At 44.8% G+C, this 144,179-nt stretch overlaps 2 protein-coding genes across 2 annotated transcripts in view; one reads left to right on the forward strand and one right to left on the reverse strand.

Moving 5' to 3' along the window:
* LOC311231927 (apoptosis-stimulating of p53 protein 2-like) overlaps nucleotides 1–27,031 on the reverse strand; it is a 100,007-nt gene extending 72,976 nt beyond the window's left edge. The window contains 2 exon segments of the mRNA XM_084318560.1: nucleotides 794–941; nucleotides 26,558–27,031. Coding sequence (XP_084174686.1) covers nucleotides 794–941; nucleotides 26,558–26,566 — 157 coding nt within the window. The 5' untranslated portion in view covers nucleotides 26,567–27,031.
* Nucleotides 27,032–47,102: 20,071 nt separating this feature from the next.
* ncapd3 (non-SMC condensin II complex, subunit D3) lies at nucleotides 47,103–121,274 on the forward strand. The gene is made up of 35 exons (XM_084317919.1): nucleotides 47,103–47,177; nucleotides 53,259–53,434; nucleotides 54,088–54,250; nucleotides 55,284–55,450; nucleotides 59,819–59,998; nucleotides 60,213–60,274; nucleotides 62,144–62,231; nucleotides 63,710–63,843; nucleotides 65,640–65,712; nucleotides 67,591–67,716; nucleotides 69,814–70,066; nucleotides 70,677–70,715; nucleotides 70,851–70,976; nucleotides 72,653–72,726; nucleotides 75,398–75,532; nucleotides 77,945–78,159; nucleotides 78,801–78,992; nucleotides 81,838–81,935; nucleotides 82,198–82,307; nucleotides 83,583–83,690; nucleotides 85,307–85,421; nucleotides 86,762–86,854; nucleotides 89,246–89,484; nucleotides 91,083–91,162; nucleotides 91,731–91,868; nucleotides 92,068–92,201; nucleotides 96,435–96,634; nucleotides 98,637–98,747; nucleotides 105,459–105,644; nucleotides 108,373–108,497; nucleotides 109,870–109,952; nucleotides 111,139–111,192; nucleotides 115,280–115,342; nucleotides 115,449–115,500; nucleotides 120,297–121,274. Exons 1-35 carry the CDS (start codon nucleotides 47,126–47,128, stop codon nucleotides 120,370–120,372), a joined length of 4,320 nt encoding a protein of 1,439 aa, XP_084174045.1. The 5' UTR covers nucleotides 47,103–47,125; the 3' UTR covers nucleotides 120,373–121,274.
* Nucleotides 121,275–144,179: the final 22,905 nt, after the last annotated feature.

The following is a 144,179-nucleotide window of genomic DNA, read 5'->3' on the forward strand; positions in this document are numbered from 1 at the left end:
TACCGTTGTTACTTAAATTGGTGTGTTCAGTCACAAGCTCACGGGAGCCTCTCCACATCTCACAGGAATGTGAATCACTACCCACTTTCAAAACCACTCTCAAAGAGCACCTACGGGAGACTGCAATTCGAAACTGGCCCCTGTAAATGTCCTAACCCCCCCCCCACCAAACCCCCTCCAATGTACCCACCCCGCCTACCCAACCCCCCCCCCCCCCCCCCCACCTCCAATGTACAGGCCCCCCACACCCCACCCCGCCTACCCAACCTCCTCCAATGTACAGTTTCTTCGTCAAATGTATATACTCTCTTTTTTAGACTCTTTTTGTATCACAGACAGTACTGTATTTGTAAATCTGGTATGTCATAAATGTCTAGATGTAGCAGTACTGTCTATCTGTATGTCGTGTGTGTCATATATGTTATGATTAATTGAAAATGGGGGACCCTGATGTAAACAAGACGAAAGTCTTTCTCTTGTCTGCATCCCCTTAACAATTGTATGTATTGAGCTGTAATGTACCCATTCTGCAATCTGTTAATAAAATGTTCAATCAATCAATCAATCAATCAATGTATGTTAAGATGAATTGAAAATGGGGGACCCTGATGTAAACAAGACCAAAGTCTTTCTCTGGTCTGCATCCCCTTAACAATTGTGTGTATTGAGCTGTACTGTACTGTACCCATTCTGCAATCTGTTAATAAAATTTTCAATCAATCAATCTCCACCAGGTAGCAGTCTCCCTCACCTGAGCCTCTCCACATCTCCACCAGGTAGCAGTCTCCCTCACCTGAGCCTCTCCACATCTCCACCAGGTGGCAGTCTCCCTCCCCGGGCTCCTTGCACAGCTCCACCACATCCCGGCACAGCGTGTCAGGGGTGATGGGCACCTCGGTGAAATGCTGGTCGTTGTTGCTAAGGTACACGGTAAGGAACATCTGGAAAACACAATAAACAAGCGGAGATCTTCCTCAATCAAAGACACATTGAAAGTGCACCATATTTTTAAAGGATGGCATAGTATATGACAGTGTTTCTCAAAGTGGGGGGCGCGCCCCCCAGGGGGGCGCAGAGGCATGACAGGGGGGGCCTTGAGATTTATAATAAAAAAAATTTAAAATATATAATTTTTTTTTTTTTGGATTACAGAAAATTATCACTAAAGTGCTATCTGTTGCAGCTGCACTGTTTCCATGAAAATACCATTTCTCAAAATCTGAAAATCATTATTTAATAAAACACAAAAAAGGATCACCAAGTTACTCTGGATAAAAAAAACCTTTACAGACAACATTGAGACAAAGTTTCCTGACACATCTCCATCCAAACTCTTGGAAGAACTATTTGAAATCTCATCTGATACCACCTAGAGAGCTAGTTTCAGAGTGTGGTGCTGAGTACCAAGTATCTCATGATGCAGCAGTTAAGGTGTTGATACCATTCAGCACCACATACAGTATCTGTGTGAAGCTGGCTTTTCATCCATGACAGCTCTGAAAACAAAATATAGGGCCAATTTGAAAGGTCACGATATTGGTGTTATTTCAATAAATTTAAACATGGCCCATTTCATGACTATTTTGTTGGGGCGAGGGGGGGGGGGGGCAAAATATTTTGGTCCGCCAAAGGGGGGCCTGACAGAAAAAGTTTGAGAAGCACTGGTATATGATATGGTATGGTATGGTATAGTATGGTATAGTATAGTATGGTATAGTATAGTATAGTATAGTATAGTATAGTATAGTATAGTATAGTATAGTATAGTATAGTATAGTATAGTATAGTATAGTATAGTATAATATAGTATAGACCACCGCAACACTTCCGGTATTCTGAAATCATGGAAGAAAATGTATGAATGTGGATGAGAGTCTTGACATTAAGTGGTTGTAGCTACGGCTGTGGGGGCGCTGGAGACATGATCCAATAGTCTCTCATACGCCTGAGTCTCCTGAACACAGAGAGACTAATCCCAAGTCAATCTGCACTTTCTCTGCCGAGCTATAGTCGTCACTCTTCCGCACCTACTCCCGAACTAAGCATGCGCAGATTGCCCATGGAGTCTAGGTTCATCAATCTGCACATGCGTAGTTCTGGAGTAGGTGCGAAAAAGTTAACATAGCTCGACGGAGAAAGTGCCGATCCACTTGGAACTGGTCTCTCCGTGTTCAGGAGACTCATGCGTATAAATGGCTATTGGATCATGTCTCCAGCGCCCCCACAGCCGTAGCTACAACCACTTAATGTCAAGGCTCTCATCCACATTCACAAATTTTCTCCCCCCGCTCTCCCCTCCATGAGCTCAATGTAACGCGGAAGTGCAGTGGTCTATTGCATAAGATAAGATAGTAGGGGTGTAACAATACACACATTTTCAGATTCAATAAAGATTTAGATTTCAAGGTCACATTTAGAAAATGTTCTTGATGCATTAAAGAGAAAACACGTCAGGCTACTTCACTTGATTAAGGATTGGAGGAGGTCTTGAAACTTCAAATATTCATACAAAAAAGGCATTAAAGATTATGAACGTGATAACGCATTTGTATATCTCCTCCCGACCCCCCAAAATCATCTTGAGAACCACTGGTTTAGAGTGGACGATAGACGAGGGAAAAACAAGAAACCCATGGAAGAGAAGGAGAGAAGGAGGATTGACGATACAGTTCGACATTTCTATGTACTCTATTAAACATAATCTCTTTTTCCAATGTTCGATTCTCTATTGAGATTGTTCCAGCAGACAGACAGACAGTAGGCCTACTAGACACTTCATTAATCCCTTCAGGGAGATGATGGCATCACAGCAGCTGCACATTATAATGGCAACAGAAACTGTGTTTCGGGGGCATGTAGCTGCTGTAGAGACAGAACCAGGACAGAGGAGAGGAACATAACCCAGAAATGTCTCCTGAGATATTAAGGGGTGAATGTACCGTAGCTACACACGTCCATAGCACTGTAGCTACACACTTCCATAGCTACACACTTCCATAGCACTGTAGCTACACACTTCCATAGCACTGTAGCTACAGCTATAGCTACAGCTACAGCAAGAAATAGATCTGAATGTCACCGATGTGACCTTGTTTTCAATTCCAACATCAGCCCACATTTACATTTTACATTTTAAATGCCTTACTGTCAGTGATACTGTGGTGAAATAACAGGTGGGTAAACTATAAACTGCAGGCGATGGTCATAGATACTATATACATTTATTTAAGAATTGTATTGTTTTATTTCCTCAAATATGACATTTAATCATTTAATTTGATCGGTATCTTGCAACAGTCAGACACTACTTGATGTCATCCATCAATCACAAGGTTTTATATCAGCTTAGAACATAATTATTATTTATAATATAATATAATAATAATAATAATAGATTTCATTTATATAGCACACTTAAAAGAAAATAGATTAAAAAAAATTGAATAAAAAGGTTTAAAACAAGAAAACGTCCAAATGAATAAAAATGTAAAGATAAGAATAAAAAGGTTTAAAACATAAAAAACATTTAAAATGAATAAAATACAATAAACAAAACAAAACATAGGAGCAGATTAAATAAAAACAGGCCCTATTGGAAGGCAGGGCAAAACAAATGGGTTTTAAGGCTGCAGGCCTTGAAGGCAGCAATGGAGACTGAGGCCTTGATGGACCCCGGCAGCTGATTCCACAGCCTGGTCCTCTACACTGTCTGTCCCACCTGGCTCTTACAGCCTGGTCCTCTACACTGTCTGTCCCACCTGGCTCTTACAGCCTGGTCCTCTACACTGTCTGTCCCACCTGGCTCTTACAGCCTGGTCCTCTACACTGTCTGTCCCACGTGGCTCCTACAGCCTGGTCCTCTACACTGTCCCACGTGGCTCCTACAGCCTGGTCCTCTACACTGTCTGTCCCACGTGGCTCCTACAGCCTGGTCCTCTACACTGTCTGTCCCACGTGGCTCCTACAGCCTGGTCCTCTACACTGTCTGTCCCACATGGCTCTTACAGCCTGGTCCTCTACACTGTCTGTCCCACGTGGCTCTTACAGCCTGGTCCTCTACACTGTCTGTCCCACGTGGCTCCTACAGCCTGGTCCTCTACACTGTCTGTCCCACGTGGCTCTTACAGCCTGGTCCTCTACACTGTCTGTCCCACATGGCTCTTACAGCCTGGTCCTCTACACTGTCTGTCCCACGTGGCTCTTACAGTCTGGTCCTCTACACTGTCTGTCCCACATGGCTCTTACAGCCTGGTCCTCTACACTGTCTGTCCCACGTGGCTCTTACAGCCTGGTCCTCTACACTGTCTGTCCCACGTGGCTCTTACAGCCTGGTCCTCTACACTGTCTGTCCCACGTGGCTCTTACAGCCTGGTCCTCTACACTGTCCCACGTGGCTCTTACTACAGCCTGGTCCTCTACACTGTCCCACGTTGCTCTTACTACAGCCTGGTCCTCTACACTGTCCCACGTTGCTCTTAGCAGCAGCAGCCCCCCATGCTTGGCTGCACACATCTGTGTACGAGGAGGCGCTCCTACAATGGAAAGACGAGATGACCTAATTCTGCTCCTGCTCAGCTCCTCGCCGGGCGGCGTGTAACTGTTCCGCAACAGTAAGTGACTTCCGGGGTAGGCCTGATTGGCCCCGACAGGCACGTGACGCGCAACTTTCTCTGCCGCGCGGCACGCTCCGCGGAGCCGAGCGGCAGAGCTTACGGAATTACGTAACCGTCCAAATACGCCATGACTCTCATTCGGCGCTATAGCTCACCTGGCAGAGCAGCGGTCCTGCGATCCTGCGCTCCGTTGTTGGTGAGTTCGAATCCCATCAAATCTTTTTTTTTAACGTGATTTTTTTTTTAACGTGTATTCTTTCGCCGGTTAAGGTTAGGCATGGTTAAGGTTAAGGTTAAGGTTAGGCATTGTTTCGGAGTTGGTTAAGGTTAGAACGGTTAAGTTTAGGCGCTGTTAAGGAGCTGGTTAAGGTTAGAGTTTGTGTTAGAGAATGGCAATAGACAGCCTATTTCCGCGCGACAGCTCTCAGCAGCCTCGTTGCGCGTCCTGAGTTTGCCGCGTCACGTGCCTGTCGGGGCCAATCAGGCCTACCCCGGAAGTCACTTACTGTTGCGGAACAGTTACACGCCGCCGGGCCGTCCTCGGAGCTCATTCTAACAACTCAACTTGCTTTGTTGACATTAGACGCGGTTACCTGTTATGAGGAGCGACGTTAATTAAAAGGGGACATGTTATGGAAAGTTGGTTCTTCCTCGTCTTGGCATGGATCTGGCTTCAGTCTGAAATGTTATAATATTTAGGCATGGGGGGGGGGGGGGGGGGGGGGGGTGACATATATGTACCCCACGTCGTTTGGCCAGCGTTTTCAGCTTAACAAGCCCCAAACAAGCTGTTCAAATTGTTTTGCCCTTGGTGATGTCATAAGGGGGACACGAGCATTGAATTAGCTTTGATTAATCAATTAGCGTTGCTTTTCACAGTTTGTAAAGGTTTCTCTAGCCTTGGGCGTGTTGCAGCCGGGCAGGGAAGGACATACTTCATTTAAAATTGTGGTTTGCTGTGTGCCATACCCACCATACCCACCAAAACACCATACCCACCATCAAGTTCAGTTACAAGGGAAGAAAGAGGAATGATGTTCTTTTCCAGCAACGCCCTGCTTTACACAGTGAGTTCCACACTTTCACCCCTGGGATCTGCGCAACCTAGGGCTGCTCGATTATGGCAAAAATCATAATCACGATTATGATTCTGATTGATATTGAAATCACGATTATTAAACGCCATTACTCATTGATTTGAGAACATCGTATGCAGAGTGCCGACGACTGAACTAGTTATACATTTCTTCTCGACCAAAGGCTGCCTTTCTGTCATCTTCTACGAGTTACCAAAAGACGTTTAAAAATAACTGGAGAAACGCTCTGTGGCTCCCTCCTCCTCCTTCTCAACATACACAGTAAATTTCGCAGAGTACATTTGACTCAAACCGAGTAAAATTGTACTCAGTTTGAGTAAAATGTACTCTGCGAAATGTACTGTGTACGAGCTGAAACTACCATTTGGGCTCGGGGGAGGGGCGGAGCACACCGCTGTGAAGGAAGGGTGCGCTGCATTTACGACACAAGACTAAATGAGAGGCGAGCAACACGGCACAATAATAATTTTATCTCGATTATCGTGTTCTCATGATCGTGGAAGACAAAATCGCGATTGAAATTGAAACTCCCTAGTTGCACATCCCTACTAGCACAACCACAGTCTGACACCGTTGACCACTGAGCAGCTCCACTCCACGGGAGAAGAACTAGGAGTTTTTTGATCCACTTTTTCTCCCATTTTTCTCCCATCCCAATTTCGTATCGTCCAATTCAACCCTCCCCTGTCTCGAACGCTGTTTCTTGCCTCCCACAAGCCGGCTGCAATGTGGACTAAGTCATACATAGCACGAGTCCCCTCCAATACTTGAGGTAGCAGCCGTCGCATCTTTCCACCTGCGTGGCGCGATCTTTCAGCGTCAGGGGTCTGCGCTTTGGAGGGGCGCCGCCCCCGTCGCTTCCTGATTCTACTGTGCAGGCGCACCAACAGACCTGTAGGAGTCGCTGTCCACAACGTCCGATCCCCACCCCTCAGTTTTTCCTCCCCCCAATACTGCCAATTGTATTAGTACGGACGACCAGCCAAGCTGAAAACAATGTGGAAAGCAAGAACTAGGAGTTGAGTGCTTCACTATATGTCTTGTGTATGTATGTGATGAATAAACCTCTTGAATCTTGAATGTTGTTAACAACAGGTCTTGTGTGTGTGTGTCTTTGTGTGTGTGTGGAGGGGGTGTTATTCAATTACTTCCCCTGCTCAGACATTCCCGTCTGTCTGGGGGATCGAACTTCAGGTCGCGAAGCTCGCTTCTCTTACCTCAGGGCCACAGCTGCCGCCAGGAACCTGACGGAGTTTAAAACGATACACTGTTGAGCAAACCGGCTTTATTCCCTGGTGGTGTCATAAGACGGGATCAGCCCTGAAACAGGATCTTCGGTTACGGAACACACGCGCGCTGCCAGGGGCAGGTGGGGCGACAGGCGAGAGGGGACGGCTTCGGTTATATGTTGAACCGACCGTTTGAAAAGAACAAGCTCTCCACATCTGCCACAAACATCTGGCACTTCTTAAAAAGGAGAATTCCACCCGGTTCAAAGATTTCACATTTGTTATGTCGGTGTCCCGGGACAGTTCGGTCTATATCTGAGAACACACACCACTCTCTCCTGAAGCTAGAATCCAGGGAGAGAACCCTCAACGTTATGATTTCACCTTGATCTGAGACGGCTCCTGACTTTGTGGATTCGTAGTATTACTAACAGGTCTGAACCAGAAAGGGTGCACAAAAGCTCACACAAACATCGTATGGGCCTACAAACCAGTTGCCCCGCTCACTGTCTATGAAGCAGCCCTACAGGTGATGTCACAAAGGGTTCTATCTGTTGGAGAGAAGTGACCGAACTGTCCTGGGACACAGAAATGACACATGTCAATAGAGGCCTAGCTTGCACAGGGTATTTATGTTGTTCTTCCAACAAGGCTGCGTGTAACCACTTTCCAAAGAAAAGTGTGAGGATTGGTTCTTTCCCCACCACAGGCTTCCTAAAGTACTGTGATGATTGGTCCGCTCCTCACCCACACGCTCCGTTCCTTTAAGGTATTTCGTTAATTAATTGCATTCCCCGCCACACGCTTCTTTCCTGTAAGTTGCCGTGTTGATTGGTGCTCTCCCCACCACACGCTTCTGGAGCAATGATCAATTTCATCCCGCAGCTGTCACAGCTTGTCATCAGCGCCCTGTGGCTTTATATACCCTGATTCCCCTAATATCGATGTTGGATCATTTTGAATATTCTGCTTTATTTGCCTGTCCTTCCCGTCGTTGTTCCCTGTCTGTTGCTCCCCAGGACTTTCGTGAAGTTATCCCTGTGGAGAACCTGATTCCCCGTACGAAGCTGCGCCTCGTTTTTCTGCCCGCTTTACGCGTTGCGCTCTGGTGAGTTTTTGGAAACAGTTATGTTTGGATCACCAGTTTTTTGTGTGTTTGTGAAACACCGAAGAGATCCCGTTTTTGTTATACTGTTCTCACCTATTTTTGTTGTTGGATTTACACTTTGGATTACCGAATTGTTTTTTCTCTGGACTCTGCTAACTGTGTGTATCACACCGAAGATCAAGTCACTTGGATAGTAGTTTGGATCAGTCACCTCTCTGTTTCTGTTGTGCGCTGGGCTAACTGGGATTTCTCTCTCTCTCTCCGTTTCCACCTGGAGTGAATGCTGGGAGGATCTGCAGAGCGCTTCAGACGTCACAAGCTAATTCCTCACCACCACCTACTGGGAGAATCTGCAGAGCCGCAAATCTTCACATGCCAGATTCCCCGTTTGTTCTGTTGCTCAACCTAATTCTATCTTGTGACTCTGAGAATAAATACGCCCTTGCTTTGGCTAACTCTGAAACAACTCTCTCTGTGCCGTTGCGCTTGGGGTCGGTTACAAACCCTAACAAAAAGGCCTCATTTCCGCACAGTGAGAGAATAGGAACAGCAAATTACTGTTCCACTGTGACTAGTTTACAAGGTCCAGTAATAAACCAGCAATCTATAACATTTATTTTTCATATATCAACACATGGCAACCATCGTTTTGCACATAGCTAGCAACCATAGCAACATGGTGGTCAAATGGCCATTCTAAACATTCAGTGAAAGGCCTCTATTCTTAACAGAACAGAAGTGCTACTTAAGATAAACCTGAAGTTAAACAGAAACTGCAATGTAACAATGTAAACAGCTGTACACTAAGAGCTTAAGGATCTCTCTCTCTCTCTCTCTCTCTCTCTCTCTCTCTCTCTGAGCCACAGCTGCTGTTCTTTAGAAAGGCTGACAAGGCTTCTTTGTTTTTTCCCCCTAAACATGAGTTTCTTCTGGACGTCCAGCTCCAGACGTGAAAGAATGAATACGCTGAGGCTGGACGACGAGACGCTGCGATCGGCACATCAGAAAGTCAGATATTCCCACTTCCATACTGGGAAGGAAGAATACAACGGACCGGAGTAGGGACTCCCAACTAGGAAACCCTGGTGTGGATCGTCAGCTCAAGAGATTTACGAGATGCAGTTGTCTGTCGTCACGTGGAAATGGCAGCATAAACTGTAATTAAATGTACTGATTACATACAGTTTTTCTGTAGCCTATATATTGTTGGTGCTCAAAAAGCAGCCTTGCAGGCGTTCATGTTTCCACCCTAGATTTATCCCCGAGTCGGACCCCCCCCCGGAACCCACTTCAGTCGTAACTATGATCACCGATAACAGTTTTTATTGAGCGTTTTATGGTTTATTGTTTATTACTATAATTGCTTACAGTCTAGGGAGGGGTCACAGCATTTCACTCCCACTTACTTATACATCGTGTGTGTGTGACAAATAAAACGTGAACCAAGTAGGAATTTCTGACTTTGAATGGAACGCAGCATCAGATTAGCTAATTCTGGTATCACGGCATCATGTCTTATTTATAGACAGTGGGAACAGCCCGGGGGGCGGGATATTGGTAAATACTGCCACGTGTAACAACTAATGACTCACTGAATCAACTGATACTGTGTGCTGCTTAACCTTTAGCCAGTGCTTCTTGACCTTTCTGGGTCACAAGTCACAACCCTTAAAAACAGAGGGCTGTCTGTTCTGTCTACATATAGTCAAGTAGAGACAGAACGGTGAACTTTGACACAAAATTATGATTTTTATTTCCCCTTTTCAGGCTATTTAACTTGATTAATACTTGCAGGGGGCATTTTGACAATTTCACAAGAAAACTGATGTTCGACGTGACTGTAAATGAGGGAAATCTCAGATGCCTTTTGAATATAAATAAAAGTTTGAAATGAAAATGAAATATTATTTTGTGACCCCCCCCCCCCAGGTTGAGAAGAGCATATAAAATCATAAGAATAAGACAAGTAAGGATACCAATCAATTAAAACACGTACAACTTGATTGACAAAGGTTGGAGATCGATGTTTTAAACTCTGCAACAGAGGGAAGAATCTCAAGCTTTAAGGACTGTTGGAGTTCATTCCATGAGCTAGAGGGGCATCATAGCAAAATGCAGATTTACCCTGTTCAGAGCAAACTCTGAGGACCTTAAGGACCAGCCAGTCACTGGAACAGTCACTATATACATTTGGAATGTAAGGTACTCATATATAATGCATTACTAATTAGATCTATAATGAAGCACAAATACGAATGGAGATATTTTGTGATGTATTGCCAATCAATCACTGTCCGACAGAAATACGGGCAGCATTTCACTTCCCATCTACTGTATATGTTGTGTCGTTTACAAAAGCCTTTTAAATGCAGTAGTAAAAGGCCTACGTGGGTCACTACGACGTGGTATTGTGGGGCGCTTTTGGAAAGGCTGACTGAACACAACGGTTTGGGAGCGTGTCCAACTATTTTTTTTACATAGGGAAATCGACACCCAGCACCCAGTGTTCATGGACTCAAGTGGTCCCACACAAGGGAGCGTGTCAATACTGTCCATGGCAGCACACAGAGGGGTTTTCACAGAGAACATCCCAGGTAACACATTTGCCTGCTCATTTTAAAGATCCCACCAGAACGACACCAGTAGCATAATATATTATAGATTGTAATCCTGTTGCTATAGAACAGCTTGGACCCAGGTTTATTCCTGTCAGCTACTTCATATTATAGCAAACACTGGAAATAAACATGGGTTCGTTCAGAATAGTTATCTTGTCAAGTTGAAACCGCCTACGCTGGTCGAGATGGCTGCACACTATTGAATCCAACAGTGATTCTAGATATTGCTTTACTCTGCTACAGGTTATTTCTCTGCCTTACCTGAAGCCATAGGGATGTGGTGGGTTAACAAGGCTGTGCTGCGTATGTCGAGACCCTCTCAAAGGAATCAATAAAATGATTGTGTTTAACTGCCTTTCATGAAGAAAATCCATATAGGCTAAATGAATGGCAGCAAAAAATAAAACAGATGGAGCAAAGGTAAAGAACTGTAAAGAACAATTATTAAATAGTTTTGGGGTTTTCCACTGTGTCTGATGTTTTGAACTAAGGGTGGGGAAATGGATACAGTGATGTATGGCAATATCTTTTTATATATTGATACACTGATGCCAAGTATTGATATCTAAAAAAATATATATTGGAGTGAGGTGAACAGACTATCTTATTAGATAAAACAGATATTGTATATACAGTTTTAGGTAGGGATGCACGATAATTATCGGGCCGATAATTATCGGGCCGATATCAGCAATTATGACGTCATCCCGATAAACTCGATAACGTTATTGATAGCTCCGATAACATATAATACATTTTTTGTAGGGATGCTCGATATTGGCTTTTTTACCGATACCGATATTCCGATATTGTCCAACTCTTAATTTCCGATACCGATATCAACCGATATCAACCGATACCGATATATGCAGGGTCCCCCCCCCCCCCCCCCCCCCCCCAAAAAACTGAATAATTTCAGGTAACTAATAATTTCACTGGATATATATATATAACAAATATTGTTATTGTTTTTTTTTTTTTTAAACCGATACCGATATTTTCCGATATCACATTTTACTGCCGATATCGGCCGATAATATCGGTCGGCCGATAATATCGGACATCCCTAATTTTTTGTTTTTCCGGTGTGGGTGGATTTGGATGAAGGGCGCTTGTTTTTATTATAGCCTCCTCCCGTTTTGCCAGTACTGTGGTAAAACTGATAGCGTGTGGTTTAGGAACAGGGAGTTTTTCACAAATCCAGCGCTCCCTTTCTTGGCTGTGACGTAGTCACGTTACATTCGGAGACAGACAGTCAATCTGCCAATTACGTCCCACGGCTTGCACCCACCTCTTCTTCTTACCACCAATCAGAAGCTCTCGTTCGTTTATTTACCTCCGGATTGTCAGCCATTACTCTACTCGGAGCTAACGTTATCTCCCCGCCAGCCACATTGACAAGTACCAGCGCTTATACATTACTGGCAAATGTCTTGTTGCACTTGTGGCAACGAGCGTTGTCAGCATCGACTTTAGTAAAATAGACCCAGACTTTTGAACATTTCGTTCTGTCCGCCATTATGAGAGCAGAGCTGTCTGTACTCCAGCGCAGCACCCGTGTGAGTGAGTGTGTGTGTGTGTGTGTGAGTGAGTGTGTGTGTGTGTGTGGGAGGGGAAGAGAGGAGAGAGCAGGCAGCCCACTCCCCGCGCAGGCAGAGAGACACAGAGGCAGGAGAGATAGACAACGGCCAACAAGATTAGTTTGCGACGTTTAAATTCCTCAAAAAAAACCTCCATAATTTCTCGAGTACCGATAGCAGTACCGATGACGTCGGAGCTTATAAATACTATAAAAAAAAATATATATATATATATACAGTTAAAAAAAATATTATAATACAATACATATCGGTTATCGGTATCGGCTTGAGGAGCATAAAGTTATCGGTATCGGTGTCAAAAAAACAATATCGTGCATCCCTAGTTTTAGGTAACAGTGGCTCGAGCAGTCGTCTGGTAATCTGGAGGTTCCCGGTTCGATTCTGGCTCCTCACGGGCAGTGTGTCAAAGTGTCCATGAGCAAGACACTTAACACCTAATTGTTCCTGATGAGCAGGTTGGCACCTTGCATGGTTGCCTCCGCCGTCGGTGTGTGAATGTGTGAGTGAATGGGTAAAATGTGAGGAACAAATTGTAAAGCACTTTCGATAAAAGCGCTATATAAATGCAGCCATTTACCATTTACATAGTAATATTGTGACTCTAGTATCGTGATAATATCGTATCATGGGGCCTCTACTTTGAACAGTAACTTTGAACAGTAACTTTGTTAAATAGTACTTTTGTGTTATATGGTGTAAGTAAGTGCTGTGGGAAGGTTATGTGAAGGTTATGTTTTGTATTTCCCATGTCTATTATATATATATATATATATATATATAGAGATAGATAGATAGATAGATAGATAGATAGATAGATAGATAGATAGATAGATAGATAGATAGATAGATAGATAGATAGATAGATAGATAGATAGATAGATAGATAGATAGATAGATAGATAGATAGATAGATAGATAGATAGATAGATAGATAGATAGATATAAAAAAAAAAAAACATTTCTACAAGCAACCCACTGTCCTATATACAGCTCTAAAGTGGAACACTGATGTCTTCAGGTTCATGGAAATCATAGAACTGGAACAGATAGAAAGGGCCTACAGTATCACAGTAACCTGCTACAGTATCACAGTAACCTGCTACAGTATCACAGTAACTACAGTATCACAGTAACCTGCTACAGTATCACAGTAACTACAGTATCACAGTAACCTGCTACAGTATCACAGTAACCTGCTACAGTATCACAGTAACTACAGTATCACAGTAACCTCCTACAGTATCACAGTAACTACAGTATCACAGTAACTACAGTATCACAGTAACCTCCTACAGTATCACAGTAACTACAGTATCACAGTAACCTGCTACAGTATCACAGTAACCTGCTACAGTATCACAGTAACCTGCTACAGTATCACAGTAACTACAGTATCACAGTAACCTGCTACAGTATCACAGTAACCTGCTACAGTATCACAGTAACCTGCTACAGTATCACAGTAACTACAGTATCACAGTAACCTGCTACAGTATCACAGTAACTACAGTATCACAGTAACTACAGTATCACAGTAACCTGCTACAGTATCACAGTAACCTGCTACAGTATCACAGTAACCTGCTACAGTATCACAGTAACTACAGTATCACAGTAACTACAGTATCACAGTAACCTGCTACAGTATCACAGTAACTACAGTATCACAGTAACTACAGTATCACAGTAACCTGCTACAGTATCACAGTAACCTGCTACAGTATCACAGTAACCTGCTACAGTATCACAGTAACCTGCTACAGTATCACAGTAACCTGCTACAGTATCACAGTAACCTGCTACAGTATCACAGTAACCTGCTACAGTATCACAGTAACTACAGTATCACAGTAACCTGCTACAGTATCACAGTAACTACAGTATCACAGTAACTACAGTATCACAGTAACCTGCTACAGTATCACAGTAACTACAGTATCACAGTAACTACAGTATCACAGTAACTACAGTATCACAGTAACCTGCTACAGTATCACAGTAACCTGCTACAGTATCACAGTAACCTGCTACAGTATCACAGTAACCTGCTACAGTATCACAGTAACCTGCTACAGTATCACAGTAACCTGCTACAGTATCACAGTAACCTGCTACAGTATCACAGTAACCTGCTACAGTATCACAGTAACCTGCTACAGTATCACAGTAACCTGCTACAGTATCACAGTAACTACAGTATCACAGTAACCTGCTACAGTATCACAGTAACCTGCTACAGTATCACAGTAACCTGCTACAGTATCACAGTAACTACAGTATCACAGTAACTACAGTATCACAGTAACTACAGTATCACAGTAACCTGCTACAGTATCACAGTAACTACAGTATCACAGTAACTACAGTATCACAGTAACCTGCTACAGTATCACAGTAACTACAGTATCACAGTAACTACAGTATCACAGTAACTACAGTATCACAGTAACTACAGTATCACAGTAACCTGCTACAGTATCACAGTAACCTGCTACAGTATCACAGTAACCTGCTACAGTATCACAGTAACCTGCTACAGTATCACAGTAACCTGCTACAATATCATTGCTTTGTTTCATGCGATTCAGAAACTTGAATATGAATCATTCAAAACTAATAATAATGAAGAATAAACAGGGAGTGCTGCACTGGGTCAAGAAAATATACAATGGTGTTGAAGCTAAAAACAGCAGGGCGATTAATAACATAGGATTATGTGCAGTGACTGTCCATCTTACTTGTGAAGGAAATCCATAGTATATAGATTAGCAGTCTGAATGGAGAATCCCAGACACTACTTCATTGAAGGATGGATTACAGACGCTTAAAGTTTCGACTCCTAAAGAGTCTTCATCAGGGTCATAAAAGATTTTTAATTTACAATCAGAGTGACTCGGATTCTCTTTGCAGACTGTCAATCTATACTATGGCCTTCCTTCAAAAGTAAGATGGACAGTCACTGCATGTAATCCCCTATTAATCAAAACTACTTCAGGAATGTCCATTAAAAAATTACGCCTTTGCTGTGGTAACACAGTCTCATTTGTTTATTTGTTTGTTTGTTTATTTATTTATGGATCCCCATAAGTCTACACCCATGAGTGAAAGACTATTCTTCCTGGGGTCCTTAACACACAACATTACAGTACATTACATTACAGTAACAAAAAAACTATAAAAACATAAGAAACACATTATGCACATCCCCAACATCTTCGAAATCTCACAAAAAAACACCCACAAAGGCTCCAACCACAATTACGATACTAACTAAACTAACTAACTTTGTCTCATGTTTAGTCTCATGAGACAAAACAACATTAATTTCCAAGACATCAAATATTCTACGGCAGCCATCAGAGGGGCACCCACCCACAGACCTTTACACCGAGACCAAATAACCATTTAGGAACATAGATCTACAGTAAATGGGGGACTGGCTATTCTATCATTTACATTTCTGTGGTGGAAATGAAATGGGGTCACCAGTGGTTCCAGCGTGATGAGCTGTCACTTAATGGAGGTCAATCTGGAGCCACTGGGGCCACTGGGAGACGTGTCAGCCCCTCGAGCCCTGGAGGAAGGAGCATCTATCTAGTCCACCTACAGAAGACATAATATATACAGTAATAACCGGCATCTGAAATCAACTCAGGTTGATTTCACTTGGTTATTGGCTATGTGGGTAAATAAATAATTGTTCTTCTTTTTCATCTTTTATTTTTATCATAATTCTATTGCCTATATTTATGTCTTCTACTATTACTCTGCCCATACCTGTACCTCCCCTCACCCCTCCCCCATGCTGCTATGACACCCGAATTTCCCCAAGGGGATCAATAAAGGAATATCGTATCTCATACTATGATTATTTGGTCCGATTGTTCAACAGAATAAGTACTTTATTCCAGAGTTGCGGACATCAGATAATATGTAAATTAGATCTGATTATAATTCAAATGTATTGTCATTATACAGCAACAGTACAACGAAAATAAAGTTTGGCATCCAACCAGAGTGCAAATGTAACAGTAAAGTAGTAATACAGTGTACAGGATTGGTATATAGAACTGGGTATACAATATATAAATTAGTACTACATGGGTGTAATGCTAATCAGATGTATGTACAGAGTTGTGATACCAATATGTACAATGATACAGACCGTATGTATGGTCGTAGTCATACTGGCCCGCAGCGTAACTAGTAAGAGTAGGTAAGGGATATGTACAGATAAAGATATAGTCTACAGATATGTAAAAGGATTATGTGCAGGTATGTACTAGACAGATGTGGATACTGATATATATGGTAAGAATAACAAGCAGACTTTATTCCAGACATCAGATATGTAAATTATGCTCACCTACTGCTTCGCCAGAGGTATTTCCATATTATGCAAAGTGGTCAGGGCGGCTAACCGCCTCATGCACACCGTTTGGACCGACTTAAAAACAGAGAAGGAATTGATTTTCCTTTGCAAGCAGCCTCTAATCAGTAGAAATGCAAATTGGGAAAACAAACAGCTGCCCCCCTTCAAGTCAACTTCAGCCTACCAGGTCAAACTGGGAATATAGCGGGGGCTAAACTCCTGCCTAAATAACTAAATTGGGGTCTGAACATGCTTTTCTTTTCCGATTGGGTAAGGATCATATAATAACTGTACACAATGGCAGAATTGCTTTGGGTGGCAAAACAAGATACAGTAATAGTATGAATCATTAGGCGAAGGACACGACACAAGCCGATTAAGTGTACGAAAGAAGAGGCAAGTTTTTATTTTATTTTTTATTATCTCCTATTTAAAGCCCCATTGAGATCAATATCTCCTAGAATGATGAAAGCTCTGAAATACACTGATTCAGCTTCCGTCTCCCGCTGGGCGACAGAACTGATAACCATCTCACACATCAACACTTCCTGTTAGCGTGACGAGGGCTGAATAAATCCTATTGTCTGGAGGTCTTAATCTAAGATGTGATCAATGACAATCAGGCTCCAGATCAGCACACGTACCCTCCTCCCGACACATCTCCAAACAATCTCAATCACATTAGCAAAACGTCATTGAAATGGAAAAGTAATAGTATATGATTGTTTGATATCGGTTATGGAATTGTTTATTTCTAAATAAATAATACATGGCTCATCACGACGGACACGAGAGCTTGTTGACAGTGTCTGTCCGTGTATTAATATTGATTTACCAGCTTCTTCTACACGGGTCCTAATCCTGCCAAGCGCATAAATCAATTATCTGTGCCAATAACATCCAAACAAATGAGGATCTGTTTACCGAGGCGCCGCCTAATTAGGTCTGCCAGAACAGATCCCTCTAAGCGAGTCTCTGCTGGGAGCATCGGGGGAAGCCACTCTGATAGGAGGTTGAATTATCTTTTTAAATATCGACTCTTTGGTGGCTTCAGGTTGTTATTTTGCGGCAGGAAGTGGCGGCGATAAGAGGTCAGCTCCCAAATGTTTGGAGGCTGCCCGCCCACATGGACCATATGGCCCTGCGACCCCACGTGACTGTACAATGAGATTAGCAACACAGCCCCCCCCCCCCCCCCCCCCCACCCATCTACCCACCCAGCCCCCCATTGCACTTTGTTGTTGTTCAGGGGAGCGGGAAATGGTAAACAGTATGCACACAACCAAGTAGTAATACAGTGGTTCTTAATGAGGGGACCCCTGCACACAACCAAGTAGTAATACAGTGCTTCTTAATGAGGGGACCCCTGCACACAACCAAGTAGTAATACAGTGGTTCTTAATGTGGGGACCCCTGCACACAACCAAGTAGTAATACAGTGGTTCTTAATGAGGAGACCCCTGCTCACAACCAAGTAGTAATACAGTGGTTCTTAATGTGGGGACCCCTGCACACAACCAAGTAGTAATACAGTGGTTCTTAATGAGGAGACCCCTGCTCACAACCAAGTAGTAATACAGTGGTTCTTAATGTGGGGACCCCTGCACACAACCAAGTAGTAATACAGTGGTTCTTAATGTGGAGACCCCTGCTCACAACCAAGTAGTAATACAGTGGTTCTTAATGTGGGGGCCCCTGCTCACAACCAAGTAGTAATACAGTGGTTCTTAATGAGGGGACCCCTGCTCACAACCAAGTAGTAATACACTGGTTCTCACGTTCACTCACACATTCACACACCGACGGCGGAGGCAACCATGCAAGGTGCCAACCTGATCATCGGGAGCAATTAGGGGTTAAGTGTCTTGCTCAAGGACACATCGACACGCTGCCCGGGAGGAGCGGGAATCGAACCGGGAACCTCCGGATTGCCAGACGACTGCTCTACCTCCTGAGCCACTGTCGCCCCAGGTTGGCAAAGGTTTTAATCGGCAAGCACTGACAGCTTGGTTATTAGCTTACAAACATAATTGTACATCCCATAGGTACAGAAACGTTGCTGCTTAACAAACGATTGTGTAACAAAAACGTCATCAGGGGTGGCACAGAACAAACAAGTGTGCTATTATGAGAAGTTCATTTTATTTCTCTCCATTGTAGTCAAACGATGCAGGCCCTTTGCTTTGTGAAGACTTCTGCTTTTTAGTTATTTATTCAGCATGGTTCCACTTTCCCGGATCAAACAATTGACATGTCAAATGCCCAAACTGAAGTCAGTGTTTGGGTTTATTTGTGACAGACCACATGATCAAACACGCCGAACTACAAACAGTTTCCCCATACTGATACAATAACATGCATGTGTGTATATTATTCCCCCTTTCCAGCTGCAGCCCAGCCCCGCTTTGCTCATAGGCCTCAGCGCTGCAGCTGAAAATGCTAGTTTTGCCACTTCAAAGGGATGTGATGGAATGTGGATCTCATGAAGAGCGAGATTCAAGTCAAAGCTAATTTCTCTCCGACATGCCAAGAATTTTATAAACATCCTCTTCGTCAGAAGGCTCTATGCAACACGGTCCAGTAAGAAATAATTTCTTCAAAAAGCCTATAAAAAAGGTGCAGTGCACTCTCCATGGTGCTGAAACCATTGTCTCAGATTGACCAACATTGTATTTTGGGAGAGGTAACATCGGGGTGCCAGGTAACAACTTGAAGATCAGCCTACAATTTATATTCTATTAGTGTTTCTGCTGCTTAGCTGTGCTTTTAAGTTCATTAATCAAATGCTTTATACATTGTTTAAACCTTATTGTATATTGAAGTCAGTATAACTATAAAGGGAGCAGCAAACCATTGTGTCATATTTCAGACGCATCCACTTGAAAGTAAAACACAGCCGGTTGAGAATATGTTCATTTGATCTCTTTGCAAGTGTTTGAGGGGCAAATCCCTCCATTTAGAAAAATGGAAATATAACATTAATTAGGGTTCCGTTCCATATCAGCGAGACAGCATGCACAGCCAAATGGAATGGAATTCTAATTCATGTCATTAACTACACCTATGTAACCTGCATTGGCATGTCAAAATGACTGCTGTGAAAAGGGTCTATAGTGTGTAATAGTGTGCAATAGTGTCATAGTGTGTAATAGTGTGCTAGTGTAATGTGAATAATGCAGGGAGATCTGCTTTGATTGACCTATGTTTGCCCCGCCCCATTATACACTTAAGCCCCTAGAAGAAGACCAATAGAGAAGAAATGGGAAATGGGTGGAGATCTGCACTGTACTGAGCGCACCTTTCTAGTCCCATCAGTAAAATGTGTAGGTTAGAGTGAGAACGTTGGAAGGAGACTATTCCTGAAAATGTCTCTGTTGCTGCTCTATATAGCCTACCTCTATATAGGCTAAACCAAGCAAGGCTCATTAAATACCTAGGGTAATCTTAAAGGTCCCATACTGTAGTCCTTTTCAACAAGTCAAATAGGTATTTGAGGTCCCTTAAACATGTTTGAAGTTTTTTGTACCCCCCCTGATTCAGTCCTGTGCTCAACGGACTGTTTCCGTGTATGTACCGCTAAATGAAAGTCCCAATGCCGCCCGCACACCAGAACTGTGAGTCAACGATCAAGCGAAATCAAATGTTTAAAGGCACGGTTTCTGAATACAGGCTTGGGTGCAAAATGTTACTGGGTTGTCTGATTAAAGGGGAACTATCTTATAAATGGCCTTTTTGAGTGTTTAGCATTGTTTCCTAGCTATGTGAACGTATATTAATATGATCTATGTCTCAAAATTCTCATATTGGCGCATTCTTCCAATTCTCCTCTCACAATATTCACCCTCACTGAACTGAGTCGTTTGAAAATGTGCCTATCTGTGATGTCAGAAAGACACCGCTGCATGTTTTTTTTTTTTAATTTTTTTTTTTATCCACTTTTTCTCCCATTTTTCCATATTTTCTCCCATCCCAATTTCGTATCATCCAATTCAACCCCCCCTGTCACGAACGCTGTTTCTTGCCTCCCACAAGCCGGCTGCAATGTGGACTAAGTCATACATAGCACAAGTCCCCTCCGGTACTTGAGGTAACAGCAGTCGCATCTTTTCACCTGCGCAGCTCGATCTCTCAGTGTCGAGGAGTAACGCGTGGGAGGCTCACGCTGCCCCCGACACTTCCTGATTCTACTGCGCAGGCGCACCAACCGACTTGTAGGAGTCGCTTGTTCACAACGTTCGATCCCCACCCATCAGTTTCCCTCCCCGTAATACGGCCAATGTGTATTACTGCGGACGACCAGCCAAACTGAAAAACAATGTGGAGCGCTGGATTCGAACACGCGAATCCTAGCGTCTCCACACTGGTGGCGAGTGCCTTGCCCACTACACCACCTAGCCGCCCTACACCGCTGCATGTTAATGTTCAGGCGGGGCCGACGCTGCACAGTGGTTTAGGAGCCCAGCCTCAAAACAGCTCGAGATCTTGAGGTAGAAAAATGCTGTTTTTGAGGACTTGATTAGAAATACAAAACAATGAATAAAAAAAAATATATATATTACAGAGGTGTTCCATAGACTGACAGGAATTGTGTAAAAGTGCCCAAATAGTGAAAGAAATAGTAAAATAGTTCCCCTTTAAACATTTTGAGTGTTAGTAGTAGGGCCATCAGAGACACACAAGCACTGACAAAGTACGTTTTTCACAATATGGGACCTTTAAAAAGCAACACGCTAACATTTATGGGAATGCGTGCTGCTTACCATATTCTCCAGAGTCAGACAAGAAGATAGATACCAATTTCCTCTCTGAGCGTTCAGTAGAAAGCTATCCGGCTGCAAGCTAGCCTAATTTAGCCTAGCTTAAAAATCCAGGAGATTTTTTTTTCCCCCCCAATGTCGTTATGCCAATTCCCAATCCCCTTCCTGGTCGTTGCCCACTCTACCCCCTACCGTCGGTCTGGGAGGGCGGAGACTATCACACGCTTCCTCCGACACATGTGTACCCAGCCCACCACTTCTTTTCACCTGGCAGCACGGACTCTCACTGGGGGAGTGTAACGTGTGGAAGGTCACACTACCTCCCTCCAGATCCTTCCCTCGCTGTGCAGGCGCCCCGACCCAACTGTAGGAGTCGCTGTTTACAACGACCCGGAACCCACCCACCCACCGGCCTCCCTCCCGCTGACTCTGCCAATCGAGCCAGTATGGACGGCCGGCCACGCCGGAGGCAACGCTGACGACAGCCGGATTCGATACCAGTGTCTCTCGCGTTGGTGACGAGCGCTTAGTCCGCTGCGCCTAGGAGAGGTGTTTTGGGCCAAAAGTTATAGGCTAGCTGATCCTTATCCGCTTCCATTCATTTGTGCTAAGCTAGGCCAGCTTGCAGGCAGCCCAATAGCTTTCGACTGGACACAGAGGAAATTGGTATCCATCTTCTTGTCTGACTCTGTGGAGAAGACGGTGAGCACAATTCCCATGATGCCTGTGTGTTCCTTTAACAGAAGTTGGGTAATGCTGGGATCATGTGATCAGTCACCAAGCCTCCTCTGTCACATAAGTGTAGCAGCAGCCAGCAGGCCTCTATAAGCCAGGCCCATGTTGAAACACAACACCAGACCCCATGAGGCTCAATGAATACCATGTCCAGGGGTTGAGAGGGACTATCTTTATATATCATTTCTAATAATAGAGCAATACCGTATCTTTAGTTTGAATGGACGCAGCAGACTCCAAATGACTTATTCGGTAGGAATGTATAGAACGATTCTAAGGAGAGCAGAGCAGTCGGTGAACAGTGGTTTTAAACAATAAACGCTGGTTCACCTACAAAGCCCTACTCAAGAAACAGTCATCTTCTTACCTCTTATCACTTTTTAATTGGTGGGTCTGAAGTTATCACAGACTTGAATTCTAAGAGTAGTTGGCTCTAAAAGCCCACCATGGCTTCATCTGGCAACATGGAAATTAATTTTGTAACGGCTTGGTCTGTGAAAATCTATTGAGTCAAAATGGTAATCAACTAAAATAAGTAGTGTCTATCTCAGCTCTTGGAAAACGTCTTAGTCTCCCACCGTCGCCATCTTCCTATTGGTGGTGATCAATAGCTGGAAGACATTAAAAATGTATTTCCATGCAGCTTGCATGTGTATGATGATGATCACATGGGGTTTTCCCTCTAAACGGTTTCAGACTATAGGAAGGTATGTGAGAGAGAGAAGAAACAGGATCCAAACACTGAAAAAGTATAAAAAAAGTGAATGGAGGGGGCGGATGGGTGGCGCAGCGGACATTGCGCTCGTCACCAACGCAAGAGACACCGGGTTCAATTGGCAGAGTTAGCGGGTGGGAAGTCGAAGGGTGGTAGTCTGGTCGTTGTGAACAGCGACTCCTACAGGTCGGTTGGGGGACGCCTGCACAGCAAAAGTCAGGAAAAATGGCGGGGGCAGTGTGAGCCTCCTACACGTTACTCCTCGCCAAATGAGAGTCCGCGCTGGCAGGTGAAAAGATGTGACAGGCTGCCTCCAAGTATGTATCGGAGGGGACATGTGATGCAAGGCTTCTATCCTCCCTACAACCGGCCAGTGGGGGGCATATGCGAGCAAAAATGATCAGGACAGGGGAGGGAGAATTGGCACGAGAGGTAAAATTGGGATGGGGAGAAAAATCACAGAAAAAGGAGGAGAAAAAGTAGATTTAAAAAAAAAAGTGAATGGAGGGAGATTAGATTTGCACATGGCATTTAAAAAAGGACCAGTTGAGTGATTTATGTAACACCTGTCCAACGCATACAATGCTTACAGTACAAGGCCTATGGATCATTGTGCCTTATCACACCATGGCTAGTCCTTCAAATACCAATACATGATAGGCCTACCTAATTACTACTTACGGTATATAAAGTAGGCTACTTCATTAAAGGTAGACTCTGTAATGCCATCAAACAGCGGCCTCTGGGTATTGCACCCTTGTTTACATATTTTGTTTTGGTTTGTTTGGGTTGGATTTTAATGGTAATACGGGAGGAGTTGTTATTGCTGCATGGCCACACACCTCATGCTGTGCCAAGAGAGGTCTTGAGAAATTCACACTCACAGCGTAATAAGTTACTAAACTCCAACCCACACATCAGATCAAAACAAAAAAACTAAAAAAGGTGCAATACTGTACCAAGCAGGGCTCTTTTGATGGCCTAGAGGTTGCCATTTGACTGCATTTAAGATTCTACCTTTTTACATTTGTTTAGTGTTCCCACTTGTTTATGACTTCAAAAACACTCTCAAAAACACCTAAGGGAGACTGCAACTCGAAACTGGCCCCTGTAAATGTCCGAACACAACCCCCTCCAATGTACAGTAAATTACCAAGTATGGTCTTGTCAATAATCCAATGTACAGTTTTGTTTGTACAGTTGTACAGTGTCCCCCACCCACCCCTCCTACCCAACCCCCCCCCCCCCCCCCCACTCCTACCCAACCCCCCCCCCCCCCCCCCACCCAACCACCTCCAATGTACAGTCCCCCCCCACCCCCACCTACCCAATCCAATGTACAGTTTCTACGTCAAATGTATATACTCTTTTTTTCTGGACTCTTTTTGTATCACAAACAGTACTGTAATTGCAAATCTGGTATGTCATAAATGTATAGATGTAGCAGTACTGTCTATCTGTATGTCATGTATGTCATATATGTTACGATGAATTGAAAATGGGGGACCCTGATGTAAACAAGACGAAAGTCTTTCTCTGGTCTGCATCCCCTTAACAATTGTATGTATTGAGCTGTACTGTACTGTACCCATTCTGCAATCTGTTAATAAAGTTTTCAATCAATCAATCAATCAGTCACACTGTGTTCCTTGTTGCTAAGTAAGTAGTGCAATAATGAGCTATGTTCAGACTGCCAACCCAAATCCGTTTTTTTGGCATATCCAGATTCATTTTAGAAAGTATGGACAGCAAAAATATGAGATTTTTGAAAATCTAAACCACATTTAGGCTTTGTTCAGACTGCAGGCAAATCTGATTCATTTCTCAAATCATAACTGTCTGCACTGTTTATATTTGCAAGTGATCCAATCAGATTTGTTGCTGTGGTAATGTTACAAATAATATACACCCATATCATATAACAATAGCCAACTGTTTGCCAATGCTATGTAACCTTTAACATAAGCTAAATTGCTACAGGGTTGATTAGCTAAACTAACTAAATGGAATTACCTATGTAACTATCAGCTAATATTATTAGCCACTCTGATGGACATCGTAACATCATCCTCTCTTCAATTCATATTATGAATTGAAAATGGAGTAGACGACAGAGTACAGCAACTTGCAATGGGCCTGGTCTACAAGATACACTACGCGACCAAGGTACACATGTACATGTCAAAATACTTCCCAAAGGTCAGTGAATACCACGATCACAACACCAGAGGGGGCTCCACAAATCATGTTAAACCCAGATTCGGCTCAAACAAGGGACTAAACACGTTTCGCAATTATGCCACATCAATGTGGAACGCCCTACCTAAAGCTGTAAAGGAATGTGAATCACTACCCACTTTCAAAAACACTCTCAAAAAACACCTACGTGAGACTGCAATTCGAAACTGGCCCCTACAAATGTCCTAACCTAGTTGTACAGTAAATGACCAAGTAAGTAAGTAAGTAAGTAAGTAATATGATGAATTGAAAATGGGGGACCCTGATGTAAACAAGTCGAAAGTCTTTCTCTGGTCTGCATCCCCTTAACAATTGTATGTATTGAGCTGTACTGTACTGTACCCATTCTGCAATCTGTTAATAAACTTTTCAATCAATCAATCAATCAAGGCTTTGTCAGTATTCCAATGTACAGTGTAAAATGTGTGTGTGTCCCCTACCCAACCCCCCCCCCCCCCCCCCCACCTCCAATGTACAGCCCTCACCCACCCACCCAACCCCACCCACCCAACCTCCTCCAATGTACAGCTTCTACGCCAAATGTATATACACTCTTTTTCTGGACACTTTTGTATCACAAACAGTACTGTATTTGCAAATCTGATATGTCATAAATGTATAGATGTAGCAGTACTGTCTATCTGTATGTCATGTATGTCATATATGTTATGATGAATTGAAAATGGGGAACCCTGATGTAAACAAGACGAAAGTCTTTCTCTGGTCTGCATCCCCTTAACAATTGTGTGTATTGAGCTGTACTGTGTATTGTACCCATTCTGCAATCTGTTAATAACATTTTCAATCAATCAATCAATCAGCTCTGCAGTGTTCGCACGACTGGTCCTCAAATGAAAACGCCAGCATATGATGGGTGCTGACTGTAGTGGTTACCATAGAAACGAGTAAGCTGGTGTCGCACCAGACAGACCCGTTGAGGCTATAGAGAGCAGTGAAGGGGAGTGGTGTGTGTACTGTTGAAGCACTGGTGGTCTCAATTTGCTGTGCACACAAGCTCCACAACTAGATTCAATTGTAAAAAAAAAAATACACATTGTCGCTTTAAGTAGTCTCTATATATAATGACCCTAAAAGGTCCATGGTTCATGTAAGGTAAACACGCCAGCAAATCGTGTGTAGGTGACCTACTGCTGCTCCACAATCATCGCTGCAATATACATGATTTCGTGCAGGTCCCAGTGATTCAGAAAACACGGGGGGAGGCTATTCCTCGAGAGGTTGCATTTGGCTCTTTCTGGGCAAAACGCACGCATAGTACACAGAGGATACTGTAAAAACACACAAACGCTATATGGGTTTTTTAGGGATAGGATATGGTTCACAAACATATATGTCTACAGGTTGTTGAATTGTAGGCTATTTTTAACACATCAATCAGATGAAGAAATGCAACTAGGGAAATCGAAAAATTCTAAAATAAGTGTTGTTTTCTTCATTAATTATTATTACTCACCGGCATCATATTGGCACTTTAGATGGCACGTCCAATGCCCTCTTCTCGGATATCTCGCATCCAACCAAACGCAGATATGATGATCAATGCGCGATCCAGTCCCACATCTTATAGTATATTCCTCTATAGTCTACTTCTATAGTATACCGTTCTTCTTCTTGTGGTCTAGTTGCACACAGCCTCTGTGTGTTGTAGAATAATATCCCTCGACCTGTTGCAATGAATAGCCCAGGCCTGTCTGATGATCCCTGCAAGGATCTCTCTCTCCTGAATTGATGATTTCACAAGATTAATCCAGAGAGAGGCCACCTGATCGACTTGTGTTGTGTGGGCTATATTTGGTCCGAAAAAAACACGAACGCTATTTCTCCAGCATTAGTGATACACTAAACAAAGGACAGGCCGGCGGGGACGCAGCCTATAAAAAATGTTGCGTGCCCTCGAATTTCCAGTCATGCTTCTACTGTAATCCGATTGAAGATTCTCCTCCAAGATGCGTGTGTGTGTCTGTGCATCACGATGATTGAATCAACAAACCAAACCAAGCCCAGCCCCAACCCAGAGAGTGACGCTCTTTACTATGATTCCCTGGCAACGGCAGACTCCTCCCTCCTCCTCTCGTTTCCACGGACTGGTGAAGTGGAAGGATGCATGCAGGACTCTACCGCCCCCTACCCGCAGCGAACTGAAACGAATTCGATTGATTGATTGATTGATTGATTGATTGATGAATGAATGAATGAATGAAAACTTTATTTAACAGATTGCAGAATGGGTACAATACAGTACGGCTCAATACATACAATTGTTAAGGGGATGCAGACCTGAGAAAGTCGTTTGTCTTGTTTCCATCAGGGTCCCCCATTTTCAATTCATATAGACATTTATGACATACACAACATACATGACATTTATGGCATAGGGACATATAGGTATTTAGTACTGATACATTTGTGACATAAGCGGTATTCAAATATACAGTACTGTTACCCCTAGATCCTGACAGAGTATATACATATGATGGGGATGGGACTGTACATTAGGAGGGGGTGGGTGGGTGGGAGGGAAATATACATACGGCGGGGAGGGAATATATACATGCGGTGGGGAGGAGACTGTCTATTAGGAGGTGGTGGGGGTTTTGGGCATTTACGGTGGCCAGTTTCGAATTGCAGCCTCCCGTAGGTGCTCTTTAAGAGCGGTTTTGAATGTGGGCAGGGATTCACATTCCTTTACAGCTTTGGGTAGGGCGTTCCACATTGTTGTGGCATAATTGCGAAACGTGTTTAGTCCCTTGTTTGAGCCGAATCTGGGTTTAACATGATTTGTTGAGCTTCCTCTGGTGTAGTGGTTGTGGTATTCACTGACCTTTGGGAAGTATTTTGACATGTACATGGGCACCCCGGTCGTATAGTGTATCTTGTAGACCAGGCCCATTGCAAGTTGCTGTACTCTGTCGTCTACTCTAAGCCATCCTAGGTTGGCAAAGTGGGCAGGGGTGATTGATTGATTGATTGATTGATTGATTGATTGATTGATTGATTGATTGAAAACTCTTTATTAACAGATTGCAGAATGGGTACAATACAGTACAGCTCAATACACACAATTGTTAAGGGGATGCAGACCAGAGAAAGACTTTCGTCTTGTTTACATCAGGGTCCCTCATTTTCAATTCATCATAACATATATATATATGACATACACGACATACAGATAGACAGTACTGCTACATCTATACATTTATGACGTACCAGATTTACAAATACAGTACTGTTTGTGATACAAAAAGAGTTTAAAAAAGAGAGTATATACATTTGACAAAGAAAGTGTACATTGGATGAGGTGGGGTGGGGGGGGGCGTTGGGTAGGTGGGGTGGGCTGGGGGGGAAACTGTACATAGGAGGTGGTTGGGTGGGTGGGGTGGGGTGGGGGGGGTGGGTAACTGTACATTGGATTATAACGTTAATCTCTCAGGACAGATTAATCAGTATAGTGAACACAACACATACCACTCTCTCCTAACTAAGATGGAACATCAGAGAGAACCCTCTCTGCCTGGATCCTCCAAAACTGGGGTGTGAAATATATGGGGGCTGTTCTTTAGACAATTGATTGAATGTGGCTCTGACTTTATGAGGCCATAAAATATTTGTGAGAGTTATTACACCCACATGACGTTTGAAATGTGGTTCAGACCTTTTGCAATGCTAGAATATCAACATAATTTGAGAGCTCACAGAAACATTTTATGGCCTCACAAAGATTTTACGTCCCAGATTGGAGGGTCTCTCTCTCTCTCTCTCTCTCTCTCTCTCTCTCTCTCTCTCTCTCTCTATCTCTCTCTCTCTCTCTCTTATTTGTAAGGCCCGACAACACACGTCTTCTTTATACAAGTCAAGAAGAAACATCACAATAAATCAAGAACAAAACAAAAACACCAGTCCAGAAAATGTAAAATAAATTAATGCAACACTCCCAGACAAGGTAAGGAAAAACTCACTAAAACCTAACAATAGCAAAAAAATGCACCACAGGCAATGTGGAGGAGAGAAACCTTAGAAGGGCCGTTCAAGGGGGGATCTCCCTTCTTAGATGTCGGTGATAGTAGTGTTGCAATAAAACAGGTGAACAGTTGCACTCATATGTGTAATGAAAAACACAGATAAGTGCATGCAATAGCAACTGAACATTTTGAAATATTTTAAAATAGAGCTGAGAGGGTCACATCCTCCCGGTCATCATCACGGGATGTCCGCTATTCCGGTCATCACCACGAGACAGCCACTCTCAGGGAGACGGGGAGACGGGACAGGTGTTAGACAGTTTGCGTGATTGTGATGGGCGGACATAGCAATAGATACATGTGGTAAGCATATATGTGAATAGAATAGGTATATGTAGTAAGCATATTATGTGAATAGAATAGAAGTACTTAACCCAGCAATGAACTCAACGTTGACAGACCACGGACAGAAGACGGTAAGAAGCTAATCCATGGCCTTGAAGAAGTGCGTCTTTAGTCGACGTCGAAAAAGATTGGGCGGGTTTCGGCTGTCCTAACTGTGGTGGGCAGTTCGTTCCACCATTGTAGGGCAAGGACTGAGAAAATGCGGCTTCTCCTTGATGACCCTCCCGGAGCTCGGATAGGAGTGAGTCTGAGATGGCCAGAAGATGCAGAGCGTAGGGGTCTTGAGGGTGTGTAGAGACCATTGACCGGAGGTAGGCGGGAGCGGTTCCCTTTGCCACACGGTATGCTAGGTCGAGGGCCTTGAAGCGGATACGTGCGGCAATGGGTGCAGTGCTGGTCCCTAAGAAGTGGGGGGACATGGGCTGACTTCGGTAGGTTTGAGATCAGGCGGGCCGCTGCGTTCTGAATGAGCTGAAGAGGCTTGGTGGCAGTGGCCGGGAGGCCAGCGAGCAGTGCGTTGCAGTAGTCGAGGCGGGAGATGACTGTTGATTGGACGAGGAGTTGGGTGGCTTCTTTTGTCAGGAAGGGGCGGATCCTTCTGACGTTGCTCAGGAGGAATCTGCAGGTTCTGGTTGTCGCTGCGATGTGAGCGGAGAAGTTCAACTTGACGTTGAGGACAACACCAAGTGTTACAAAGGATCAGATTAAACCGAATATATATATTTATTGATTGATATATATTGCATAATATTTGTATATCGTTTGATATCCCTTGTATATTCCTTGTACATATACACGGAATATCCCTTTAGCCTAGTACAGACCATAATATTTCATTCTCCTATTGGACAGCGGTCCACAGGCGCCAAGGCCATGCCTCCAAAGTCAGGTTCAAAGTCACCGCCGGGGACATGCCTGGACAAGAATGGTATTGCGCAAGGATATGAGACAGGAATAAAGCTGGTACTAGTTTATTCATCTAAGCGTATAAATACGGCGCAGGTGAATACAGAAGCACTTAGTAACTAAAGTTGAAGCCTCACCCACGATACTACGTGCGGTGAAGTATGGCCTGTTTGGCCCCAAATAGAGCATTGAGACCGCGTGCGAATTAATAACTGAAGTGTCAGAGTTTGGCGCTATACAGTCGAGTGCGACATATTTCTATTAAGTCAGTAATAGTCTATTTGTGTATAGTGTATCGTGCGGCTAAAGTTCTACAGTGACCAGCATCACCAACGTTTTCCTCGTATCAGCTAGAGTGCTTATCCAGGCTGGGCTGCTTTCATGGCGCTTTCACCCGAGGAGCCCTAGACGAGGACCGTGTGGACATGTACACTGGATTATCTACCCGACGACTGCATAGCCCTTTTCGGCTGGATTATATTTGCTTTTGGTCCTGTAATTAATGGAGCGGAGAATCGCCGACGCCCACAAGTGTGTGGGATTTACCCTGTGAGGAGCCACGTCGAGTCTGCCCCTCAGAAGCCTGAGGCAGGCTAGCTTTCTTCCCTGTGGAGCTACAGGCTACGGAGAACAGCTGTATTCGTCTGTGGATCAAGATCTTATTGCACTGTCCCCCGTACTCGGAGTCTCCTTATCATCGTTGACCCAGACTCTATTACCGACAGATCCTCTACCCTTGCTGGCTTACAACCGGGGGGACCCTTCCAGTATCTCCCGCTATATTACTAGTGTACCATAGATATAATTCCCTAAGATTCAGGTTGTATGATTACCTCCTGCGTAACCAGAGAATGGACATTCGTTATTGATTTGCCTACGCACATTCATTTGCCTTATAAGCGCATTCAAAGTGAAGTAAAGAAAGTATATTATGTACCTTTTGCTGCAATAAATACTTAATTACAACTTTGTGTGGAACCGATTTCATTGTGGGGAAGTGTTCATCATTAAGATACCTATGTACTGTATGGCCAGTAGGATGTACATAAAGACGGTAGTGGTTTAATGATACCATACTTATCAATACAGTCAGGGAATTGTACCCCTCAGTTACAATTGGTCCTTCGAGCCGGAGGGTAATTAGCGTAATATTAATATAGTGGTATTAATATTGACATGGCCAATGATGAACACTCCACAAAACGGTTCTCCTAAAATAGATCGCCCGCAGCGTAGACGGCAGACACCTCAGTACTTAAAGGATTACGTTGCCAATATACTACCTAGCTTTCTACAGACGGTAAACGCGGAAAAAGTAGATAGTAAAATTATGTCCGACCCTATCGACCAGGCTACCCCGCCAATAGAGGCCCTAGTGGGTTCTAACGTAACTGACCAAGCTCACGGTGGGGACCAGGAGGGACCTGACATGACTTTACCCCCCGCCAAGACCGAAGAAGTGGTCCCCGGAGAGCTCCAGGATAAAGACAGCCCTCCAGGGATGGAACTCGACCCACTACAAGAAGAGGCGAGCACCCCGGAGATGGATCTCCTCGACTCGCCACAGGAGAACGGATCTCCAACGAGTACTACCAGGAGCGGATCACCTCAACCAGCGTCTTCCCCCAGCGAGGCGGACAAGATGCTGGCACAGGCCTTCCTCGCCAGCCTGGCAGCCTCAACAGAGCGCGATCGACTCCAAGCACAGACGCTTAGTGAGCGCGAACATTCTTCCATGGAAAGAGAACGCCTTCAAGCGCAGCAACGGAGCGACGAAGATCGTATACGTCTAGAGATTAGACGCCTTCAGACGGAAGAGAATATGGGAAGAGACCGGGCCGAAGCCCAGCGCGCCGCCGCCGAAGCCCAGCGCGCCGCTGCCGGTGCCCAAAGAGAAGCAGAGCGCGACCTCGCTCTCACCAAGCACGAAGCCGAGCACGACCGATTACAAGCGCAGATAATGGAGCAGCTGATCACCAGGGCAACACCCCCTCCCTCCGCACGGGGTTCCAGGGCCTCGTCAAGACAAAGGTCAAGGGCACCCTCCCCTACCCGATCAAGCGACCCTGAGCCCGACCACCAGAGAGAGCCTATACCCCCCTCCGAACCCCTTCCCCGACCGGTCCAAGTGAGACCCAGCTACAAGGAAGAAACGGTCTACACCGCGGAGAGGCTAAATAGACGACTACAGGATCTAGATGACCTGCCAGAGGAAGAAGAAGAGGGAGAGGAGGAGAGTCAAGCCCAACAGCAGCACAGTACTCCACAGGACCAGGAGGTCCAGTACAGCCCAGGCTTTACCCCCGCGGCTCTGCGCTACAGACCCCCGACTCAATTCACGGGTGAGCTTGACGCACGACCAGCCCCGAGGAACAGCACCTGGGTACGCGGGCCATGGTATCCAGCAGGTACCAGCCCACCAAGAGGCGTAAGAGGAGACTCGCCTAGGAGGCCTCTCTTCCAACGCTCACCGATGTGCCAGCCATCCATGGCATCATACATTGGCACACCAACGTTCCCGGACTTCACACACGAGAACAGAGCACAGTACACAGAGCTACGAATGTGCCTAGAGACAATGATGTCCGATGTAGCTGATGAACCGTACAAATATGCTATCCTACTGAAGCACCTCAAGGTGCCCCGCGCGCACAATATAGCGCTGGCCTATGCCACCTCTACTACCCCATACACCGCGGCTCTAGCAGCACTCGACCAAAGATATGGACGCATATGGGACTACGTAATACAAGAGATAAGGCATATCGACCGCCTACCCCCAGCCACAGACAATCGCTCACTAGATGACCTGTCTATCAAGGTACAATCCCTGGTAGGGATGCTGGGGGCGCAAAGAGAAAAGGGTATGCACGAACTGTACGCGAACTCTAATGTCGAGAGGATTTTAGAGAAGCTTCCGCCCGCCCGACAAGAGCGCTTCAGGCGGCAAAGAGACCACCGTGATCCTAACGGTCCCGAGCCATCCCTCCTAGACCTAGCCGACTTCCTGGCGAGAGAAGTCAACAGCCTATGGTTGGATACGTTCATGCGGAGCACACCAAGCTCCAGAGAGGGACCTAGGAGAGCAAACGATGGCCGCAGATTGGTGACCGTCATGCACCAATCAGAATCAGTACCGAGCAGCAAGAACCACAGTACCCCCTCGATGAAAGAGAAGTGGAAGATGGTGTGCCCGTACTGCGAAAAGGAACACTGGCTGTCACAATGTGACACGTTCAAGAAGATGACCGCCGACGAGGTGAGTCAATGGATAAAGTCCAACCAACGCTGTTACCGATGTGCGCGCAGTCACATGGCAGCCGATTGCCGCTTAAAGAAGAGGTGTAGTCGGTGTGACGGAGCCCACTTAGACGTCCTACACGACAGTAACAGAAGAAAGCCTGCACCCTCAAGCAGCACAAAGGCAAGTGTTATGTACATTGACCCCGCCAGCAGCGGGGGCGCCCGGGTGCTCTTAAAGGTGGTCCGCGTAACACTGAGTTACCAAGACAAGGTCATGGACACTTACGCCGTCCTTGACGACGGGTCAGAGAAGACCCTTCTCCTCGCGTCCGCTGCGGCCCAGCTGGGGCTGCGGGGGAGCGAAAACCAGATGACGATTCGGACAATAAGAAGAGATCTAAAGACGATAAAGGGCGAGAATGTCTCCTTCACTATCGCAGCAAGCGGGCAGCCAGAGAGACGGTATAGGATTACTAACGCTTTCACCAGCCAAGAAATAGGCCTGTCGCAGTACACCTACCCCATCGCCAAGCTGATGGATAAATATGTGCACCTGCGTCAACTACCTATACCGCTCATAGACGGTGCCACCCCGACCCTGCTGATAGGCTCCGACCATGCAGACCTCATCGTCCCGATGGACCGGGTCCACACAGGGCCCAGAGGCTGTCCTGCAGCAGTCGAGACCCGCCTAGGATGGACACTACAAGGCCCCCTCGCTAGGTCTCTTAACCGAACAGCAGCCACTAGCTGCCTCCACTCCAGAGTGACAGAAGAAGACACCACCCTCCTACAAGCATGTCGAGAGGCTATGGACACTAGAGACAATGCCCTTTAAGAACGAAAAGAAAGACATTCGTTCCAAGGAAGACATACGCTATAGCCCTCCTCGAGCAGGGGACAAAGAGAGTCAAAGTCAACGGAGTGATGAGATACGCAACTCCACTCCTGAGGCGAGAGGGTATGCCTACCTTCCACGCCCCAAAAGAAGCGACGGAGCGGTATCTATTGAACACAGAGCGGCGCCTAGCCAGAGACCCCGCTCAAGAGACTGTGTACCGCGCTGAGATTAACAAGCTAATCACAGCGGATCACATAAAGAAAACTGACATTAAAGAGGCCGATCAGACGACCGAATCATGGTACGTGCCGCACCACAAAGTCCACCACAACGGCAAGGATCGTATTGTGTTCAACTGCAGCTACCAGATCGGATCACAAAATCTGAATAAAGAGCTCTTGCCCGGCCCAACACTCGGCCCCTCTCTACTAGGCGTGTTACTACTTTTCCGCCAAGACAAGGTGGCCATCAGCGGCGACATCAAAGGGATGTTCCTGCAGGTGAGACTAGTGGAGGAGGAGAAGCCCCTGCTGCGGTTCCTATGGAGAGAGAGGATCGGGGACGAGCAACCAGCCATCTATCAATGGGAAGTCCTCCCTTTCGGAACCACATGCAGCCCATGCTGTGCTACGTTTGCACTGCAAAAACACGTCGCAGAGGACCCAGCAGCCGATGAAGAGGTCCGACAAAGGGTAGGAAATAGTTTCTACGTGGACAACTGTCTGCAAAGCGTCTCGACGCCAGAAGAAGCCGAGGCCCTTCTACTCAAGCTCCGCGCCTCCCTGATCAAAGGCGGCTTTGATCTCAGGCAGTGGGCCAGCAGCGACCCGCAAGTATTGCGCAGCCTCTCCCCCGAGGACAAGGCAGCAAGCAGCGAGACCTGGATGGCGACCATCCCAGGAGAAGCCCAAGAAATGACATTAGGACTAGTCTGGCGCTTCAAAACAGACTCGCTCCATTATAAACACACACCCCTGACCAAGGAGCAGGGAAGGTCGACTGCACTACCGACCACAAGACGGAGTGTATACAGAACACTCGCCAGACAATATGACCCGTTGGGATGTATTCTACCTTACACCACCAGGGCAAAGATGATTGTAAGAGCGTTATGGGACAAGGACCAGGGCTGGGACGACCCCATACCCGAACACCTTGCATCCACATGGAGAGAGTGGGAGACAGAACTCAGCTCACTCCCAGGTGTCAACATACGCCGCAGCTACTTCCCACCCACAGTGAGGCCGGAGACGTGCCAGATGGACCTGCACGTCTTCAGCGACGCCTCCGAAGTAGCCTACGGTTCGGTGGCCTACTTGCGTGCCCGAGAGGAGGGAGGAGAAATACATACTGCCTTCATCCTGGCTCGCTCAAGAATAGCCCCACGCAAGCAACAATCTATCCCGCGTCTAGAGCTCTGCGCAGCCCTAGCAGGAGCGCAACTCGCCACGTTAATCCAACGTGAACTCACCATCCCGGTGCAAAGAACAATCTTGTGGTCAGACTCCACGACAGTACTCACATGGATCCGGTCTGATTCGTGCAGATACAAGGTCTTCGTGGGAGTCAGAGTCACAGAGATTCAAGATTTAACAGAAGTAGCAAGCTGGAGGTATGTGGACACAAAACACAACCCAGCTGACGTCATCACCCGGGGAATGTCCCTGGATGACCTCACCCGTCACAACCTATACAGTGACGGGCCAGAGTTCCTCAAGCTCCCGGAAGAAGAGTGGCCTACACCCACCCCACGGGAAGCGAGTAAAGAGGAGGCCGAGAACAAGAAATCTATGTTCTGTGGATTGAACACACTCGTCTCCACAGACCCCGACATAGACGATTGCCTCACCCTAGAGAGTGCGCAGCTAAAGACATTCCTGTGGCACCACCCAGAGGTTCAGCTCACTACTGACATTACTGCAGCTGACTACGAAGAAGCAGAACTTCTTCTCCTACAACGAGCCCAGAGAGACTCGTTTCCCGATGAGCTAGACTGTCTACAGGGAGCAAAGCCCGTCCCATCAGACAGCAGATTGCTCCACCTAGCCCCCGAGAACGACGCCCATGGTCTCATCAGAGCGGGTGGTCGTCTGCGGAGAGCTCCAGACTTACCGGATGACGTCAAGTACCCGATAGTCTTAAACAGCCGACACAAGGTCACAGAGCTGATCATAAAGAAATACGACGAGGATGTGCATCACGCTGGGGCAGAGAGAGTCTTCGCGGAGATCAGACGTCGTTATTGGATACTGCAAGGGAGAGAAGCAGTGCGGCGCTTCCAGCGAACCTGTCTAGACTGTCGTAAATGGCGAGCGCAGCCCAGTATACCCCGGATGGCTGACCTACCTCCCTGTCGCCTCCGACTCGGCGACAAGCCTTTTCACTCCACCGGTATGGACTGTTTCGGCCCGCTGTATGTAAAGAAAGGAAGAGGAACCGAGAAGCGGTGGGGTATTCAAATGCATGACCACCCGAGCGATGCATATAGAACTCCTTCCAACCATGAGCACAGACTCATTCCTTATGGCCTTCCGAAGATTCACATCGCGGAAAGGCAAACCGTCTATATTATTGTCTGATCACGGGACAAACTTCAAAGGCGGAGAAAGAGAGCTGAGAGAGAGCTTCCAAGCTATGGGCCCAGAACTTAAGACCCACCTCGCTCCATCCCAGATTGACTTCCAGTTTAATCCCCCGAATGCACCTCACTTCGGTGGAACTTGGGAACGAGAAGTACGTTCAATAAAGACAGCCCTGTACGCCGTGCTTGGGGCCCAGACCGTGGCGGAAGAAGTCCTAATGACAGTCCTCACGGAGATCGAGGGAGTATTGAACTCAAAGCCCCTCGGTTACGTCTCAAGTGATGTAGCAGATGTTGACCCAGTCACCCCCAACACACTCTTGATGGGGCGGCTGGACCCCGCGCTACCACAGACAATGTACAGGCCTGAAGAAGCGAACGGCCGAAGAATGTGGAGGTACAGTCAAGTATTGGCTGACAAGTTTTGGAACAGCTTCCTACTCCACTACCTACCGTCTCTACAGACCCGCCAGAAATGGGTGAAAGAGAGAGACAATTTGACAGAAGGAACAGTCGTCATGATTATCGACCAGTCACTACCCCGAGCTATGTGGCCGGCTGGCCGCGTAAGCAAAGTGATCACCGGTGCCGACGGAAAGGTCCGAGCAGCCGAAGTGCTCGTCCAAGGGCGGATCTACACCCGACCCGTGGCTAGGCTAATAGAGTTGCCAAGGCTCCCCGATACTATTGATGACGACCATGACCCCATGACTTTGTGAACTGCCCTACCCCCTCACAACAGACATTGAGTAGTGGACAGTGCGGTTAATCTGTCTCTGCTTAGCTAATTAGGTGGGACTAATTAGGAGGCGGCTGTTACAAAGGATCAGATTAAACCGAATATATTTATTGATTGATATATATTGCATAATATTTGTATATCGTTTGATATCCCTTGTATATTCCTTGTACATATACACGGAATATCCCTTTAGCCTAGTACAGACCATAATATTTCATTCTCCTATTGGACAGTGGTCCACAGGCGCCAAGGCCATGCCTCCAAAGTCAGGTTCAAAGTCACCGCCGGGGACATGCCTGGACAAGAATGGTATTGCGCAAGGATATGAGACAGGAATAAAGCTGGTACTAGTTTATTCATCTAAGCGTATAAATACAGCGCAGGTGAATACAGAAGCACTTAGTAACTAAAGTTGAAGCCTCACCCACGATACTACGTGCGGTGAAGTATGGCCTGTTTGGCCCCAAATAGAGCATTGAGACCGCGTGCGAATTAATAACTGAAGTGTCAGAGTTTGGCGCTATACCGTCGAGTGCGACATATTTCTATTAAGTCAGTAATAGTCTATTTGTGTATAGTGTATCGTGCGGCTAAAGTTCTACAGTGACCAGCATCACCAACGTTTTCCTTGTATCAGCTAGAGTGCTTATCCAGGCTGGGCTGCTTTCATGGCGCTTTCACCCGAGGAACCCTAGACGAGGACCGTGTGGACATGTACACTGGATTATCTACCCGATGACTGCATAGCCCTTTTCGGCTGGATTATATTTGCTTTTGGTCCTGTAATTAATGGAGCGGAGAATCGCCGACTCTCACAAGTGTGTGGGATTTACCCTGTGAGGAGCCACGTCGAGTCTGCCCCTCAGAAGCCTGAGGCAGGCTAGCTTTCTTCCCTGTGGAGCTACAGGCTACGGAGAACAGCTGTATTCGTCTGTGGATCAAGATCTTATTGCACCGTCTCCCGTACTCGGAGTCTCCTTATCATCGTTGTCCCAGACTCTATTACCGACAGATCCTCTACCCTTGCTGGCTTACAACCGGGGGGACCCTTCCAGTATCTCCCGCTATATTACTAGTGTACCATAGATATAATTCCCTAAGATTCAGGTTGTATGATTACCTCCTGCGTAACCAGAGAATGGACATTCGTTATTGATTTGCCTACGCACATTCCTTTGCCTTATAAGCGCATTCAAAGTGAAGTAAAGAAAGTATATTATGTACCTTTTGCTGCAATAAATACTTAATTACAACTTTGTGTGGAACCGATTTCATTGTGGGGAAGTGTTCATCATTAAGATACCTATGTACTGTATGGCCAGTAGGATGTACATAAAGACGGTAGTGGTTTAATGATACCATACTTATCAATACAGTCAGGGAATTGTACCCCTCAGTTACACCAAGGTTCTTGGCGGTCGGGGACGCGGTCACAGCTGCATTCTCGACTGTCGGTCAGGGGGGAGGATTTGGCCGGCAGGTGGAGGGAAGGAGAGGAAGAGTTGAGTATCATCGGCAATGATACGAGAAGGCATGAGACGTGATAATGTTACCCATGCAGAGATTCAGTGTAGAGGGAGAAGAGAAGGGGTCCTATGATGAGTCTCTCTCTCTCTCTCTCTCTCTCTCTCTCTCTCTCTCTCTCTCTCTCTCTCTCTCTCTCTCTCTCTCTCTCTCTCTCTCCCTCTCTATCTCTCTCTCTCTCCCTCTCTCTCTCTCTCTCTCACTCCTACTGTAGCTTTAGGAAAGTGGTGTATCCTGGGGCACAGGAAGAACATAATATGTCATATGTAAATTCTTAAATTTGGTGGCGTTCCCCTTTAGGCTGAAAACGGTATACACATTATATTTATGCAATTAGCTTATTTAGTGGCAAATATCAGTGCTGTAGAGGTAGTGGATATGTGTGCAAAGGGATACGCTTACACTGTACCACTTGTCAAAGTTGATTATTAGTGTCACAGGTCGACCCAAATTGACCTGGACAGGGTGTAGTATAGGTCCCAGACACAGAGTAGACAAACACAACGGGTGTAGAAATGTCCCTTTTGCAGCTGGTGGGAAGAGTAGCCAATGGCTCTCCCACCACGTTGGAGGTGTCTGGGGGGCCTCTGGCGGCCAGGCTGCAGTATAGTACAGGAGGAGAACACACTGGCTCACCCGGCCGCCTGTTACTGTTCCGCAACTGTAAGTTACTTCCGGGGTAGGCCTGATTGGTCCCGACAGGCACGTGACAGGCGCGGCCACGCCCCGCGGCAGCCTCAGGACGCGCAACGAGGCTGCTGAGAGCTGTCGCGCGGAAATAGGCTGTCTATTGCCTCGCGCTGCAACGCGGAAATAGGCTGTCTATTGCCATTCTCTAAGACAAACTCTAACCTTAACCAGCTCCTTAACAGCACCTAAACTTAACCCTTTAACCTTAAGCAACTCCGAAACTATGCCTAACCTTAACCTTAACCTTAACCATGCCTAACCTTAACCATAAGGCATAACCAACTCCGAAAGAATATTGCCATTCTCTAAGACAAACTCTAACCTTAACCAGCTCCTTAACAGCGCCTAAACTTAACCTTTCTAACCATAACCAACTCCGAAACAATGCCTAACCTTAACCAACTCCGAAACAATGCTTAAAGTTAACATGCCTAAACTTAACGGCGAACGAATGCACGTTAAAAAAAAAATTAAAAATTGAAGGGAATCGAACTTGCCAGCAACGGACGGTAGGATCCACACCAATGCAGCGCTGCCAATTGAGCTATTTCTGGATAGTGAAAAAGGGCGTATTACTGCTACATAATGCTGCCGCGGAGCGTGCCGCGCGGCAGAGAAAGTTGCGCGTCCTGAGGCTGCCGCGGGGCGTGGCCGCGCCTGTCACGTGCCTGTCGGGGCCAATCAGGCCTACCCCGGAAGTAACTTACAGTTGCGGAACAGTAACAGGCCACCCGCCTACCATATAGCTCTCAACACAGCTTGAGCAGCAGGGGTTAGTACTTAACGTTAGTAATGGCGTCACGTAGGGGTGTAATGATGCATCGATTAACCGAAATGCATCGATTCTAATGTGACGATTCAACTGCATCGATTTGAAAATGTTAGAATCGATTATAATTGAAATGAATAGAAATAATAAAAAAAAATTAAATGTAATGTTTTTTTTTTGTATGTAATAATAATAATAATAATAATACATCTATTTTATATAGCGCTTTTCCAGGTGCTCAAAGACGCTTCACATGGGCAGGAGAGACAAACTATGGCAAAACAAAAAAACAGAACAAAACAGAACAAAAATAATACATGACAAAATAAAATAAAACCGACAGAATTAGAGGTCAAAAGCAAGATTGAAAAAAAATGTATTGTTTTTATTGACCTATAGTCCATTCATGCTGAGTGAATCAGTTCCCCCAGCCACATTTGTGTATACATTTTTTTGGGGGAATTAACTGATAGAAAATTAATAGAAAATGTATTGAATAGAATCTAATCGAATCGTGGTCAAATGAAGAGATTTCATGATGCATTGAATCGTTGCCTGAATAATCGTAATAGAAATTAATCGTTATGAGGTCGCATCGTTACATAGCGTCACAGTTACACTATAGCCACATCGTACTGGGCGGACATTCTACTAACTAGCACACCCACAGTGGGCCACTCTGATACAAAGGAAAAGCTCGGAGGAGCTAAGCTAATGCTAATTAGATTCCCTCACTTAATTAACCACCATCTGCTGCCCCCAGGTGCAAGGCCTGCTACTCCTACATAGTTAGGATGCAGAGGATTAATTCCTAATAAATGTACTTGGTAATGAAGAGATTCTATTCTGTGCCATAATGGAGACAAAGATACAGGTTTGGCTGTAATATTTAGTCTTGGGTCACTATTTATTTGCCCGCCAACCTAGAGTGTGCCAGATAATGGGGAGCTGGTGTTTGGTGTAGGTGTGTGCGTGTGTGTATAAAATAACCCAGTGGAAATGAAGCAGTGCGATAAATACATATTCATATCATCACATTAGTATTTAGATAAGCCACAGAAAAAATCACGTTATAAAAATAAGCAGTTTCTAAGAAAAAACGATTTGTTATGTGCATTTTTGAAGCATTTATCATTATGGGCGCGGCCATTTTGTTGCTGACGTCATGGAGCTTGTTTGGTGTATACACTGCTGGTTAGCTGCCTATAGTGAATGGGTCAGTCGGTAAATAAAATGTTGCCTACAAAACAACGGGACCGCGGTGGTTCTGTTTGTATTGCTCCTGGCTGTTCAAACTAATTTTACCATGTGAGAGAGAGGAAAGTTGGTTAATTTCCACAAACTACCAGTGAAAAAAACAGTGTTGTTGGCATGTTGGCTCAGGCTGGCTGCACTCAGGCGGCGTGATCAGCCTGTTGGACAGGGAATGAAGATCCCCAGAGAACACTTCATTGCCTCGGATTATGTTGTTGGGGGTGGAAGGTTTGTCCAGAAGACCACTAATCAGCTGAAGCCTGATGCGGTTCCCTCGGTCTTCGACAGACAGACCGGCGTTAGCTCTCGGGAGCGATGGCCAGCTAGTTAGCAACAGCCGGGGACCGGCGTTAGCAACCGGGAGCGTCGCGGAGCATTCAGCCTGCTGGCTACCTAGATCCACTTCAACCAGCGTCGCGGAGCATTCAGCCTGCTGGCTACACAGCTTGTCGGTGTGCTGGAACCTCGGCAAGCTAACGGTAGCTGGCTACACAGCTTGTCGGTGTGCTGGAACCTCGGCAAGCTAACGGTAGCTGGCTACACAGCTTGTCGGTGTGCTGGAACCTCGGCAAGCTAACGGTAGCTGGCTACACAGCTTGTCTGTGTGCTAATAGCCTCGGCAAGCTAACGGTAGCTGGCTACACAGCTTGTCGGTGTGCCAATAGCCTCGGCAAGCTAACGGTAGCTGGCTCCAGGCTATTAGCACATCGACAAGCTGCTGGAGCTCCCGACGCTCGGCTGGTTGAAGTGGATCTAGGTAGCCAGCAGGCTGAATGCTCCGCGACGCTCCCGGTTGCTAACGCCGGTCCCCGGCTGGTGCTAACTAGCTAGCCATCGCTCCCGAGAGCTAACGCCGGTCTGTCTGTCGAAGACCGAGGGAACCGCATCAGGCTTCAGCTGATTAGTGGTCTTCTGGACAAACCTTCCACCCCCAACAACATAATCCGAGGCAATGAAGTGTTCTCTGGGGATCTTCATTCCCTGTCCAACAGGCTGATCACGCCGCCTGAGTGCAGCCAGCCTGAGCCAACATGCCAACAACACTGTTTTTTTCACTGGTAGTTTGTGGAAATTAACCAACTTTCCTCTCTCTCACATGGTAAAATTAGTTTGAACAGCCAGGAGCAATACAAACAGAACCACCGCGGTCCCGTTGTTTTGTAGGCAACATTTTATTTACCGACTGACCCATTCACTATAGGCAGCTAACCAGCAGTGTATACACCAAACAAGCCCCATGACGTCAGCCATGACGTCAGCAACAAAATGGCGGCGCCCATGTTGAAAACAGGGATATTATATTTGATTTTTCAGACAAATAAGATAGATTTCACATTTGATTATAGAACCCTGTCTTACACAAGGTACACAACAAACAAACTAGGATCACATTGTTCACTGCTTCATTTCCACTCTTCTAAATTACCTATAGATAACATTTGTCCAATCAGGTGCATTCCATGTGGGGACATGGGAAGTAGGGAGGGGATACATGCCTCAAGATGTACACAACAACATTCATTTAGGACCCGCACATTTAAAAAAATTGTTTTGGGGGAAAAATGCAATACTTTTATTCTGCACCTTTATAAAATCTCTGTGGATGTATTATCTTTTTTAAATGATTACATAACAGTTTATCTTATGCTTCTTTTGTACATTTTATATCAATATTCAAATTACAGACTGTATTTGAACAGAAAATAGACATTGAGGTCTTGCCTTGTGTCAAAAAACACCTACGTGAGACTGCAATTCGAAACTGGCCCCTACAAATGTCCTAACCTAGTTGTACAGTAAATGACCAAGTAAGGCTTTGTCAATATTCCAATGTACAGTGTAAAATGTGTGTGTGTCCCCTACCCAACCCCCCCCCCCCCCCACCTCCAATGTACAGCCCTCACCCAACCCACCCAACCCCACCCCACCCAACCAACCTCCTCCAATGTACAGTTTCTACGCCAAATGTGATTGATTGATTGATTGAAAAGTTTATTAACAGATTGCAGAATGGGTACAGTACAGTACAGCTCAATACATACAATTGTTAAGGGGATGCAGACCAGAGAAAGACTTTCGACTTGTTTACATCAGGGTCCCCCATTTTCAATTCATCATAACATATATGACATACATGACATACAGATAGACAGTACTGCTACATCTATACATTTATGACATATCAGATTTGCAAATACAGTACTGTTTGTGATACAAAAGTGTCCAGAAAAGGAGTGTATATACATTTGGCATAGAAACTGTACATTGGAGGAGGTTGGTTGGGTGGGGTGGGGTTGGGTGGGTTGGGTGAGGGCTGTACATTGGAGGTGGGGGGGGGGGGGGGGGGGGGGTTGGGAAGGGGACACACACATATTTTTACACTGTACATTGGAATATTGACAAAGCCTTACTTGGTCATTTACTGTACAACTAGGTTAGGACATTTGTAGGGGCCAGTTTCGAATTGCAGTCTCACGTAGGTGTTTTTTTAGAGTGTTTTTGAAGGTGGGTAGTGATTCACATTCCTTTACAGCTTTAGGCAGGGCGTTCCACATTGATGTGGCATAATTGCGAACGTGTTTAGTCCCTTGTTTGATCCGAATCTGGGTTTTACATGATTTGTGGAGCTCCCTCTGGTGTTGTGATCGTGGTATTCACTGACCTTGGGAAGTATTTTGACATGTACATGGGTACCTTGGTCGCGTAGTGTATCTTGTAGACCAGGCCCATTGCAAGTTGCTGTACTCTGTCGTCTACTCTAAGCCATCCTAGGTTGTCAAAGTGGGCAGGGGTGAGGTGGGTTCTAGGAGTCAGGTCAAGTAGTAGTCTGACTAGCTTGTTTTGAGATGTTTGTAATTTGTTTTTTAGTGCCTTTGAGGTGCTTTGGTACCATGAGGTGCAAGCATAGTCGTAGTACCCTTGAATGAGTGCTCCTGCTAGAGTCTTCAGGGTATTCTTGTTTACCAGAGCGGAGATCCGGTACAAGAATCGCGTTCGTTGGTTGACTTTTTTTATTACATTGGATGCCATTTTGTCACAGGAAAGATTAGCCTCTAGGATGGAACCCAGGTAGGTAATTTCATCTTTCCTTGTGATAATATTGTCACCCACTGTAACCGAGAAGCCGTCGGTCTTGCTGAGTTTGTTATTTGAACCGAAGAGAATGGACTCTGTTTTGCCCATGTGTAATGATAGTTTGTTGTCGGCGAGCCATATGCAGATTTTGCCTAGTTCCGAGCTGAGGGCTTTTTCAACCTGTAACTTGTTCTTGTCAGAGACCAGCAGGGCTGAGTCGTCCGCAAACAGGAACAAGTTGCAGTCACAAGCTGACGACATGTCATTTGCATAAATTAGGAATAGTAGCGGTCCTAGTATGCTTCCTTGTGGAACACCACAGCTCACTGTGAGGGGGGGGGGATAGTGTACCGTTTACTTCCACCATCTGTTCCCTCCCCTCCAGGTAGGATTGTATCCAGCTCACTGATAAACTATCAAAACCAATTGCTTTTAGCTTGTCAATCAGAATGGTGTGATTGACAGTGTCGAAGGGCCTTTTGTAGGTCCAGCATGACCATGCCGCAGTATTTGCCCGCGTCCACCTCTTGTTTGATGTGGTCGTTCAAGTAGAGAAGGCATGTGTCAGTGGAGTGGGATGTTCTGAAGCCAGATTGGAATTCGTAGATTAGATTTTTTTCCGCGAGGTACTTTTCGATCTGTTCGTATACTATTTTTTTCCATGACTTTCGAGATGGATGTAAGGATAGAAACAGGGCGGTAGTTACCCGGGTCTAATTTGCTGCCCTTTTTTGTGCAGGGGTGTTACTCTCGCAATTTTGAAGTCCTTGGGACGTGTCCCTGTTTTATGGAGAGGTTTATTATGTGTGTGATGACTGGGGTGATGGCTGCTGCTGAGTCTCTGAGGAATTTGGAGGGGATGTTGTCATGGCCAGTGCCTTGTTTGGTTGGAGGGCGCTCAGTTTTTTGAGTACCTCATCTGTAGTTACTATTTCCAGTTTGAAGTCGTCTTTGTGGACGCCTAGGTTCTTGTAGTATGCTACTATGTGTTCTACCCCATACTGCCCTGAGTGGGAGGGTAGTTTGTTTACCAGTGTTGTGGCTATGTTTGTGAAGAAAGTGTTTAAGTAATTGGCTACATCCAGCTTGTCTGTGATGAGCGTGTTGTCCGTCTTTATGTTTATGTTTGAGAACCTGGTTTTGAGTTTTTTACTGCAGCCTAGTTGATTGTTGAGTAATTTCCAAAGTTCACGTGGTTTATTTTGTTTTCCCTCGGTTTTGTCATTGATGAAATTTTTTTTAGCAGTTTTGATCATGGAGTTTACGTCATTTCTTAGTCTGTTTCTTTCTAGTTTGAGTTCAGTCACGTGGTCTTGGAGTTCACTGCTCGTGCTTTTGGTAAGCTTTGACTGACTTTTACGAAACTCAGAGCATTTTTTGTCTCTGGCTTTCATAGCGGTCAGTATTTCAGTGTGCATCCATGCTCAGCGCGATTTTTTACCCTGGTGGTTCTTAGGGGGGCCATGTTGTTTAGTATTGATGAAAATTTGGTTTTGAAGCCAAGCCAAGTTTCTTCAACCAGTGTACCATGTATATACACTCCTTTTCTGGACACTTTTGTATCACGAAACAGTACTGTATTTGCAAATCTGATATGTCATAAATGTATAGATGTAGCAGTACTGTCTATCTGTATGTCATGTATGTCATATATGTTATGATGAATTGAAAATGGGGGACCCTGATGTAAACAAGACGAAAGTCTTTCTCTGGTCTGCATCCCCTTAACAATTGTATGTATTGAGCTGTACTGTACTGTACCCATTCTGCAATCTGTTAATAAACTTTTCAATCAATCAATCAAAAAGCCCCCACCCCAAGCCTAGTCCACGCCACGAAGCCCCGCCCAGACGTTGGGCTCTGTGGCTCTGCAGATATACCCTACTCCGTCTCGCGCGCAGAAACCCCGGCGTGGGATCCTGCGCAGTGTGTGGCGCAGCGTTGCAGCGCGCGAGCACGTATTGAGAATTTGAGCAGCGCGCGCGTCTCGCTGTGTTGTTGTCGGTCTGGCGGGTCGTTTCAAAACACCATCATGGAGCTGTTACAGGCGCTGGACTTTCTCAAGTTAAACCAACTGTCTTCAGGTAACAACAGTTATTATTATGTCCATTCGGCTGCGTTCACTGTGAATGTTGAATGTGAAGCGTAAAAGCGTGTCTGTATTCGGTTGCTCTTGTATTCTTGTATGTGCTCTTGTATTCAGTTTGCTAACGTTTGCTACGAGCTAACTTGGCACTAAGTTAACTTAATAAGCTAACAACACATTAACAATGATGTGTGTCTATCTTCGGTATAGCAGCCATAACGCCTCGGTTCTGACGACTCAACGATTTGTGACTAGCATTAGCAGCAACATATTTCCACACAAACGTAGGAAAGTTAGTCTCTCTATCGAAGTCTGAAGTGATTGATTGATTGATTGAAAACTTTATTAACAGATTGCAGAATGGGTACAATACAGTACAGCTTAACAACACAATTGTTAAGGGGATGCAGACCAGAGAAAGACTTTCGTCTTGTTTACATCAGGGTCCCCCATTTTCAATTCATCAGGACATATGACATACAGATAGACACTACTGCTACATCTACATGTTGGGTAGGAGGGGTGGGTGGGTAATGAATGAATGAATGAATGAAAACTTTATTAACAGATTGCAGAATGGGTACAGTGCAGTACAGCTCAATACATACAATTGTTAAGGGGATGCAGACCAGAGAAAGACTTTCGTCTTGTTTCCACCAGGGTCCCCCATTTCCAATTCATCGTAACATATATGACATACATGACATACAGATAGACAGTACTGCTACATCTATACATTTATGACATACCAGATTTGCAATTACAGTACTGTATTTGTGATACAAAAAGAGTCCAGAAAGAAAAGAGTATATACATTAGGCGTAGAAACTGTACATTGGATTGGGTAGGTGGGGGTGGGACTGTACATTGGAGGTGGTTGGGGGGGGGGGGGGGGGGGGGGGGGGGGGGGTAGGAGTGGGGGGGGGGGGGGGGGTGTTGGCGGGGGTTGTGTTCGGACATTTACAGGGGCCAGTTTCGAGTTGCAGTCTCCCTTAGGTGTTTTTTGAGAGTGTTTTTGAAAGTGGGTAGTGATTCACATTCCTTTACAGCTTTGGGTAGGGCGTTCCACATTGATGTGGCATAATTGCGAAACGTGTTTAGTCCCTTGTTTGAGCCGAATCTGGGTTTAACATGATTTGTGGAGCTCCCTCTGGTGTTGTGATCGTGGTATTCACTGACCTTTGGGAAGTATTTAGACATGTACATGGGTACCTTGGTCGTGTAGTGTATCTTGTAGACCAGGCCCATTGCAAGTTGCTGTACTCTGTCGTCTACTCTAAGCCATCCTAGGTTGTCAAAGTGGGCAGGGGTGAGGTGGGTTCTAGGAGTAAGGTCAAGCAGTAGTCTGACCAGTTTGTTTTGAGATGTTTGTAATTTTGTTTTTAGCGCCTTTGAGGTGCTTTGGTACCATGAGGTAACACTGTACAACTGTACAAGCAAAACTGTACATTGGAATATTGACAACCATACTTGGTCATTTACTGTACATTGGAGGGGGTTGGGTTAGGACATTTACAGGGGCCAGTTTCGATCATATAAAAAGTATTCAAACTCCACCGTACAGTTTCTTCCCCCTCAAATGTATATACTTAATACTCTCTGTTAGAAACTCTGTCTCTTAAACAGTATTGTATATTTGTATATCTTGTATGTCATGAATGTCTGGATGTAATAGTACTGTTTATCTATATGTTTTCGTGTATGTCATATATGTTATGATGAATTGAAAATGGGGGACCCTGATGTAAACAAGACGAAAGTCTTTCTCTGGTCTCATCATCATTAGGTGGCTTCTTCGTTCCGAAGGTTGCCTATCACTCTCCAACCCATTCTGTCCCCACTTCTTCTCTCCAACTCCGTGACTCCGCCTCTCACTCCGCTCCAATCACAGACGTCGTCTGTCTTAACAATTGTGTATATTGAGCCGTACTGTATTGTACCCATTCTGCAATCTGTTAAATAAAGTTTTCAATCAATCAATCAAACCGGTTCCCCATTCAGAATTAACTTAAGTTGACGTTAGCATCACGACATTTAGTTTGACGGTTAATGTCACGCCTTTAGGTTCGACTACAGAATGAATTAATGAATGAAAGAATGAATGAATGAATGAATGAAAACTTTATTAACAGATTGCAGAATGGGTACAATACAGTACGGCTCAATACATATAATTGTTAAGGGGATGCAGACCAGAGAAAGACTTTCGTCTTGTTTACATCAGGGTCCCCCATTTTCAATTCATAGTGACAGACAGTCACAGAGTCAGAATTCTCTACTTTAACTTATATGAATGACCCTGTAGTTTTGACACTAACTCCAGAGTTAAGTATCTTGACAAGAGCTGTCATCAGTACCAGGCCAGCGGTCCCACTGTCACCTTCAACATTTGCATCTTTCCTCAGCTCTCAAAATAAAAAAGTATGACCATTGCCTGGACACATTACTTTGCCTTGATTATATTTGTTAGAAATATGAGTTTCCCTAACAAAAACGGCTAGTAGTGTATTGGCTACGGTTTCCTAGAGCGGCCAATAGCAGTGGTTTTCTCAGGGTTCTTACAGCCCTGCAACATTTGTTTTGTTTATTGTTATTTGCACTCTTAGTTTCAAGTTTCTTTAATAGTTGTCATACAGAAGTACAGAATACTTTTGTACAAAATGCTTCTTACTGTTGCGCTCCAGAGACTGTGCATGACAAGATAAGTATGAAATAAAAACATAGTAAAAATTAGAAGAAAAAAAAGAGGTCAGTGTTCAGTTTAGACATATGTACAATGTTCGTAGACGTAGTTACCATACAATATACAATACTGTGCAGTGTACTAATATACAATACTATATAGTGCAAGGCATAAATGGACGAGGTGCAGTTTAGGTACAATTCACAGTAGGTGTACGAGTTGTAGTGCAAATCCTTTATCAATAAATATAAAGTGTAAGTGTGTTTGTGTGATCTAAGTGTGGAGAGTGGGTGCTGCAGTGTGTTGTTTGTTTGAGTGAGTGTGTGTGTGCGTGTGGGTGTGTGTGCTGTGTGCATTTGATGGTTGTTGCATAGTGATTATTGTTCGTTTAGCGATTATTGTTCGTTTAGCAGCCTGATGGCCTGGGGATAGAAGCTCCTTCTGAGTCTTTCTGTGCTCGCCATAAGACTCCGGTATCGCTTGCCTGACGGCAGCAGTTCAAAGAGGCAGTTGTTCGGGTGGCTCGAGTCCTTAATAATTCTCTTAGCCTTCCCCTTGCACCGCTTGTTGTAAATGTTCTGGAGGGTGGGAAGCCCCCCTCTAATTGTGCGTTCGGCTGAACGTGTCACTCTTTGTAGTCTGCTACGGTCTTGTGCAGTGCTATTCCCAAACCAGGAGGTGATGTTGCCGGTCAGGATGCTCTCTATTGTACATGAGTAGAAGTTCCTAAGGATCTTCTGGCTGACTTGGAACTTCCTTAGGCGCCTGAGGAAGTAGAGGCGTTGTCGTGCCTTCTTCACAACACTGTCAATGTGTGTGGTCCATGACAAGTCCTCGGATATGTGGGCTCCGAGGTACTTGAAACTGTTCACTCTCTCAACTGGTGCCCCGTCGATGCTGAGGGGGCTGTAGTCCTTGACCCCCGACCTCCTGAAGTCCACAATCATCTCTTTTGTTTTGCTGACGTTCAGGGAGAGGCAGTTCTCCTGACACCACTGTGACAGGTTCTCTACCTCTTCCAGGTAGGCCCTTTCGTCGTTGGCAGAGATCAGGCCCACCACTACTGTGTCATCAGCAAATTTGATGATGGTGTTGTTGTTCCGCTGTGCTACGCAGTCATGTGTGTACAGGGAGTAGAGGAGGGGGCTCAGAACACAGCCCTGGGGGGCCCCTATGTTGAGCGTGATGGATGAGGAGGTGCAGTTGCCGGCTCTTACCACCTGGGGTCTGCCCGTCAGGAAGTCCAGGACCCACTGGCACAGGTCATAGTTCAAGCCCAGGTCCCTGAGCTTGGCTATGAGTTTGGAGGGGACTATGGTATTGAATGCTGAGCTGTAGTCGATGAACAGCATTCTCACATAGTTCCCCTTCCTCTTGTCCAGATGTGATGCTGCTGTGTGCAGCACATGGGCTATGGCGTCCTCCGTGGACCTGTTGGGGCGATATGCAAATTGCAGAGGGTCCAGGTTGATGGGGAGGGAGGAACAGATGTAGCCCTTCACTAGCTTCTCAAAGCACTTCATGGCTATGGAGGTGAGGGCTACAGGGCGGTAGTCGTTGAGGCAAGCGGGCGTAGATTTTTTGGGTACAGGGATGATGGTGGACTTCTTCAGACAGGTGGGGATGACGGCCTGTTCCAAGGACAGGTTGAAGATGTCAGTGAAAACCGGGGCCAGTTGGTCGGCACAGACTTTTAGGACGCGGCCGGGGATGCCGTCCGGTCCTGCTGCCTTCCTGATATCCACTTTTTTAAAGATCCGTCTCACCTCATGCTCTGTTACCCTGAACACTGAGTCTCCATCAGCAGACCCCCCCCCCCCCATTGCCGTGGTTTGTAGGCTGGTGTTGTTATTCACAGCCTCAAACCTCGCATAGAAGGAGTTGAGATCATTTGCTAAGGAGATGTCACTGTTCAGTTTGAGGGGGGTTCCTTTGTAGTCTGTCATTGTTCTGAGGCCCTGCCACATGCCTCTAGAGTCAGCCTGTTCAAACTGAAGTTCAACTTTATCCCTGTAACGCCGTTTTGCCTCTATTACTGCTCTCCTGACGTTGTATCTTGCCATCTTGTGTTCTTCCATGTTGCCTGTCACCAGCCCGGTGTTGTATGCTGATGTGCGCACTTTCAGAGCCTCACGGACGGATTTGTCTACCCAGGGCTTTTGATTTGGGTAGATATTAATTTTGGTGGTGGGGATTATTACTTCTACCTGAGTACAGACATAGTCAATCACCGTTTCGGTGTATTCGTTAATATTGGCTGTGTTATCACGGAGTACACTCCATTCTGTGCTTCCCAGCACTGCTTGGAGTGACTCTACTGACGTCACGGTCCAACGCTTAACCTCTCGCGAGACCACCGGCGTTCGCTTGAGACACTGTTTGTACTTAGGCAAAAGAAAAATTGCGGCGTGATCGCTTTTACCGAATGGACTAAGAGCCTGTGACTTGTACCCATTCTTAAATTGCGAGTATACATGGTCTAATATGTTCTCGCCTCTGGTGGGACAGGTCACATGCTGATAGAAATTCGGCAGCACCTTTTTAAGACGCGCGCTGTTGAAATCCCCCAAGACCAAAATGGCCGCGTCAACGTTAGCTGCCTGGAGTTTGTTTACCTCGTCGTGAAGTTTTGAAAGTGCGACCTCAGTGTTCGCGTGTGGTGGAATGTACACTCCGATGAGGATGATGGACGTTAACTCTCTTGGGAGGAAGAAGGGTCGACATTTTATCGTGATAAACTCCAGGTCTGGGGAGCAGTGGTTAGACATTTCCTTTGTGTTGCCTAAATCGCACCACTCCTTGTTTATCATGAAGGCAATGCCGCCTCCTTTCTTCTTTAGTGACTCTAATGCCGTCCGGTCTTTCCGTAGAACGAAGAAGTGGTCTGCCGGTTCTATTGCATGATTCGGGACATCTGGACTCAGCCAAGTTTCTGTGAAACAGAGGACGTTACAATCCCGAATGTCCCTCTGGAATTGGATCCTTGCTCTGATGTCGTCCAATTTGTTTCCTATCGATTGCACATTGGCCAACAATATGCTGGGCAATGTGGTTCTGTGTCGTTTGGACCTCAGTCTGTTCCGGACCCCGGCTCTCTTTCCTCGTCTTCGCGGCGGCTTTTGTTCTTGTCCGTGGCCGGCATAACAAAGGATCTCGGTGGGCCATTTCTGCTGTTCAGCGATCCGATCCAGAGAGCAATCCAAACGCAATCCAATCTTACAAACATACATTCTGAGATGTGCATGATAATGAGAATTAAAAATAACTGTGAAGGAAGTTAGGTAAAGATGCAAAAGTTGTGTGTTTTCCCAGCATTGAAAAAGTGATGTAAACATTTTTATAAATAAAAAATAATAGTAATAAAAATAACAATACAATGTCCACACTGTGTTTTAGGTTGGGTGGATACAACATGGGACCAGGAGTTCACAGAGACTGAGCCACTGGACTCTGCTGTGGAGGATGACATCACTGCCGGTGGATACAAGGCCTTCAGGAACCTATATGAGCGCCTGCTGCCCTATGCTGCAGGCACCCAAGCATCCAGCACAGGGGATGATGAATCAGCACAGGTAAAGGCTCGCTTCATGGAGAAGAATCTAGTAAGACTAACACTTTAGGACTCTGTAAGGAACCCATTCTGAAGCCCCGGAATGCATTAGTGGAACTCATCCAGAACTCAATGAAAAAGACAAGATAGCCTCATTAAGTTGTCTCTGTATAACAATATACAGACATTACAGAGGACTGCACTGATACTACAGTTGTGAAGGGTTGAGGACTGGGGTTGCACCGCTACTACAGCTGTTACTAATGGTTGGAATAGATTCAGCACCCCTGAAAACCCCTAGTTAGTCATCCCACACGTTAATATTTGATTTACATTTTTTTCATATTTTTCGCCCAAGCCCCCTGGGCTCCTTAACTTTGATTGGCTCTCCAGAATTTTCCCCGAGGATTTGGGTTTGAATAAATTGAGAGGTGTTAGTAGACACCTATAGGAACACTTTGGTGAAGAAAGCTATTGGTAATAAATTTTTTCACAGATGGTCCAAACATCTTGCTAAAATTCCCTAACTATGTGAGTCGATGAAGCCTCAAAGGGCGAGAAGCAGAAGTGGGACTGCAGCGATTATGGTCATATTTTGATACACACTGATTCTTCAATGTGCATCATGTAAACACACTAAATGAGAACTACTGACCCTTCAACGTTTCCTTGCAGAGCATCTGGACGTTGTTTGGTGAGAATGGCATCTCAAGCAGGTCCCTGCTGGCTCTGTTGTCCTACTTCATTCTGGAGGGAAAGGCCAAAGCAGCCAGTGTTCAGCAGAGGCTCCACAGTCTCCACGCTGCCTCCCTCTACCTGCTGCTGCTGGGGGTCACTGGTAGGTGTCACTGCTGCTGAGCTGCTGATTATGTGTGCGTCTGTAAAAGCAGTCCGATGCAATCCCATTAAGATAAAGAGCAATTGGAACGGAACGCAAAATGGCAGAGGGACTTTTCTGACGTCACTTTAGTTTCCCACGCAGTCCACCCGTATAGGGATTTATCATTGGGAAAATGTATTATCGGCTATTGTAATAATTCTGCCTCATGAACATTGGCAAGCTTTCCATTTTTTGCACAAAATGAGTTCCCTTCTTCTATCACTAACATTATTGTTTAAGCATTTTTGGTTGAAATAAAATTATACGTAATTATTTTACGATTAATTGCGAATTGTTTCATGTTGAGCTATAGATTGTGGATGAATACACACAGAAAGGTACACCGTGCCAATGCTTTATTTGTTTTAAACGAGACTATTTAGAAATGTGTCCATTGGAAATACATTGCAATTTCAAGCGAGGTTGACCGGCCGGAAACAACAATGACATAACCACTCACCTCCCTAGTGTAGCCCGTTGAAGATCGAAACTATACTGTAAGTGTTACAGCCAAACTGTATTGTGTCGGTTCATATTCTTTGGCGGACATATAGATAATTTAATTATTATACTGTTACAACCAATAAATAGTGGTAAATGTTTTAACTTAATCTTTATAGAAAATGTGTTTCATAACATAAACATGAATCTTTACCCCTTTCCATGGTAACTACCCATACCTCAGCAATCTTCTACCAATCACAAGAGCACAACTACTTTGACGCTTCTTATTGGTTTTCATTATAGCCAAATGCTCAAAACATGAAAACTATGGCGTTTATATATACAACACCTTTTTCCCCCTAAAGATTGGCCTTTAGTCATAATTTTCACAACAGTTATAACAATTTGGATAATAAATGTTACATCTGCATACCTTCTGTAAAAAAAGAAAAATGCAATGACATTGAAAAAGGCTTTAGGAGTGTGCAGAATTCTGTTCATCTTGTATCTTCAAGAAGTGGCGTGTGTGTGTGTGTGTCACCTACAGGCAGCGTAGCCAACAAAGTGTTCCACCAGGTTCTCTTTGACACCTGCCTGGACGTCGTCTCTCACTGTTGGCCCCAAAGCTCAGGGAAGAAGCGCAAGAAAGACACAGTGAAGAGCTCCCAGGCTGAAGGCAAGCGCTCCAAACCACACAGGAAGGACAACGAAGAGGTCTGTGAAGTTTCAAGTTTCTTTAATATTTGTCATACAGAAGTACAGAATACTTTTATACAAAATGCTTCTTACTGTTACGCTCCAGAGACTGTGCAAGACAAGATAAGTATGAAATAAAATAACATAGTAAAATTAGAAGTAAAAAAATGAGGTCACAGTGTTCAGTTTAGACATATGTACAATGTTCGATGCAGAATAGACGTAGTTACCATACAATATACAATACTGTGCAGTGTACTAATATACAATACTATATAGTGCAAGGCAGAAATGGGACGAGGTGCAATTTAGGTACAATTTACAGTAGGTGTACGAGTTGTAGTGCAAATCCTTTATCAATAAATATAAAGTGTAAAGTGTGTTTGTGTGATCTAAAGTGTGGAGAGTGGGTGCTGCAGTGTGTTGTTTGTTTGAGTGAGTGTGTGCGTGTGGGTGTGTGTGCTGTGTGCATTTGATGGTTGTTGCATAGTGTTTATTGTTCGTTTAGCAGCCTGATGGCCTGGGGATAGAAGCTTCTTAACCCTGTACATAATCACATACTGTATGTTGCACAATGGGATAGTTCAGACTTTTTGGAACCCTAGCCCTATTTGCAACATTACCAACAATGTTGTTGATCAGTAGAGTCTTTTCTCAACACAATCCAAGCTGTTCCTCCTACTGTCTCTGGCTAGTTAGCCACAAAACAATACAAAGTCAGTGGGGTCAAGCGCCTGTCTGTACAAGCTGACTGAAAACGACTTAAATCTACTTTGTTTGCGCTGTGGAGTAGATTTAAATTCAATGAGCCCCAGTCAGCTTGTTCAGACAGGAGATTGATCCCATTGACCTTACATTGGTTTGTGGTGTCACTCCCAATTCAACGGAGTTGTCGTTATTATGTAGTTCTATAGAAAATAGTTCCTACATGAAACAGCTGACAACAAGATCTATGGTATTTTTTTAGTAAGCAGGTCATGATTTCTGGAAAGAGACATTGTTTTTTTTAGTTTTTCCTAATTTCTTTAGGTGCTTTGGCTCATTCAGCTCCATTCATGTTGTGGAATATTTTAAAGGAGCCAAGACGGTGAACTGTAGAAATTCAGATAGTAGTTTATTTTCTGTGGCCACAGAAAGTATCCTCAGTTTACAATCAGAGTAACACGAGCGTCTGACCAGAAAGAGAGAAGGAGCTCTGGTCAGACTTACAATTAAATACACCAGTTTGGAATGACAAATGAAAACTAAGATGGGTTTCGTATCTGACACAAGATTGATACGAAACAAAAGACAACAAAGAAAAGGACAAGATGACATATTCTGAAAATACGACATATCTAAGACAAACTGTCCTGGGCCGGCATGGTAGTTGTTTTTAGAACACTGTTAAAGGATAACTCCACTATTTTGGGAAATTAGCTTATTTAACATCTTCCCTGGAGTTAGACAAGAAGATGCATACCTTTTTTGTCTCTGTGCGTGCATTTTAGCTTTGGGAATAGATGCTCCGTTAGCATAGCTTAGCTTCATCACTGGAAGTGAGGCAGGACAGTAGCCTTACAGTGCCTTACAGTGTATTGCAAGGTCTGACATTGACCAAACTTGATATGCATGACCTTGGTGGGCTCTAGGTCAACTCCTGAAAAGGGGGTCAATGTCAGACCTTGCAATCAAAAGTTAGGGGCGCACTGAAATTATGGCAAGGGTTATTAGCCCCCTAACTTTTGATTGCAAAGTCTGACATTGACCCCCTTTTCAGGAGTTGACCTAGAGCCCACCAAGGTCATGCATATCAAGTTTGGTCAATGTCAGACCTTGCAATACACTGTAAGGCACTGTAAGGCTACTGTCCTGCCTCACTTCCAGTGATGAAGCTAAGCTATGCTAACGGAGCATCTATTCCCAAAGCTAAAATGCACGCACAGAGACAAAAAAGGTATGCATCTTCTTGTCTAACTCCAGGGAAGATGTTAAATAAGCTAATTTCCCAAAATAGTGGAGTTATCCTGACTGTCGCCCTAGTGTCTGAGAAACTGTATACTAGTTAACTATATTAACTAACTAGTCAAGGCTGTACAGAGAATATGTATTTAAACAGAGCTATAAACATGCTGTCTGTACACTGTACACACTAATAGGCCCAGTAAGCTGTACAAATGATGTAATAGGATGAAATATTTTCCATAACAGTGGCTAACTAGTCAGAGCCAGTATGAGCAACAGCATGGGTTGGGCTGAGAAAGAACTCTACCCATCAACAACATCTGTTGTAAGTAGGACATTGGGCGAAGGTTCCAAAAAGCAGAACTGACTCCTTTTAATTCCTATAAAAAATTATTTTGGTTACTAAGCAAATGACTCATGGGAACCAAGGATCTAGCTAACATCTTGCCTATTGCGTTCACACTTATTATGGTAAAGAAAATGTTGTACTGTTTTTCATTGAAATCTTAGCCATTTAGCAGTCTGTCTTATCCAGAGTGACTTAAGTGCAACAGTAGAATAAGCTCAAATTCTAGTATCAATAACAACAAATAGTCAAAAAAGAGCAATAGTATATATTTTTTTTATAATCACCTACTGTACACTGTGATAAGAAGCTTAAAGGGATAGTTAAATCATTTCCCCATTACCCGTAATGCTATTATCTATCCATCCAGATCCATTTTTATTTATTTAATTTTTTTATTATTGTATTATTGCACAATTGAAGCGGGCATCGCCACCCGCATTTCACTGTATGCCCTGGTATGTATGTGACAAATAAAACTCTTGAATCTTGATAGTTTGGGTGGGATTTGTCTAGTTTTGGAGACATCTGTCTTAGAGATGTCTGCCGTCACTCCCAATTCAATGGAGCTGTCGCTATTATGTAGTTCTATAGAAAATAGTTCCTACATGAAACTGCTGACAACAAGATCTATGGTATTTTTTTAGTAAGCAGGTCATGATTTCTGGAAAGAGACATTGTTTTTTGGTGCTTTGGCTCATTCAGCTCCATTGTATTGGAGTGACAGCAGATATCTCCAGAACTAGGTGAATCACACTGAGGTTATCTGGATGCTCTCTGGGTAAGAGGAAAAAACATTTGCATTATTATTTTGGGTGAAAAAATTAAGGAAGTCTACACTGAATGTGTACAACTACTAGAGCTGTCCCGAAGCTTGTTTTTGGGATTCGAACTTCAGCAGGGTTTTTCGAACGGACATTCGAACAATCGTTTTTAATCATGCAAAAATATAAAAGAATATAACGTAGAACATATGGGCATAATTTGCTGCGGTCAAAATGGTTATTAAAAGTAGTAGTACCTACTTACTGGTAGGGTTGGGCACCGAGAACCGGTACTTTGTTAATTAATACCCTAGTTACAGTACAGCAACCAAATTAAACTGTATCAAGTCAACTGACAACGTGAATAGTATGAAAAAAATTAAAGATAAAAAAAAAAAATGTATATATATATATATCTCCTGCGAAATAAGCTGTGACCTGTTTTGACCTGCACCTCAAAGAATCGGAATCGAGAATCGTTTAGAACAGGAATCGAAATGGAGAATCGGAATCGGAACCGGAATCGTTCAAATCCAAACGATGCCCAACCCTACTTACTGGTCACAGGAGGCTTCAATAACGTTTGGATGGTAATCCATTTAGTGAATCCATTTGTTGGCCAACGGCTCCTGCTATCTTAACGTTAGCAAGCTAAACATGCATAGCTTAACGTGCATAACATACCTGTGTAACGTTAAGTAACTTGTGTTCCGTTGGGAAAGTTCAGCATCACTGCATACACTTGGTTTAATCCAAACGTCCATTTGAAAACGTTGTATTATGAAATAAGACTGGTGAGTGAGTTTTTTTTGCATGATTTATTAATTTCCTGATCATGTATGATGGTGACCCCTCCTCATCTCAACTAGACTGTTGTGTCTGTGGTTGTGCGTGACTTTCAAATTATTGTAAACACAACCTAGTACTGTGATATTCTGATGGTATATCACATTCTGATATATATTTTTTTGTGTAAAAATAAATAACAAAACAAAAAAGAAAAAAGGAAAAAAAGCGGAGGTTCGAACCATTAATTATTCGAGTGCCAACGTAACAAATGAAGATCCGAACCTTTGAACGTTTGGGCTCAGCCCTAACAACTACAAGGAAGAAGCAACGTTGTTTTTTCTTTTTTTATGAGAGCAAAGTCAAATACATAAACATTTAATTTCAAACCTTTATACAGGTACAAATCTAATTTACAAGAGCGACCGGATCCACCAAACAAACATAACGAATACAAAAAAACAAGTTCCAGACAAAAAAACAAGACCAGTAACGCAACTAAAAACATTCATAGTCTTGAAACGACACTGACTTAATTCTCATCAGATGGACGTGGATGAAGCTGAGGATGGGGAGGAGGAGGAAGAGGAGGAGGAGGTGCACTTCTCTGGCCAGGACCTCATGAAGATCAGAGACGGCGTGGTCCTCCTGGTCCAAACCCTGCTTCAACTCCTTCAAAGGTTCCCTCTTAAAGACAAGCCGCAGAGTGCCGACAATTGTGCCGAGGTGAGTGATGTTGAGCTTACATTAAAGGACCAATCAAGGTTTTTCTTTCTTTCTTTTTCCAATGTTGGATTATATTCACATACATTCTTGGAGAGGTTGATCTGTAGATGGAAAATATACATGTTGTTGACTCAATAAATTGATCACCAGAAACAATATTCGGATGCTCGATATGAGTCCAAGAATTATTCTGACATCATTGTTCCTTCTTCAGGTCTTTACCAAGCTGATAGACTTCGAGCCAGTCACTAAAGACTTCACCTTTGCTTCTGAAAAGTAAGTCTGCACACATTAAGGCTGTCCCCGAAGCCTGTTTTTTGGATTCGAACTTTGTCAGGGTTTTTCGAACGAACGTTCGAACCTTCGTTTTTAATTTTTTAATATCCTCAAACTAAATCCTCAATTTGAATAAAGTGATTAATCTGATTAAATTAGTCTTTTCTTTTTTATTAAATCAACTTTCCAGCCCCAGACCCAGCCCAGGGAGAAGCCCCAGCCCAACTAAATCAATTAAATCAACTTTCTTTAATGAATATGACTCATCAGTTTCTTTTAATACTATAATATTAGTGTAGCCTAATCTTTATCTGCAACTGTGAAGAAAAACCCCATTGGTTTAAACAGAATTAATAGAAGGAAAAAAATATCTATTTTTTATAATTTTTTTTAATTTTGATTTAGAATTCGAATGCCAACGTAACGAACGAAGGTTCGAACGTTTGGGCTCAGCCCTAGCACACATACCACCTCGTCACTGCTGATGGTAGTTATTCTGAGTCTCACTGTTACCAGTATAAGTATCAGCTGATACTTGTTATACTTACCATTATGTGGTCATCGGATGACTGCAACAGAGATATCGGAGATCTCACGTGCTTCTTTGTGGCTTTGATTTCTGACATGATCCATGTGCCTCTTGGTGTCAGGTTTTAATAATAGTAATAATTAATTGCATTTATATATCGCTTTTCTAGACACTCAAAGCGCTTTACAATGTAGGGTGGAAATTGCTTCCTTCACCACCACTGGTAGCACCCAACCTTGGGCTACGCAGGCTCAATGGCTACCATACACTGGCACCAGGCACACATCACACTACACAATGGCTGAATGGCTCAGGAGACAGGGATTGATATCAGCCAATTAAGGGGAAGGGATGATTAGGTGGCCTTGATGTCAGAGACCTGATTGGGAATTTGGCCATGAATTAGTTTAGTTTAGGCCAGGAAGGTTCTTAGTGTTGAGGAACGCTCTATTTTTATCCTTCTGTTGGTCCTCGTCAACTCGTAAAGTTGGAAATCTCTGAGTTTACCTACCGGCTGAACGACTGACAAGTGGTGAATACCAATGGTTAACTCTGGCAGGTTCCATGATACCTGAGTTTAAGAGTTGTGCCGTTTCACTGACCCTTCACCTTTTGTGGTGCAAATATACCGTATTATGACTTTATTATCTGCAGGGTATTAAAAAGTATAAAAAATGTAGATGAAATAATATTCAATATGAAATGTTTTTGTATTCTAGTAGTTTTTTGGCTTGCTTGGTGCATCTGGTGAGAGCTTGTATTAGGGGTGGGAATCACCAGAGGCCTCACAATACGATATTATCATGATACTTAAGTCACGATACGATAGTATTGCGATTCAAAATATATTGCGATATGCTGAGTATTGCGATATATTGCGATTTTTATTACCTTTTTTCAACTGCAAAGTAAAACTTTGTCAACTTGTTTTATCTAATAAAATAAAGTTTTCATTCTGTTCATCTCGCTTCAATAATCTTTATTGCAGAACATGGTATTTTCTCAAGCAGACAGATGTCAACACTGTAATCTGTGTTCCATGTACCTGACAAACTGAACTGTTTGTATTACAGTCATATTCCAACTTAACTGAATGCACACGTGTGTGTGTGGACTACTGTACTATTACAGGTATTGAAATGAACAATGCAACTTCCTTTTTTTTTCTTTTCTTTTATAAATAATAAAATATCAATACTTGGCGTCCTTGTATCGATACAGTATCGCGATACTACTACGTATCGATATTTCCCCCCACCACTAGCTTGTATGGAACGCGCAAGAATTTAAACTGGCTTTTTTTAATAAAATGTTTGACTATTTTCTTATTTTCTGTACAGGGACATCAGTGAGATGCAGACTGTTCCTGAGCTGGCCTTCTGTGGTCTGTGGCTCCTCTGCTCCCCCAACCATGGGAATGAGGACGAGGCAAGTTCCAACCCTTGAAGGGGTTGTATGTATGTTGAACTTGTCATGAATTCAGGACGGTTAAAATACTGAACCCTGATTAGCAGACAGTACAAACCCTCCTAATTTAAATAATGCAAACTTGCCCATTGGAGCAGTGTTCCAATTCAAATACTGGAATCGACGTGACTGGAAGGATTTAAGCAGTTGTTTATGTCTAGTTTATGTCTAGTCTAGTCTAGTGATACGTTCACTGTAGGGGTGTAACGGTACACAAAAACCACGGTACGGTATGTACCTCTGTTTTGAAGTCACGGTTCGGTACGGGTTTTCGGTACAGTGGGGGAAAGGTTTGGCTTTCCATGTTCCACTCAGGGGTGATGTAGTGTGCAGTAACTAATTGTACTTGTAGGGCTGTCAATGAATATTCTATATTGAAATTAATAATCGACTTGTAAAAAAATTAAAATAATAATAATAATAATTATATTAGATTGTGAAAAAAAAACAGCCCCCGGTGGGCGGTCATTAGTGGTTAACATACCGTTGTATTCGTTCGGTACACTACTACACAGCCGTTCGGTACGGTTCGGTTTGGTACGGATACGTGTACCTTTACACCCCTCACTGGCAATAATCTGAAACTGCTTGTAAAAATTATCAGATTATTGAAAACACGTTAACTATAGATTTTAGCTTCACAAAGTAATTCACATTTTTACAGTGTCTTGATTAAACAGTCTTGACCATATTTATTTGATTAATATTGATAAATATATTAATATAAAGTGTAATTCCCCTTTTTACCTTTCCCATCATGCTGCTATAGTCATGTCTTTCTTGGCGTATGTTGAGAATATGGTGAATTCTTGCCTGTCACGAACAAGTCAGAAGTGACTTGTATAAAGATAACCTCCTGTTTCCCCCACAGTGCTTGAAGATAACCTCCTGTTTCCTCCACAGTGCTTGAGGAGGGTGTGACTTGTATAAAGATAACCTCCTGTTTCCTCCACAGTGCTTGAAGATAACCTCCTGTTTCCTCCACAGTGCTTGAGGAGGGTGTGACTTGTATAAAGATAACCTCCTGTTTCCTCCACAGTGCTTGAAGATAACCTCCTGTTTCCTCCACAGTGCTTGAGGAGGGTATGACTTGTATAAAGATAACCTCCTGTTTCCCCCCACAGTGCTTCAGGAGGGTGTGACTTGTATATAAAGATAACCTCCTGTTTCCCTCCACAGTGCTTAAGGAGGGTGTGACTTGTATAAAGATAACCTCCTGTTTCCCCCACGGTGCTTAAGGAGGGTGTGACTTGTATAAAGATAACCTCCTGTTTCCCCCACGGTGCTTGAGGAGGGTGTGACTTGTATAAAGATAACCTCCTGTTTCCTCCACAGTGCTTGAGGAGGGTGTGACTTGTATAAAGATAACCTCCTGTTTCCCCCACGGTGCTTGAGGAGGGTGTGACTTGTATAAAGATAACCTCCTGTTTCCTCCACAGTGCTTGAGGAGGGTGCTCTCCAGGCTGGTGTATGTGATCCTGATGATGAGGAAGGGGAACCGGGGCAGATCCACACTCCTGATGCCGACCCAGCCCGTGCACAATGCCCGTGACCAGGCCATCAATTTTGTCTGGTAATCATCAACAACGTTCATAGCTGTAAAATAACGGTCACCTGTAACTAGGGATGTCCGATATTATCGGCCTACCGATATTATCGGCCGATATCGGCATTAAAATGTGATATCGGAAAATAGCTATCGATTTTCAAAAAAAAAAAGAGAAAAAAAATCTTTTTTGTTTTACATTTCTATAACCTTTATTTACCCAGGCAAGCAAGTAAGAACAAATTCAGATTTTATTTGTAATGTTGTGTTAATTCCACGACAAGAGATATGTAATGTTAATGACCTGAAATTATAAAAAAAATTGGGGGGGGAAACCCTGCATATATCGGTATCGGTTGATATCGGTATCGGAAATTAAGAGTTGGACAATATCGGTATATCGGTATCGGTAAAAAAGCCAATATCGAGCATCCCTACCTGTAACCCCTGGTCTTCATGGGCCCAAAAAGTCATGCGCAAACCCAAAAATACCTGGAAATGTCCTTTATGGATCCAAACCGGACCCAGATCTGTTTTGGAAACGCAGTCCCAGACCCATGCAGAACTGGGAGACACTGGATCCGTCCGGCGCTGGTCAGATAGACTAGGGACCCAAACAGACCTGATTTAGAGCAGTGTTTTTGCGGACGGTTGCTATAACATGTTGTCATAAGAAAACGTTTATCTTACCCCGTCATTAGCCTTCTAGCCTTTCCCCATGTCCTGGGCTGTGACACGCAACATTACATCCATCCATCCTAGTCAAGAAAGTGGCTTTTCCTTTTGCTGATTTAAAACGGTTAATCTACTCATTATTGCCAAGTCGACTCGCTGTCATGATGTGCTCTTTTGTGGTAATAAGATGAGATATTGATCCTCGATGACGGTTATTCCAAAATGATGAATTTGCTGCACGATTATTAGAATCCGTTTTGTTGCTGCATGCCATCCTATATTAGCCCCGCAAGCCAGAACAAGGGTAATCTTGTGGCTCACACACACACAGCCCCATGGAGGTTCTCACGGCAGCTATTCAGCACTGGGAGACAAACTACAATCTTTTGGGAAGCCATTCACAAAAGTGAACATTTCTATGACAACAATGACCTCCGAGGTTGTCCACTGTCCAATTACAATCACGTGGTGCCAACAACAGAACCCTTCCTGGACCCAATCAGGTAGTAAGACCCGGGTGGACCCGTAAAGACCCCTGGTAACTGGCTGTCATACTATAATGGCTCCTTTAACCCTTTTCAATCTTGGTATATTTTGTGCCCTTTCACAAATTTGATGAGCTGTTTATTTATATATATATATATTTATTTTGTATCCACTTTTCTCCTCTTTTTCTATTTTTTCTCCCATCCCAATTTAGCCGTGCCAATTCTCCCCTCCCCTGTCTTGAACGTTGCTCACATATGCCCCCCACTGGCCGGTTGTAGGGAGGATAGAAGCCTTGCATCACGTGTCCCCCCCCCGATACACGAGGAGGCAGCCTGTCACATCTTTTCACCTGCCAGCGCGGACTCTCAGTGGCGAGGTGTAACGTGTGGGAGGCTCACACTGCCCCCGCCATTTTCCTGTCTCTGCTGTGCAGGCGTCCCCAACCGACCTGTAGGAGTCGCTGTCCACAACGTCCAGATTACCACCCATCGACTTCCACCCGCTAACTCTGCCAATTGAGTTAGTATGACGGCCGGCCCAAGCCGGAGGCAACGCCGACAGCCGGAGTCGAACCCGGTGTCTCTTGCTTTGGTGACGAGCGCTTAGTTTGCTGCGCCACCCAGCTGCCCTTATTTATATATTTTTGTACTCTTCAACAGTCACATGGTGGAGAAGCTGAAGGAAGCTGCGCTGCCCCTCATACGGGTTCTACTGCAGCACATCTGCTTCAAGGTGAGTTCACCGTCTTCTCCATGTGATGTAAAATCGATCAAATACTGAAGGTACGTTTGGCATGAATAAAACATTGTATCGGAGTGATGGCAGATATCTCTACTGCAGATATCTTCAGAACTAGGCAAATCACAGAGACTAACTGGATGGATAGATAGTAGGGGTGAGCAGAGATGTCATTATCTGTATCAGTTCAATCAACAATGATCGTTCTCAGACCGGGAAATGAGCGTGTCAATCATGGAGCTGACTTTTTCCCCAGTAAATGATAACAAGAAAAACAGTGGTACAGTGGTTAGCACTGCTGCCAACTCCACTTTCTGTGTGGAGTTTGCATGTTCTCCCTGTGTTCCCGTGGGTTTCCTCCAGGTACTCTGGTTACTCTGGCATGGTAGGCAGGGACTACAGATGAAAACTAGCTCATTAGCTAACTCTGGCACATTTACATTGATGTGGAAACTGAAGATGTTCATTAATGTGCACTAGGGCTGCAACAATTAGTCGACATAATCGACGATGTCGATTATAAAAAATCGTCGACGAGGAATTGTTGCGTCGATTAGTCATTAAAAATATATATATATTAATTTTTTATTTACATTTTTTTTGCACTACCTATCTTTGTGAAAGTGGCTTCTCAGCTCTGGTCCAGCCAGCTGAAGACTTCTTAGCTTAACATAACAGAGCAACAGTACGTTTGGGTGAACTAATGGGATAACTGGGGATGTTGTTTGGTCCTGACAAGAGTCTCAAAGCAACTCTGAGGTCATGCTCAATGTCCAATCTGTTCCTCTGCTCTGTCTTCAGCTGGACCAGAGCTGAGAAGCCACTTTCACAAAGATAGGTAGTGCAATTTTTTTTTTTTTTTTTTTTTATATTTAAAAAACAAATATTTAATTTTTTTTATATAATTGTTTTTCGATTAGTCGACTAATCGAAAAAATAATCGACAGATTAGTCGACTACCAAAATAGTCATTAGTTGCAGCCCGTGCACTAATGTGCACTGTCCCTGGGTAACAAATAAATAAATAACTTAACTTAATGACAATTCAGCATTCGCAAAATATGAGAGCTCTGTCATTCTACAACGGAGCACGGCCGCTGCTGCTGGAGCTGGACCGAGTCAAGCCGGCGGCGGCGCACGGAAGGCGGGGACAAACCACCGCATCGCCCCGCTGGCGCTTCAGCAAGCAGCCTCCACTGATGTACATTGACGAGTGAATCTGGTAGTGCGTTAGTTTATGACGTTAAAAACGCGAAATAACGCATAACGTTACAGCGTACAGTTCCACACTGATGTACAGTGACACCCAGAGTTTCTAGTTACAGTAGTGACGCGTGAATCGAGATAGTCCTAACACTGTAACAGTGTTTATTATTAAGAGTCAGATAGTCCTAACAGTGTTTATAGTCCTAACAGTGTTTATTAGTAAGAGTCAGATAGTCCTAACAGTGTTTATTATTAAGAGTCAGATAGTCCTAACAGTGTTTATTATTAAGAGTCCTAACAGTGTTTATTATTCATTAACGTCATAAACGAACTACCAGATTTATTTTGCACCAGGGAACTTGAAGGTTCCTGCCGCACTCGCGGCAAAAGGGGGCGGGCTAGCGGCGTGGGGTCGTGGCCAATCAGAAAAGCTAAACACAAGTTGGTTGCCTTTAATATTCACGCAGCCCGGCTCCTTTCAGGGAACTCAAACTCTTCTTTCTGATTGGATCTCACGAGTGGAAGAGGTTTGACTGTATCTTACCAGCAGCACGTACCGTTGGTGACTCGGTATCTACTGAACTTGAAAATGATTACTTCTAAATGATTTGTTGATTTTAACCTTCTGCCCCCGGGCACTAATGGCAACGCTGATGACCTCGACAGATGGTGGAAAAGTGTGACTACCGTAAATACGGCGCCCAGGCCCTGGCCACGCTGCTGTCCAAGATGCCTTGTTCGGAATACGCCTCCTTCATCCAGTGGTTCAACAATTATTCCCAACACACTAAGGTAGCGCTTTGTTGTCCTTCTTCCAGTAACGTTGAGAATTACTTCTCATCGTTTATTCTCCTCCTTAGAGGAAACTTAGTGGTTCCACGTTCCCGTACCAGATTAGCCAACATTTGTACCATAGTGTTTTCCCTTTACTTCTTTGTTAAAAATGACACACTTTGTAATGTTAGCATATAAATTAAGTGTTTATAAGGTTTAGAGTAAACCCCTAGCTTAGTACTTGCAACGGCAGAAATATTACATACATCAGCGGTACATTGGATACCATTCAGCATAATGTTGTACTATCTTGTATTTTGTACTTTTTATATTGTATCTTATAGTGTATTATCAGACTGTGAAGCTCTGTATCCCCTCCCCATGCTGCTTTGACATATCTGAATTTCCCCAAGGGGATTAAAGGATCATCTTATCTTATAATGTCACTATTGACTGAAGTCACTGAACTGTCCTTAACTCATTCTGCGCCATCGCTTAATGCGCCAGAGGGCGCTAGTATGCCATCGCCATTTCCGTTTTATACCGTTTTGAATATGAGTATAGTTTTGGTGATTCTTAGTAATCCCAGGAAAATACGCGATAATAGACCTTTAGTGGAATACACTAAACACGTTGTAATTTTTCCCCTGATTATCGAATCTTCCTGAAATCAACGCTAGATTATCATTATTATCCTTCCTCGTGCATACATGAAATGGCCCTCGTAGCGCTAAGCTCGCCCCGCCACCTCCTGCACTCAACGGTAAACAGCCACACACACACAGACAGCTTCGATCGCGGTAGAAAGAAATATCAGATCAACGCAAGATTTTATATATAGTCCTTACCTGGTATCTGATGTAATGCAAGAGAAAGAATCCAATTATCTGATCGCCATTCCAAATACTGCTTGTGGAGGTCCGTCCCACATTGCCCGGCATTGCATATGAAGGGGGGGGGCAGCATAGCAGATGTAACGTTGTAAAGGCTAGTCCAGCCGGAGTATTTAAACCCCGCCAGCACGTCTCAGATCGACCCTGAAAAGAAACTACACCATTTCTAATAGAGTGCAATACCGACTGGAAGGCGTAGGGGGCGGTATTTGCCCTTTTGCAAGCTCAGACCCATTCCCAATGATAACATCAGGCTGGGTGGATGAAAAATGAATGGATATAGCTAATAAAATAAATAACGATTTAAAACCAGACTTTTTCCGCGATTGGCGCAGAATGAGTTAAGCACAGGAATCGCATATAGGAATTCTTCAGAATCTGTATTATTCCCCTTTGACCTGAACGTATGCTGATGATGATGTACTAGGGCTGGGCGATTCTTGCTCAAATGTGAATCACGATTTTCTCTAAGAATTGAGATCACGATTCTCTCACGATTCTTATTTTTTCAATAAAATCATTTATTGCACTCTTTCTTAAACAGACAACATAACATAAGTGCTTGACTTAAACTTAAACATAACATATATGAAAGTGCTTGACTTAAACTTAAAAGTCTCTTGTAACATACAAAATAACTCTAGTCAGAATCGTCATTTAAAAAAGTTGAGTAAAAAGTAGTGCTGTCAATAGATACATTTTTTTTTACTACTTAATCTCACAATTTTCTGTAATTAATCTAGATTAGAAATAGCATTTTTCTACTTAAGACCGAGGCTTGTAACAGATATTTACTTGAGTAAAATCATGGAATTAATGTAAAATCAACACAAAGAAAGTATATTTAGATTCAAAGACTATTTTAATAGCTTTCTTTGAATACAGTTTCTCTCCTGTGAAATACAAATGTTCAACAAAACCATCAACATTGACTCAGCTAGACCTCTTTCTTATATCCGCGGTGCTAAGATTGAAAATGTTTCACTCCATAGATTAATCTAGATACATTTATTTTAATGCTTTAAATAATTTAAATTAATCTCCAAAGTTAAAGCATTCATTTTCACAGCCCTAGTAAAAAGTAAAACAAAATATATTTATTTTCTAAATCGTCATTTAGAAATGAGAGTGCATAGGTCTATGAATCGAGATCGCGATTTTATTTCGATGAATCGCCCCGGCCGTATGATGTACTGTATGTCCAACGTGGTTGTTCTCCCAGGTGGCCTACAGGATGTTCTCTCTGGACGTGGTCCTGGTGCTGCTGGAGCAGCCGGAGAGGAAACCGGACCAGTCCGTGTCCCCGGAGCTGCTCCCCTTCCTGCCCCACAGCTGCCTGATCCAGAACGTGTTGTTCGCCCGCTGGACGGACATCTCGCCCACCGTCAGGGGACACGCCTTGGCCTGCATGGCCCAGTGGCTGGACTTGTCTTCCCTCAACGCCACGCACAGCATCCATGAGCTCTTCGGCACCAGTGAGAAGAACATGCATCCGTAGGACTTGGGAGGAAGCGCGGTTATGCGCTCTCTAGGGCTGACCCCGATTAGTCGACTAATCGATCGAAAAGGAGCCGTAGTCGACTGCCAACCTCTTAGTCGAATGCAAAAAAAAAAAAAAAAAAAATATATATATATATATATATTATATACCGGAATATATTTTAATTTTAATTAGTAGTAGTTTAATAATTTATAGTTTGGAGAGGATGAACTTTTGGAATGGAAAGATATGTCACTAGCAGTAGCAAAGCTGTTGTTTCTGTAAACTAACAATTACGTTTGCTAGGTTCTAATTAAAAATAACAAACATTAAAAACGGACACCAATACCTTCTGGTGGTAATGGCCTCCTTCATCCACCACTGGTAGCACCCAACCTTGGGCTACGCAGGATCAATGGCTGCCATACACTGGCACCCGGCACACATCACACTACCACACAATGGCTCAGGAGACAGGGATTGATATCAGTCAATTAAGGGGGAAAAACCTGGAGATTCTTTGTGATGTCACAGATCTTTGCTCTGTGACATCACAATGGCCAATAGTTCTGAACAGCTCTAACATTGTGGTTATTTTCTTCCAGCGGGGCGACGGACCATGTACGAGGCCTATAGCACTGAAGGTATAGTCTCCTACCACAATACACACTACAATATTATTCATAATTATATTAATATCCTGGTGATACAGCTGCTATTTGACTGTATCCCAAATAGCAGTGGCCATTACTTCATGGTGTGTCCTTGTCTTGTTTCAGGAACCTGCTTACAGAAGACCTACAGGACTCTGGGGTTCAACACCGTGCAGGTCACGCAGGCCAGCGGCAGCAACAGCAACAGCAACAGCAACACAAGCCACGAGCACAACACCATACACCCTGAGCGTAAGGAAAACTGGTCTGACACGGCCCTTATCTACATACAAGAGCCCATATTCTGCCAACATGTTCATTTCTGTGGTCCATTTACACACATTTGCATGTTTTTTTTTTAATTTTATTTATTTTTGGGCTTTCTGTATTTTTCACCCATCCCAATTGAGTCATTATGCCAATTCCCTTCCTGGTCGTTGTGTGCATTGCCCCACTGTTTGCTTAGGGAGGGTGTGTAGAACTACCACGTGCCTCCTCCGATACATGTGGAGTCACCAGCCGCTTCTTTTCACCTGACGGCGAGGAGTTTCAGCGGGGGAACGTAACGTGTGCGGAGGTTCACGCTATTTCTCCCAGATCCCCTCCCTGCTGAACAGGCGCCGACCAGTAGGAGTCGCTGTTTACAACGACCAGGACACATACCCCACCGGCTTCCCACCCGCTAACACTGCCAATGGACCTATCTCAAACCCTGCCCTCTTTTCTTGATCCTCCAATCACAGCTGTCGCTTACCTCGGACTTCCTCTGTAAGCGACAGCTGTGATTGGAGGATCAAGAAAAGGGGCAGGGTTTGAGATAGGTCTATTGTGTTAGTAGGGACGACTGACCAAGCCGGAGGCACCACTGACAGCTGGATTCAATCCCAGAGTCTCTGCGGTGGTAGGCGGGTGCTTAGACCACTGCGCTACCCAGCTGCGCCCTACATTTGCATGTTTTTATGGTCAAAAAGCACCTAGTCAGCTGTGCAGGCTGTGAGTGCAGCATCTCAGGGTCACTCAGACTGAAACAGCTGTTTTGGATGAGCTGCTGCTTCCCACGCCGAGCGCACACACGCCCCGAAGGAAATTCAGATCAAACTGTCAAACTAGGTGTTGCAGATCAAATATGACTGAAGATCCAGCAATCGCATATCCTATTTCTCGCCTAATTGTTTTTTGTTGTCTAGCCAGAAAGGCTGGACTACAGACGAGGCATTTCTAGCCAGAAAGGCTGGACTACAGACAAGATATTTCAAGCAGTTCAGGAGCAGTGCTTTCTGTCTGAGAGAACAACTCCCTTTAGCGTCAGGGACTTTGGGCTTTGTAACTCTGCATGACGTTTCACATGCCCCTCCAGCTATATTAACACACTGAAGGAACGGGAAAACACAACAAGCATAATAGGAGCCCTTTAATAGACCAGTAATGACAGACAGGAGATCAGACAGGCTCATGACAACAGGAGTGAGTAAAAGAGGTGAGGAGAGACATATCTGCCCACAGCCTGCTTATCAATGAAGTCCCACCTGTCGCTGGACTGTGGTTCCTCCATACAAAATCTAAATATGAATAAATGTTTATGTTCCATTGTTCAGCATTATGTCTGCATGACATGGGAGACATGGTTTAGAAAGTTTATAAATCACTTGATTGGGACTTTGTAAATGAATACCTTGACATTTAGAATTTTAGAATAAAACACAAATATCAGGCCCAATCTGTGATTTTTAAATATTCACAGACATTCTAGGAGAGTCTGATTATGTTGATGGGAGGTACGGTTTTTGGAACTTTCTTAGACATCATAAAGCAGAATTTAGGTCTATTTTACTCAAGTTTACAAACATTAGCAATGTAAACAAACCTACACAATACATCAAATTTTGCAATGATTTTTCTTCTGGTTTTCACCATGTCATGTTGAGCAGTGAAGGAGCGCCTGACCTTCCTCATGCAACGCGTAGGAGACCCGAAGACCACTGTGAGGAAACACGCTCTGCAGGTAACTAGACTATAATAAAACCATTGAGAATTTCAAAGTAAAGCTTGTTATTAGGGATGTCCGATATTATCGGCCAACCGATATTATCGGCCGATATCGGCATTAAAATGTGATATCGGAAAATATCGGTATCGGGTTTTCAATTTTTATTTTTTATTTATTATTATTTTATTTTTTTTAACATTTCTATAACCTTTATTTACCCAGGCAAGCAAGTAAGAACAAATTCTGATTTTATTTATTGTCAAAAGTATGCATAATGTTGTGTTAATTCCACAACAAGAGATATGTAATGTTAATTACCTGAAATTATTCAATTTTTGGGGGGGAGGAACCCTGCATATATCGGTATCGGTTGATATCGGTATCGGAAATTAAGAGTTGGACAATATCGGTATATCGGTATCGGTAAAAAAGTCAATATCGAGCATCCCTACTTGTTGTTTTGACTTTATTTTATATAGTTGATGATGCACTTCAAATTTGTGTCTTTATAAATGGCCTTTTCCAGTGTTTAGCATTGTTTCCTAGCAATGGGGGTTTGTATCAATGGGGTCTGTGTCTCTAATTCTCATTTTGGCGGATTGCTCCAATTCAGTTGAGACAATATCCTCCCCCAGTGAACTAAGCTATTCTGATTTGACTCACTATCCTACGTAGCAAGGAGCTGATCTGCAGTAACGCCCCCTCTATGGTTGTAGCGCAACCATTCGCTCAACAACAGAGCGAGTGGAAATACAGACACTTCCGCAAGCGGGTGCCGACAGAGACAGCAGAGAACGAGAGAGGGAGAGAGAGAGAGAGTGGGAGAGGGAGAGAGAGATAGAGAGGGGGACACGGAGCAGGAGCTTCTCGGGGAAAACACACGCATTTACACACAACCTCCCGACCGGAGCGCGCGGGGCTGGAGCTTCTCCACTCGCATATCACTGTCAAAATATCTTTGACTCCCATGCGCGCACCCGTATTCCGATCCGTGCAATAATATTCACAGGGGTATATATTGTCATTTGAAACAAGTTACTAATGCATTGTCCGGTGGGATTATGCCCCCCCCACGGTGAAATTAATTAGTATCTCTCTATATCTCTCTCTCTCTGTCTGCCTGTCTGCCTCTGTCTGACTGTGGGTGACGTCACTCAAAGCGCTTATGGGCGGAGCCCAGCCCAAAACGGCTTGAAATCTTGAAGTGGAAAAATGCTGCTTTAGAGTACTTGATTAGAAATACAAAACAATGAATTTTTTTGAAAATAACTTTACAGATGTGTTCCATAGACTCGCAGGGATTGTGTAAAGTTGCCCAAATAGTGAAAGGAATAGCAAGACATGTCCCCTTTAATACAATTTTCAATCAATCAATCAATCAATCTGGCTGGAATCTAGCCTAGCTTAGCACAAATGAATGGGGGCAGATACGGACCAACTAGCCTAGCTGTTGGCCAAAAACACCTCTCCCGGGGTTTTAAGCTACATAGGCTGGTGGTCTGTACCCACTCCCATTGACAAACGAGAGTCTAACATGCTTATAAGTACTATGGAATTACACACTACAAATACATATTACATGGCCCCCAAACGGCATTGCCAACTTCAATGGACCCATGCCCCTTTTGATGTGAGCTTAGGTATTGACAATGTGATGCTACATACCCTACCACCACATGGCCCCTAAAGGCCACCACAACCCAACATGTAGATAGATGGGCAGTGAGAGCCAGCACATCACCAGAGTTATCGAGTGGGCACCTCCCTTCACTGGGGTTTTGTCACGTCACCTCGTCCAATGCGCTTCTAGTCCAATGCGTCTTATCGTTTTTAGGGATGTCCGATATTGGCATTAAAATGTGATATCGGAAAATATCGGTATCGGTTTTCAAAAAAAATAATATATACCGTACTTTTCGCACTATAAGCCGCACCTGACTATAAGCCGCAGCAGCTAAATTGAATGATGTGTACATATATAAGCCGCACTGGACTATAAGCTGCATGTGTTTTAATGTTTAATTACCATATGTAAGGAGTGGAGCCTGCGGCTTAATTTGACTCAACACGGGAAACCTCACCCGGCCCGGACACGGAAAGGATTGACAGATTGATTGCTCTTTCTCGATTCTGTGAGTGGTGGTGCACTCATTTCAATGCAGTAAAAAAAGCTATATTTCGATTTTCGGGTTTTGTCCACATATAAGCCGCACCGTTATATAAGCCGCAGGGTCGAAAAATGGGGGAAAAAGCCGCGGCTTATAGTCCGAAAAGTACGGTATATATATTTTTTTTTACATTTCTATAACCTTTATTTACCCAGGCAAGCAAGTAAGAACAAATTCTGATTTTATTTATTGTCAAAAGTATGCATAATGTTATGTTAATTCCACAACAAGACATATGTAATGTTAATTACCTGAAATTATTCAGTTTTTTGGGGGGGGAAACCCTGCATACATCGGTTGATATCGGTATCGGAAATTAAGAGTTGGACAATATCGGTATATCGGTATCGGTAAAAAACCCAATATCCAGCATCCCTAATCATTTTTCTTTGTCTTTTGTTTTTTTTGACAAGAAGCGACATTTTTGTCATCACAGCCAGGAGATACATTTATTTAAGGTTGGTTTCTCACCATGCCGGTATAATGGTCCTTTAATAACCTTGCTCTGCTTGTCCTAGGCTCTAATGGGCTTCCTGAAACACGATCTGATCGCGATGAGCACGGAGAACCTGCTCATGCTGTCGGACCGCTGCAGAGACCCTGCCGTGTCTGTGAAGAAGAAGGCCATGCTGTGTCTGGGGGAACTGCTGACTGTGAGTTGGATCACTGGGCCCTGTATCCATGTCTGAGTTGGATCACTGGGCCCTGTGTCCATGTCTGAGTTGGATCACTGGGCCCTGTATCCATGTCTGAGTTGGATCACTGGGTCCTGTATCCATGTCTGAGTTGGATCACTGGGCCCTGTATCCCTGTCTGAGTTGGATCACTGGGCCCTGTATCCATGTCTGAGTTGGATCACTGGGCCCTGTATCCATGTCTGAGTTGGATCACTGGGCCCTGTATCCATGTTTGAGTTGGATCACTGGGCCCTGTATCCATGTCTGAGTTGGATCACTGGGCCCTGTGTCCATGTCTGAGTTGGATCACTGGCCCTGTATTCACGAACACTGTGTTGTGTCCAGACCTGGGCCCTCATTCATCAATAGTGTGCGTAGAACTTGACCTACTTCCACACGTAAGCACGGAATGTAGAACTAGTGTACGCACAGGGAAGTCGGGATTCATCACACGGTGCGTGCGCAGGCTCTATGGTCCTCCGTGTTGATGAATACCACTTTGTTCTACCGTCAATGCTCGTGCATGATTATCCATATATGGTCATGAAAATGAGGAAACACCCCCCATGGGATGTGAAATAATGGACTGACCCGAGCGGAACCCTGAGAAACTCCACGGAGAATTCACTGCTGTCGAACCAAGAAGACACTATCGCGTATTATGGGATAAATAAAAGGCGGATTTGTAAACGGTGATGTCAGATATCAACGGCTCCCTAAGACCATTGCTGCAATTCTGCCTGGACAGCTCAAAATACTAATAAAGACCGTTCGTTGACCACTGTTTGGCGTTGGCTGTGTGTCATTATAACCGTGCTGTAATATGAATGCCTTTATTAGTTGTGTTCGATTGGCTATATGATTTTTAGAGGCATCTATTTTGTTGTCGGCTAATAAAGACCGCGCTGGAATATGACTGCCTTTTCCCGTGTTGTTTGCTTAATACCCAGGGATTAAAGTTCTCGATCGCGATGGATCTCCCGTCAATTTTCTACCTGCTGCATATGATTTCTAGAGGCATACTACAATCTATTTTGATGTCAGTATTGGGTAGCCTATATAAACAATATAATACGAGAGCATATACAAGAACAATGAATCTCACTGCATGTATGATGTAGCCTGCCTTTCAATACATGAACTTGAATTCCATCATGTTTGTGTGCGGGACTCACAAGGCTGTTGTCACAATGGGTGGTACCGGTGTACAGTAATAATAACAGTCCACACAATATCACGATCCATGCCATAGCCTATGTTCTATTAGGACATGATCTGTGACGACAAATGTTCTAGAATGTTTGATTAAGATATCATACTCTGACAGCATGCCTATGAGCAACAAAAACGCGAACTTGAATCCCATCATATAGTCTGTCCACTATCTGCATGGTGTCATTGCAATGCGTTTTCTATTCTTTCCTATACAGTAAAAAGGGGGAAGAACACTATATTCATATGACTTATTCTGCTTACAGCTTCGAAATTCCACTTGTTTCGTTTAACGTAAAGCCTTTTAAATATAATCAAAACGTTCCCGTGTTTCGGCGGTCTGTGCGCAAAATAATAACGAGTTGAGCTTTATGATTTATGATGAATTGAAAATGGGGGACCCTGATGTAAACAAGACGAAAGTTGGTCTGCATCCCCAATTAACAATTGTATGTACTGAGCTGTACTGTACTGTACCCATTCTGCAATCTGTTAATAAACTTTTCAATCAATCAATCAATCAAGCTACGCGGAGCGCAGTCAGTCAGTAGCCTACACCCCGTATATTCCGATAACGCTATATGAACCATGCTGCATTCATTCTGAGAGAAAGATCTATTATTCCAAATGCTATTTATAGGGTTTTGACCATAATTACACTACTGTTGCTATTTTACAATGAACTATAATGAACTACGGTTCGTACAGAACATGCCAGTGTTATTATGCACAGAAGCTCATTTCCTTGTTGTAATAATATATTCTACCACTGGGCGTCAGGTAAGTGTGGTCTGACCTGTGCGTAGATGTAAGCACGGAGTCAAGTTCAAATCGAAATTGATGAATCCCACTCTTTGCTTAGAAATGATCGTACGCACAGGGTAAGCACAGATCTGTGCGTAGAACACGTTGATGAATGAGGGCCCAGGTGTTGAATCACTTCTTAAAAGGACTAGAATGTCTGTGAAGGAATAGTTATTCATCCAAAATAAAGATTAAAATGAGCAACAATTTGTCTCTAGTCTCTACCCAACGACTTATTGAGAATTTTATGTGTCGTCTAGTTCCAGTTTTATTCCACTACTCTCACTTTTCTCAATGTTCTACCGTTTACATGTTTGGAATACGTTTGTCTGAGATGTTCCTCCTCGGTTTCTCTCCCCCTCCTGGCCACAGGCCAAGCCTGGAAACACCCTGCTGCAGAAGGCCTGGCTGCAGGGCGTGGTGCCGGCCGTGATCGACGCAGAGAGCTCTGTCCAGGAGAAGGCCCTGGAGTGTCTGGAGGAAGTGCTCCTGAGCCAAGTGAAGAACTACTCGTGCCACATGAACGCCGCCCAGAAGCTGGCCTGGGACCTGCTGGGACTGCTCTCCCACGAGTGTCGGGACCTCAGGTAGGAGGAGAACTGGGGGGGGAAATACTGATCAAATGTTGCTAAATATCTCCACCTTAAAGCCACTTGCAAGAGGATGGGGTGATCTGCGCCGCTGTCAAATGCACACATCAGGGTTCGCACAAGGTCCTTGAAGTGCTTAAAGTGCTTGATTTTTGACCCAAAAAAGTCAAGGCCGGGAATTCCTTGAAAACAGCAAATTTTTTTAACAAGGTGCTTAAAAAGTTATTGAAATTCAAATCGACCATTCGCATTAAGTTTTGTTCATCCATGATAAAATTGTTCTGAATCAAGAAATATAATTTCATGTCTACTCCTCTCACGGGAGTAGACATGGGCCGTGGTGTGGGCCGCGCCCGGGAACCAATCCAAGTGCTCCTGTCCATCTTCGTTAGCGATCTGTTCTGCATGTTTGTCCATTAAGTTTATCTTATTGGGAAGGGAAACCCTTGCGAGCACGTGGAGAACATGCAAACCGGGGGATACCCCACCTGGGAACGTGTCATTCGAACCCAGGACCTTCTGGCTGTGAGGCGACAGTGTTAACCACTACACCACCGTGCCACTGTTGGAGTTCATTCCATGAGCTAGAGGGGCATCATAGCAAAAGGTTTAATACTTTCCTCTCCATTGTCCAACAGCCGTTACTTCAGCAAAGCCTTCACAGTGTGGTCCAAGCAGAAGAAGTTCACGACGACCTTCGTCAACAACCTCATCTCCCACACGGAGGCGGAGCATGCGGCGGGCGCCTGGCTGCTGCTGTCCAAGGTGGCCAGCTATTCACCCATCATCAACTGTGGCAAGATCCTCGACGCCTGGGACGACATGATCAGGTCTGTGCAGACCGTTAACAGAGGGGCAGCGGTTGCTGTTTTAAACACTAAACGCTGAGAGACTGAGACTAAAATGCTGCTTTTTCTATCTTAACCTCTTAACACATTGGTCGCCAAAATTGCTTTTCAGCGTTATTGCCCGCCATGCGTTGTCTGCCAAGATCGCTGTACAGCGTTTTTGAGATCAATATTTAATTTTTTCGCCATAGCATTCATAATTCATCCACCAAACCCCCAATGCCCTAGCTGGACCCTAGATGTGACTGTAACGGCTCAATACCGCCGCCTGGTGGATGGTCGGGCGAGTTACACTCGCAAAAACCGGAAGTGCCATTGGTGCATCGAGGAAAGTCCTCCGGCAATCACATCTCGTTACGGGACTCCCGACAGACACTATAGTACATATGGATTGCTTTCTAAACGTAATAATCGATATGATTTTGGTGTTTATTGCGCCATACAAACCGGAAATGGACCTAGGCGATCGGCGTCGAATAATTGGGATCTTTCACCGCCAGTCTCATCGCGAACGGTAAGGGGAATATAATGTTATTTTCAGCCCGATGTGCGTTTCCTTGTTTGTAATCAGTCTGATCAATATATCCACCCAACCTACATAAAGCCGTTACTGATGATCAAGGAATTATAAACGACCCCCCCCCCCCCCTTTCCTCCACGCATGATGAATCATAATGTATACCGATCATATACATTTGAATTTTTTAATATAGCGTGTATGGGAAAGAAACGGCAATCGATAATCTATCATATGCGTTTGGGCCTATAACTAGCGTTTTTGGAATTACAGCAGAAAAGATTAAAAACATACTTATATTCTAGATTCGAAGGTATTAACACAACAATGTATGAATGAAAAAGTATAACGTTCCCACATCCTGAACGATAGATAATCGATGTTGAATGGGCCATAGTAATGTCAATATAGCAATACAATTTAAAAAGTTATAGCCCTGCAAAGAAGGTAAACATCTCCATAGGCTTTTAACGGTGGCAGAGAGGGGTATGAGATGGGCATACTGCCCGGCGGGCAATGTGTTAACAGGCACCCAGAAAAGTGGTATTTTGTTTTTACTTTAACTTGAAAACGGCATACCTGTAAAGCTTAGCTTTATACTTTATACTTATAGCACATGCATGAGCCTGGTCTCTTTTGAAAGCTAACATTTGAAGTTACTAATGCAAACAATGAATCACTTTTAGTGCTAATGAAATGGAGTAACAGAGGTCTGAACTTGAACTTGTGTATGTGTACTCAAATTTTTCTGTAGCTGTTGCAATATAAAAAAAAAAGTTTAAGCTGAAAAACACAGCGGTTCCATAGCCTTAAGTCTTATGTAGTACAGGTCCAAATTTGATAAAAATCCGTTCAGAAATGGGTCTTTGAGAGACGTCCGTGTATAACCGGCAACAAAAGAAAAAGCTCTCCAAATTTCCTTATCCACGGCCGTTCATTCTGAATTGTGATTCACTTCTGGTTTTCGCTCTTGTCAACTTTCACCTAGATCCCTTATTCGCACCCCCCCACGATGGGTATCGTTGGAAAGGTACACTCATTGGCTACAACGCAGTTCTGGAGCGTCGAGAGTCTGGGGTGGTCATCTGACGCGCAGTGCGTAAAAAGACGCTCGCCTGACATATCATCATGTAACTTGAGAACCGAGGCACGGATTTGGTCGGGTGAGGGGGCGTTCAAACGGCAACAAATTTATATGTTCAGCGAAACATGTAGCCCGAGCCGCTAGACGCTCGCAAATTGCAGTGACTTGTGTGCATGGGCCTGAGGGCCCGATTTCGGGCCGGTGCAAGTTAAGAGGTTAATGAATCCACTGAGACACTGCCATCTAATGGCAAAATGTTGCTATTGCTATCTTGGTGCCGGGTGCTGTTGGTCTTAACACTTTGGGTGCCAAAAACGAGTTAAGTTGTTTCTGGGTCGTTTTTCCTTTTTCGATATTTTTATTCATTAGCCTGTTGTTACCATAGGGAATGAGTCTGAGGTCGCCAAGTTGCAATACCGGCCGCATCCCGCTAGACGGCGGTATCGGGCACCCTTTGTAACCTTGTATCTTGGCCTGTGTAATGGCCAAACGTCTCCGGTTTCATGTTTCCTTGTCGGGCGAGGGCAGCCGTTCTCCTGGTAACATTGAAGCGCGTCAAATATCCCCGATGGCGATCAAACACCTTTCATGCATGCATGATGGAACATAATACCTATGATATAGATTTGATTTCGGGATAATAGCGTATACAGGCAAGAAATGGCAACGTCTATAGTGGAATTGACGTGTAGGGCTCAGCATTTCATGAATTACCCTAGACCGCTCTAAAACCATACTTATATTCACCATGGTATAACACGGGAACGTATGGATGGAAAATGTATTCTTTTTCACATATTGAACGATAGATAGGTGATGTCAAATAAGTATATAGTTATAGCTCTACAAACAAGGTGACGGATCCCTATCTATCTAGCGGTGGCGTTGCTACAGAGGGCTGCATCTAATAGCTGGCACTGAAAGTGTTAAGACAGTGGTTCTCAAACCTGTTCCGTCAGGCCCCGCTTTTGCGGACCAACATTTTTTTGGCCCCCCTCGCCCCAACAAAATAGTCATGAAATGGACCAAGTTTAAATGTATTGAAATAACATCAATATCATGAGCTTTCAAATTGTGCAACCACTTAACAATAACATTCTACATCGGTAACAATAACTAACATAACTAATGTGAATTAGATGGCACCAAGATCAGCCAGTAGCAGATTGCAATATCATTATCATGCATTTAACCATTGGCTGGTCTTGTGTTGTTGTTTTTTCTAGATTAAAGGGTGCTGACGTGACCACATCCGGTCACATCTTGTGTGTGATGGGAGATATTGCTGAGCATCTCAACGAGGACACCAAGAGCAGGGTGGTGGGTGAGTGTCCACTGGCTGAATTATATTTATCTTCTATTAGCTATTCAGCAGACACTCTTATCCAGAGGGACTTAGGACATAACACTCTCTCTCCCTTTGTGTGTCTCTCCCCCTCTGTGTCTCTCTCTCTCTCTCTCTCTCTCTCTCTCTCTCTCTCTCTCTCTCTCTCTCTGTGTCTCTCCTCTCTCTGTCTCTCTCTCTCTGTCTCTCCTCTCTCTGTCTCTTTCTCCTCTTGTCTTTCTCCTCTCTCTATCTCTCTCAGATGACATAATGAAGTGGTTGAAAGGTTTCAGCTTGCCTCTGGAGGTGATCAGTGCCAGTGTGGAGACTCTCTGTCAACTTGGCCGAAGTGAAAACATGAAACAAACACAGGTTGTTGTTCTATAGTATAACTGATACCATGACATGAAACAAACACAGGTTGTTGTTCTATAACTGATGCCACGACATGAAACAAACACCGCTTGTTGTTCTATAACTGATGCCACGACATGAAACAAACACAGATTGTTGTTCTATAACTGATACCACAACATGTCCTAACCAATCCGTCCAGGCAGCGGCTGATTGGTCTGGTTACAGTGGTGCTGAATGCTGATTGGTCTGGTTACAGTGGTGCTGAATGCTGATTGGTCTGGTTAGAATTCCACCTGGAGTGAGCTCAGCGAAGCCAGACCCTTGAATGGCAAAAGGATGTTTAAAAAAGAAGAAAGAGGACGTTGTAGGATTCTGGCAATCAGCCAATCTCATCTCATAATTTCCTTCGTCTCCCTCTCTCTTTTGCGTTGTGTTTTTCTTGCAACCCCTGATAGTACATCCATAGTCATAAGAAACAACACTGCCACCTTTCTTCGACAAACGTTGTTTATTCCATAAACAAAACCTCGTACAAGATGAAAACCAATTCTGTAATTGTCCTTAAAGTCTTGGGAAGAAACTAAATTCATTATTCTAATGATCTCTCCTTTCACCCCGCTCGGTGGTCATCGCGGCCTGGTGGTTATTCCAAAAGCCTGTCGTCGTGGCATTCCTCCATTCCTGCTCCCCCCCCCCCCCCCCCCCCTTTTGCGAGGGGAGGAGGGAGCCGTCTCAAAGTCTCTGATGGTTCTTCTCTTCTGTGTGGTTCGTTTCTCAGTCTGCCTTACACCCGGAAGAAAACTCACTTTTCTATTTTCTCGCCATAGCAACGACAGGCCCGGCCTCTTCTCGTCGCTATGTGACACGCTGTCATGACAACTGCTATTCACCTTTAACCACACATTAAACGTCCGTTCTATTGATGTCAAACCTCTCTCTCTCTGACCATTCTGCCTGTCTGCACTCGGTCCTTATCAGTTGTTATGTGCTGAACGACCTCGGCATGCACACACACCCTGCTCGCTGCTACCACACTGACTCTCTGACCGCCTCCACCACCACATCTACCTCTCTGACCTGGCTATAAGTAGATGCTGTCATCCACCAATAGTTAACACTATATATACCTTGAAAAACCTATATTTCCTTCACCGTAGTAGTCGTACTGTAGCCAGAGGGAAGAGGGTTTCCTGGGCTGATTGCAGATGACCTCCTCATGGACCTGCACTGTGAAGCGACCTGCGTGCTGTGCCCCCCCGTGTCTCATCACAGCTGTCTGCTTGGTTTTAGGCCTTCCTGAATCAACACTGTGGAGAGCTGCTGTCCGTCTGTGAGACCTATTTGTCCACCATCATATTCAGTGAAAATGCAACCCAGAACCTGAATGAGGAACTGATGGTAAGAACTCCCAAGAGGGATGGCTACTAGGGGTGTAACGATGCGACCTCACAACGATTAATTTCGATTACGATTATTCGGGCAACGATTCAATGCATCATGAAATCTCTTCATTTGACCACGTTTCGATTAATTTTCTATCGGTTAATTCCCCAAACAATTTTAAATACACAAATGTGGCTGGGGGAACTGATTCACTCAGCATGAATGGACTATAGGTCAATAAAAACAATAAAATTTTTGTTTCTATTAATTTCGATTATAATCTATTCTAACATTTTCAAATCGATGCAGTTGAATCGTCACATTAGAATCGATGCATTTCGATTCATCGATGCATCGTTACACCCCTAATGGCTACTAAATGTTTCCAATGCGTTTCTTTTCCCATCAAAGTTCACATCCATGAATGGATCCACCCATTTTAATTACACACGGATCTCATCAAGACAATTGGTGTTGGCTGGTTGTTGGTTTAGGCTTTAGAAAGCACAATTGAAATCTGTCCGGTTGTGTTTTCAATGCGGCCTATAGTGGAATTGACGTTTATTTTTTTTACTGGGAGTGTGTTGCATAATACAAGTGCTGAAAGAACGACAGAATAACACCTACAGGGACCTTTTGAATAACACATTATTGTGCTGTGTTGTTTATTGGTTACAGGGAGTGTTGTATCCCCCTACACTGCATTTGGTCTATACCGTAAATCCTCTAATAGTGGAGGGTACTCGAATAAAGGACGGGCCTCTTATATAAGCCGGGGGTTTGATACAAATACAGGCCGGCTTCCAATATAAGGTTGCAAAGAAAAGTGTATTTAAAATTTTTCGTACCGTGATATAGAATGAGATAAACTCTTGCCAATGCAAATTAAGTGCTGCCTCCCGCTACACTGACTACATTAACGTTTACCTCGCGTTAGCATTAGCTTTAGCGTTGGCTAACGTTGTCATATCTAGATCTGTGGTGTCGGCTGGATGACGTTGGTTTTGTTTTGCAAACGTTAACGTTCGCTATCTATATGGCGTTGGCAGGCAGGGCTGGCGTTGTCCAGTTGGCATTACAGATCATGATGGCTATGATAGCGTTTAGCTAAAGCTACTGCGTGTTATCAATGCAACTCGATTCGACTGAGGGAGAGTCGAGAAGGTACCACACGCTAAATCGTCCCCGGTGCCCCCAACCTGTATAGACCGTTCCAACTTCAGTGTGTGAATTGCGTTAATCCACCACAGTTTCACCCTGACAAAGAAAATACTCATGTGATCTGTATATGTTTATGTTTAAATAAAATCAATCAATCAATCAATCACAATTACAATTGGCCAGTTTGTGAAATTAAGGCCTGCCTCTTATATAAGCCTCTCTCTAATAAAGGCCTGGTGCTCTTTGCAGCTGAGGTAAATACAAGACCCGTCCTATATTTGAGGATTTACGGTAATTACTACAATAATAGTAAAAAGCGGGGACGACGACAATCTGATCAAAAACATATTTTGGTGCCTAATCTCTAATCTCAAAACCACCAATCTGTTCTCTTCCATCTGAATTCACAACCATTCTTTTTAGTCCTGACCTGTTTACAAACTTCATTGAAAATGTTCCTCTCTTGCCAGGTGAAGCACCTGCACACTCTGGGGGTGGTGTCGCTCCACTGTCCCGCCAAGGTGGGCAAGAGGACCGTGCTGCTGATCCAGACCGTGTTGACCAGCGGCATGGACAGCCAGGAAGGTAGAGGGGGAGGGAGGCTATCTGGAGCCCCAGTGGTATCAGCCAGGAAGGTAGAGAGGGAGGGAGGATGTCTGGAGCCCCAGTGGTATCAGTCAGGAAGGGAGAGAGGGAGGCTGTCTGGAGCCCCAGTGGTATCAGCCAGGAAGGTAGAGAGAGGGAGGGAGGCTGTCTGGAGCCCCAGTGGTATCAGTCAGGAAGGTAGAGAGAGGGAGGGAGGCTGTCTGGAGCCCCAGTGGTATCAGTCAGGAAGGTAGAGAGGGAGGCTGTCTGGAGCCCCAGTGGTATCAGTCAGGAAGGTAGAGAGGGAGGGAGGGAGGCTGTCTGGAGCCCCAGTGGTATCAGTCAGGAAGGTAGAGAGGGAGGGAGGCTGTCTGGAGCCCCAGTGGTATCAGTCAGGAAGGTAGAGAGGGAGGCTGTCTGGAGCCCCAGTGGTATCAGTCAGGAAGGTAGAGAGGGAGGGAGGGAGGCTGTCTGGAGCCCCAGTGGTATCAGTCAGGAAGGTAGAGAGGGAGGGAGGCTGTCTGGAGCCCCAGTGGTATCAGTCAGGAAGGTAGAGAGAGAGGGAGGCTGTCTGGAGCCCCAGTGGTATCAGTCAGGAAGGTAGAGAGGGAGGGAGGCTGTCTGGAGCCCCAGTGGTATCAGTCAGGAAGGTAGAGAGGGAGGGAGGCTGTCTGGAGCCCCAGTGGTATCAGTCAGGAAGGTAGAGAGGGAGGGAGGCTGTCTGGAGCCCCAGTGGTATCAGTCAGGAAGGTAGAGAGAGAGGGAGGGAGGCTGTCTGGAGCCCCAGTGGTATCAGTCAGGAAGGGAGAGAGAGAGGGAGGCTGTCTGGAGCCCCAGTGGTATCAGTCAGGAAGGTAGAGAGGGAGGGGGAGGCTGTCTGGAGCCCCAGTGGTATCAGTCAGGAAGGTAGAGAGGGAGGGAGGCTGTCTGGAGCCCCAGTGGTATCAGTCAGGAAGGTAGAGAGAGAGGGAGGGAGGCTGTCTGGAGCCCCAGTGGTATCAGTCAGGAAGGGAGAGAGAGAGGGAGGCTGTCTGGAGCCCCAGTGGTATCAGTCAGGAAGGTAGAGAGGGAGGGGGAGGCTGTCTGGAGCCCCAGTGGTATCAGTCAGGAAGGTAGAGAGAGAGGGAGGCTGTCTGGAGCCCCAGTGGTATCAGTCAGGAAGGTAGAGAGAGAGGGAGGCTGTCTGGAGCCCCAGTGGTATCAGTCAGGAAGGTAGAGAGGGAGGGAGGGAGGCTGTCTGGAGCCCCAGTGGTATCAGCCAGGAAGTGGTATCTAATGTCTAATGAACACCGGTAGCCTCTGCTTCATGTTGCTGATCTTTACTCTTGTTTTGACTGAAGGGCCACAGGAGCTGCCCGTCTCCCAGCCGCTGTCCCAGTTCAGATCCAACTCCATGCCCAGCACTGTCCGGGCACACGCCGTCATCACCTTAGGTACCCTGTCTCTCTCGCTGTCTCTCTCGCTGTCTCTCTCTCTGTCTCTCTCTCTGTCTCTCTCTCTGTCTCTCTCGCTGTCTCTCTCGCTGTCTCTCTCTCTGTCTCTCTCGCTGTCTCTCTCGCTGTCTCTCTCGCTGTCTCTCTCGCTGTCTCTCTCGCTGTCTCTCTCGCTGTCTCTCTCTCTGTCTCTCTCTCTGTCTCTCTCGCTGTCTCTCTCGCTGTCTCGCTCGCTGTCTCTCTCGCTGTCTCGCTCGCTGTCTCTCTCGCTGTCTCTCTCTCTGTCTCTCTCGCTGTCTCTCTCGCTGTCTCTCTCGCTGTCTCTCTCGCTGTCTCTCTCGCTGTCTCTCTCGCTGTCTCTCTCGCTGTCTCTCTCTCTGTCTCTCTCGCTGTCTCTCTCGCTGTCTCTCTCTCTGTCTCTCTCGCTGTCTCTCTCGCTGTCTCTCTCTCTGTCTCTCTCGCTGTCTCTCTCTCTGTCTCTCTCGCTGTCTCTCTCGCTGTCTCTCTCTCTGTCTCTCTCGCTGTCTCTCTCTCTGTCTCTCTCGCTGTCTCTCTCACTGTCTCTCTCGCTGTCTCTCTCGCTGTCTCTCTCGCTGTCTCTCTCTGTCTCTCTCGCTGTCTCTCTCTCTGTCTCTCTCGCTGTCTCTCTCGCTGTCTCTCTCTCTGTCTCGCAGAATTATCCAATTGAAATGATCGTTTCAATTGGATAATAATAAAACAAGATAAGATATTCCAACTAAGGCTGTCAAAGTTAACGCGCTAACACGTATTTAAAAAAGAAAAAATAATTTGTTTTTCATTTGTTTACTAGACTTCACTCGGGTGTAGGTGTATTATTGATACTATGTTTGTTTCTGACTCAAAGTGTGTGTGTGTGTGTGTGTGTGTGTGTGTGTGTGTGTGTGTGTGTGTGTGTGTGTGTGTGTGTGTGTGTGTGTGTGTGTGTGTGTGTGTGTGTGTGTGTGTGTGTGTGTGTGAGAGGGGGGGTGAGAGATGAGGAAGGGGCAAGAGAGAAAGAGAGCTGGAAGAGTGTGTGTGTGTGTGAGAGGGGGGGGCGTGGTGTGTGAGTCATCAGCCCTTGTGTGCGTGAATGTAACAAGTTCCTAACGTTTTCTTTCCCTTATTATTTCATGCACACTTTATTCATTGTTTTAAATTATTATTTTCTTAAGTTATTTTGTGCATCACTCTGTTTTGAATTTGATGCAAATGTGCAATGCATGAGGGTAATCCTCTTGTGTTAAATGGCTGCTTAAAGCAAGCATTTGTTGACTCATGTTCATAAGAGTATTAAAACTTGAAAAATATCAGGTAGATTTAGAACGGATAAAAAAATATGCGATTAATTTGCGATTAACACTTTAATCGCCGGGAACGCCGTAACTCGTCTTTGCTCGCCATGCTCATTCTGCCGAAGACGCCGTAACTCGTCTTTGATATCAATATTTCAAAAATCTGTGATCGAAATCATATTTCTCCTCCGGAGACATGAGATGTACTGGTGAGCTCCACTCAACTGTCTAACGGTTCAAGAGCGCCATCTGGTGGCCGATCGCCAAACAGGAAGTGCTCATCCATATTTCGTCCGGGCACTCGCGATCGTTAGCCGGACTCCATCTCAACACTGGATAATCAATCGCTCGCCCTAACTCAATAAACAACGTTATTTGCACGTATATAGTATTATACAACCTGGAAATGGTTCATCTATATCAACATCTCATAATCGAAAACTGTCTACTCCAAGCTGATCGTCCAACGGCGCGAGGAAGATACGGTAAGATCCAGCGTTATTTTCTAACGTGTTCCATATAAACTGCTCTGATGACCATATGACCCACACTAGACGAATCATCTAACGTTGCCCACGGAATTATAAACGACCTCCCGCCCATCCGGTCAATATCAGATGATACGTAGTAACTTCTAGAAGTACCTCCAGTTGAAATTTTTCATCTGGCACCGATCGCTACCAAACTGTATTTGATCATCAATATAATGCATTTGGGGCTATAAATCAAGTTCTGGAGAAAGCTGCAGAAAACGATAAAAACATACTTATACTTTAGACCATATTTTAGTATGAATATGTGAATGAAAAAGTATAACGTTGCTACACCCTGAACAATAGATATATGACTTTGAATGGGCCCTAATAATGTCAATTTAGCAATAGAATTAAAAAAGTTATAGCCCTGCAAAGAAGGGGAACTTCTCCATAGACAAATAGAGCTGGCGAGGGATGGTAAATTATGAATTTAACCATGGCGATCAAAGTGTTAATCACGATTAACTATGGACGATCATGCGATTAATCAGATTAAATATTTTAATCGATTGACACAGCCTTATTTCCAACACATGTGAATGTAATGTGTCCTCTGGCTCCAGGTAAGCTGTGTCTGCAGCACGAGGAGGTGACCCAGAAGTTCCTGCCGGTCTTCGCCCGCGAGCTGGAGCTGGGCAGCGAGGTGGCCGTGCGCAACAACGTGGTGGTGATCATGTGCGACCTGTGCGTCCGCTACACCAACATGGTGGACCACTACATCGCCAACATCTCCGCCTGTCTCCGTGACGACATGCCCGTCATCAGGAAGCAGACGCTGATCATGCTGACCAACCTGCTGCAGGTGACGGCTTCTCTGTGGAGACGACGGCTCTGTCTGCCTGCCGCTGATCCAATTGAGTTTATTAATAATAATAATAATAATAATAATAATAACTTTATTTGTATAGCACTTTTCATACAGAAGTTGCGGTTCAAAGTGCTTCACAACAGTACAAAAAAAATACAGGCATAAGAGAGCATAAAAAAGATAGAGAGGTAGCAAGGTGAGGTAAATCACAGTGTTTCACATTAGGATCTAGCATCCCAATAGGCCTCTCTGTTATTGAGTTTATTAGGATCCCCATTAGCTGTTGCATGACAACAACTAGTCTTCCTGGGGTCCACACAAAACATAAAACATTACATGATTCGAGAAGACTTTTACAGAACAGTAAATAAAAAACAGATTTTCCTTCAAGCATTGATTTTCATATCTTCCATCATATACCACTTATTTTCTGATTTTCATTTCATTGGAAAATAATGATAATAATGATAATGATAATAAAATAAGAATAAAGTACTTATATCTGCATTTACAGATGCCAGCCTTCAATTCTCTTAAGGTACAACTACCTGAAATGAAAATAAAGCAATTATGATGATTGACATAGTGATCCACCCATAACAACTGTCCTGAGACACTACTTTCTCAGTCATCAGTGCTCGGCACAGACCACTAGGGCCCGGCCACACTCATCCTTGGTCTACATTTGTTTTTAATTTAAAAAAAAAAAAAAAAAATTTGGACAGGGCTGATGATGAGTTTGTCTCCGGCTGATATGTGCCCAATATCTGATACCAGTATCTGTGTTTAATTAACCATCCTTGTTGTTTTGAAGGAGGAGTTTGCTAAATGGAAGGGGTTTTTCTTTTGTAGGAGGAGTTTGCTAAATATGAAGGGCTCTCTGTTGTTTTGTAGGAGGAGTTTGCTAAATATGAAGGGCTTTCTGTTGTTTTGAAGGAGGAGTTTGCTAAATATGAAGGGCTTTCTGTTTTGTAGGAGGAGTTTGCTAAATATGAAGGGCTCTCTGTTGTTTTGTAGGAGGAGTTTGTTAAATATGAAGGGCTCTCTGTTGTTTTGTAGGAGGAGTTTGCTAAATATGAAGGGCTCTGTTGTTTTGTAGGAGGAGTTTGTTAAATATGAAGGGTTCTCTGTTGTTTTGTAGGAGGAGTTTGTTAAATATGAAGGTCTCTGTTGTTTTGTAGGAGGAGTTTGCTAAATATGAAGGGTTCTCTGTTGTTTTGTAGGAGGAGTTTGTTAAATATGAAGGGCTCTCTGTTGTTTTGTAGGAGGAGTTTGTTAAATATGAAGGTCTCTGTTGTTTTGTAGGAGGAGTTTGTTAAATATGAAGGGCTCTCTGTTGTTTTGTAGGAGGAGTTTGCTAAATATGAAGGGCTCTGTTGTTTTGTAGGAGGAGTTTGTTAAATATGAAGGGCTCTCTGTTGTTTTGTAGGAGGAGTTTGTTAAATATGAAGGTCTCTGTTGTTTTGTAGGAGGAGTTTGTTAAATATGAAGGGCTCTCTGTTGTTTTGTAGGAGGAGTTTGCTAAATATGAAGGGCTCTCTGTTGTTTTGTAGGAGGAGTTTGCTAAATATGAAGGGTTCTCTGTTTTGTAGGAGGAGTTTGTTAAATGGAAGGGCTCTCTGTTCTTCCGGTTTGTTGCTGTGCTGGTCGACCCTGACCCCGCCATCGCAAGGTAACCACTCTCACTCAGGGCCAGTCCCACTCACTCACTCACTCACTCACTCACTCACTCACTCACTCACTCACTCACTCACTCACTCACTCACTCACTCACTCACTCACTCACTCACTCACTCACTCACTCACTCACTCACTCACTCACTCACTCACTCACTCACTCACTCACTCAGTCTTTACACATTAGAGCTGACTCAGTAGAGCTGACTAATACCAGATTTGTTATATGAAACAAAAAAATATATCTACATAGCAAAGGCTGCAATATTTTGTAAATGTATTTTTTTAGAACAAACAAAATGAGTGACATAAATAGATTGATAATATTTGTTTGTAGGGTATTAGTCTCCATAATGACAGCATAATGCCTAAAGGAACAGGGATACTGAAAGTAATATTTTAAACCACATAAACGTAAAAGTCAGACTAGATAAATGATGTCATATTTCGTCTTATTATCTGACTGAATAATAATCACAATGGCATGTGATGTCTCCATCATGCAGCCGTAGTAACGTGTCGGTCATCATATCTCACCTCATTGCTCGTCTCTCTGCCCCCAGTCTGTGTGAATACTGCCTGGTCCACCTCCTGCTCAAGAAGAACCCTGTCATGTTCTCTCAGCACTTCATCGAGTGCATCTTCCACTTCAACTCGTACGATAAACACAAGTCCTACAACAGGTTCCCGCAAACCAGCAGGTATTATTAAGCCACACTTTACAAACCTTGGCTACGAAAAATGGATTTCCATATGACTCAAATTTAAAAAAGACCATTCATTCATTTATTGGGCTATAAGATAACACACTTACGATAAGATAACACACTTGCTAGTTGCTACTATAACGATTGTAAGGGATGATTGTTCTGGTAATGGTAATCCTCTGTTGGTTGTCAGAGAGAAGACTCGGTTCTCCCTGAAGGGAGCGCAGAACCGTGAGAGACGGTTCAGGATCTACCGCTTCCTCCTGGAGTCCTTCACCGACACCCAGCGCTTCAACATCACCAACCAGATCATGCAGAACGTCCTGGGTAGGTGACCACCTCACACCCCTTATACACCCAGAGCGTCCTGGGTAGGTGACCACCTCACACCCCTTTTTTTTTTATCCACTTTTTCTCCCATTTTTCAATATTTTTCTCCCATCCCAATTTCGTATCATCCAATTCAACCCTCCCCTGTCACGGACGCTGTTTCTTGCCTCCCACAAGCCGGCTGCAATGTGGACTAAGTCATACATAGCACAAGTCCCCTCCGGTACTTGAGGTAACAGCAGTCGCATCTTTTCACCTGCGCAGCTCGATCTCTCAGTGGCGAGGAGTAACGCGTGGGAGGCTCACGCTGCCCCCGACACTTCCTGATTCTACTGCGCAGGCGCACCAACCGACCTGTAGGAGTCGCTGTCCACAACGCCCGATCCCCACCCATCAGTTTCCCACCCCCTAATACGGCCAATGTGTATTAGTACGGACGACCAGCTAAACTGAAAGCAAATGTGGAGCGCTGGGCATGAACTGACGAGCCAGCATTTTGTGGCGAGCGCCTTGCCCACTACGCCACGTAGCCGCCCAACCACCTCACACACCCCTTATACACCCAGAGCGTCCTGGGTAGGTGACCACCTCGCACCCCTTATACACCCAGAGCGTCCTGGGTAGGTGACCACCTCGCACCCCTTATACACCCAGAGCGTCCTGGGTAGGTGACCACCTCGCACCCCCCTTATACACCCAGAGCATCCTGGGTAGGTGACCACCTCACACCTCTTGTATTTTCTTTAATTAGATTGTTTGCATAATGTTTATTTTCTGGTGAGGACACAGTGTTTCAACTTCTCACCTGCATACTAAAATATCTTTCCGTTTCACTCTTAATATTTTATGTTTAGTTTTAATATTTTATTAAATAAACAAAATGGAAGAGCGAAACAGTCAAACATTGGAGCGTCTCTTCATGCTCTCTGCTCTCTTCATGCTCTCTGGTCTCTGGTCTCTTCATGCTCTCTGCTCTCTGGTCTCTTCATGCTCTCTGGTCTCTGGTCTCTTCATGCTCTCTGCTCTCTGGTCTCTTCATGCTCTCTGGTCTCTGGTCTCTTCATGCTCTCTGGTCTCTGGTCTCTTCATGCTCTCTGCTCTCTGGTCTCTTCATGCTCTCTGCTCTCTGGTCTCTTCATGCTCTCTGCTCTCTGGTCTCTTCATGCTCTCTGCTCTCTGGTCTCTTCATGCTCTCTGGTCTCTGGTCTCTTCATGCTCTCTGGTCTCTGGTCTCTTCATGCTCTCTGCTCTCTGGTCTCTTCATGCTCTCTGGTCTCTGGTCTCTTCATGCTCTCTGCTCTCTGGTCTCTTCATGCTCTCTGCTCTCTGCTCTCTTCATGCTCTCTGCTCTCTGCTCTCTGCTCTCTGGTCTCTTCATGCTCTCTGCTCTCTGCTCTCTTCATGCTCTCTGCTCTCTGCTCTCTGCTCTCTGGTCTCTTCATGCTCTCTGCTCTCTGGTCTCTTCATGCTCTCTGGTCTCTTCATGCTCTCTGGTCTCTGGTCTCTTCATGCTCTCTGCTCTCTGGTCTCTTCATGCTCTCTGGTCTCTTCATGCTCTCTGCTCTCTGGTCTCTTCATGCTCTCTGGTCTCTTCATGCTCTCTGCTCTCTGGTCTCTGGTCTCTTCATGCTCTCTGGTCTCTGGTCTCTTCATGCTCTCTGGTCTCTGGTCTCTTCATGCTCTCTGGTCTCTGGTCTCTTCATGCTCTCTGCTCTCTTCATGCTCTCTGCTCTCTGGTCTCTGGTCTCTTCATGCTCTCTGGTCTCTTCATGCTCTCTGCTCTCTGGTCTCTTCATGCTCTCTGCTCTCTGGTCTCTTCATGCTCTCTGCTCTCTGGTCTCTTCATGCTCTCTGCTCTCTGGTCTCTTCATGCTCTCTGCTCTCTGGTCTCTTCATGCTCTCTGCTCTCTGCTCTCTTCATGCTCTCTGCTCTCTGCTCTCTGCTCTCTTCATGCTCTCTGCTCTCTGCTCTCTTCATGCTCTCTGGTCTCTGCTCTCTTCATGCTCTCTGCTCTCTGGTCTCTTCATGCTCTCTGCTCTCTGGTCTCTTCATGCTCTCTGCTCTCTGGTCTCTTCATGCTCTCTGCTCTCTGGTCTCTTCATGCTCTGCTCTCTGGTCTCTTCATGCTCTCTGCTCTCTGCTCTCTGGTCTCTTCATGCTCTCTGGTCTCTTCATGCTCTCTGCTCTCTGGTCTCTTCATGCTCTCTGCTCTCTGCTCTCTTCATGCTCTCTGCTCTCTGCTCTCTGGTCTCTTCATGCTCTCTGCTCTCTGCTCTCTGCTCTCTTCATGCTCTCTGCTCTCTTCATGCTCTCTGCTCTCTTCATGCTCTCTGCTCTCTGCTCTCTGCTCTCTTCATGCTCTCTGCTCTCTGCTCTCTGCTCTCTTCATGCTCTCTGCTCTCTTCATGCTCTCTGCTCTCTGCTCTCTTCATGCTCTCTGCTCTCTGGTCTCTTCATGCTCTCTGCTCTCTGCTCTCTTCATGCTCTCTGGTCTCTGGTCTCTTCATGCTCTCTGCTCTCTGCTCTCTTCATGCTCTCTGCTCTCTGCTCTCTTCATGCTCTCTGGTCTCTGGTCTCTTCATGCTCTCTGCTCTCTGCTCTCTTCATGCTCTCTGGTCTCTGGTCTCTTCATGCTCTCTGGTCTCTTCATGCTCTCTGCTCTCTGCTCTCTTCATGCTCTCTGCTCTCTGCTCTCTTCATGCTCTCTGCTCTCTGCTCTCTGCTCTCTTCATGCTCTCTGCTCTCTGCTCTCTGCTCTCTGCTCTCTTCATGCTCTCTGCTCTCTGGTCTATTCATGCTCTCTGCTCTCTGGTCTCTTCATGCTCTCTGCTCTCTGGTCTCTTCATGCTCTCTGCTCTCTGGTCCGTCTCTTCATGCTCTCTGCTCTCTGGTCTCTGGTCCATCTCTTCATGCTCTCTGCTCTCTGGTCTCTGGTTTGTCTCTTCATGCTCTCTGCTCTCTGGTCTCTGGTTTGTCTCTTCATGCTCTCTGGTCTCTGGTCCGTCTCTTCATGCTCTCTGCTCTCTGGTCTCTTCATGCTCTCTGCTCTCTGGTCCGTCTCTTCATGCTCTCTGCTCTCTGGTCTCTGGTCTCTTCATGCTCTCTGCTCTCTTCATGCTCTCTGCTCTCTTCATGCTCTCTGCTCTCTGCTCTCTGCTCTCTTCATGCTCTCTGCTCTCTGCTCTCTGCTCTCTTCATGCTCTCTGCTCTCTTCATGCTCTCTGCTCTCTGCTCTCTTCATGCTCTCTGCTCTCTGGTCTCTTCATGCTCTCTGCTCTCTGCTCTCTTCATGCTCTCTGCTCTCTTCATGCTCTCTGCTCTCTGCTCTCTTCATGCTCTCTGCTCTCTGCTCTCTTCATGCTCTCTGCTCTCTTCATGCTCTCTGCTCTCTTCATGCTCTCTGCTCTCTGCTCTCTGCTCTCTTCATGCTCTCTGCTCTCTGCTCTCTGCTCTCTTCATGCTCTCTGCTCTCTTCATGCTCTCTGCTCTCTGCTCTCTTCATGCTCTCTGCTCTCTGGTCTCTTCATGCTCTCTGCTCTCTGCTCTCTTCATGCTCTCTGCTCTCTTCATGCTCTCTGCTCTCTGCTCTCTTCATGCTCTCTGCTCTCTGCTCTCTTCATGCTCTCTGGTCTCTGGTCTCTTCATGCTCTCTGCTCTCTGCTCTCTTCATGCTCTCTGCTCTCTGCTCTCTTCATGCTCTCTGGTCTCTGGTCTCTTCATGCTCTCTGCTCTCTGCTCTCTTCATGCTCTCTGGTCTCTGGTCTCTTCATGCTCTCTGGTCTCTTCATGCTCTCTGCTCTCTGCTCTCTTCATGCTCTCTGCTCTCTGCTCTCTTCATGCTCTCTGCTCTCTGCTCTCTGCTCTCTTCATGCTCTCTGCTCTCTGCTCTCTGCTCTCTGCTCTCTTCATGCTCTCTGCTCTCTGGTCTATTCATGCTCTCTGCTCTCTGGTCTCTTCATGCTCTCTGCTCTCTGGTCTCTTCATGCTCTCTGCTCTCTGGTCCGTCTCTTCATGCTCTCTGCTCTCTGGTCTCTGGTCCATCTCTTCATGCTCTCTGCTCTCTGGTCTCTGGTTTGTCTCTTCATGCTCTCTGCTCTCTGGTCTCTGGTTTGTCTCTTCATGCTCTCTGGTCTCTGGTCCGTCTCTTCATGCTCTCTGCTCTCTGGTCTCTTCATGCTCTCTGCTCTCTGGTCCGTCTCTTCATGCTCTCCGGTCCGTCTCTTCCGCAGCGTGTTTTGCCGACAGCGAGCTGCCTCTGGACTCTGACGGCGCAGACATCCTGGCCGAGACCTTCAGCCTCCTGGGCCTGAAGGAGATGAAGCTGCAGGCCATGGTGGCTCCTGCCGGGGAGGAGGACCAGGACGAGGAGAACATGCAGGCCATGGCCAAGGTCGTCGTCCAGGAAGCCCAGAGGAAGCTTATCTCGCAGGTAAAGGGGAATGTAATGTATATGTAATGTACAGTATATGTACTGTATGTATATGTAATGAATATGTATTGGCCGCATCAGACCCACTCCTATCCGAGCTCCGGGAGGGTCATCAAGGAGAAGCCGACTTTTCTCAGTCCTTGCCCCACAATGGTGGAACGAACTACCCACCCCAGTTAGGACAGCCGACTAATATACTAACCTACACTGTCCTAATATACTAACCTACACTGTCCTAATATACTAACCTACACTGTCCTAATATACTAACCTACACTGTCCTAATATACTAACCTACACTGTCCTAATATACTAACATACACTGTAATATACTAACCTACACTGTCCTAATATACTAACCTACACTGTCCTAATATACTAACCTACACTGTCTAATATACTAACCTACACTGTCCTAATATACTAACCTACACTGTCCTTATATACTAACCTACACTGTCCTAATATACTAACATACACTGTCCTAATATACTAACCTACACTGTCCTTATATACTAACCTACACTGTCCTAATATACTAACCTACACTGTCTAATATACTAACCTACACTGTCCTAATATACTAACCTACACTGTCCTTATATACTAACCTACACTGTCCTAATATACTAACATACACTGTCCTAATATACTAACCTACACTGTCCTTATATACTAACCTACACTGTCCTAATATACTAACCTACACTGTCCTTATATACTAACCTACACTGTCCTAATATACTAACCTACACTGTCCTAATATACTAACCTACACTGTCCTAATATACTAACCTACACTGTCTTAATATACTAACCTACACTGTCCTAATATACTAACCTACACTGTCCTAATATACTAACCTACACTGTCCTAATATACTAACCTACACTGTCCTAATATACTAACCTACACTGTCTTAATATACTAACCTACACTGTCCTAATATACTAACCTACACTGTCCTAATATACTAACCTACACTGTCCTAATATACTAACCTACACTGTCCTAATAAACTAACCTACACTGTCCTGATATACTAACCTACACTGTCCTAATATACTAACCTACACTGTCCTAATATACTAACCTACACTGTCCTAATATACTAACCTACACTGTCCTAATATACTAACCTACACTTGTCCTAATAAACTAACCTACACTGTCTTAATATACTAACCTACACTTGTCCTAATAAACTAACCTACACTGTAGCGCTCAACACTTTGATGAACATTGTTACTCAGCTGATAAGAGTTGTGCCCTTCCTGATGACTTGTCGTACAGAACTTGTAAGTCGCTTTGGATAAAAGCGTCCGCTAAATGTAAATGTATATGTACTGTATATATATGTAATGTATATGTACTGTGTATATATTTGTATGTAATGTGTGTATACCTGAAGGATCATTCTGGTACCAAGAAGTAGCATAGTAGGGCATCAGGGTTTCACTTAACCCTTTCACTGCCACCAGACAGAAGGTTAACCCTTTACTATCACACAACCGACGGTCAACCGGCTGTTGTGTGGCAGTGAAAGGGTTAACCTCCTGTGTATTGTCGCAGTGAAAGGGTTAACCGTTTGGTAGTGCGGCAGTGAAAGGGTTAAACTCAACAGGAGAGCTCATGGTTTGGGAAAAGAGATGAGAAACCAAGGAACACTTGACTCCTACAGACAGGAGCACAAGAACCCAGGTCCAGGCACCACATGTGTTGTACTGTACCTGTGCTATATTATTAATTACCATAAATTTGAATCTCAAATAATATAGTAAAAGCCTTTATTTGGAGGACAGAGAGAGCGTAAAAAAAACACCAATGTGTTTCGTGTTATTCTCACCTGGCTGAGTTCCTCATCATGTGACTTCCCTACCAATCCATTCTGATCACTGACCAGCAGTGAGCTCAATGTTGCCATGTGTTTTTTTTGTTTACGTCCAGCAGAGGGAGCCGTCCTCTAACAAACCCTCATTCCCTCGTTAATGTAACCCACAGGTCCAGAAGAAGGCCTTCATTGAGAACACAATTCCCATCATCATTGTTCTCAAGAGCATGCTGGATCAGATTCGGTCACCAGTGGTGAAAGACCTCATGGCATACCTCCAGGTAAATGAGAAGAGGATATATATATGTGTGTGTGTGTGTGTGTGTTTATAAACACAACAGTTTAATCACCTCTATATTGTATATTGTTATTGCACTTTACTGTTACATTTGCGCTCTGGTTAGATGCCAAATTAGATTTGTGTTGTACTGTACTTGTGCTGCATGACAATACATTTGAATCGAATCTAAAGAAGGCATATCATAATGAAACCCCATGTCGCTTTTGGATCATAATTATGCTAACAAGCATATTATGTCGAAACATGAACGGATTATATTATGCATTGTCTATTCTCTTGTCCCCCTTCTCTGACAGATAATTAATGCTGTCTGTTATAATCATATTATTATGTTGCCTTCTCTTCTGTCTGCTTGGACAGCTGGTGCATGTGTGTGTGTATTGGAGACGGGGAGACATGAAGGGAGAGATAAAGGGAGAGATGAAAGGAGATAGGGCACATTCAGGTGTTTATGAACAAATATATTCCCACGTTGTTTGAGTAGCGAACAAAAGAAGGTTGTTTCCCAGTAAAAAAAAAAACACTCAAAGGAAGAAAGAAAAAAAGTCAAAACCCCACTTGCTGAGCTCTCGCTCTGCAGCTAAACATGATTTATTATCAAATTTTTTTTTCAAGTGGGTGGTGCCAGCAGTTGTTTTTGCACCGTCTAAAGCAGGGGTCAGCAACCTTTTTGACATGGAGTGCCTGTTTGAAATATAGTTGTAACTAGTGTGTCAATATTCCATGCATCGTAATTATTTTTTCTCATAATCAGGTCTTTTTAATGATCATTTTTACATTATTCCATCATTATTGTTATTGTTATTATTAACAATATTATTATGATGGTTGTATCAACCCTAAATCTGAGTTGGGGGGGGGGGGGATGCAATGCAGACAAACACTCACATTTGCCCATTCATTTTTGGACACATCACACACCATCGGTGTGTGTACTGTACGTGTGCTGTCATAGCTCCACCTACAGGCCTAATGGAGAACACCAGGAGAACACCAAGATGTGAATGGAGGGTGAATGTGAGGTATATCGTGTAAATACGTTTTGATTGATCGCAAGACTACACTGTAAAAGAAATAATAATAATAAGTTACCAGAACTTAAAAATATTGAGTTCAGTTACTGTGCATTAAGGTTTTCAGTTTTCAATCCATAATAAGTTAACAGAAAAATAAGTACACAACCACATTATTTCAACCTAATAAAACGATGTTTATTGTCATTGTTTTAAGAACACAAGTTGACTTGGTAATACTCAAATCTTTTGTAAAAAAATTGCTTTTAACATGTGCAATGTTCAATGAAATAGAAAAATAAATAATAAAATGTGTTGATTAATCCCACTGGTCACAATGGTGACCGTAATAATATTTTTGTTATAAGGCTCTGCAAATGTTACTGAATGATGTAGCAATGTATTTCCAGCTAAATTGAAATAATAAACAAATAAAGGGTCTCAATTAAATATGTGGTAGTAAAGATAACCTGTGTGAGGATTTCAACAAGATAAATGCGACAACAGTGCAAAATATTTCACTATAATATTAAATAAAATAAAAATTATAATATAATTTTTTTTACTGCTGCCCCCTGTGCTTATGAAAATGCCCCTGCGTGCCTATGCAGGCACGCGTGCCTAGGGTTGCCTACCCCTGGTCTAAAGTATGTGTCAGTCACAGTCGTGACCCCATTCTGTTGAGCTCGTCAGAGGCAGGTACAACATGAGTGCTACTTATTTTATTCAAATTAAATGTGTACAGTACCTTATTCTCAATGTATACCTTGAGGGGGTTCCAGTGAGTCCTCAGAAAATTTTGTGTTGTGTCTCCAGGCCACCATGCAGGACTTCTCTAACTTCTCTAACTTGTGTTGTGTGTCTGCAGGCCACCATGCAGGACTTTAGGGCTGGGCGATATGGCCTAAATATGATATCACGATATTTTCTGACCTTTCGGCGATACACGATACACATCACAATGTTTTTCTTTTTTACCCCAAACAATTCATTATGAGGCTTACCAAGACAGTATTTGAGTTTGCAAGCTAACATTAAAGACAAAATAAAATACCCATGCATTTAGCATTTTTATATTAGATTTAGATTATTAGATTATATATTGCATATGAGATATTATATGATTTAGATATGAAATATGATGAATTGAAAATGGGGGACCCTGATGTAAACAAGACTAAAGTCTTTCTCTGGTCTGCATCCCCTTAACAATTGTATGTATTGAGCTGTACTGTACCCATTCTGCAATATGTTAAAGTTTTAAATCAATCAATCAATAAATAAATAGCATTTTAGCATTTTTATGAAACTACTGTATATATGTATGTCTCTAAATGTTTTGATGAATTGAAAATGGAGGACCCTTATGTAAAAAAGCCGAAAGTCTTTTTCTGGTCTTCATCCTCCTGTACTGTATTGTACCCATTCTGCAACGTTTTAATACAGTTTTCATTCATTCATTCTGACGGAAACATAATCATTTTGATTGACAGTCGAGTCTGCCAATGACGTCACACCGCTTGCACCCGCCCTGCTGTTCTTAGCACCAATCGGCAAGCGTTATTAGTTTTTGACTTCCTAAATGTCCCGTGTGCTGAACATCAACAAAGCTACTAACGTTAGCTCCCCGCGGCCGTCGAGTAGGAGACCAGTGCTTCACAGGATGACTAAATGAGGCATAATGATTTTACTACAACGAATGTTATAATAAAAGCCTTTCCATACATCTGTCTGATTGAAAACTTTATTAACAGACCGCGGAATGGGCATATCTCAGCACAGGCTGAGATATGAACGAGTAACGTGTGGACAGATTGACGCGACACAATCCTCTTGGGCAAAACATCACGATATCCACGATACGTTGAAAAAGTGTATCGTTAATGAACTGTACCCGATATTTATATAATATCGTCATATCGCCCAGCCCTACAGGACTTCTCTAACTTGTGTTGTGTGTCTGCAGGCCACCATGCAGGACTTCTCTAACTTGTGTTGTGTGTCTGCAGGCCACACCGGCCTCAGCCAGCTAATCACCCAACCCACACGTGTATGTGAATCAACTCAGACTACCATTGACCTCATTCTGACCTCCGACAAGTCCAAGATCTCCAATAAAGGGGTTATAGCATGCGGGTTAAGTGATCATTATATGATATTCTGTACCCGCAAAAAACTAAAACAAAAGGCTGGCTGCCACAAAACAGTCACATCTAGAGACCTCAAAACCTACTCTAGCGAGGCCTTCAACCTTGAACTGGAGAGTCTGGACTGGTCAGATGAACTCAATGGTACACTGGTTGAAGAAACATGGCTTGGTTTCAAAACCAAATTCTCAACAATACTAAACGACATGGCCCCCCTAAGAACCACCAGGGTAAAAAATCGCGCTGAGCCGTGGATGCACTCCGAAATACTGGCCGCTATGAAAACCAGAGACAAAAAATGCTCTGAGTTTCGTAAAAGTCAGTCAAAGCTTACTAAAAGCACAAGCAGTGAACTCCAAGCCCACGTGACTGAACTCAAACTAGAAAGAAACAGACTAAGAAACGACGTAAACTCCATGATCAAAACTGCAAAAAAGAATTTCATCAATGACAAAACTGAGGAAAACAAAAACAAACCACGTGAACTTTGGAAATTACTCAATAATCAACTAGGATGCAGTAAAAAACTTAAAACCAGATTCTCAAACATAAACATAAAAACGGACAACACGCTCATCACAGACAAGCTGGATGTAGCCAATTACTTAAACATTTTCTTCACAAACATAGCCACAACACTGGTAAACAAACTACCCTCCCACTCAGGGCTTTATGGGGTAGAACACATAGTAGCTTACTACAAAAACCTAGTGGTCCGCAAGGACGACTTCAAGCTGGAAATGGTAACAACAGATGAGGTACTCAATAAACTGAGCGCCCTCCAACCTAACAAGGCCACTGGCCATGACAACATCCCCTCCAAATTCCTCAGAGACTCAGCAGCCGCCATCACCCCAATCATCACACACATAATAAACCTCTCCATAAAACAGGGACACGTCCCCAAGGACTTCAAAATTGCGAGGGTGACCCCTCTGCACAAAAAGGGCAGCAAATTAGACCCAGGCAACTACCGCCCTGTTTCTATTCTCACCTCCATCTCGAAGGTCATGGAAAAAATAGTCTACGAACAGGTCGAAAAGTACCTAGCGGAAAAAAATCTAATCTACGAATTCCAATCTGGCTTCAGAACATCCCACTCCACTGACACATGCCTTCTCTATTTGAATGACCACATCAAACAAGAGGTGGACGCAGGCAAATACTGCGGCATGGTCATGCTGGACCTACAAAAGGCCTTTGACACGGTCAATCACTCCATTCTGATTGACAAGCTAAAAGCAATTGGTTTTGATAGTCTATCAGTGAGCTGGATGCAATCCTACCTTGAGGGGAGGGAACAGATGGTGGAGGTAAACGGTACCCTATCCCCCCGCCTCACAGTGAGCTGTGGTGTTCCACAAGGAAGCATACTAGGACCGCTACTGTTCCTAATTTATGCAAATGACATGTCGTCAGCTTGTGACTGCAACTTGTTCCTGTTTGCGGACGACTCAGCCCTGCTGGTCTCTGACAAGAACAAGTTACAGGTTGAAAAAACCCTCAGCTCGGAACTAGGCAGAATCTGCATATGGCTCACTGATAACAAACTATCATTACACATGGGCAAAACAGAGTCCATTCTCTTCGGTTCAAATAACAAACTCAGCAAGACCGACGGCTTCTCAGTTACAGTGGGTGACAATATTGTCACAAGGAAAGATGAAATTACCTACCTGGGTTCCATCCTAGAGGCTAATCTCTCCTGTGACAAAATGGCATCCAATGTAATAAAAAAAGTCAACCAACAAACTCGATTCTTGTACCGGATCTCCTCTCTGGTAAACAAGAATACCCTGAAGACTCTGGCAGGAGCACTCATTCAGGGGTACTACGACTATGCTTGCACCTCATGGTACCAAAGCACCTCAAAGGCGCTAAAAACAAAATTACAAACATCTCAAAACAAACTGGTCAGACTACTGCTTGACCTTACTCCTAGAACCCACCTCACCCCTGCCCACTTTGACAACCTAGGATGGCTTAGAGTAGACGACAGAGTACAGCAACTTGCAATGGGCCTGGTCTACAAGATACACTACACGACCAAGGTACCCATGTACATGTCAAAATACTTCCCAAAGGTCAGTGAATACCACGATCACAACACCAGAGGGAGCTCCACAAATCATGTTAAACCCAGATTCGGCTCAAATAAGGGACTAAACACGTTTCGCAATTATGCCACATCAATGTGGAACGCCCTACCCAAAGCTGTAAAGGAATGTGGATCACTACCCACTTTCAAAACCTCTCTCAAGGGACACCTATGGGAGACTGCAATTCAACACTGGCCCCTGTAAATATCCTAACCCAACCCCCTCCAATGTACAGTCATTTACCTAGTATGGTTTTGTCAATAGTCCAATGTACAATTTTGTTTGTTTGTACAGTGTCTCCCCCCCCCCCCTCAATGTACAGTTTTGCCAATGTACAGTCATTTACCTAGTATGGTTTTGTCAATAGTCCAATGTACAATTTTGTTTGTTTGTACAGTGTCTCCCCCCCCCCCCTCAATGTACAGTTTTGCTTGTTTATACAGTGTGCCCCCCCCCCCCCAACCACCTCCAATGTAGATTACCCAGTATGGTTGTCAATATCCCAGTGTACCCAACCTCCTCCAATGTACAGTTTCTACGTCAAATGTATATACTCCCTTTTCCTGACTCCTTCTGTATCACAAACAGTACTGTATTTGCAAATCTGGTATGTCATAAATGTATAGATGTAGCAGTACTGACTATCTGTATGTCATGTATGTCATATATGTCCTGATGAATTGAAAATGGGGGACCCTGATGTAAACAAGACGAAAGTCTTTCTCTGGTCTGCATCCCCTTAACAATTGTGTGTATTGAGCTGTACTGTATTGTACCCATTCTGCAATCTGTTAATAAAGTTTTCAATCAATCAAATTCAATCAATCAATCAACCATGCAGGACTTCTCTAACTTGTGTTGTGTGTCTGCAGGCCACCATGCAGGACTTCTCTAACTTGTGTTGTGTGTCTCCAGGCCACCATGCAGGACTTCTCTAACTTGTGTTGTGTGTCTCCAGGCCACCATGCAGGACTTCTCTAACTTGTGTTGTGTGTCTGCAGGCCACCATGCAGGACTTCTCTAACTTGTGTTGTGTGTCTGCAGGCCACCATGCAGGACTTCTCTAACTTGTGTTGTGTGTCTGCAGGCCACCATGTAGGACTTCTCTAACTTGTGTTGTGTGTCTGCAGGCCACCATGTAGGACTTCTCTAACTTGTGTTGTGTGTCTGCAGGCCACCATGCAGGACTTCTCTAACTTGTGTTGTGTTGCTCCAGGCCACCGTGCAGGACTTCTCTAACTTGTGTTGTGTTGCTCCAGGCCACCATGCAGCACTTCTCTAACTTGTGTTGTGTTGCTCCAGGCCACCATGCAGCACTTCTCTACCTTGTAGTTGTGTGTCTCCAGGCCACCATGCAGGACTTCTCTAACTTGTGTTGTGTGTCTCCAGGCCACCATGCAGGACTTCTCTAACTTCTCTAACTTGTCTCCAGGCCACCATGCAGGACTACCGCGCGGAGGTGAAGGACTTCTTCAGTGCAGACGAGCAGCTGGCCGCGGAGCTGGAGTATGACCTGAAGATGTACGAGAAGGAGAAGGAGCAGGAGAGGGAGAAGCAGATGGAGAAGCAAATGGACCAGTGTAACCTGTCTGGACGGGCCACGCCCACCACTGCACCGGTGAGGAGGACACCGTTACAGTACAACTGGTCACACTTATGTCTTGATTTTAAAATAATTATATAATATATATATATATATATATATATATATATACAAAAAAAAGTTTATTTTTTTATTTACATATATAAATAAATGTTTAGTTTTTTCCTAGAGAACGTTTTTCTCATTCACTTCCCCCTCGCAATTTTTTTTTTATCTACTTTTTCTCCTTATTTTTTCTGTATTTTTCTCCCATCCCAATTTTTTGTCGTTATGCCAATTCCCCCCTCCCCTTCCTGGTCGTTGCACGCATTTGCCCCCTACTTGCCGGTCTAGGGAGCCCTGAAGTCTATCACATGCTTCCTCCGATACATGCGGAGACAGCCAGCAGCCTCTTTTCACCTGACAGCGCGGACTCTCATTGGTGAAGAGTAACGCGTGGGGATGATCACACTACCCTCACCAGTTCCTTCCCTCGCTGTGCAGGCGCCCCGACCGACCTGTAGGAGTCGCTGTTTACAACGACCAGGATACCACCCCACCGGCTTCCCACCCGCTGACACTGCCAATTGTGTCAGTATGACGACCGGCCCAAGCCGGAGGTACCGCTTGACAGCCAGATTCGATACCAGTGTCTCTGCGGTGGTAGACAGACGATTAGTCCGCTGCGCTACCCGGCCCCCCCCCCGCACATTTCTTATCCAATTTCTCTCAGTGGATATAGGTTCACAGTCGGCCAGGTACCTCTTGCACTATTGAATTCCTTCCAGACTCTGTATACAGTCGGATCTATTGGTCAAGATCGATGCCGCTGTTCAAGTTTCAGCCACTGGTGTTCCATATATCGTTCAGTATATTGTACTAAGGTTGATGCGAGGTCTACTGGGACGGCACAATGTTTGAGCTTCCTTAGTGCTTTCATAAAATATTCATGCCTGGGGGGTAGGTGTCCAGCTCGGTGTGTGTGGGCGTCTCACTTGTCCCCAGTGCACTTGTAGTTGTGAGTGGGGGGGGGGGGGTATTTTTGACAGCTGGGAGAAGACATGGGTTGCAGCGTGGGGCCGCGCCCGGGGACCAATCCAAGTCCGTTTTCCTCACGGACGTGACAGCATTAGCGATCTGTTTTGCATGTTTTTCCATTGGGTTTATCTCTTTTTTCTGGAGGGGAGAAACATGCAAACTCCACACAGAAAGGCCCGGGAGATACCCTGCCTGGGCAACCCAGCAGCCTGGTCCCCAAGCGGGAATCGAACCCATCTTGCTGTGAGGCGACAGTTATCCACTGCACCACCGTGCCACCGCTGAGTAGCTCAGATGAAGAAACCTATAACTTGTTTTTTTTAAGTTTTCAGACGAACATTATCTTTATTATCTAAAGGTAGCAAGTCAAGAGTGTTGCGGTCATTCAGAGTTAAAGACGGTAGAGGTTGAGTAGTTTATTATCTAAAGGTAGCAAGTCAAGAGTGTTGCGGTCATTCAAATCAAATCAAATCAAATTTATTTGTAAGGCCCAACAACACACGTTAATGTCCCCATGGGCCGTACAAGTCTTCTTTAAACAAGTCAAGAAGAAAACATAACAATAAGAACAGAACAAGGACACCATAAGGTCCAACAAATTTAAAATAAATGCAAATAGATGAAAGAATGCAAGCACTCCCAGACGTACCCCACGCGAAGGTAAGGAAAAACTCACTAAAACCTAACAATAGGTAAAAATGCTCCACAGGCAGTGTGGAGGAGAGAAACCTTAGAAGGGCCATTCAATGGGGGATCTCCCTTCTTAGATGTCGGTGATAGTAGTGTTGCAGACGGACAGTTGGTAAGCATGCACTCATGTGTGTGGTGAAACACAGATGAGTGCATGCAATAGCAACTGTACATTTTGAAAGATTAAAGATAGAGCTGATAGCGATAGCAACTGAACATTTTGAAAGATTGAAGATAGAGCTGATAGCGAATCTATTTGAGGCACAGGGGCGGTGCAGAGAGGGTCGCTTCCTCCCCGTCTTAATCACGGGACATTCAACACTCCGGTCATTGCTCAGGGACAGCCGGAGACAGGGAGATAGGGGGCGGCGCAGAGAGGGTCGCGAACTCCCCGACATCATCGCGGGACGTCCGGCACTCCGGTCACCACTACGAGACCTCCGGAGACAGGGGGGCACGCAGAGGGGGTCGCAACCTCCCGGCCTTCATCACGGGACGTCCGACACTCCGGTCAGCACTCCAGGATGGCAACTCACAGGGAGACGGGACAGGCGTTAGACAGCTCATGTGATTGTAGTGGGCGGACATAGCAATAGATACAAGTGGTAAAGACAGTAGAGGTTGAGTCGTTTATTATCTAAAGGTAGCAAGTCAAGAGTGTTGCGGTCATTCAGAGTTAAAGACAGTAGAGGTTGAGTAGTTTATTATCTAAAGGTAGCAAGTCAAGAGTGTTGTGGTCATTCAGAGTTAAAGACGGTAGAGGTTGAGTCGTTTATTATCTAAAGGTAGCAAGTCAAGAGTGTTGCGGTCATTCAGAGTTAAAGACGGTAGAGGTTGAGTCGTTTCCTGTGATACGTCACATTCACACTACAAAGTGATTTTGAAACGACTTTACATCTGCGAATGGGCTGTCCGAACAATTTGAAAACTTAGTAGAGTTATATGGTTCTTAAGTGCAAGGGATAATCTAATGCGAACATGTCTTCTAAATGGACTATGTTGTGTAATATCGTCCCTCTGTGTCCATCTCCTCCAGGGTTCCGTGCTGGGCTCGCCAGCCCCCGCTGCAGCCGCTAGAAGCCTCCAGGTTGGGTTCACTACACCCCAGGCACTGCGGCCCAGCGGAGTCTTGATCACCCCGAGACTCATCCAGTCGGCCAGGTACGGGCTCCACCACTGAGTGGGAATGAATGGTTCATCCAGTGTTTCCCATGAATTGCCTCTAGACTGTGGCGACCCACCACAGTCTAATTTGTCCCGCCACAGTTTTATAATATATATATTTTTTTTATTATTATTTTTAAATATAAAGTTTGCCAATAGGGATGTATCAGTAGTATTGGCAGTGCTAGTAGTCGTAATAGTAATCCAGTATATATCTTCTTATTTTCTAAAGAAATAAATGTCAACACATGCTTCATTTCTTTCATGGCTCAAATGTAATGTTATGCTCTAGTCTAGTCGATTTTGTGTTTTAAGCACAAAGTTCATCATAGATCTAGCCTCTTTATTTTGCTCTCAAAGTGCACCAGATTTATGCATTTAACTTTAAAATATAAAAAAAGAAAAAAGATAATCCCGGGGGAGCATGCCCCCGGACCCCCCTAGAGGGTCAGAGGTTCACCCACCACAGTCTTACGAAATCCTGTGGGAAACACTGGTTAATCTGAAGCTACCGCTTGAATAATAACTGCTTGTGTCACGGGAAACCTGGAATAGTCATTTGGAGATAAGAGTCAGCTGCATTTGAAAATGGTGTTTTTCAGGCCTGGAAAAGTTATGGCAAATGACACATGTCCAAATTATTTTGTAAATGTCATGGGAATCTGTATCAAAACCTCTTTTTCAGGCAGTAAAATCTGTAATGTCAGGTTTGGCTGCAGATTTTGTTTCCTTTTGATGGAATAATTTTCTAATTCTATAAGTTATCGCTATCCAACAAAGAACGTAACATTTGAACATTATAAAGAAAATGCCACCCTAAAATAGAATTCACTGTATTTCTATAATACTGTACAACTCTATTTCGATTTGTGAATATGAAGTCTTTCTTTCATAAATACACTTGTTGGGAGTGTTCCTTTAAACTGAATACCATCATCAAGACTGTTGTGATGGTGTCATCAAGATACAACTCCTGGAGCTGCTCCACAGATGGTGGAGAGTGGAACAATTCACAGGATCCCTCAGGTTCATGTTCTGATTCAGAGCTGTGAGCTCTACCTCTAAATCAAACTCATTTGGATGAAACAAAAATTCCATGAACCTCCAAAATCTCTCACTAATTTTCATAATCAATCGACCAACTCTAAAAGGTTTCACTTGACGACATCACTTAATGTCTTGATGCTCTGATTTCCAGTTCAGACCCATGTTTACTTCCTGTCGGCTGTTGTATCGACAAACACTGCGACAGGAAATAAAGTTGGTTCCATATTTTGGAATGTTTATGTTGCCAAGTTGAAACCGTCCATAATATCATGAAATGGTGAAAGATGAGTGTCTGAGCCCTGGTGTGTTTGGGGAACCTCAGGAACCCTCGAGCCGGGCTGCGGGTCGCCACTCTGCTGCAGACGGGTCCTGGAGGCCGCTGCTCCCTGCCTATGGAGGCCTCAGGTATGGCTGCGTTTAAACAAACCAAAGGGATCGTTCAGAAACAATGATTTTATCCCAGTGTCTGGTAGATTTACCTCGACCGCCGCTGCCTTTTCCAGCTTTTATACCGATCCTTTCAAATTTGAGGATGAACCTTTTTAGATTTTTGTGACCCCATGACCTTTCCTCTAGGGCCACCATCGGGCCAAGCGTTCAATACTCGCATCAGTGTCCTGATCCGATTCCCACCGAACTTGACAAAATATATTTGCCTTACTACAGCGAGGAGGCATGTAGAGTTAATCTGGCCTCATGGTGGCGCTACTCTCATAAAAAAACAGTAACTACTCAACGGCTCGAATAAGGGGCATGGTCACAAAAGTTGGATTGATGGTTCTAGCCGTACTGGGATATATACCTGCTGTTGGCACATAAGTCAAATAATCAAATCATTGTTTTTGACATTTGATTAAAAGTTAAAACATTTATAATGTTTGTATAAATGGAAAAAATAGATCTTCTGTCTGTCTGTTTTTGTTATGGATACATAGTGTCACTGGCTACATTAAGTGTGAAGGGACCAACTCCAGTTATAATGCCAGTACATTGGTGATGGGACCAACTCCAGTTGTAATACCAGTACCTTGGTGATGGGACCAACTCCAGTTGTAATGCCAGTACCTTGGTGAAGGCACCAACTGATTGATTGATTGATTGAAAATTGTATTAACAGATTGCAGAATGGGTACAATACAGTACGGCTCAATACACACAATTGTTAAGGGGATGCAGACCAGAGAAAGACTTGCGTCTAGTTTACAGATCAGAGTCCCCCATTTTCAATTCATCATAATTTTTTTTAATCAAAAATCGAAAAGGTTCATCCTTTAGGGATCAGAAACGTGCACAGCACATTTGAAAGGATTGGTATAAAAACTCCAGTTGTAATGCCAGTATCTTGGTCGAGGGCAATGGCAGGAAATCTAGCATTCATGTCTTTTATGGTGTGGGAGTAAACCAGAGAACCCAGAGGAAACCCACGCAAACACGGGGAGAAAGGCCCCCTGCAACAGTGCTCATCACTGCACCACTGTGCCGTTTGGGGGAGGGACTGATTATGCTTCAGCTGAGGATGGTCAAATAATAACTGAAATGACAGAAATGTGTCCAAATTGACTGTAATTTGCTTACGTTCATTTGATTGCAGTGATGATCCCCAAGAAAAGATGGATGCCTCACAGAGCTATCAGCACCCCACTAGGTATGTATGCGATGCGCCTCTTTCAAAATGCCTTGACCTATCAAATGTCTTAAATAGAGAAGTGGATAACATGGTTATACATTGTAATAAGTATTACTGCGTACCAACTAGTACCAACTGACATGCAGGGACAACCGGTTTCTAGCCCTTCTATGCACATATTTCTTTCCATGCTTTGACATACTGCCCCCCCCCCCCCACCACCCAGCATTGACACAAATGTAATTGATTGATTGATTAATTACTTAATTGAAAAGTAGGCTTATATATTATATTCCAAATAAAATAAATCCTGTCCCGAAGTCTGTGTCAGACTAGCTTAGCCATAATCTTTTTCTTTCCTGTTGAATTATTTTCTCCCATCCCCCAATTTAGTCGTTATGCCAGTTCCTTCCTGGTCGCTGCGCTGCCCTGCTATCGGTCTGAGTCGCTATTGCAATGACCAGGAGTCCAGGACTCATACCCCAGGAACTGAACCCGGGTCTCGTTGGTGGTAGGCGAGTGCTTAGACCTCTACACTACCCAGCCGCTCCAGAGCTTAGACCTCTACACTACCCAGCCGCTCCAGTGTTTAGACCTCTGCACTACCCAGCCGCTCCAGTGTTTAGACCTCTGCACTACCCAGCCGCTCCAGAGCTTAGACCTCTACACTACCCAGCCGCTCCAGTGGTTAGACCTCTACACTACCCAGCCGCTCCAGTGGTTAGACCTCTACACTACCCAGCCACTCCAGTGTTTAGACCTCTACACTACCCAGCTGCTCCAGTGCTTAGACCTCTACACTACCCAGCCACTCCAGTGTTTAGACCTCTACACTACCCAGCTGCTCCAGTGTTTAGACCTCTACACTACCCAGCTGCTCCAGTGTTTAGACCTCTACACTACCCAGCTGCTCCAGAGCTTAGACCTCTACACTACCCAGCTGCTCCAGTGTTTAGACCTCTACACTACCCAGCTGCTCCAGAGCTTAGACCTCTACACTACCCAGCTGCTCCTAGTGCTTAGACCTCTACACTACCCAGCTGCTCCAGTGGTTAGACCTCTACACTACCCAGCCACTCCAGTGTTTAGACCTCTACACTACCCAGCTGCTCCAGTGCTTAGACCTCTACACTACGCAGCCGCTCCAGAGCTTAGACCTCTACACTACCCAGCTGCTCCAGTGTTTAGACCTCTACACTACCCAGCTGCTCCAGAGCTTAGACCTCTACACTACCCAGCTGCTCCAGTGTTTAGACCTCTACACTACCCAGCTGCTCCAGAGCTTAGACCTCTACACTACCCAGCTGCTCCTAGTGCTTAGACCTCTACACTACCCAGCTGCTCCAGTGGTTAGACCTCTACACTACCCAGCTGCTCCAGTGTTTAGACCTCTACACTACCCAGCCACTCCAGTGTTTAGACTTCTACACTACCCAGCCACTCCAGTGTTTAGACCTCTACACTACCCAGCTGCTCCAGTGCTTAGACCTCTACACTACGCAGCCGCTCCAGAGCTTAGACCTCTACACTACCCAGCTCCTCCAGTGTTTAGACCTCTACACTACATAGACCTCTACACTACCCAGCCGCTCCAGTGGTTAGACCTCTACACTACCCAGCTGCTCCAGTGCTTAGACCTCTACACTACATAGACCTCTACACTACCCAGCCGCTCCAGTGGTTAGACCTCTACACTACCCAGCCACTCCAGAGCTTAGACCTCTACACTACATAGACCTCTACACTACCCAGCCGCTCCAGTGGTTAGACCTCTACACTACGCAGCCGCTCCAGAGCTTAGACCTCTACACTACGCAGCCGCTCCAGAGCTTAGACCTCTACACTACGCAGCCGCTCCAGAGCTTAGACCTCTACACTACGCAGCCGCTCCAGAGCTTAGACCTCTACACTACCCAGCCACTCCAGAGCTTAGACCTCTACACTACCCAGCTGCTCCAGTGCTTAGACCTCTACACTACCCAGCCACTCCAGAGCTTAGACCTCTACACTACGCAGCCGCTCCAGAGCTTAGACCTCTACACTACCCAGCTGCTCCAGTGCTTAGACCTCTACACTACGCAGCCGCTCCAGAGCTTAGACCTCTACACTACCCAGCTGCTCCAGTGCTTAGACCTCTACACTACCCAGCCGCTCCAGTGCTTAGACCTCTACACTACCCAGCTGCTCCAGAGCTTAGACCTCTACACTACCCAGCTGCTCCAGTGCTTAGACCTCTACACTACCCAGCTGCTCCAGTGCTTAGACCTCTACACTATCCAGCCGCTCCAGTGCTTAGACCTCTACACTACCCAGCCGCTCCAGTGCTTAGACCTCTACAGTACCCAGCCGCTCCAGTGCTTAGACCTCTACACTATCCAGCCGCTCCAGTGCTTAGACCTCTACACTACCCAGCCGCTCCAGTGCTTAGACCTCTACAGTACCCAGCCGCTCCAGTGCTTAGACCTCTACACTACCCAGCCACTCCAGAGCTTAGACCTCTACACTACCTAGACCTCTACACTACCCAGCTGCTCCAGAGCTTAGACCTCTACACTACCTAGACCTCTACACTACCCAGCTGCTCCAGAGCTTAGACCTCTACACTACCCAGCCGCGCCAGCGAGAATGTTGTTGGCGGAAGACTCTGACTGTTGCCCGTGTTGTTGAGTCAAATAAATGCAGAGACCCTCCGAAGAGATATAATCCGTTTCAGTTTTTGTATAAGTGAATGTTCTTAAGAGAGAGAGATAAATAAGACGTGATGCCTCTCCGCTCTCCAGTTCAGCACCACAGACCGCATCATGGTGTGTCTTCATAGAGAGCAGCGCAGCAGAGAGAGACTGAGAGAACTGCATAAGACTTTCCTGTAGGGCTCAGGGTTCAAAGTTCAAAAAGCTAGACTGAGCCTCAATGACTGACGAGCTGAAAGAGCTTGTAGCAAGAACAGATAAAGGGCCGGCACCACATCCTACCTCTACAACCAGAGACAAAATGGTAAATGGCTGCATTTATATATAGCGCTTTTATCCAAATCGCTTTACAATTTGTTCCTCACATTTGACCCATTCACTCACACATTCACACACCGATGGCAGAGGCAACCTTGCAAGGTGCCAACCTGCTCATCGGGAGCAATTAGGGGTTAAAAGTGTCTTGCTCAAGGACACTTCGACATGCTGCCCAGGAGGGGCGGGAATCGAACCGGGAACCTTCCGACTACCGGACGACTGCTTTACCTCCTGAGCCACTGTCGCCCCCAACCCCAGCTGATGACAAAGCAATGAATAATAATAAACTTTATTAGTGTAGCACCTTTCATACAAGAATTGCAGCCTAAAGTGCTTCACAGCAGTGATGTCGACACAAAATAGACATAGGCATAAAATGTGCGTAGAATTGGCATAATTATAGACGGGCATTAAATTAACCTCCCGGAAAATATTTCATAGATTTCTGTAATAGATTTCTGATTCAAATCTATGAAAAATAATTAGGAAAAAAAAGAGATTGTAATAGATTTCTGTCATTAAAATCTATGGAAAAAAATAAAAGATTGTGATATATTTCTGTATTAAAACGTCCAACCCCAAGAGGCGTTCCTGCACAGGTCCCTCCTCCTGGGGCTGTGAGGCCCCACCTCCTGGGGCTGTGAGGCCCCACCTCCTGGGGCTGTGAGGTCCCACCTCCTGGGGCTGTGAGGCCCCACCTCCTGGGGCTGTGAGGCCCCACCTCCTGGGGCTGTGAGGCCCCACCTCCTGGGGCTGTGAGGCCCCACCTCCTGGGGCTGTGAGGCCCCACCTCCTGGGGCTGTGAGGTCCCACCTCCTGGGGCTGTGAGGCCCCACCTTCTGGGGCTGTGAGGCCCCACCTCCTGGGGCTGTGAGGCCCCACCTCCTGGGTCCTGGGGCTGTGAGGCCCCACCTCCTGGGGCTGTGAGGTCCCACCTCCTGGGGCTGTGAGGTCTCACCTCCTGGGGCTGTGAGGTCCCACCTCCTGGGGCTGTGAGGCCCCACTTGTATTGTGAATCGTGTGAAATAAAAGCGGTGCATAAAGTGCAGACATAGAATGAGTATAAAAATTAAGACAAATGATTTCCTGTGCCTTAGATCTCGGACCTAATGTGACCTTTGGAGATGGAGTCAGCGCCATCTTCAGTGACCCAGGATCTAGTAAGCTACAGTACATCTTGACCCACTGTCTGAGTACCCTTCTATCTCAACGCAATCTTCTCACAAGCGGTTGTTGTGGTTGAAACCTTTACCGTGTGTTCCTCAGGTGGACTGGAGAGCGTGGATGGCAGTCTCCTTCACATGAGGAACCCTGATCTGTGAGTGATTCTGTTTCTTCATTTATTTATCTTTACTCATACAAACCAGACGGTCCATTGTTGAAGATGGGTTACTCATCAGGCCATGTCCAGACGAAGACTATTTCGGTTGTATCCGTCAAAGTATTTGATCGTATGCACCTTTCGTCCACACGGAACCGCGTTCTGGGAGCCTGAATACGCTATTTTCTGAGAACGGGTCCCAGAGCGGACAAATCTGAAGACGCAATAAATCAATAGATCAACGCCGCCCTTGCGTTCCCGTCTCTACAAGCCTATACGCATCTTTCCTGAACCATTGACGCGATAGCCCACCTCTCCCTTAACTCATTCAACGCCATAGCCACGCCCCATCTCTGCTCTCTAGCGCCAGCTTTCCATTGCCTATTTTCAGGACATTTCACGATCTTTGCGGATCTATTGTATATTCTATATTATACAACGTCATGCAAATTTCCTCGATTCTGATTGGCTGAAACGGTCAAGTTACATGTGGGTATTTGTAATAACCCCACGCTCTTGGTCCCAGGACCCGCCCACAACCGCATTACTATCAATCCGCCATGCGAGTTTTTAGAAGTGAAAGCAAGATGGCGGACAGTAAACGTTACGAAAGGATATGGTGATAGGGTCTAAGACTAAATGAAAAACGATTCTGTCACGGCGTATGTGTTAGTTTCTTAAACAATGTTGGATGATGTAATTGATGGGTCATGAGTCATTGTGGAACAAAATAAAAATCGCGCAAATTGATTGATTGATTAATTAATTGCAAATTCTTTTTTTAAAAGAATTTACCTACTTTCTATAGAAGCAGCTGTGAGGTGCGCTGTTTTAAGTGAGCGTGGATTATTGAATTGATTGATTGATTGATTGCTAATTTTATTACTGTCCGCCTTGTTTCCAACTGGTTAAGTTTAGGCACTCTTTCGAAGTCGCTCTCTTTCGAAGTTGGTTAAGGTTAGAGTTTGTCTTTAGAGCAGGGCGATAGACCACCAGCCCTGATTCCAAACTTTAACCTTAACCAACTTCGAAAGAGAGCGACTTCGAAAGATTGCCTAAACTTAACCAGTTGGAAACAAGGGGGACAGTAATAAAATTAGCAATCAATCAATCAATAAATTCAATAATCCACGCTCACTTAAAACAGCGCACCTCACAGCTGCTTCTATAGAAAGTAGGTTTAAAAAAAAGAAAATCAGGTCCCTGACATGAAATGGCACAAAATATGCATCAAGTGTGCTGGACGTGTTCCAAGTTGCTCGAATGAGGCGTTTCAGTTGCCGCGGTCCAAATTCTCCACCCGGACCATATAAAATGTAACACACAGTGTGAAATACGGTTTCAAAGGGTAGGCGATACTGCCACCTAGCAGGATTTGGCCGGCATTGCACTCTCGAGGTCTCAGAATGAGTTCCAATGATAACAGAGGTCCGTGAGAGTGTATAGAATATTAAAATCGAAAAAAAGAAAAAACAATCTAAAACGTAATATTATGTGTTTGGCGCTCAACGGTTGGCGAGCAAACACGTAATATTACGTGTTTGGCGCAGAATGAGTTAATGCGCAAACCCAGCCAACAAAAAATAAACATGATACATATATGTCCAGATATGTCCTGGCTAGAAGTGTTTATTAAATACTGGGGGGCTACTGTGATGAAATACACGATACGATACTAGCTAGAGATTAGCGTCACATACCTTGTTCTGAAAAACCCAAATAAGCTAGCTAAGTAGCCAAGCACATAGACTGTTCCATAGCATACGCCTTCAGTTGATCATGACATCCTCTCTTACATTGACGATTAAAAAGCCTCCATAATTTAGTAAATAGTATTCCCATGGCTGGTGTTGAGATTTACGATGCCAGCTTGTGAGAATTTGTTGTAGCCAGCCAGCGTTGATGCTATTCAATGCTATCAACATTAGCTAAATAGCTATACCAACGATAGCTAGCAAGCTAACTAAATAAACTATTTGATGCGGCCCAGCCTCACCCAGACTCTACCTCCAGCGGCCCCCAGGTAAATTGAGTTTGAGACCCCTGATATAGGCGCATATCACGCTGAAAACTAACGAAGCATTATATAGCCTGTTTTTGCGTCTTTCTTATTAGAATGCCGTCTATTCCCAGCGCGCGCGTTAGACTGACTCGGTGCCGGGAAAGCGCATGCAGCCTCTTCACAAAATCACTGCTCGGATGCTACCGAATCCGATGTTGCGAGTATACAGAGGTACTGGCGTGCCAGCTTTGCCACCTTTGCCAGCAGACACAGACTAAAACATTAATGTCATGACACCAAAGCATATAGAAAACACTCGACCAGCAGCCAATTCATTTAAAGCAGGACTCGCCTGCGTTGAACAACGTTAACAAAACTTTGCCAACCGGCTACATCCAAGAACAAACAAACTTTCGCCAACTGGCTATATTCCAACTTCAAACAACAAATTAACCATTTCGGTCCGCTGTTCATTTCCCGGCGCTGTGGATGAAAATAATTGTATCCAACTATCCACCGTTGATGGCTGTTGACCACTGTTCCCCTCTCCTCGAGCGTTCTCCCTGCGGTCAAAATGCTTCCAAAATGCACCTTTCCTGCATTGGGAACTTTTCAAAAGCTCTTCCTTTACTATTTTATCTGTCTGTTAGCTTATCCATCTTGACTCAGACACGAGGCTCTCACTCTCTGGTCTGATGACAGCACTATGTTACGTTACGTTACGGCGCAAAATAGAAAGTGAAAGCAGTGTGAGCACAATGAAAACTTTTTTTTTTAAAGATGGAGCTGCCCGGCCCGGCCGAGCCCGAATTATTTATTTAAAAACAAAGCCCTACCCAGCCTGAACCGGGTCGGGTAGGGCCCCGTCGGGCTCGGGCAGGGATGCAGTGCACTAATCCCTACCCACCTTCAAAACCGCTCTCAAAGAGCACCTACGGGAGGCCCCCGTAAATGTCCAAACCCCCCCTCCCACCCACCCACCCACCCCCTCCTAATGTACAGTTTCCTCCCCCTCATATGTATATATTTTATGTTAGGATCTCTGTTTAACAGTACTGTATATTTGCATATCTTGTGTGTGTCACAAATGTAACAGTACTGTATACCTGTATGTCAGAAATGTCATGATAATATCTGTATGTTGCGTTAATGGGGGACCCTGATGTAAACAAGACGAAAGTCTTTCTCTGGTCTGCATCCCCTTAACAATTGTGTGTATTGAGCCGTACTGTATTGCAGTGGTTCCCAAAGTCGGCGTCGCGACCCAAAGGTGGGCCGCGAGCAGCCACGGGTGGGCCGCGAGATGATTTTAAAAAAATAAAAAAAAATAAAAAATTATTTTTTTTATTTTTTATTTTTTATTTTTTTATAAAAAAAATTGTCAGGCCACTGAACTTAGAAGCAGGCCAGGACAGTGTTTCTAGTTGTATTCTAAAATTATATTCTATTGTATTCTAAAATGTGACTATATGGTTTTATATTAACTTAATAAATAAACAAAAACGAAAAATCTACTTATTTCAACGAACATTTCAAACTAAATAACAGATTATGCACATAAAACGCTGAAAACAACCGAAGCAACAATAGTATTTTAATGAGGCTATTATTATTATCATTATTATTTTGCAACAAGTTAGCCCTCTCATAAATAGCACATATAAATGAATAACTAACTTGAACTAACATAATAGGATTGAAGTGATATTTGGCTTAAAAAATCGGTCACCTGGCAAAAAAAAAAGAAAAAAAAGACAGACGATGTGCACTGGGCCGCGGCTCTCTGACGCCTTATTTTCTGGGCCCTGGCCTGAAAAGTTTGGGAACCCCTGCTGTATTGTACCCATTCTGCAATCTGTTAATAAAGTTTTCAATCAATAAATCAGACTGGACAGAGGGACAAGTTAAACATCAATCAATTAATTTAATACAACAGGTAGTTTGTGCCTACGACCGCACCATATTATATACGGCTTTGACACGCTCTCTCTCTCCAGCCGATTAAAACCAGCAGCTCTTCCTCCTCATCATCGATTGCCTGTAGGTAGCTGCATTTTGCGCATGTGAGCCGCAGTATCTCTCTCCTCTCCTTTGGAAAACTAGCGTTAGCTCAAAAGCACAGAACCGGACGACACAAGTTGTTCCGCTAGCGAAAACAACGATAACACTTCCGGTCGGGGGGTTTCAAAATAAAAGAGCGACGTCTAAAACAGGAAAGACTTTTATTTTGTGCAATTGTGGCACACACTTATTTCTTGAGACGATTTTGTTTTTACGGAAAACCTTTTTGAAACTAAAAAGATCGGATCCGTCTTCGTCTGGACAAGGCCTTGTTGTCCAATACTTGCTGAGGTGTGAAGATGGGTTACTTATTGTCCAATACTTTACTTACTGAGGTGTGAAGATGGGTTACTTATTGTCCCAATTTTGCCCCTTAAGTTTTTTCTTCTTCTGATATGCAATCTGGTTGGTAGGCCAGGTATTCTGCACGGCACCAGAATACATTTTTTAAACACTAGCCTGGATCCTGTCTGCCCTTTCTTAAACATTCCTATAATAATTCTATGATTCCGTTTAGGGGATTCAGGATTCCCTGAATCACTTGAATTTAATAATAGAATGATGTCATTTGTAAAAGGGCAGAAGTGCTGAATTCAGGCTACTGAAACACTTTGCCTCTTGACACATTGCAGACTTCATTGGAACTTTTCCCATTTTTAATTACCGTGGTCAATATTGCAATTTTATATTTTTTGTTATTTATTTATTTTATGTATTCCCTGTGTTACAGAGCTCCGCAAGAGCCAAGGCAATGGAACGTCGAGAGTCCACTCAGGCAAACGAAACCAAGACAAACTCGACAATAGTTTCCAGCTGTTTCCTGTTTTTGTACTATGCTAGTCATTTATAAAATTATAAACAATATTCAAGCATTCATGACTAGTTATTCTAGTGGTTATTTTTTCTTTCTTTTTCAAAACTACGGTACCCGGTGCAGCTTTAAACTAGAAGCACCATCCTGATTAACTGAGTAGTGGGCACATTAAATCCAGCCTCGCCTTCCTCCATCACTCAAATCATTGAGGTTGCAGTTATATCTCTCTTACAATAGAGGGCGCTGTTAGATCAGTCTAGGACTCAAATAAATCTCAGTCGTGCCCCCCTGTCTTTAAAATGATAGTGCCCCCCTGTAGGAAAACATGGGTAACGGTTTCAGACACTCCGCAAAAGGGGCACCCATCACCCACCCCCGGATCCACCCGAGCCAGGAAACGATGATAGTGATAGTGTGATAGTGTACCCTCTGCAGATGTTTTTAAATATTCTTGACAGCAGGAGAGACTTAAAATCTGCATCTTGAATCCTGTTTGTGTTTCACTGCCATGTTCATAATATCCTGTAATAGACGAGTGCTTGAATTGTGACAGGACTGCAGGAATGTTCACTGTTAATACTGCTATTATAACTGATGAGCATAATCAGCATTTACTTCTAACAATACTTGCACTCTTAAACCATTATAATCCATGCTTTTCATTGCAAATTAAATAAAAAATCAATCCAAACCATTTTAATCTCTCCAGCTGTAAAAGCTGTAAATGTAATTGGCTTTCATACCCATTATTGAATGCTCTCAGTTATGTGTGGATGCATGTATTTATTATATACCGTATCTATTATTATTATTATTATTATTATTATTATTAGACACAAAGGATATGTCTCCCTGGCTTTCTGTCAGAAATAGTGACACCCTACCTGGCTTAGCCCCCCCCCCCCCCCCCCCCCCCCCCAATAATCGCAGTGTACCCCCAGCAAAAATCTAGACTAAATAGTAATTGGAAGCGTGACAGTGGCGATGTACCACTTCATTGTTTTTGTTTATTCTATTAACGGTAATTTTTTTTGTCTGCAAAATGTAAAAAGTATATGTCTACTGATCGACTGTCTGTCGATTTAAAATGTTTAATATGTTTATATGTCTGGTATTGGGGTGGGAGGGAGGGCGTTATTTTATTTTCATTCTGTTTGTCCTTTTGGGCCTGGCTGTAAAAAAAAAGTCTTGAAATAAAAACTTGATAAAAAAGAAATATATATATATATATAAATGGGAATTGGTGTATTTATATAGCGCTTTACAATTTGTTCCTCACATTTGACCCATTCACACACCGACGGCGGAGGCGACCATGCAAGGTGCACTGCCAACCTGCTCACCAGGAGCAGTTGGGGGTCGCTCAAGGACACTTCGACACGCTGCCCGGGAGGAGCGGGAATTGAACCGGGAACCTCCGGATTACCAGACGACTGCTCTACCTCCTGAGCCGCTGCCGCATCAAGACTACAGCACTGGGTGCCACCAGTCCAGTTTCAGTTTCATTTATTTATTTCAAACCATGCAACCTATACAATACAAGACGACCACAAACCAGTACAATAACCACCACAAAACAATACAATAGACAACGGTAACAACAGACACCACTTAATGGTTTGAAAAGGGGGATGGAAGGAGCTAAGCTTGTGAATTTCCATTCCCCACACCCTGACCATCAATTGCTATAACATTGCTCTGTTTCCCACATTCCCCCGACATCTCAACAAGACATACATGAGTCTGACTAGTTAATAGTACATATTCTATATAACATATTCCTTTTAATGCCAAACGTCATGTTCTCCCTCCTCCTTATACCTTTCCAATATTCCTTTATTTTTTTTTTTACTTTCTTTTAAACTGCTGTATGTTTTTACTCCGTTTTAACCTCCTCGTCCAATCCATTCCATAATCTCACTCCACAAACGGATATGCACATAGATTTTTAGAAGGGTTCTTGCACCCGGTTGCTGGAGTTTCTGTTTCCCTCTAAGATTATAATCCTGGTTCCTACTTCCCTCTCAGTGAACCGATGTTTGGATGGGGGTTGGAAGAGAGTTGTGTGAAGCTTTGAACAGCAATGAAGAGTAGGGATGGGTACTGAATTCGGTACTTTTAAAGGTACTTACCGAAACACGTCGCCGGTACTACCGAGTATCTATTCACGTGAGATAAAAAAAAAAAAAAAAAAAAGGATTATTATAATTTATTTTTTACACTTATTTTTATTTTTTTTTAACCTTTTTTCTTTTCACGTCAACGTTCACACGCACAATATACGCTTACCTAGGATTTGACTTGATTCAACAACAAAGCAGTCGGAGCAATGGCAAGCCGAAAACGGTCGAAAGTAGTTATTTGAAGTTTGGATTTTTTTTTACGACTGAGGTAGGTAAATTACATTTTTAGAGACTAAAGTACAGAAAAAAGGTACCGTCAGGTACCGGTATCGATTCACAGGTACCGGTTCAAATGTGAAAGGTACCCATCCCTAGACAGAGTGTGTGAAGATGATTGATGACGAAGAGGCCCAGGCCAGGATATCTCTGGAGGAGATTTCCATTTAGTACAAGGTGGATGATGTTTAGACTTTTTAAACTGAATCATTTTATTATTTGTATTACTGAAAACTGTAAGCGGAGAGCCTATTGGGATGCTAGATCCTAATGTGAAACACTGTGATTTGCCATACCTTGCTACCTGTAACCTGTCTATCTTTTTTATGCCCGCTTATGCCTGTATTTTTACGCATTTATCCAAATTAAGCTACTTACAAGTTCTGTACGACAAGTCATCAGGAAGGGCACAACTCTATCAGCTGAGTAACAATGTTCATCAAAGTGTTGAGTGCTACAGTGTAGGTTAGTTTATTAGGACAAGTGCATGACAGTAAGGTTAGATTATTATTATTATTTTTCTTTTTTCATTTCAGATAATGGTTGAAGTGCGTCTTTAGTCGGCCGCGAAAGATTGGACGGTTTGTACATATGTATTCAGTGCGTAATAAGGCTGTAAGTTTACTACTGAATTTTATTATATATGGTCAGGCTAAGTTAGCCATTTGGAATAAGATCAGGGGCGTTGGTCCTACGGAATCGGTGGCTATGTTGAGGGGAATGATCTCTGCACGCCTTAGGTTGGAGTTTATGTATTTTTCACTGAGACATGATGTTGGTGCGTTCAAGAATGCCTGGGGACTGGGGAATGCAATATGTACTGTGGGGGAGGAGGGGCTGAGCGTATGCATTTGACTGTCAATTGTGCTTATGTGCGCTGAAGGAAAATGTTGGGATATATTGGGGTGTGCGTGTGTGCAGGTGAGCGAGTGTGTGTGTGTGTGAAGGTTGATTTTATGAAGATGCTGTGAGGTTTTTGTCTACTGGCAATTTTTTTTGTTGAGATGTTTTAATAAAGAATATCAAAAGTCAAAGTCTCTCTCGGGTGTTTCCCTTGTCTGCCTCTCTGTCTGTCTGTCTCTCTGTCTGTCTCTCTGTCTGTCTGTCTGCCTCTCTGTCTGTCTCTCTCTCTCTCTCTCTCTCTCTCTCTCGCTCTCGTCACCAGTTCAGATGCAAGTACGGGTGTGGCCAGAGGCTGCCTCCTCAACACTTCAAGACTGCTTTGATATATGATAAAAACCGGTCTTTGCGTGTTTCAGGACCTAAGACATTTTTATGATATCCCCGGCGCGTCCCTTTTCCTTTACTTACTCGGCGCATGGGGTTCCGTGGGCCCAAACATTACATCGACGCTCCTTTCGTTAAACTTATTAGAGACAGGACAACCTCGAGAGGGTTTGTCTCAGATTTGTATACACTATTGATCAAGTCCACATATAAAAATGTAGCATTGGATATAATCCTGCGAGGGGACATCCCGGAATTGGACCCCGAGTTTGACTGGGATGATATTTGGAATAATGTCACATTGGCTTCCTGCAACCCTAATCACCAACCCCCTCCAATGTACAGTTACCCCCCACCCCACCCACCCAACCACCTCCAATGTACAGTTATCCCCCACCCCGCCTACCCAACCCCCCCCACCCCACCCACCCAACCACCTCCAATGTACAGTTTCCCACCCCCCCCCCCCCCCCCACCTCCTCCAATGTACAGTTTCTTCGTCAAATGTATATATTCTTTTTCTGGACACTTTTTGTATCACAAACAGTACTGTATTTGCAAATCTGGTATGTCACAAATGTATAGATGTAGCAGTACTGTCTATCTGTATGTCATATATGTTATGATGAATTGAAAATGGGGGACCCTGATGTAAACAAGATGAAAGTCTTTCTCTGGTCTGCATCCCCTTAACAATTGTGTGTATTGAGCCGTACTGTATTGTACCCATTCTGCAATCTGTTAATAACATTTTCAATCAATCAACCAGCAATTACATTTAAACTATTATTCACAGGATGTATCTCACACCCAGGAGGTTGTGCGCTATGGGGTTGGTCAGTGGCCGACTCTCGATGCACTCTGTGCTCGAGGCGCTACTGGCACTTATATGCATATGTTTTGGGATTGCCCACCGGTGGCTAGTTTTTGGAAATCCATGACAACTAATTTTTCAAGCATATGTGGCCTGACAATTCGACATACAGTACAACACTACTCCTAAACGATATAACATTACTACCGGCCTCCATACAGCAAAAAAAATAATCATACTGGCGGGCCTTACAGCAGCCAAGAAATTAATAGCCATGAAGTGGAAGCATCCTGGAAAACTCAATTGGTCATTAACTTTCCTGGATGTCATATATATGGAGATTTCTACTGCCCGGGTGGTGGGGATTGGGCAATCCAGTATTGAGTTGTGGGTCTCTGCGGCTGAGAGTGAAGGCAGCCATGTTTTAGCGGCGAAGCGGAGTCGGGGTGCTGATCCTGGGGGGTCCTGGTGTGGAAGTGGGGGAGGAAATGTTTTTTGTGGCGTCTGTGGTAAAACTATTTTATTACAATTTTTTCGTTCTGTTTTTATTGTTTCTGTCATTTCTGTTGTCGTTATTGTTGTTACTATGTCCTGTGAGGTCCTGTTTATTGTTGTTATTATTGTATTGTGTTGTTTCATGTAAAAGAAAAAAGAAAATCAATAAAAAATTAAGATTGATCACAAAACGACTGCTTTGACACCACAGCCTGGGATATGTTTAAGCAGGCAGCCACCTACAACCATCACACCAACATCAATGAATACACAGAGACAGTCACTGCTTATGTAACAGAGTTTATTGTGATTCCACTTGTCAAGGTAACTAAGACCCAATAGCATGGCACTTAATTGTTCTAGGGATTCTTATTGGTTGGTGGGCGTTTCCTTGTGGGCTTCAACCCAAGTGTTCGCGTTAGCGTGGTACCATTACATGAGGAAGCAGCCCGTGGTAGGTTCACAGACAGTACACCCAGAATGAACATAACATTCCTAAATGTTTAACTCTCACTACTAGTTGGAAGTATTAATGTAGGCATGTTGACAATAAATTGTAGAAGGTAGCGACCGTATGGTAAATGTGTTAAAATAATAATTAAGTGAGATTGTGTCGAAAATGTATATAACTAGCCCACATGCTAGTAGGCTAATTATTCCTAATTCTCCTGTAGTGAGCGGTGTTCGAGGGGTCTGATGAGCCGACCACATAACCTGTCTGACCAGGATCTTTTGTGTGTTACCATGCAGGTACTAAATATTGTCATTTGATTGTACATTGTTTATTTCATGTTATTATATTGACCATTACATGAGGAAGGAGCCCGTGTGAACGGTGTTCGAGGTGTCTGATGAGCCGACCACATAACCTGTCTGACCAGGATCTTTTGTGTGTTACCAGAATAAACCACCCAAGACCGTGGAGCAAGTGTCTGTCTTTCAATTAAAAAAGTACACAACGCATTGGTTATACTTACATCAGTAAATGCATCAATGACGTCACGGAGACCAAGACCATCACAGTGCGGGCAAATCAGAAACCATGGCTGACAGACGGGGGAAGTCCATGGGTTACTAAGGGCACGGAACGCCGCCTTCAGGGCAGGCGACGAGGCTGGCCTGAGAACAGCTGGGGCCAACTTGGACCGTGGCATCAAAAATGCCAAAAGGCAATACACAAAGAGGATAGAGCACCGATTCAGTGACAGCAGAGACACCAGTGGCAGGGCATTCAGACCGTCACAGACTACAAACCCCCGACCGCAGACCTGCGACAGTGACACCACTCTGCTGAACAACCTGAATGACTTCTATGCTCGTTTTGAAGCCCTCAACAGCACTCCTGCACAGAAGACAACACGCCCCCCCCAGGCGACCAGCTGCTGTCCCTGTCCCCAGCCAGCGTGAGACAATCCCTCTCCACCAGGATCAACGCTCGCAAAGCTGCGGGCCCAGACAACATACCCGGGCGGGTGCTGAAAGACTGTGCAGTGGAGCTCACTGATGTCTTCACGGACATCTTTAACACCTCCCTGAGCAAAGCCGCTGTCCCCACATGCTTCAAAGACACTACCATCATCCCGGTCCCAAAGAAGGCTTCTCCAGCCTGCTACTACAATGACTACCGTCCCGTTGCTCTGACGCCCATCATCATGAGGTGCTTTGAACGGCTAGTCATGCAACACCCTCCCTCCCTCCCTCCCTGGACCCCTTCCAGTTTACATACCGGTCCACCGATGATGCAATCTGCACTGCCCTCCACTCAACTCTCACCCATCTGGACACTAAGGACTCAAACGCCAGGATGCTGTTCATAGACTTTAGTTCAGCATTCAACACCATCATCCCCCAACAGCTGATAGTGAAACTGGACCTGCTGGGGCTGAGCACCTCGCTGTGCACCTGGCTGCTGGACCTCCTGACCGGGAGACCAACAACACATCCAGCACCATCATCCTGAACACTGGGGCCCCCCAAGGATGCGTGCTCAGCCCCCTACTACACACTACTGACCCACGACTGCCACCAACACACAACACCAACCTCTTCGTCATGTTTGCGGACGACAGAACTGTGGCGGGGCTCGTTAAAAACAATGACAAGTCTCACTACAGGGACGAGGTGAGCCAACTGATCATGTGGTGCGGGAACAACAACCTCATTCTCAATGTGGAGAAAACAAAGGAGGTTGTTGTCGACTTCCGGAGAGCGCACACCCAGCACCCTCCACTGACCATCAACGGTGCGGTGGTGGAGAGAGTGAGCAGCACCAGCTTCCTGAGCAGGCCCGGACTGGCCATCGGGAGCACCGGGAGTTTTCCCGGTGGCCTGGCCTGCACAGATTAAAAAAAAATTAAAAAAAAAAAAATTTAAACAAAATATATATATATATATATATATATATTTTTTTTTTGCCAGGCCATTGTTTCTAGTTGTGGCGGCGGCGCGGCGCGATAGTTAGATAACCTAGGTGGGTGGGGAACAACCAGGATTTCACTGTCTGCGACAGAGTTGGAGAACTATCTGACTCTCTCCCTCGGATCACACACACACAATGGAGCCGTGCTGCCGCTTGTGATTGGTGGAGGCGGGACCAGGCGATACAACTGATTGACAGTGGAGGCGGCGAATGGAATGGCAGATGGCACTCTGCAGAATACTGTAACAGCCAGGCAGTGAGCCAGGTAGTTTTGTAATAATGAAAGGTCTGTTATTTAATGTTTGTGTAAGGGCTATTTTAACTGTTGATGGGTAGTGCATCAGTAAAGTGAATATGGTATTGTGCTCTTGCTCTGTTTGAATAGGTGGAGAGAGTGGTTAACTGTATTATAATAGTAAATAGACAAATATGTTGTGCTCTTGCTTTTTTCTTTTTGAAGGTGGAGAGAGTATCATTGCTAGTGCCACAACAGTTTTATTTGAGGTTCATAACAGTACATTGTACTAAGCAATTGTTGGCTCATTAGTTTGTGATTCACATGCACTAAAATTCACCAGAATGCAGGAAATTAAGTCTTTGTAACAAAAAAAATCCTGGTGGGGGACCCCCAGACCCCCTGCTTAAAAAGTGGCCTGACTGGGGCTATATTTCGCGCTATATCTCCCGGTATGAATTATTTCCCCAGTCCGGCCCTGTTCCTGGGTGTGTGCACATCACAGAGGACCTCTCCTGGAACACCAACACCGCATCACTGGCGAAGAAAGCTCAACAGCGCCTCTACTTCCTCCGCAAAACTGAGAAGAGCTGGAGCCTCAGTGCCCATCCTGTGCTCCTTCTACCGGGGCAACATCGAGAGCCTCCTGACCAGCAGCATAACCGCGGCGTGGTACGGCGGCTGCACAGCATCCTGCCGCAAGACCCTGCAGCGCACGGTCAGAACAGCTGAGAGGATCGTTGGTGCCCCCCCTCCCCTCCCTCCAGGACATCTACAATACACACCTGGCACGCAAAGCACTAAGCATCGCGGGCGACATCACCCGCCCCTCACAACGCTTTTTCACTCTCCTGCCCTCCGGGAGGAGAATGAGGAGCCTCCGAGCTGCAGGACCAGCAGACAGCTTCTTACACCAGGCTGTCAGGAAGCTGAACTCTCTCCCAGCTCTCCCCCCCTCTCTCCTACCCTGCCCCCACAGGCTCTGGACTCCTCTCTTACTCTGCCCCCCCCCCACTGACACACACACAGACACACACTGCCACTTTACAAACTCACTGCCACTTTACTGCCATTATTTTAGTTTACATTGTATTATTCACTGCCATATCTATCATCTCACTGCCACTTTACTGCATTATTGTATTTGACTGCCATTATTTATTATTTATACTATGTACCACTGCTGCTAAAAGATTTGCACTAAGTTCTCTTTTACCTCCTATATTTATTTCACTCATATATACATTTATTTGAGCTACTGTTTATATTGTATATAGTCCTGTATAGTGTGTGTACATCGTGTCCCATATGTTACTTTATGTTTATAGTGTCCTATATATTACTTTATTTACATTTACATTTACATTTAGTCATTTAGCTGACGCTTTTATCCAAAGCGACTTACAAGTTCTGTACGACAAGCCATCAGGAAGGGCACAACTCTATCAGCTGAGCAACAATGTTCATCAAAGTGTTGAGTGCTACAGTGTAGGTTAGTTTATTAGGACAAGTGCATGACAGTACGGTTAGTTAGGGTTAGATTTTTTTTTTTTTTTTTTTTTTTTTTTTTAATTCAGATAATGGTTGAAGAAGTGCGTCTTTAGTCGACGGCGAAAGATTGGACGTGATTCGGCTGTCCTAACTGGGGTGGGTAGTTCATTCCACCATTGTGGGGCAAGGACTGAGAATAGGCGACTTCTCTTTGATGACCCTCCCGGAGCTTGGATAGGAGTAGGTCTGAGGCGGCCAGAAGATGCAGAGCGTAGGGGTCTTGAGGGTGTGTAGTTAGAGACCATTGACCGGAGGTAGGCGGGAGCGGTTCCCTTTGCCGCACGGTATGCTAGGTCGAGGGCCTTGAAGCGGATTCGTGCAGCAATGGGGAGCCAGTGCAGGTCCCTAAGAAGTGGGGTGACATGGGCCGACTTCGGTAGGTTTGAGATCAGGCGGGCCGCTGCGTTCTGAATGAGTTGAAGAGGCTTAGTGGCAGTGGCCGGGAGGCCAGCGAGCAGTGCATTGCAGTAGTCGAGGCGGGAGATGACTGTTGATTGGACGAGGAGTTGGGTGGCTTCTTTTGTCAGGAAGGGGCGTATCCTTCTGACGTTGCTCAGGAGGAATCGGCAGGTTCTGGTCGTCGCTGCGATGTGAGCAGAGAAGTTCAACTGGTCGTCGAGGACAACACCAAGGTTCTTGGCGGTCGGGGACGCAGTCACAGCTGCATTCTCGACTGTGATTGAAAGGTCGGTTAGGGGGGAGGATTTGGCCGGCAGGTGGAGCAATTCTGTTTTGCTTAGGTTCAGTTTGAGGTGGTTGGACGTCATCCAGGCTGAGATGTCGGACAGACAGGCCGAGATCCGCACAGAGACGTGGATATCTGAGGGAGGGAAGGAGAGGAAGAGTTGAGTATCGTCGGCATAACAATGGTAGGAGAAGCCATGAGACGTGATAATGTTACCCAGTGATTTAGTGTAGAGGGAGAAGAGAAGGGGTCCTAAAACCGAGCCCTGGGGGACACCCGTCCGCAGGGGGCGGGTGGCCGACAGGGTCCCTCTCCATGACACTTGGTAGGAGCGGTCATTGAGGTATGATGACAGCCATGTCAGCGCAGAGCCAGCCACTCCCATTCCTGCGAGGGCCGCAAGGAGGATCTGGTGGTTGACTGTGTCGAAGGCTGCAGATAGATCTAGGAGAATCAGGACAGAGGAGAGGCCTTTCGCTTTTGCTAAGTGAAGTGCCTCTGTGACCGCAATGAGGGCTGTCTCTGTGGAGTGACCAGTCCTGAAGCCTGACTGATTAGGGTCTAGGAGGTCATTCTGTAAGAGATAAGTAGTAAGTTGGTTGGATACAGCACGTTCAAGTGTTTTAGAAAGGAAGGAGAGAAGAGAGACAGGACGGTAGTTGCCTATGACAGTAGGGTTCAGGGTTGGTTTTTTTATGAGCGGCGTGACTCTGGCTTGTTTTAGGGAGGTGGGGACCACCCCCGAGTTGAGTGAGGAGTTGATGGTTGCAGTTAGGAATGGGAGGATGTCTGGTGCTATGGTCTGGAGGAGTGGGGAGGGTAGCTGGTCCAGCTGGCAAGTAGTCGGACGGTTTGACGTTACCAGTGTCAGGGTCTCTGCTTCTGTAATGGGAGAGAAAGATGACAGAGTGAAGGATGAGGTTCTCGATTCAGCATTTGGAATGGGTGGGGGTTGGGAGAAGGAGCTGCGGATGTTCTCCACTTTTTCCTCAAAGAAGATCGCAAAGTCTTCGGCAGAGAAAGATGAGGGAGGGGGGGGTGGGGGGGGAGTGAGGAGGGAGGACATGGTAGCATGCAGTTTGCGAAGATTCTTGGCAGAGGCCTCGATCCTATGGTGGAAGAAAGAAGCTTTGGCATTAGTGATGGTTTTGGAGAATGTTAACAAGAGGTTGTGATATGTGTCGATGTCAGCAGTGAGGCGTGACTTTCTATACTTCCTTTCAGCTGCTCTCAGGACCTGTCTTTGTTCTCTCACTGGATCTGTCAGCCATGGACTGGGTGGGGAACGGCGGGCAGGTTTCTCAACGAGGGGACAGAGCTTGTCGAAGGAGGTTGCCAGGGCTGAAAGGAGGGTGGAGGTTGCCATCTCTGTGGAGAGAGCAGAGAAGGTGTCACTCAAAGGTAGAGCGGATAGTATGTCAGAGGAGAGGGTGGAGGGGGATAGGGAGGGCAGGTTGCGTCTGAGTGAGACTGTTTGAGTTGGGGTGAAGACCTTTCGGTTAAGCATGAGAGTTAGTGAGAAGGATATGAAGGAATGGTCAGATACATGTAGGGGAGTTACCGTGGTGTTAATGATGCTGGAGTTACGGGAAAATATGAGATCCAAGGAGTTGCCTGCTTTGTGGGTGGGAGGCATGGCAGTGGGAGTCAGGTCAAACGATTGTAGGAGGGAGACTACTATGACTGACTGAGATGAGTCAGGCAGGTTGAAGTCGCCCAGTAGAAGGAGAGGGGTACCATCTTCCGGTAAGGAGCTAAGAAGCATGTCCAGCTCATCTGTGAAGTGATCGAGCGGACCTGGAGGGCGGTAGAGTGTAACAATGGTGAGATTGAAAGGATTAGAGACAGATACTGCATGATATTCGAGAGAGGAGAGTGACAGTTCTGGGAGTGGTGTTACGTTTGTAGCCCATGAAGGAGATGTCATGAGGGCAGTGCCTCCACCCCGTCTGGAAGGTTTATGTTTATATTAGATCTTTTTTATATATACCGTGGGAAGGGGGAAACGCAATTTCATTTCTCTGTATGTCTTGAGAAGTGACAATAAAGCTGACTTTGACTTTGAGGTGTTTCCCTTGTCTGTCTCTCTCTCTCTCCGGTGTTTCGCTTGTCTGTCTCTCTCTCTCTCTCTCTCTCTCTCTCTCTCTCTCTCTCTCTCTCTCTCTCAAACGGAGATCAGTACAGATTTGTTTGTGTGATTGACAGTCTTTATGGTGGTTGTATTCCGTTGGATGTCCTTTTATTGTCACAGCAGCTCACAAATCTTGCTGAAATAAAACATTGTTTTATTTCACCCAGTAGGCTAGGTACAGTATGGGAGTCTTTCGTTATTTGCCATGTTTTTAAAGTCTGGGTGTTTGCAATTTGTGGGAAGTATATGTCTCTGATGTCTTGGTATAGTGGGCAGGTTGTTAGGAAGTGTAGCTCGGTTTCCACCTCTTCTTGTGTGCAATAGGTGCACAGTCTGTCTTCTCTTGGGAGCCAGGTCTACCTACAGTATGGCGGCCTTTCTCGATGGCTAGGCTGTGCTCGCTGAGTCTGTACCTAATCAAGGATCTCCTTAGTTTTGGATCAGTCACAGTGCTCAGGTATTCTGCCACTGTACACACTCTGTTTAGGGCCAAATAACATTCCAATTTGCTCTGGTTTTGGGTTGATTCTTTCCAATGTGTTAGATGGTTTTCTTTTTGTTTTCTTATAATTTGGTCCAGTGTGGTTTCTGTCTGGTGGCTCTGCTTGTGTTTGTCCCAGAACCAACTGGCTGAGCGGGCATCTCTCTAGGGTCTCTCTGTAGTTGAGGGCTTTGTTATGGAATGTGTCTGGGTCACTTTCTTTTAGGTGATTATAAAATGTAAATGCTCTCTTTTGGATTTTGATGATTAGTGGGTATCTGTAACGTTCTGGATCCTATCCTCCTTAGGATAGTATCCTACTGTCTGCCTGGGTTACTTCCTGTTGTTTTGGGTTCACTTTGTATGTCACCGGTGATTTGCTGTCTACACTATTGTCTGTCACACCTGGGTGCTGTCACTGGCTGTCAGACTTGCTGTCACTAATTGACACGTGGAATGTTTGGTATGTGCCCATTTAATGTCTGCTCTGTCTTCTGTCATTTGCTAGAGCTTCACTTCATACTACGGACAGGATCGCTGGAACAAGTGCTGACCTAAACTCTCTCTCTTTGTACTTTGAATTACTCTTGTTGCTTTTGTAATAAACAGTGGAACCTGTTTTGAAGAGTACACTATTCTCCGTGTCATTTCCTCGACAACTTGGAACTCGCACTTACCTATCGTTCGTAACAGAAGACAGTAGTGCCCTGAGCAAATCACAGATTGGCTTCCTACCAAATCACCATAGGATACTATCCTAAGGAGGATAGGATCCAGAATGTTACGGGTATCTTCCTAGTTCTGCTCTGCATGCATTATTTGGTGTTTTCCATTGGGTGCAGAGAATGGATTTGCAAAATTCTGCATGCAGAGTCTCAATTTGGTGTTTGTCCCATTTTGTGAAATCTTGGTTTGCAAGTGGGCCCATGTCTGGGATAATTTGTGTAGAAGATCAAGGTGCTGTTGTAGCCCTTCTTTTGTTGGAGACAACAGCACCAGATCATCTGCAAACAGTAGGCATTTAACTTCTGTCTTTACTAGGGGGATGCCAGGTGCTGCAGCTTGTTACAATGTTTTTGCCAGTTCATTGATGTATTTGAAGTATATCAAACTGCACCCCTGCCTAACCCCACAGCTTTGAGGAAAGAAGTCTGTGTTTTTCCTCAAACCTCACAGCACATGTGTTGTTGGTGTACATTGACTTTATGATGTCGTAGGTTTTCCCTCCAATGCCACTTTCTAATAGCTTGTACAACAGACCCTCGTGCCAAATTGAGTCAAATGCTTTTTGGAAGTCAACAAAACAGGAGTATAATTAGCTTTTGTTTTAATTTATTTGGTTGTCGATTAGGGTGCTGAGGGTGAGAATGTGGTCTGTTGTACGGTGATTTGGTAGGAAGCCAATCTGTGATTTGCTCAGGGCATTATTGTTTGTGAGGAAATGTATGAGTCTGTGGTTGATGATCATAGAGGATCTTTCCAAGGTTGCTGTTGACACAGATCCCACAGTAATTATTGGGGTCAAATTTGTCTCCACTTTTGTGGAGCGGTGTTATGAGTCGTTGGTTCCAGATATTGGGATAAGATCCCGGAGCTAAGGACAATGTTAAGGAGTTTTAGTATAGCCAATTGGAATTTGGAGTCCATCCTCGCCCCAGGCCTTCTTGGTTTTAAGTGATTTTATTTTGTCCTGTAGTTCTTGTAGTGTAATTGGGGAGTCTAGCGGGTTCTGGTAGTCTTTTATGGTTGACTATAGGCTTTGTAGTTTATCTTGTATTTGTTTTTGCTGTTCATTCTTTTGTATTGGGCTAAAGCTATTTCTCTCTCTCTCTGTCCCTCTCTCTCTGTCTCTTTCTCCTCTCTTCTCCTCTTCTCTCTCTCTCTCTGTCTCTCTCTCCTCTCTCGTGTCTCTCTCTCCTCTCCTCTGTCTCTCTCTCTCTCTCTCTCTCTCTCATTTAGTTTTTCCTAGGGTGACCATATTTTTTGCCCCTTTCGGGACTGTAAATCACGCCAATATTGTTGGACGAGCGAATCGCTCCGTGAACCTTCTACGATGATGTAAAAATCCTACAAGTAAGTCTGTCGTGCTTTTCTCTATCAAAACGCTTGTCCCACAGGTGTTGCACAGACATTTCAAAGGTACTCACAGTTGCACAAGGGTTTTGGACAGACAAACGCTATAGGGTTTAAAAGCTCGGCGTTGCTAATAAACATTTAAAATAATTTTTATAAATTTGGCAACACTGCTCAAAACGCTTTTCTTCCGGCTTTGGCTGCCTAGTGCCTGTGATCATTTGTGTGTGTGTGTGTGTGTGTGTGTGTGTGTGCTGTGTGTGTAGGGCTAGGGGAGCTGTCCACTTTCAATGGATGGACATTTGTGCACAGACTGATCATCCTGTGACATTCGCTTGGCTCCAGGGGCATAGGGTTGATTTGAGCCTTGGTAGGGACACTTAGTATGCGAGCGCACAAAGTGCACAAGCAGAAAATTATTTTTCACTAATTTGAAAGTAAATGCTTTTTTTTTTTTTTTTTGCTACAGAGAGCATCAGATGATCCTGGTGACTGTTTCTTTAATTCATTTAATTAACCTCCTGAACTGATGCTTTTGGGCTACATGTGCGCTTGCTGCATACAGAATAATAGCCAATTGGGTCCAAAAAACCTTCCCAAAAGAAAAAAGATTACTTCATGGTCAAATTCCACCCACTTGCTGATTGGTCCTTGGTGCAGCTTTCAACCTACACTTTTGCAACAGATAAAAATGCTCTGTTTTGCAAGACAGCAATGTTATGTTATATATTATGAATTATATAATACTAAAAAGGAAATGTCAAATGTCTTTTGTGGTGTCTGTTATTATTATTATTCTTTACATCTATATTTATTATTTTTGTGATTCTACAATTATTCTGTCATTATTGTTATTGTTAGTGTTATTATTGTCCTGTGAAGTCATGTCTATTATTATTATTACTGTATTGTGTGGTGTCTTGTGTTGTTTTATATTTCATAAAAATAAAAAGATTTGATCAAAAAACAAAACGATAACATAACTCTAGCCATAACATTGACTTAATCATACAAATCACAGGTAAGAGGCAGCATGACAGAAGCAAAATGGTTCTATGGGTTCAGAGAGCGTTCTGTTACGTTATGGACTGAGATAGCGAGTGAAGAAGTTAGAGAGAGAGGGAGAGAGAGAGAGAGAGATAGCGAGTGAAGAAGTTAGCGAGAGAGAGAGAGAGATGTCTGCATGATTAAAATTCATCTACTCCGCCACACACTAACACATCAACACACCCCTCTAGTATAATTAGCCTAAAAGCTTTTTCATCAGACATGGAACAAAAAACACACACACACACACACACACACACACACACACACACACACACACACACACACACACACACACACACACACACACACACACACACACACACACACACACACACACACACACACACACACACACACACACACACACACACACACACACACACACACACACACAAACACACAAACACACACACACACATACAAACACATACTAATGGACGTAAGAGGAGTCTGCCAGTAACCACTAATATGCCACATTCACCTTTTACCACTACCGGAAAAGGCATCTGTCTGATGGCATCATCTGTGTGTGTGTGTGTGTGTGTGTGTGTGCGCGTGTGTGTGTGTGTGTGTGCGTGCGTGCGTGTGTATAATGTATTGTTACTGTGTGTGTGTGTGTGTGTAACGTATTGTAACGTATTGTTACTGTGTGTGTGTGTGTGTGTGTGTGTGTGTGTGTGTGCACGCGTGCGCATGCACACTTGCTTGTGTGTGTGTATTTGTTAGGGTTGTGTGTGAGTTATTTATATGCTAATGAATCAGGAAGGGCAGGTGGAGTGGTGAGAGGGTGTGTGAATCATGTGAGTGTGTGAGAGAGAGAGAGAGAGAGAGAGAGAGGGAGAGAGAGAGAGAGAGAGAGAGAGAGAGAGAGAGAGAGAGAGGGAGAGGGAGAGAGAGAGAGAGAGAGAGAGAGACTACAGGAGGATGTTGAAGAGGTACCTGGTGCATCTTGATAACAAGCATAAACCATAACAGCACACCTCTCTCTCTTTCTCTCTCTATCTCTTGTTGTCTTTCTTTTCTCTCTTTTTCTCTCACTCTCTCCCTTCCTCCTCTCTCCCTCCCCCTCTTTATCTCCCTTCCTCTATCTCCCTCCCCCTCTTTCTCTATCTCTCTACCCCCCCAATCTCTCTCTCTCCCTCCCCCTCTTTATCTCCCTGTCTCTCTCTCTCTCCCCACCCCTCTCTCTCTCTATCTCTCTATCTCCCCCCTCTCTCTCTCTGTCCTCAGCCTTTTTTCTCCTGTCAGCCGTTACCCTATAAGGTGAAGTCATTGTTATTCAAACAGGCTGTCTTGTATACTGGACCTGTCGGTCCAGTCATTTTATAGGTCCTATTTTTGTCCTGCCTGATACATTACAGGTTTGACGTTTTGCATCAAGCATCAGGAGGCTGAGACGTGCTGAGACTTCTAGAGGTACGGCTGAGACTTGAACGAATAAAGTGCAAGAGCAAGTCAGCATCCCCAATACACATGAACATAGACCACGCCAGCCCCCGCCGTCCACATGTTCCCGACACTACACAAACATTGCGCCAACCTGAGCCAATAGCACCGTACACGGCACTTTAATATAAGTATACTATAATAAGATAAATGAAACAAGTTGACAATGTAATTGTCCCTTACAACAAGGGTGTTAGGCCACTGGTCTGAGTTTTGGCATATTTAAACAGAAACATTATAAAAACATAAACATCTCGCCAACCATGAGCCAACGGTACCATGCACAGTGCTGTAAGAAAGGGGATTAATAATACAAATATAATATGCTGTTGGGTTACTGTTAATGTCCAATGCATCAGGGGTACCGGCCATTAGCTGTTAGTTCAAAAGGCGAGCTCGATGCAGTTTAGCTTGTCAGTCCAAGATTAGCTCCAGTTGAACACGAGGTTAGCCTAGTGCAAACGTTGTCATACAGAGTCCGCTAGCTAAACTTCCGATCGCCCACGCTCTTATTAACCATGAGGTTAGCTTAATGCAATGATGCCATGAACCGGAGCCAGTTCATAAGGGTTAGCCCAATGTTGTATATAGTATTTGGCATATTTACACAGATATTAAAATTAAAACAGATATTAGTCCCAACGTACTGGTCAGCATAATGTCACACAATTGTCAATAACATGAGTTTATCACTTAGCTCAGGTCGGCATTGTGAAATTTCCAAAGTTTATTCCAAAGTTTTGTTAGCCAGCTTAGCTCAGCTCTGTGTGGCCAAGCCAGTGCCAATATTGCTAGCGATTAGCCTCACCAGCCTCCGTTTTCGTTGCGCCTTTCTTTCAAGTATCTTTCTGCGGGCGGCTACGTGGTGCAGTGGGCAAGGCGCTCACCACAAATACTGGAGACTAGGCTCGAACAGGTTCACCTCCCTGTTCGAGCCCAGCGCTCCACATTGCTTTCAGTTTAGCTGGTCGTCCGCAGTCCGCACTAATACACATTGGCAGTATTAGGGGGAGGGAAACTGATGGGTGGGGATCGGGCGTTGTGGACAGCGACTCCTACAGGTCGGTTGGTGCGCCTGCGCAGTAGAATCAGGAAGCAACAGGGGCGGGGCCCCTCCAAAGCCCAGACCCCGACGCTGAAAGATCGAGCCGTGCAGGTGGAAAGATGCAACTGCTGTTACCTCAAGTATCAGAGGGGACTCGTGCTATGTATGACTTAGTCCACATTGCAGCCGGCTTGTGGGAGGCATGAAACAGCGTTCAAAGACAGGGGAGGGTTGAATTGGATGATACGAAAATTGGGATGGGAGAAAAATAGAAAATGGGAGAAAAAGTGGATAAAAAAAAATTATTATCTTTCCGCCTCGGCCAGCGGCCATATTCTCCTTCTTTCCTCGTTCTTCAGCTTAATGGAAAGTTTAGCCGGGAAGAGAAGCATCGGCCTGCATCCCAACCTCCAGAGCTCCGACATGGCCTCTTTGTATTCGCCCCTTTGGGCCAGTATTTCTGGCGTGTAATCTTCATAAATGGCGACGCTGTTGTTCTTATAAAGTAGTTTTCCTCTCCGGGACCTGGCCTCATGAATAATCCATTCCTTTACTTGCAGTCTGTGGATTCTGGTGATGATGGCCCTTGGTCTCTGGTCAGCCCGGGGGTTTCACGGCACCAACTCTGTGTGCCAAATCACATTCCGGCGGCTTATCAAGCTAATTGTTTCCCAGAATCTCCTGTTACAAACTGTAAAAAGTCGGAAGGACGGTTTCCTTCACTGTCTTCCGGCACACCAACAATTCTTAACGTCTTTCTCTTGACTGAACCTCATTGAGTCTAGCCTGCATCTTGTTCAGTTCGGTCTGCTTGTCGGCCATTTTCCTCTCAATGCTCCGCAAACGACCGTCCTGTCGTGAAACTTCATCCGTTAGTAATGTGATCTCTCTGGAATTGCCGGACGTTTCCTCGTGAATTAATTCCATCTTCTCCTTCACTGGTCCAACCGCCGCCTCTAGCTCAGCCGTCACCGACTGTCTGTAGTTCTCAAAACATCTGTTGAACTGCTCCTCAATTATAGCTGCCTGATAGCCGACATGCTAACCACCTCTGTAGTTGGTGTGCTAACCCCACATGTCGATTGCGTTTGTGTCTTGTCGACCATTGACGCCGTTCCACCTTCTCCAGTTGCCCGTTTGCTCGTCATTTTGTTAAATAGGTGTTAAGTTGTTGTTGTCCATAATTTTTTTAAATTAAAATAAAAGACTAGTAGGTTAAATAGGGTATTAACTATGAGAAGGTCGACATTTGAAAGACCTCATTTATTGACTTTTGGCTGACGTATTGTTACTGTAGCTACAAATGTCAATAGGATGTTTAAAATATGAGAATGTCCTGGTTTGGCACAGACGCTCCTTTTAGATACAGAAATATCTACTGAAGCTCTTGGGTTTGATTGGCAGGCACATACCGGACACGTTCCGTTTAGTTAGCCATTACAGGATGATGATGGCGGGGGTCATGCCATGAGGTAAATTATTCCTTTCTGTTTTTCTATTGAAGATAAACTAAATAGAGAACTGTCAATCATTTTCTCAGTGTGTAGTACCCCCCGGGAAGAGAAGGTCACCAAAAGGTAAGAAGAAGTATTCACTCCATCTTGTTTTTCATCTTATTAATTAATTATCCTTGACACTGTCTGGATGCAGAGGGAAGTCATGCCCTCAGGAAGAAGAGGAGAACGGAGGGAGGTTTCACTGTTTCGCTCAGGGTTTTTGAGAAGGACAAAAGAGTGAGTCATAATCATAAACCACTGTTATGAAGTGTTCGGGACAGCTCTTTTATTCAGAGTTGTAAAGTCAATGCAAATCACCTGTAGTGTGAATGTGATTCATCAACCTGGTGGGACTTTACCTCTACTGCCTGAACGCACTCTACTGCCTTCAGCCGCTGTCGCGCGGGGAAACGGAACCGTTGGACGTGCATTACATCACTTTTATTGGTAACACGCAGCATTAGATGATGAGCATTTCATGATTTCTATTTACTACATACAGTGGTAGGCACTAGGAAAGGATTTGAGCCTTGGTAGTTCTGAATGCTTTAAGAACTTAGAATAATAATAATTTAGAACCGTGGCCTAATCTTTTCTTTCCTATAGCTTTTTCACCTATCAGACTTTTAACAGGACAACATAACTTTTTCCCACTGGTGGACTTTCCACGCCATTGACATGTCAAGTCAAGTCAAGAGTTTTATTTGTCACGGCATACATTTACATTTACATTTACATTTAGTCATTTAGCTGACGCTTTTATCCAAAGCGACTTACAAGTTCTGTACGACAAGCCATCAGGAAGGGCACAACTCTATCAGCTGAGCAACAATGTTCATCAAAGTGTTGAGTGCTACAGTGTAGGTTAGTTTATTAGGACAAGTGCATGACAGTACGGTTAGTTAGGGTTAGATTTTTTTTTTTTTTTTTTTTTTTTTTTAATTCAGATAATGGTTGAAGAAGTGCGTCTTTAGTCGACGGCGAAAGATTGGACGTGATTCGGCTGTCCTAACTGGGGTGGGTAGTTCATTCCACCATTGTGGGGCAAGGACTGAGAATAGGCGACTTCTCTTTGATGACCCTCCCGGAGCTTGGATAGGAGTAGGTCTGAGGCGGCCAGAAGATGCAGAGCGTAGGGGTCTTGAGGGTGTGTAGTTAGAGACCATTGACCGGAGGTAGGCGGGAGCGGTTCCCTTAGCCGCACGGTATGCTAGGTCGAGGGCCTTGAAGCGGATTCGTGCAGCAATGGGGAGCCAGTGCAGGTCCCTAAGAAGTGGGGTGACATGGGCCGACTTCGGTAGGTTTGAGATCAGTATACGAGTATACAATGAAATGCGGGTGGTCTTGCCCGCAACAATGTGCAATACAGTGGTACAACATATAATAGAATCCAATACAAAAAACATTGTGCAATAACAGGTAACAGGTAACATGATGTGACATCTCGGTATTTGTACATAGTTATTTACAGAGCATATAGGACATGCTAGGTAGCTTTGGTAGTGCAATACACTGGTACTGTTGCTAATACTAATTTAAAGTGGCCTTTCCTTTTGGCAATAAGTGTGGGTGTGTGCGGCATGAGTGTGTGCCCGCTCATGTTAAAGTGTTAAAGTGGCTGCTAGTGTGTGAGCGTGCACAGCGTGCGTGTCGTGTGTGTGCTCATGTGTGCTTATGTGTGGATAGTTCAGTGTTCTGTGGTACTCAATGTTCATTGTTCAAGGCTCTGATGGCCTGGGGAAAGAAGCTGAGCCTAAGCCTCTCTGTCCTAGTAGCTGGGGTTCACAGGCGTCTGCCTGACCTCAGCAGCTGAAACAGGCTGTTATTGGGGTGGTGGGGGTCTTTCATTATTCTGCAGGCTCTGGACCTGCAGAATAATGGACCTGGGGACATGGACCTGGGGAGTGAGGTTCCACTGTGATCTATAGCCCTGGGGAGTGAGGTTCCATTGTGATCTATAGACCTGGGGAGTGAGGTTCCACTGTGATCTATAGACCTGGGGAGTGAGGTTCCATTGTGATCTATAGCCCTGGGGAGTGAGGTTCCACTGTGATCTATAGACCTGGAGAGTGAGGTTCCACTGTGATCTATAGACCTGGAGAGTGAGGTTCCACTGTGATCTATAGCCCTGGGGAGTGAGGTTCCACTGTGATCTATAGCCCTGGGGAGTGAGGTTCCACTGTGATCTATAGCCCTGGGGAGTGAGGTTCCACTGTGATCTATAGCCCTGGGGAGTGAGGTTCCACTGTGATCTATAGCCCTGGGGAGTGAGGTTCCACTGTGATCTATAGCCCTGGGGAGTGAGGTTCCACTGTGATCTATAGACCTGGAGAGTGAGGTTCCACTGTGATCTATAGACCTGGGGAGTTAGGTTCCACTGTGATCTATAGCCCTGGGGAGTGAGGTTCCACTGTGATCTATAGACCTGGGGAGTGAGGTTCCACTGTGATCTAGAGACCTGGGGAGTGAGGTTCCACTGTGATCTATAGACCTGGGGAGTGAGGTTCCACTGTGATCTATAGCCCTGGGGAGTTAGGTTCTACTGTGATCTATAGACCTGGGGAGTGAGGTTCCACTGTGATCTATAGCCCTGGGGAGTGAGGTTCCACTGTGATCTATAGACCTGGAGAGTGAGGTTCCACTGTGATCTATAGACCTGGGGAGTGAGGTTCCACTGTGATCTATAGACCTGGAGAGTGAGGTTCCACCTGTGATCTAATAGCCCTGGGGAGTGAGGTTCCACTGTGATCTATAGCCCTGGGGAGTGAGGTTCCACTGTGATCTATAGACCTGGAGAGTGAGGTTCCACTGTGATCTATAGCCCTGGGGAGTGAGGTTCCACTGTGATCTATAGACCTGGAGAGTGAGGTTCCACTGTGATCTATAGACCTGGGGAGTGAGGTTCCACTGTGATCTATAGCCCTGGGGAGTGAGGTTCCACTGTGATCTATATACCTGGGGAGTGAGGTTCCACTGTGATCTCTATAGCCCTGGGGAGTGAGGTTCCACTGTGATCTATAGACCTGGGGAGTGAGGTTCCACTGTGATCTATAGACCTGGGGAGTGAGGTTCCACTGTGATCTATAGACCTGGAGAGTGAGGTTCCACTGTGATCTATAGACCTGGGGAGTGAGGTTCCACTGTGATCTATAGCCCTGGGGAGTGAGGTTCCACTGTGATCTATATACCTGGGGAGTGAGGTTCCACTGTGATCTCTATAGCCCTGGGGAGTGAGGTTCCACTGTGATCTATAGACCTGGGGAGTGAGGTTCCACTGTGATCTATAGCCCTGGGGAGTGAGGTTCCACTGTGATCTATAGCCCTGGAGAGTGAGGTTCCACTGTGATCTATAGACCTGGGGAGTGAGGTTCTACTGTGATCTATAGCCCTGGGGAGTGAGGTTCCACTGTGATCTATAGACCTGGAGAGTGAGGTTCCACTGTGATCTATAGCCCTGGAGAGTGAGGTTCCACTGTGATCTATAGACCTGGGGAGTGAGGTTCCACTGTGATCTATAGACCTGGGGAGTGAGGTTCCACTGTGATCTATAGACCTGGAGAGTGAGGTTCCACTGTGATCTATAGACCTGGGGAGTGAGGTTCCACTGTGATCTCTATAGCCCTGGGGAGTGAGGTTCCACTGTGATCTATAGACCTGGGGAGTGAGGTTCCACTGTGATCTCTATAGCCCTGGGGAGTGAGGTTCCACTGTGATCTATAGCCCTGGGGAGTGAGGTTCCACTGTGATCTATAGACCTGGAGAGTGAGGTTCCACTGTGATCTATAGACCTGGGGAGTGAGGTTCCACTGTGATCTATAGCCCTGGGGAGTGAGGTTCCACTGTGATCTATAGACCTGGGGAGTGAGGTTCCACTGATCTATAGACCTGGGGAGTGAGGTTCCACTGTGATCTATAGATCTGGGGAGTGAGGTTCCACTGTGATCTATAGCCCTGGAGAGTGAGGTTCCACTGTGATCTATAGACCTGGAGAGTGAGGTTCCACTGTGATCTATAGCCCTGGAGAGTGAGGTTCCACTGTGATCTATAGCCCTGGTGAGTGAGGTTCCACTGTGATCTATAGACCTGGAGAGTGAGGTTCCACTGTGATCTATAGCCCTGGAGAGTGAGGTTCCACTGTGATCTATAGCCCTGGAGAGTGAGGTTCCACTGTGATCTCTATAGCCCTGGGGAGTGAGGTTCCACTGTGATCTATAGACCTGGAGAGTGAGGTTCCACTGTGATCTATAGACCT

The sequence above is a fragment of the Notolepis coatsorum genome (assembly GCF_963971535.1).
Source record: "Notolepis coatsorum genome assembly, chromosome: 7".
NCBI lineage: Eukaryota > Metazoa > Chordata > Actinopteri > Aulopiformes > Paralepididae > Notolepis > Notolepis coatsorum.

What these genes read in the sequence shown, in the direction of transcription:
- ncapd3 (XM_084317919.1), top strand. Translation starts at nt 47,126, where the DNA reads ATGGAGCTGTTACAGGCGCTGGACTTTCTCAAGTTAAACCAACTGTCT. An exon ending in ACCTCATGGCATACCTCCAG is followed by an intron (nt 98,748 to 105,458) that starts GTAAATGAGAAG and finishes ACTTGTCTCCAG; the next exon opens with GCCACCATGCAGGACTACCG. An exon ending in CCTGCCTATGGAGGCCTCAG is followed by an intron (nt 109,953 to 111,138) that starts GTATGGCTGCGT and finishes ATTTGATTGCAG; the next exon opens with TGATGATCCCCAAGAAAAGA.